At 42.2% G+C, this 143,669-nt stretch overlaps 5 protein-coding genes across 8 annotated transcripts; 2 read left to right on the top strand and 3 right to left on the bottom strand.

Moving 5' to 3' along the window:
• Positions 1-27,602: 27,602 nt before the first annotated feature.
• On the top strand, positions 27,603-87,308 carry nfatc1 (nuclear factor of activated T cells 1). The gene is made up of 10 exons (XM_021571742.2): positions 27,603-27,996; positions 29,720-30,761; positions 30,944-31,103; positions 35,531-35,733; positions 37,439-37,611; positions 38,381-38,521; positions 53,773-53,828; positions 70,372-70,504; positions 73,020-73,625; positions 81,817-87,308. The coding sequence occupies exons 1-10, from the start codon at positions 27,978-27,980 to the stop codon at positions 81,870-81,872; spliced, it is 2,589 nt and encodes an 862-aa protein (XP_021427417.2). The 5' UTR covers positions 27,603-27,977; the 3' UTR covers positions 81,873-87,308.
• Positions 87,309-92,466: 5,158 nt separating this feature from the next.
• LOC110496067 (riboflavin transporter 2) lies at positions 92,467-99,198 on the bottom strand. The gene is made up of 4 exons (XM_021571740.2): positions 98,243-99,198; positions 95,554-96,594; positions 95,269-95,392; positions 92,467-94,461 (listed from the first exon to the last, which is right to left on the bottom strand). The coding sequence occupies exons 2-4, from the start codon at positions 96,549-96,551 to the stop codon at positions 94,252-94,254; spliced, it is 1,332 nt and encodes a 443-aa protein (XP_021427415.2). The 5' UTR covers positions 96,552-96,594; positions 98,243-99,198; the 3' UTR covers positions 92,467-94,251.
• Positions 99,199-99,466: 268 nt separating this feature from the next.
• Positions 99,467-104,968, bottom strand: LOC110496068 (solute carrier family 52, riboflavin transporter, member 2). The gene is made up of 4 exons (XM_021571741.2): positions 104,671-104,968; positions 103,603-104,458; positions 103,244-103,367; positions 99,467-102,582 (listed from the first exon to the last, which is right to left on the bottom strand). Exons 1-4 carry the CDS (start codon positions 104,798-104,800, stop codon positions 102,373-102,375), a joined length of 1,320 nt encoding a protein of 439 aa, XP_021427416.2. The 5' UTR covers positions 104,801-104,968; the 3' UTR covers positions 99,467-102,372.
• Positions 104,969-108,187: 3,219 nt separating this feature from the next.
• On the bottom strand, positions 108,188-113,870 carry LOC110496065. The gene is made up of 3 exons (XM_021571735.2): positions 113,656-113,870; positions 113,153-113,255; positions 108,188-111,615 (listed from the first exon to the last, which is right to left on the bottom strand). The coding sequence occupies exons 2-3, from the start codon at positions 113,214-113,216 to the stop codon at positions 108,872-108,874; spliced, it is 2,808 nt and encodes a 935-aa protein (XP_021427410.2). The 5' UTR covers positions 113,217-113,255; positions 113,656-113,870; the 3' UTR covers positions 108,188-108,871.
• fbxl6 (F-box and leucine-rich repeat protein 6) lies at positions 113,057-137,193 on the top strand. 4 transcript variants are annotated; one of them, XM_021571736.2, is made up of 10 exons: positions 113,057-113,271; positions 122,880-123,444; positions 123,634-123,792; positions 124,107-124,170; positions 124,476-124,607; positions 125,983-126,090; positions 133,694-133,807; positions 134,081-134,312; positions 136,092-136,335; positions 136,772-137,184. In XM_021571736.2, the coding sequence occupies exons 2-10, from the start codon at positions 122,951-122,953 to the stop codon at positions 136,899-136,901; spliced, it is 1,677 nt and encodes a 558-aa protein (XP_021427411.2). In that variant the 5' UTR covers positions 113,057-113,271; positions 122,880-122,950; the 3' UTR covers positions 136,902-137,184. The 4 variants fall into 4 exon arrangements, with proteins under 4 accessions (XP_021427411.2, XP_036808434.1, XP_021427413.2 ...); XM_036952539.1 differs by lacking the exon at positions 113,057-113,271 and adding an exon at positions 121,841-121,865; XM_021571737.2 differs by lacking the exon at positions 113,057-113,271 and adding an exon at positions 121,919-122,634 and having other exon boundaries at positions 136,772-137,193.
• The last annotated feature ends 6,476 nt before the right edge of the window (positions 137,194-143,669 follow it).

Here is a 143,669-nt window from a genome sequence, read left to right as displayed (position 1 = left end):
TGAGGGGAAGGTATGGAAAATAAGTCTGGCAGCCCAACATACTGCAAATTTAAAAAATCATGTGACGAAATAAAAAATAAACTATACTATGAAACAAAGATACATGACATACAGAATTACAGTAAAAATCTTTGGGGCACCTTAAATGACATTTTGGCCACCTCTGCTCCATCATTCATTGAATCAGATTGCTCATTCATCACAAAGCCCACTGATATTGCCAAGTACTTTAATGACTGTTTCATTGGCAAGATAAGCAAATCTAGGGATGACATGCCAGCAACAAACGCTGACACTACACATCCAAGTATATCGGACCAAATTATGAAAGACAAGAACTGTACTTTTGAATTCTGTAAAGTCAGTGTGGACGAGGTGAAAAAAGTATTGTTGTCTATCGACAATGTCAAGCCACCAGGGTCTGACATTTCTGGATGGAAGATTACTGCGGATAATAACAGACGATATTGTCACTCCTATTTGCCACATATTCAATTTAAGCCTACTAGAAAGTTCTGGAGGGAAGCTAAAGTCATTCTGCTACCAAAGAATAGTAAAGCCCCCTTTACTGGCTCAAATAGCTGACCAATCAGCCTGTTACCAACCCTTAGTAAACTTCTGGCAAAAATGGTGTTTGACCAGATACAATGCTATTTCACAGTAAACAAATTAACAACAGACTTTCAGCACGCTTATAGAGAAGGACACTCAACAAGCACAGCACTTACACAAATGAGGGATGGTTGGCTGAGAGAAATTGATGATAAAATGATTGTGGGGGCTGTCTTGTTAGACTTCAGTGCCGGTTTTGACATTATCGATCATAGTCTGCTGCTGGAAAAACGTATGTGTTATGGCTTTACACCCCCTGCTATACTGTGGATAAAGAGTTACTTGTCTAACAGAACACAGAGGGTGTTCTTTAATGGAAGGCTCTCATATATAATCCAGTTAGAATCAGGAATTCCCCAGGGTAGCTGTTTATGCACCTTGCTTTTTTCAATCTTTATGAATGACATGCCACTGACTGAGTTAAGCCAGAGTGTCTATATATGCGGATGACTCAACACTATACACGTCAGCTACTGCAGCGACTGAAATGACTGCAACACTTAACAAAGAGTTGCAGTTAGTTTCAATGTGGGTGGCAAGGAATAAGTTAGCCCTAAATATTTCAAAAACTAAAAGCATTGTATTTGGGACAAATCATTCACTAAACCTCAACTAAATCTTGAAATAAATAATGTAGAATTTGAGCAAGTTGACATGACTAAACTGCTTGGAGTAACCCTGGACCATAAACTATCATGGTCAAAACATATTGATACAACAGTAGCTAAGATCGGGAGAAGTATGTCCATAATAAAGTGCTGCTCTACCTTCTTGACAACACTATCAACAAGGCAGGTCCTACAGGCCCTAGTTTTGTCGCACCTTGACTACTGTTCAGTCGTGTGGTAAGGTGCCACAAAAAAGGACTTAGGGACATTGCAATTGACTCAACAGGGCAGCACGGCTGGACCTTGGATGTACACAGAGAGCTAATATTAATAATAGGCATGTCAATCTCATTGGCTCAAAGTGGAGGAGAGATTGACTTTGTCACTACTTATATTTGAGAGGTATTGTAGAATGCACCGAGCTGTCTGTTTGAACTACTGGCACACAGCTCGGACACCCATGCATACCCCACAATATATTCCATCAGAGGTCTCTTCACAGTCCCCAAGTCCAGAACAGACTATGGGAGGTGCACAGTACTACATAGAACCATGACTACATGGAACTCTATTCCACATCAGGTAACTTATGCAAGCAGTAAAATTCGATTAAAAAAAACAGATTACAAAACACCTTATCGAACAGCGCGGACTGTGAAGCAACACAAACATTTACACATACACATGGATTTAGTACTGTAGATATGTGGTAGTGGTGGATTCGGGGCCTGAGGGCACACAATGTGTTGTGAAATCTGTGAATGTATTGTAATGTTTTTTAAATTGTAGACACTGCCTTCATTTTGCTGGACCTCAGGAAGAGTAGCTGCTGTCTTGGCAGTAGCTAATGGGGATTCATAATAAATACAAATACAAAATATGTACAGTAGCTTTGATTGGATTGATCATGTAATTTCTTTCAAAGTCTTAGCTAGTAAGCTAGCAGTCATCATGAATCAAGTCGACAATCTTCTGGCAGATCTTTTTAATCCTTGTCATATGAAGAGAAATAAGGAAGAAAAATGATAGATGAAACGTATCGGTGCTCATCGGCAATTGGACATAAACATTACACAACAAGTTGGAAATCGCTAATTCAACAATGAGTGGTTTGGAAGGAATCAGTGGCTAACTGCAAGTATTGCAAAGCAATCATTAGCCTGCTATTTAATGGGGTGGCTGTGTTTTTTTTCCAGAGTTCCCACCATAAATCCAGAGAATGCCAGACTTTGATGACAAAATTTGCCTACACAGGACCGCCCCACCACCTTCCTGTTTAAGTGAGCACAGCACAAGGTGAGTCCAAAAATGTATTGTAATGTTATAGTGATGTATAAATTATGCAATATACCAGGGAGATGTGTATACTGTTGCTAAGAAAGTAATATTATGTGTATATTGTGTAGTAAGCTGTTAGTAACCCATGTGCCTCACCCTAATAATTTTTTTTTTTTTTTCCCCCTGACGCGGTATTATAAACACATCATTCGTGGCCGGTGTGTGTGTCACGCTGGTATGAAGAGATTAGGGAGACAGGTGCTGGAATGCGTAATAGGGTTTTTTATTATACCCCAAATTACGGCGTACCGTGTAAAGGCACGGGGACGAAGACCAAACAAACAATACAAAAACACAGCGTTGAAACCCAAACAAAAGAGTGAGGAGTACCTTGAATAAATACACACTCGCACAATGATTAACCCACGGGACAAGACCCGTAATCATCTGGCAATCCACAAGGGCACGAAAGCCCAAAACACACAGAGCACAAGTACTCACACGCACCAACGGACATAGTAGCAATAATCAACACCACCATGGTGAACAAAGGGCACAAATATACGAGAGGTCAACCGATAAATCGGCATGGCCGATTTAAAGTTTTCATAACAATCAGTAATGGAAACTGCGTGGCAGGCTGACCACCTTGTTACGTGAGTGCAGCGTCAAAAGGACCTTGTGGCTGCAAGGAGCCAAGGTAAGTTGCTAGCTAGCATTATATTTATCTTATAAAAAAACAATCTTCACATAATCACTAGTTAACTACACATGGTTGATATTACTAGGTTAACTAGCTTGTCCTGCATTGCATATAATCAATGCGGTGCCTGTTAATTTATCATCGAATCACAGCCTACTTCACCTTCGACAAACGGCTGATGATTTAACAAAAGCACATTCACGAAATAAGCACAATCGTTGCACAAATGTACCTTACCATAAACATCAATGCCTTTCTTAAAATCAGAAGTATATTTTTTTAAACCTGCATATTTAGTTAAAAGAAATTCATGTTAGCAGGCAATATTAACTAGGGAAATTGTGTCACTTCACACTCTCTTCAGTGCAAGCAGAGTCCGGGTATATGCAACAGTTTGGGCCGCCTGGCTCGTTGCCTACTGTGTGAAGGCCATTTCTTCCTAACAAAGACCGCAATGAATTTGCCAGAATTTTACATAATTATGATAACATTGAAGGTTGTGCAATGTAACAGCAATATTTAGACTTAGGGTTGCCACCCATTCGATAAAATACGGAACGGTTCTGTATTTCACTGAAGGAATAAACGTTTTGTTTTCAAAATGATAGTTTCCGGATTGGACCATATTAATGACCAAAGGCTTGTATTTCTCTGTTTATTTTATTATAATTAAGTCTATGACTTGATATTTGATAGAGCAGTCTGACTGTGCGGTGGTAAGCAGCAGCAGGCTCGTAAGCATTCATTCAAACAGCACTTTACTGCGTTTGCCAGCAGCTATTAGCAATAATTGAAGCACAGTGCTGTTTATGACTTCAAGCCTATCAACTCGCGAGATTAGGCTGGCAATACTAAAGTGCCTATAATAACATCCAATAGTCAAAAGTATTGAAATACAAATGGTACAGAGAGAAATAGTCGACACGTCTTAATTCCTATAATAACTACAACCTAAAACTTCTTAACTGGGAATATTGAACCACCAGCTTTCATATGTTCTCATGTTCTGAGCAAGGAACTTAAACGTTAGCTTTTTTACATGGCACATATTGCACTTTTACTTTCTTTTCCAACACTGTGTTTTTGCATTATTTAAACCAAATTGAACATGTTTCATTATTTATTTGAGACTAAATAGATTTTATTTATGTATTATATTAAGTTAAAATAAAATTGTTCATTGTTCATTCAGTATTGTTGTAATTGTCATTATTACAAATATTTATAAAAAACGGCCGATTAATCTGCCTTTTTTGGTCCTCCAATAATCGGTATCGGCGTTGAAAAATTATAATCAGTTGACCTCTAATATATACAAATACAATCAGTGGGGCCAGGTGTGCGCAATGTAAGGTCCAGAGGAATCTGTGACAGTGTGCTTGTTTGCAGACTTTTTTTTGTACAGCTGACAGTGCTACTGGTTGTAGTAGTGGTGCTTGGCTTGCACATGCAAATTCAGCACACGCAACATTCTATGAATTGTGTTATTTGACGTGTCAAATTAAATGCTTATTTAACACGTCAAGTAGTGTATCTTTTTTGACACGCAAAGACCCAAACAGCATTCAATGTGCCTCACCCTCATAATTTGGTCTATTTTTATCTCTTAATTCCGCCTACTGTTCTAATTTGATGGTGCACATAACCTGTTTTAGAGAAATGTAATCATTGAATATTATAAGAGCTTTCATTGTCTGCTTATATGACCTCTTTATTTATCCTACGGTTCTGACTTGGTGTACAGGAGTAAGAACGGCCCATGTTCTGAATTCTGTAGCTGTACATTTCAAAAGTGCTGAACAAATAGTTATATTGACTACTGTAATGGTTTTGACTTGAGGTTATTATTTATAGGGGTGTCAGGTAGGTTGTGCCTACCAGAGAAAACATTGGTTTCTCCTTTTGGTTTGGGAGGGAATGAGTCCCATCTGGTCCGTCAAATCTACACCAATACAAAGGACTTACAGTGCCTTGCGAAAGTATTCGGCCCCCTTGAACTTTGCGACCTTTTGCCACATTTCAGGCTTCAAACATAAATATATAAAACTGTATTTTTTTGTGAAGAATCAACAACAAGTGGGACACAATCATGAAGCGGAACGACATTTATTGGATATTTCAAACTTTTTTAACAAATCAAAAACTGAAAAAATGGGCGTGCAAAATTATTCAGCCCCTTTACTTTCAGTGCAGCAAACTCTCTCCAGAAGTTCAGTGAGGATCTCTGAATGATCCAATGTTGACCTAAATGACTAATGATGATAAATACAATCCACCTGTGTGTAATCAAGTCTCCGTATAAATGCACCTGCACTGTGATAGTCTCAGAGGTCCGTTAAAAGCACAGAGAGCATCATGAAGAACAAGGAACACACCAGGCAGGTCCGTGATACTGTTGTGAAGAAGTTTAAAGCCGGATTTGGATACAAAAAGATTTCCCAAGCTTTAAACATCCCAAGGAGCACTGTGCAAGCGATAATATTGAAATGGAAGGAGTATCAGACCACTGCAAATCTACCAAGACCTGGCCGTCCCTCTAAACTTTCAGCTCATACAAGGAGAAGACTGATCAGAGATGCAGCCAAGAGGCCCATGATCACTCTGGATGAACTGCAAAGATCTACAGCTGAGGTGGGAGACTCTGTCCATAGGACAACAATCAGTCATATATTGCACAAATCTAGCCTTTATGGAAGAGTGGCAAGAAGAAAGCCATTTCTTAAAGATATCCATAAAAAGTGTTGTTTAAAGTTTGCCACAAGCCACCTGGGAGACACACCAAACATGTGGAAGAAGGTGCTCTGGTCAGATGAAACCAAAATTGAACTTTTTGGCAACAATGCAAAACGTTATGTTTGGCGTAAAAGCAACACAGCTCATCACCCTGAACACACCATCCCCACTGTCAAACATGGTGGTGGCAGCATCATGGTTTGGGCCTGCTTTTCTTCAGCAGGGACAGGGAAGATGGTTAAAATTGATGGGAAGATGGATGGAGCCAAAATACAGGACCATTCTGGAAGAAAACCAGATGGAGTCTGCAAAAGACCTGAGACTGGGACGGAGATTTGTCTTCCAACAAGACAATGATCCAAAACATAAAGCAAAATCTACAATGGAATGGTTCAAAAATAAACATATCCAGGTGTTAGAATGGCCAAGTCAAAGTCCAGACCTGAATCCAATTGAGAATCTGTGGAAAGAACTGAAAACTGCTGTTCACAAATGCTCTCCATCCAACCTCACTGAGCTCGAGCTGTTTTGCAAGGAGGAATGGGAAAAAAATTCAGTCTCTTGATGTGCAAAACTGATAGAGACATACCCCAAGCGACTTACAGCTGTAATTGCAGCAAAAGGTGGCGCTACAAAGTATTAACTTAAGGGGGCTGAATAATTTTGCACGCCCAATTTTTCCGTTTTTTATTTGTTAAAAAAGTTTGAAATATCCAATAAATGTCGTTCCACTTCATGATTGTGTCCCACTTGTTGTTGATTCTTCACAAAAAAATACAGTTTTATATCTTTATGTTTGAAGCCTGAAATGTGGCAAAAGGTCGCAAAGTTCAAGGGGGCCGAATACTTTCACAAGGCACTGTATGTAAAAGTCAGGATGGGAATAAACTTTTCATAAACCCTTAAAACATTGGAAAGAACTTCAAAAACAACTATATTATTTTGCGTGGGTTTTATTACCAACATAAATGATTACACACACATATAATAATATAACACAATGTTCTGGTTCTTCCAGAAATGTCCTGTACCTCGGGCCTAAAAAGAGTCCAGCCCGGTAAAGAAGTTCAGGGAACTCAAGTGACCTTAGTCATGCAATGTTTGTCCGTTCCTACAAGTGTAACTAAGTTCTCAACTACAACTAACTACATAAATCATCACAGTATACATCACATCAAAACAAATGAAATACCTTATACAAAAAGGTTGTAGTCGGTCAGTCAGACAATCCAATCCGCTAACAGATCTCCAGCAGAGAACAGAGAGGTGTAGTCCACAGAAGCAAAGAGTGGATCCGATTTAAAGGCAACAAAACAAATGGAATAGAGAAGCTTCGGAACTGAGGGTTGAACACATCCTCATTCACGTCTCCATCACAACCCCACTTTTGTGCAGCTGATGCTGGCTATTTAATTGGGAATTAAAGGGAAAACACCCTATTGGAAGGAGAAGCACTGAGACGGTTCAGAATAATTCAGGGCCGTCACACACCCCCTCCCCTGGAAAAAGCTGACCATTGCACTGGAAGGCACATCTTGGTCTGGGAAACCGAGAAAGGTCTCCTCATCACTTTCCTCTACAAAAATATTCATGACTTTTTGGAGCTCGCGCTCCTCAGCTGAGGGGTCACAGGCTTTAAGGTGTGAGACTTCTGGGTCTGGAAATCCGAGAAAAGTCTCCGCACTTTTCTCTTCAAAGATATCCAGGACCTTGTGGCGCTCAATCGCCTCCAATTCCTCAGCCGAGGGGTAACGGGCCTTAAGGCGTGAGACATGGACAACGTGCATATCTTCACCTGTGTCCTCTTTCACCACTCGGTAGTTCAAAGGGCCCATCTGCTCCACAATCCTATATGGTCCTTGACATTTAGGAGTGAGGTTGGCCGAGAATAATTGTTCAGCTTTCGAGTAAGGATGAGAGCGAAGCCAAACCCGATCACGAAGCTGGTACTGCATGTCTCGTCTGTTCTTATCATAATTTATCTTCTTGCCTGAGTCAAGCCTGGATCATGTTCTTTGAAACAAGAGCTCTCAAGTCATGGAGATGGACTACCTGGTCACAGCAAGCAGCGTCTGGAATAAGCTACTGGGGCTGTAGCACCATATCCAAGGGTCCTCGGAGGGGACGACTTAGGTTCAGCTCTGCAGGTGTGACTCCAGTGGACTCTTGCACAGCAGAATTCAGGGCAAATCGAAACTCGTGAAGGTGCATGTCCCAGTGTTTGTGCTGGGTCCCTACATAGGAAGCAATCATTGTCTTCAAGGTTCGATTTACCCTCTCAGTGAGGTTGGTCTGTGGGTGATAGGCCGTGGTCAACTTCTGTCTCAGGTTCCAGCTTTGGCAGGTCTCCTCAAAGAGATCAGACAAATTGGGAACCTCGATCAGACAGGATGTAATCAGGCACTCCCCAGTGAGTCAGGATCTCTTTCGTGAGGATGTTAGAGGCAGTCCTTGCTGTGGCCTGACGCAGAGAAAAGAGCTCCACCCACTTAGAATAGTAATCAACAAAAACAAGCATGTACACATTCTGATTGGAGCTTCTAGGAAATGGACCCATCAAATCCACTCCTAACATTTCCCAAGGTCGGGTAACCACCGTTTGCTGCAACTTGCCAGCAGGCTTTCTACCTTCTGGTTTGTACATTTGACAAACCTGACAGTTTCGGATGTGTGACTTCACATCCATGCTCAGATGTGGCCAGTACAGTAATGCTTGCAACCGCTTGTAGGTTTTGAACCTGCCCAAATTACCAGCTAATGGGTCTTCATGGAAATGTTAAAGCAGTTGAAGGCGCAGAGGTTCAGGTATGTACATTTGGTAGAGTGTTCTGTGAGGTAGTTGTACAACTCGGTAGACCTTGTCTTCAATGATGGTCAGCTTTGTGGTAGGATGGACCATCTTTTCTCCATCTTCCAGGATAGTCTGGTACAAAGCCTGTACTTCTGGATCATCCTGTTGGGCTTTCCAAATGGCCTCATCAGAGATGGGAAAGTCAGTTTTGGGTGAGTCTCGACTGCTTGACAGGACATTAGCACATGTAAGATGAGGGCCACCATTACCACCAGCAGGAGCTCTGGATAAGGCATCTGGAACAGTGTTGTATTTTCCTTTCCTGTATTCTACTGCAAAGGTGAACTCTTGCAACGGTAAAGCCCATCTGATGAGTCTGGTACTTGGTTTGTTGGTCTTGAACACCCACACAAGGGAGGAATGGTCAGTGACCACAGTGAAGTGTCTTCCCTCCCGGTAGTACCTCCCCTTTTCCTAAGCCCAGACAACTGCAAGGCACTCTTGCTCGGTTGTGGAGTAGTTCCGTTCTGCTCCATTCAATGTCCGACTGGCGAACGCTAGCACTTCTTCAGTGCCAAGCCCAGTCTGTTGGACTAGGACAGCACCAAGTCCAACGTCACTTGCATCAGTGTAAACAACAAAAGGAATAGTTGTTGGGATGACCCAAAATGGGAGGTGTCGTTTCAGAGTTTCAAAGGAGGTCTGGCACTCTGCCGTCCATAGGAATTTAGCTCCTTTTCGCTTCAACGCGTTGAGGGGTTCTGCCACCTGGGAGAAGTTTGACACAAACCGATGGTACCATCCAGCCATCCCAAGGAACTGTTGAAGGGCCTTGAGTGTGGTTGGGACAGGGAAATCTTGTACCGCCTTGGTCTTTTCAGAATCCACATGATGCCATCAAAAGACACAATATGGCCCAGGAACTTCAGGGAGGTTTGGCAGAGGTTGCTCTTCTTCATATTCAAGGTCAGACCAGCTTCTCTTAGCTTGTCCAACACTGCTTGAAGATCTTGAAAGTGTTGTTCTCTGTTCTGGGAGTAGATAATTATATTGTCCAGGTAGACGAAACAGATCTTACCTTTGAGCTCACCTAACGCAATCTCCATAAGTCTTTGGAAAGTGGCAGGTGCATTCTTTAATCCAAAAGGCATCACCTTAAAGGAAAACAAGCCCTCAGCACAGACAAAAGCAGTCTTGTCCTTGCTTTCCTGGTCCATCTCAACCTGCCAATATCCGCTATTGAGGTCAATGATAGTGAACACAACAGCGCCAGACAATGACTCCAGGATCTCGTGGATGGTGGGAAGAGGATAGGCATCAGTCTGGGAAACATTGTTGGTCTTCCTATAGTCCACACAAAATCTAAGACCACCGGTCTTTTTTGGGATGAGGACAACAGGAGCAGCCCAGGGAGAGGAGGAACGTTCTATTATATCTTGTGTTAACATATCATTAATGAGTCCCTTTTGGATGATTAGCTTCGCTGGGGACAAACGATATGGCTTCTGCTTGATCAGCATTTCCTGTGTAAGGAATATTTTGTGCTTCAGGAGCCCGGTGCGTCCTAGCTTTGAAGTACATACATCCGCATTATTCTGGAGCTGTTCCAACAGCCTTAACTTCTCTGGCTGTTCCAGCTGAGCTCTTCTCACACCCTGTAAAAGGAGATCATCAGAAGGATTATCAAGGGTTAGTGGTACCGGAGCAACGGCAGAGAAGACTGCCACATTTGAACCCCAATCATGTAACTTTGTAGCTTCTGATTGGAAGAAATGCTTCTTGCTCTGATTGTATGGAAACCAGTAGCAATTGTGTGCGATATCAATCTGGACACCACTGAAGTACATGAAATCAATTCCCAACACGACAGGAAAAGCAAGGTTCTTGGTTCGTAGGATAACAGAAGGAATCATATAGAAGCGGTTACACAGGCGGAACTCTACCTCACTCCATCCAAGTGGTCGTTTAGCCTCACCATTAGCCAGATAGAGTGGACCTTCTGTCCACGGCTTCAAGTTGTATTGTAGACCTTTAACCTCCTTCCATAGTTTCTCATTGAGCAGTGTGCAGGATGACCCGGTGTCCAGATGGCTCTTCCTGTCCATGGGCCTATGGACAGGGGTAACATCAGTTGGTGCGGTATTAACTGAAAGCAAGGGGATGTCGATGGGGGGGGCGTAGGTAGTGATTCTTGGGGTTTCAGCACTGGTTAAAGCAACCAGAGTAGGATGGTCATTCCTGCGAAGAGAGTTAGGTTTGTTGGCCTGTTGTGATTTGTGGTTTCTGGAAGGGTTTACTTGATACGGTCTTAGACATGTAGCTGAAGAATGTCCCTTTTGGCTACATCTCCAACAGAACATGGGAGGGGTCTTGGCTGGAGACTGGCTGTTGTTGATGGTCTAGCTTTGGTAACTGTTTGGGGGTCTGTTTCTTTCTTTGGTCATATTGCTGTTGGCATTCTCTGTCCTTCTCAAACTGCTGTCCCAAGCGAACCAGTCCATCGGCAGTGGTGACTCGTTCTCGGAGTTGACTGGCTAGTAGTGGTTTGATGTTCTTCAAGATCAATTGAAAGACCTCTTCCTCCTCAATTCCAGGTTTCCACCTTCTGCACAGGGAGTGGTAACCGTATGCAAAGTCACGGATACTCTTTCTCTCTTTGCACTCGATTTCTGACTCTGCCTGCCAACTCATCTGTGTTGTCCTCAGACAGAAATGCAGAGGAAAACTTGGCCTCAAAGTCAGCCCAGGAGATAGTGCTGAGACGTGCCACATCCCACCAGTCTCGAGCTGTCCCATGCAACACATTCCTCAATGTGGCAAGGAGTTCTTTGTCAGCCAGGGGATTGAGGGCAAGAAAGTCACGACATCTTTCCAGATACATTAGCGGATCAGGACTGTCATCTTTTTTTCCCAAAGGTGTGAAATTGCAATTTAATGGGCATCGCCCCCACATGACGTCTACTCAAATCACCATGAACAAACGAGCTAGGAGGGATTGATCAAGTAGAGGGGGAAAGAGTTATCGGACCATGAAAATGAACACCAGGATGCATGGTGGATTGCATCCTGCAAGGGGTGGTTGCAGCATGGCCTTGTCTTGGCTGTTCGGAGGTGCCAGCTTAGTTCAGTGGTCTGAACAGAAGTGGACACCAGAGAAACTCTGGGCAAGGAGTTGTGCCTAATGGAGGCCATGTCCACAGACATGTCATCCAACATTTTAACACAATTAGAGAGCTCGGTCTGCAAGTGGTCTACAGTGTTAACCATGGGGGAAAAAACAGAATTAACATCCTTGAGGACCTCAGTGTGGTGATGTTGCAGGCGCCATTGGAGAGTGGCAGTGAGTTGGTTTCGTTGGTAGTCAAACTGCCTGTCCATGGCACCAGTAATTTCCAGTCTTCCACTCTCAATGAGCTCTGTCAACGTGTGGGTTAGAGTGCTCAGTGAGTTTCTGAATTCCATGGCACTCTGTTGTTGCTCTTCACTCAGACATTTGAATTTATGGTGGATTAGAGTTTGGAGATGTTGTTGAGTCCGACGAATATCAAGGATGTCACCTTGAAGTTGTAACACTACAAACTACAACAAAGAAAACTACAACCTACAACAAAGAAGTTCAGGGAACTCAAGTGACCTTAGTCACGCAATGTTTGTCCATTCCTACAAGTGTAGCGTAAACCCAGTATTAATCATACAATCAATGTAACAATTATTTTACCACAGAACTTTAAAGCGTATCAACTCTTACTAAGTTCTCAACTACAACTAACTACATAAATCATCACAGTATATATCACATCAAAACAAATGAAATACCGTATACAAAAAGGTTGTAGTCGGTCAGTCAGACAATACAATCCTTCTCCACGAAGAACAGAGAGGTGTAGTCCACAGACGCAAAGAGTGGATCCGATCCTGGGTAAACTCTATGAGGCTACAAAACACACATTTAAAGGCAACAAAACAAACGGAATAGAGAAGCTTCGGAACTGAGGGTTGAACACATCCTCATTCACGTCTCCATCACAACCCCACTTTTGCGCAGCTGGTGCTGGCTATTTAATTGGGAATTAAAGGGAAAACACCCTATTGGAAGGAGAAGCACTGAGACGGTTCAGAAAAATTCAGGGCCGTCACACTATGTCCGTCCTAGCTCGCTCATTATTGTCTAAATCGAAATTACGAATTGCCTCTTATCCGCTTGTTGTCCCCTTATGCAATAGTTTGTACATCTCAATTGTCAGTAGAAACCACATTTTTTTTATCTATACGGGATCGGAGTTGCCCCCGCGGGACGGTTGAGCTAACGTGCGCTAATGTGATTAGCATGACGTTGTATGTAACAAAAATTTCACAGGACATAGACATGTCTTATATGGGCAGAAAGCTTAAATTATTGTTAACCTAACTGCAGTCTCCAATTTACAGTAGCTAATACAGTGAAAGAATACCATGCTATTGTTTGAGGAGAGTGCACAACAACAAAAAACTTTTATCACGGCAACTGGTTTGATACACTCACCTCTGAAGGTAAATAATGTACTTACATTCAGTAATCTTGCTCTGATTTGTCCTCCTCTGAATATTCAGACCCCTTGACTTTATCAACATTTTGTTACGTTACAGCCTTATTCTAAAATAACTAATATGAACCCACTATGGAAAGGGGAAACTCACGAACACGATGGTGATCTCCAAGTTCCAAACTATCTCTGGACGCAACGTCAGCACAATAACTGTTTGCCGGGAGCTTCATGAAATGGGTTTCCATGGTCGAGCAGTAGCACACAAGCCTAAGATCACCATGCACAATGCCAAGCATCAGACTTTGGAGCTGTGGAAACACGTTCTCTGGAATGATGAATCACGCTTCACCATCTGGCAGTCCGATCGAGGGAATGGAAGCAAGACCCATCTAGTGGAAAGCCTTCCCAGAAGAGTGGAGACTGTTATAGCAGCAAATGGAGGACCAACTCCATATTAATGCCCATGATTTTGGAATTAGACGTTTGACGAGTATGTGTCCACATACTTTTGGACATGTAGTGTATCTCTAGCTTAAACTGACAGATTTGGATGGGGTTTTGTATTATGTCACTTAGATTGGCACACTTTAAAAACAATTCCCTAATGTCATCATGCTCAAGGAAGTAAGTGGATATTTTATATCTCGTTAAAAACCTTGTCTGATTTGAGTGGTAACTGTTGTATCAGAGAGTTTTTAAAACCTAGCTACTGTACTGTCTTTGGTTATAATACTGGTAACCCTCAGTATTGTATTCATGCTGATGGAGAATCATTTTTGACCACAAGATGGTGGCAAAGACCAGACATTGGAAAGATATGACAATTAATCTAAAAAGGTTGTTTAAGAATCCAGTACATTTGAAGACTGTTGAGGTGTTCGCTTCATCCCGCAACGAGCCATTCTAAACAATGGCTCGTTGAGGTCGAAGCAACTGAAGTGTATGCAGGACTATGCTCTTAACATTTGTGGTGTGGTATACGTTTCTGCAACGATCTCTGTGGTACCCATCCCTCATGGGCCCATCAGGTTGCCTCATGTTAGTCTGTGGGCTCATCTATTCCTCCTTAGGCACCTCCAAATAATCAGACTAACCATTTAATCAACTTTTCCCAAGGCAGTAATTGATTCCGAATGTATAGTAATACAAAGGAATGACTTGATCAATAGAAAACTCCTCACTATGCGGAGCAGTATTTAGACTGCTTTCTTATATTTTACCTTCAGAGAGGGGGGTTACGATATACTGTAAAAACAGTATTCAGGTTTGAGCTGCTTACTAAGCAGAAAACAATGTGTTGTCAACTTCCCCCCCCCCTCGAGAGTACTAGGAAACACTGTGGATGGTGGGTGACCCAGCGATGAATATGATGGTCTGATGGCTCATGTTAGGAAACCTTCACTTGCATCTCCCCCTTGTTTTCACACACAGCTTCACATTCACAAAGAGGAAAAGGTACTGTATGTAGAAAGAATAGCCTTTTCTATGTGGTTATTTGGAAAATGGCAATACCGCTGGTTTACTTGACATTGCACTATACTAAATAAAAATACAGAGTTTCAAGCACTGTAAATCAGCTTGTTTATTTTGTGACCTTTTTTGCTTAATAACACAACTAGTTAATGTGTTCTATGACTCCCTGGTTTGGATGTTTTCTTTGTTAGTCAACAGGTTTGGCAGTCAAATCAGATTCTGTACACATGTTGTGGAAATTCTACACAGGTGAGTGTACAATGTCAAAGCTACTGTAAACCCATTACTCCCAATAATATAGTTACCTTCATTAGAATTAAATATAATCTGGGCCTCCCAAGTGACGCAGCGGTCTAAGGCACTGCATCAAGGTGTTGCGGCATCACTACAGCGTGGGGTTTGATCCCAGGCTGTGTCACAACCGGCTGTGACCGGGTGTCCCACAGCATCGTCCATGGTTAGGGGAGGGTTTGGCCGGGGGGGGGGGGGGGGGGGGGGGGGGGGGCTTTACTTGGCTCATCGCGCTCTAGCATCTCCTTGTGGCGGACCGGGAGCCTGCAAGCTGACTTCGGTCATCAGTTGAACAGTGTTTCCTCAGACACATTGGTACAGCTGGCTTCTGGGTAAGTTGAGCGGGTGTTAAGAAGCGCAGCTTGACAGGTCATGTTTAGGAGGATGAATGACTCAACATTTGCCTATCCCGAGCCCATTGGGGAGTTGCAGCGATGAGACAAGATCATAATCACGAAATTGGGGAGGAAAAGAGGGTGAAAATTACACACAAAGAACAATGAAATAGAAGGTACTAGGGAGTATTAGTCAATGATCAGCACAAACTAAGGGCTCATTGGAGCAAATTATCAAAGAGCTGTAATAAGTGTCCAAATTGGATTTTAAGGTATACAGTGAATTCATATTATCAATCATTTGTAAGATGGTTGTGAGTGAGATAATTTTAAATGCTGCAGGATGATGCATCTATTTGACATTTCTTGACAAAATGATGTTAGCCATACCCTAGGTGTAATACTAAAACAGTACAGAAATGTTAGATGTGTGGAGAAACATTTTGTCAAATGTGTATTTTCGATGACAGCTTTTTATACGCTGGAAAGACCTACCATTGTGCTATTATGCTACTGTATCTGGTTACTAAATGGCCAAATGCCTTATTCCATTTGACTGGGTTTGTTCTAGAATTCCAATGCAACCTGTTTGAATTAAGTAGGCAAGACGAACACAAATCAAAACAAATGTTATTTGTCACATGCTCCGAATACAACAGGTGTAGACCTTAACGAGTTCAAATATTTACTAAATAAATAAAGGAAAAAATCAAATAAAAAGTAATAAAATATCAATAACGAGACTATATATAGGGGGTACAGATACCGAGTCAGTGTGCGGGGGTACAGGTTAGTCGATGTAATTTGTACATGTAGGTAGGGGTAAAGTGACTATGCATCGATAATAAACAGTGAGTAGCATCAGTGTAAAACTAAAGGGGGGTATCAATGTAAATTGACCATTGTTAATGTAAATTGGCCAATATCAAATGGGTAGCCATTTGATATTGTTCAGTAGTCTTATGGGTTGGGGGTAGAAGCTGTTAAGGAGCCTTTTGGACATAGACTTGGCACTCCGGTACCACTTGGTGTGTGGTAGCAGAGAGAACAGTCTATGACTTGGGTGACTGGAGTCTATGACAATTTTTTGGGCCTTCCTCTGACATCGCCTAGTATGTAGGTGCTGGATGGCAGGAAGCTTGGCCCTGGTGATGTACTGGGCCATACACACTACCCTCTGTAGCGCCTTACGGTTGGATGCCGAGCAGTTGCCATACCAGGCGGTGATGCAACCGGTCTCGATGCTGCAGATGTCAAACCTTTTGAGGATCTGGGGACCCATGCCAAATCTTTTCAGTCTCCTGAGGTGAAAAAAGTTTTGTCATGCCCTCTTCACGACTGTCTTGGTATGTTTGGACCATGATAGTTCGTTGGTGATGTGGAACTTGAAACTCTCGACCCGCTCCACAACAGCTCCATCAATGTTAATGGAGGCCTGTTCGGCCCAGCCTTTTCCTCTAGTCCACAATCAGCTCCTTTGTCTTGATCACGTTGAGGGAGAGGTTGTTGTCCTGGCACCACACTGCCAGGTCTCTGACCTTCTCCCCATAGGCTGTCTCATCATTGTCGGTGATCAGGCCTACCAATGTTGTGGCGTCAGCAACCTTAATGATGGTGTTGAAGTCGTGCTTGTCCACGCAGTCGTGGGTGAACAGGGAGCACAGGAGGGGACTAATCCCTCAGTCCTGAGGGGCCCCCGTGTTGAGGATCAGACTGGCAGATGTGTTGCTGCCTACTCTTACAACCCATGGGCAGCCCGCCCAGGATCCAGGTGCAGAGGGATGTGTTTAGTCCCAGGGTCCTTAGCTTAGTGATGAGCTTTCTGGGCACTATGGTGTTGAATGCTGAGCTGTAGTCAATGAACAGCATTCTCACACAGGTGTTCCTTTTGACCAGGTGGGAAAGGGCAGTGTGGAGTGCGATTGAGATTCCGTCATCTGTGGATCTGTTGGGGGCGGTATGCGAATTGGAGTGGGTCTAGGGTTTCTGGGATGATAGCGTTGATGTGAGTCATGACCAGCCTTTTAAAGCACTTCATGACTACCGACATGAGTGCTATGGGGCGGAAGTCAAAGCAGGTTACCTCTGCTTTCTTGGGCACAGGGACTATGGTGGTCTTCTTGAAACATGTAGGTATTACAGACTCGGTCAGGGAGAGGTTGAAAATGTCAGTGAAAACTCTTGCCAGTTGGTCTGCGCATGCTCTGAGTACACATCCTGGTAATCTGTCTGGCCCCGTGTCCTTGTGAATGTTGACCTATTTAAAGGTCTTGCTCACATTGGTTATGAAGAGTGTGATCACACAGTCGTCCGGAACGGATGGTGCTCTCATGCATGCTTCAGTGTTGCTTGCCTCGAAGCGAGCATAAAATGCATTTAGCTCGTCAGGTAGGGTTTCCCTTTGTAGTCTGTAATAGTTTGCAAGCCCTGCCACATCCGACGAGCGTCAGAACCGTTGTAGTAGGATTAAATCTTAGTCCTGTATTGATGCTCTGCCTTATTGATGGTTCATCTGAGGGCATAGCTGGATTTCAGCGACGCACTTATTGATGAAGCTGCTGACTGAGGTTGTATGCTCGTCATTGCTCATTGGATGAATCCCGGAAACATATTCTAGTCTGTGCTAACAAAACAGTCCTGTAGCGTAGCATCCGTGTCATCTGACCAGTTCCGTATAGAGCGTGTCACTAGTACTTCCTGCCTTAGTTTTTGCTTGTAAGCAGGAATCAGGGGGATAGAATTACGGTCAGATTTGCCAAATGGAGTGCTAGTGAGTGCTTTGTGTGTGGAGTAAAGGTGGTCTAGAGTTTTTTTTCCTCTGGTTGCACATGTGACATGCTGGTAGAAATTAGGTAAACCGAATTTAAGATTGCCTGCATTAAAGTCCCCGGCCACTAGGAGTGCCACTTCTGGATGAGCGTTGTCTTGTTTGCTTATGGCCTTATACAGCTCATTGAGTGCGGCCTTAGTGCCAGCATCGGGTTGTAGTAGTAAATACTGTAGCTGGCTACAAATAATATAGATGAGAACTCTCTAGGTAGATAGTGTGGTCTACAGCTTATCATGAGATATTCTACCTCGGGCAAGCAATACCTCATAACTTCTTTAAAATTAGACATCACGCACCAGCTGTTATTGACAAATTGACACTGACACTCTTACCAGACATAGCTGCTCTGTCCTGCCGATGCACGGAAAAACCAGCCAGCTCTATATTATCCGTGTCGTCGTTCAGCAACGATTCGGTGAAACACAAGATAATTTAATGTCCCGATGGTAGGATAATCTCGAACGGAGATCATCCAGTTTATTTTCCAATGATTGCACGTTGACCAATAGAACGGATGGTAAAGGTAGGTTACGCACTCGCTGATGAATTCTCACAAGGCACCCCGATCTCCACCCCCTGTATTTTAGTCTTTTCTTCACGAGAATGACAGGGATTTGGGCTTGGTCCCTGGGAAGAACTCATTAAAGAAGAAATCTTCATCCAGTTCGAGGTGAGTAATCACTGTTCTGATATCCAGAAGCTCTTTTCGGTCATAAGAGATGGTAGCAGCAAAATTATGTACAAAATAAGTAAAATGACTAGATATAATGTCCAGGCTTCTGGCAGGAGTTCAGTTTAGGGATGCTTAAAGAAGATATCTCAGTATAGTAGTCTGACATTGACAGTTTTTAAACTATACTCTGTAAGATAGGGAAATTCTTTGTGCTCAAGGAAAGGAAGATCTCTAAACACCTATTAAAATGCTGAAGCATACTGTGTGTTTAGTAGGGGTTGTGTTTAGTGCAGTGTTAGGGAGCTGTGAGTTCTCTCTCAGTCTTGGGGGAATCGCTGCTTCGGAAAACTCCCTCTCCACTGGATGCCTGCCATTGTTGCCTGGCAACCACCCTACACAACAGGAAATGAACTGGGGGATTCCGTCACAGCGCCAGAGAAAAATGGAGCACATTGATGGGAGACAGGAAGGCTGAGTGGGAGGGAGGTCGGAGGGTGGGCAGGGCACCCTCCAGCCCCTCCATCCATCTACCAGCATTTCCAATCCACTCCTAACCCACATCCCCTCCCCATCCAGATGACAAAATAACATGTCATTTTACGCTATTTTTAGGGTCATTGGGCTGTAACCATTTGAACTTTCCTAAAGTACTTATAAGTGGAAAGATAATTTAAAATGTTTATGATATTAAATCAAGAAACACATCATAAAATCCCAGTCATGATGAATTTATTGCTAGTTATGGAAAGAATACCTCTCTGCACACAAACACAGAATCAGTGATATTAAATGTCCTACCAAATCATATTTCCAAAGCAAACAGGTGATTCAGCATCATGGCCAACATTTGTGCTGATCATAGCTCTGTTTGGAAATCTGTTCAATGTTGACATTTTCTACCATGTTTTTGTCCATAGACAAATAAAGCCGGGCACTGGATTTAAGGCAAGCGTTATGGAAAGAAATGCGAGTCAAGGTCTTTTCCACTATGCGCCGGCCAACCCACGTCATACCAGGGATGTTAACCCACCAAATGGTTGAGGCCAGATATGGAACAGCAGGCGAGGTGATTAGGATTGTGACATCAGAGACCCCCCTCAAAGGGCCCTACTCTGTCCAGACTGAAGGGCTGTCAGGGAGAGAGGGGAGGTTTTGGGGTTGTGAACATGGCACTGTTTATCTGTAATAATCACTTGTAGGGTTCAGCCAAAATATTCTCCATAAACCATACTGAACTGTAGTGTGTAGTAGTTTTGGGGAAGAAATCTCACAGATGTGAGGGTCCCAGTCCTTTTGAAGGACGAAATCTCACAGATGTGAGGGTCCCAGTCCTTTTGAACTTTTGAGGAATGCACTTGACTTGATCTGCAAAAATCCACATGAATTATTGGAATGTAAGTAATGTATGTATCAAGCCCATAAGACACAGCTAATGAAAGTGAACTTTGATAATGTAGTGGTGGGTCTGCTGGGGTAGACCTACTACTACATCAGAATGTTTATAAAGTATTGGGTCTTGTACCGACTACGCCACTAAGACAAGACACTTGCGTTGTTACCCATTACCGCTGAACAATTAATCAAATGCCCACCCAGACTATTTGCATTCCCCCATGCATAGTCACTTTACCCCTACCTACATGTACAAATGACCTCGACTAACTTTTATCCCCGCACATTGACCTGGTACCGGTACCCTTGTATATAGCTTCGTTATTTGTATTTTATTGTGTTACTTTTTTATTTTTTACTTTAGTTTATTTAGCAAATATTTTCTTAACTCTGTTTTCTTAAAACTGCATTGTTGGTTAAGGGCTTGTAAGTAAGAATTTCAAAGTAAGGTCTACCTACACCTGTTGTATTCGGCACATGTAACAAATAAAATTTGCTTTGATTTTGATGATCTGTTCTTAGTTACAGTATACTGCTTTCAGGGATGGTCCTGACCAGAGTGCCTGCTAACCAGGAGCAGGCATGGGTGGGAAAACCACAGTGATCCGACGCTGCCCTGACGTAGTTGGAGCTGCACGTCAATCAGCAACAGTGGTGCTATTTATTAACTGCAGATGGGGAAGTGTTTACTGCAGCACATGTTTCAGTGACACATGGCTTGAGAGCAGGGGGAGCAATGATACCCTCTGCCACAATTAGGCCCCATGCTTTGGGAGAGAGATTTCCATGAGGTCAAAGAAATAAGGGGGGGGGGCTCTTTAAATGAATGGGGAAGTGCACTGAGCCAATGACCCCATGATGAAATAGACAGCTACCATTTCATGGCTGGCTGGGCTGGGCTGGCTGGCTGCAACCTGGTCTCAGAGCATTTTGTATTATTCTGTACATAAATCCATGCCAGTCCATTTAGAGTTACGTTTCATATGGTTTGTATTAATTTGTGTCCATCACCCATTTTGTATGATATGTTAGAAATTACAATTTGATTTTCCAAAAAGTAATATATGTTACGAATTTGCAAAACGTAGGATATGTTACAAATTATAGTTATCTGGATAACGTTATCTAGGTTAGAGTTAAGGTTAGGGTTAGCTTAAAGGGTTAAAGTTAGGGTTAAGGGGAGAGTTAGTTAACATGCTAAGTAGTTGCAAAGTAGCTAAAAAGTATAAGTAGTTGGAAAGTTGCTAATTAGCTAAAATGCTTAAATTGTCCATAATGCGATTCAAACTCGCAACCATTGGGTTGCTAGACGTTCATCTTATACACCTTATACACCCACTCATCCCCTTCGTTTTTGCCTTTAGTAACCATCTGTCTTATGTAACCATACCAAACATAACAAATTATACTAATTTGAGATCCTGGATTTACATTTACTATGTTACGTCTACTCTATGAGACCAGACTGCAACACAGGTGTTGTCGTTCATAAGGATACTCTAATATACTCAATTGAAATGGGATCCCCTCCCCATGGGTGAGAGGAAATATTACACTCCAAAAAAATACTGGGTTGTTTAGATGACACATTTTTTACACGAGTAGTTTTACTTTGAATGTCCCATTTGCTTGGTTGCAGGCATTAGGTAATGAAGTTGTGTTGCTTTCTTTAAACAGAGCAAGGTTGGGTGATTGGGTTCATAGGAGGCTGTTTTGTGGGTACTATTTAATGAAGCTGAGGCGTCTGTTTCTCAAACTAGACACTCTAATGTACTTGTCCTCTTGCTCACTTGTGCACCGGGGCCTCCTACTCTTTCTATTCTGGTTAGGGCCAGTTTGCACTGTTCTGTGAAGGGAGTAGTACACAGCGTTGTACGAGATCTTCAGTTTCTTGGCAATTTCTCACATGGAATAGCCTTCATTTCTCAGAACAAGAATAGACTGATGAGTTTCAAGAGAAAGTTCTTTGTTTCTGGCCATTTTGAGCCTGTAATCGAACCCACAAATGCTGATGCTCCAGGTACTCAACTAGTCTAAAGAAGGCCTGTTTTATTGCTTCTTTAATCTGAACAACAGTTTTCAACTGTGCTAACATAATTGTAAAAGGGTTTTCTAATGATCAATTAGCCTTTTAAAATGATGAACTTGGATTAGCTAACACAACGTGCCGTTGGAACACAGGAGTGATGGTTGCTGATAATGGCCCTCTACACATATGTAGATATTCCATTAAACATCTGCCGTTTCCAGCTACAATAGTCATTTACAACATAAACAATGTCTACACTGTACTTCAAATAAAATAAAATAAAATGTTATTGGTCACATACACATGGTTAGCAGATGTTAATGCGAGTGTAGCAAAATGACAAGTAATCCAACAATTTCACAACAACTACCTTATACACACAAATGCACACAAATGTGAAGGAGTGAATAAGAATATGTACATATAAATATATGGATGAGTGATGGCATGCGGCATAGGCAAGATGCAGTAGATGGTGTAGAATACAGTTTGTACATATGAGATGAGTAATGTAGGATATGTAAACATGATTAAATTGGCGTTATTTAAAGTAACTAGTGATACGTTTATTAAGTCAGTTTATCTAAGTGGCCAGAAATTTGAGTCTGTATGTTGGCAGCAACATCTCTATGTTAACGATGGGCTGTTTAACAGTCTGATGGCCTTGAGATAGAAGCAGTTTTTTAGCCTCTCTGCCCCATCTTTGATGCACCTGTACTGACCTCGCCTTCTGGATGATAGCGGGGTGAACAGACAGTGGCTTGGTTGGTTTTTGTCCTTGATGATCGTTTTGGACATCCTGTGACATCGGGTGCTGTAGGTGTCTTGGAGGGCAGGTAGTTTGCCCCCGTTGAAGCGTTGTGCAGACCGCACTACCCTCTGGAGAGCCAAGTGGTTGAGGGCGGTACAATTGCCGTGATACAGGCGGTGATACAGCCCGACAGGATGCTCTCGATTGGGCGTCTAAAAGTTTGTGTGTATTTTAGATGACAAGCCAAATTTCTTCAGCCTCCTGAGAATTATGAGCCGCTGTTGCACCTTCTTCACCACGCTGTCTGTGTGGGTGAACCATTTCAGTTTGTCCGTGACGTGTATGCAGAGGAACTTTCCACCTTCTCCACTACTGTCCCGTCAATAGGAAGGGGGGGGGGGGTGGCTCCCTCCGCTGTTTCATCTCCTTTGTTTTGTTGACGTTGAGTGTGAGGTTATTTTCATTGAGTTGGAGGCGTGCATGGTCACGCTGTCATGGGTGAACAGGGAGAACAACAGGAGATGGCTGAGAACGCACCCTTGTGGGGCCCCAGTGTTGAGGATCAGCGAGGTGGAGATGTTGTTACCTACCCTCACCACCTGGGGGCGGCCCATCAGGAAGTCCAGTACCCAGTTGCAGAGGGCGGGGTCGAGACCTAGGGTCTCGAGCTTAATGACGAGTTTAGCGGGTACTATGGTGTTAAATGCTGAGCTGTAGTCAATGAGCAGCATTCTTACATAGGTATTCCTCTTGTCCAGATGGGATAGGGCAGTGTGCAGTATGATGGCGATTGCATCGTCAATGGACCTATTGGAGCGGTAAGCAAATTGGAGTGGGTCTAGGGTATCAGGTAGGGTGGAGGTGACATGGTCCTTGACTAGTCTCTCAAAGCACTTCATGATGACGGAAGTGAGTGCTACGGGGTGATAGTCATTTAGTTCAGTTACCTTAGCTTTCTTGTGAACGGGAACAATGGTGGCCATCTTGAAGCATGTGGGGACAACAGACTGGGATAGGGATTGGTTGAATATGTCTGTAAACACACCAGCCAGCTGGTCTGCACATGCTCTGAGGACGCGACTAGGGATGCTGTCTGGGCCCGGCAGCCTTACGAGGGTTAAAATCATTTAAATGTTTTACTCACGTTGGCTATGGAGAAGGAGAGCCCACAGGCTTTGGTAGCGGGCCTTGTCAGTGGCACTGTATTGTCCTCAAAGAAAGCAAACCGGGTGGCTATACCGACTCTGATAACGTATCCCGAGTGAGCCATGTTTCCGTGAAACAGAGAATGTTACAATCTATGATGTCTCTCTGGAAGGCATCTCGTGCCTTAATTTCGTCCACTTTGTAATCTAGAGACGGGACATTGGTGAAAAATATTCTCAGAAGCGGTGGATAGTGTGCTCGCCTTCTGAGTCTGACCAGGAGGCCGCTCCGTCTGCCTCTCCTCCGGCGACCGCGTTGTTTGTGGTCAGCTTCTGGGATAAGATCGCATGTCCAGGATGGAGGTCCGAACAAAGGATCCGCTTCAGGAAAGACGTATTCCTGGTCGTAATGTTGGTAATTTAGTAGCTTTTCCAAGCACTTGTACTTTATTGAGTCTTTTTCAAAGTCAGCCATTTGACTTCTACTTGAGCAAGATATTTCAGTACTCTTTCCACCACTGATTGTCATTTCTTTGAATGTTTCTTATATTTTCAAATGTTAATAGTTTATTTTGGACAAATCCTTCGTTTTTTAGACATACAGATAGATGTCTAATTGCAACATTAGTTCCTAATGTACATTCATTTCCTCTCCCTTTTTCAATTTAATGCATGAAAAAGACCACGTGTAACAACATTCAGGTAACCTTAGTGAAATCTGCTAATTGTCAAGGTCAATGTTTTTATTTTAAAAGTACCTTTTTAAATGAGCTACTTTTACTTGAGTAGTTTTTTTTTACTTCTAATAGAGTACATTTTCATTGAAGTAACAGTACTTCTACTTGAGTAGGATATTTCATTACTCTTCCCACCCCTGCTGTAAACAACACACAAAGTGGCTGGACTCAACTCAATGCATATCAACATCCTGCACACAGCAATAGACGGTATAGGAGTATAACATGTTCTGAGCAATAGGAAATGCCTCAATTTGTGTGTGTGCACGCGCGGGCTTGTGCAAGATTGTGATGAGTGTCTTGATTATTGTTCAACATTTTTGTCATTCTCTAATCTTCAGGCTGGAACCAATATGGCTGAATATCTCTGCCAGGCGACTAGAAGAACAAGAGACCCAACACCTTCGTTCTGACTCTCGGAGACCATCGCCTCCAATCCCTGGCATTCACCATCAGGCTCTGGAGCAGAAGACATTGTTTCAGCATTTTTTAAATTTACATAATTTCATATTGAAAATGTATACCCAGTAGGGGTTGGGGGAGTAGAGGGTAAAGTGTTTAATATTCTTCAGCCCCGTTCCCCAGTAGGGCTGCTGGGATTTTCAAATGATGGACTGTGCTTCTAAGGTTTTTGTTTATTTGTGTGTTCCTAATTTGTTAACTTTCGCATGACTTCATTTTGTAACTGAAATGAATATCAGAAAATAAATATTTTGTACTTTATCTACAATTTGTCATGATTGGCCATATGTCATTTAAAGAATTGTGTCGACTGTATAGTGACATCTTAACATTGATTGATATAATTATTTGTTCCTTTAGAAAATTAACAGATTCTGTAATAGACATTTTTGGGAAAATCAAGGGACCCAACATGTTGGGTCATTCACATAACCCAACAGTGCTGGGTTAAAATAATGCAGTGTTGGGTCACAGAAAGGACCCAACATGTTGGGTCATTCACATAACCCAACAGTGCTGGGTTAAAATAATGCAGTATTGGGTCACAGAAAGGACCCAAATTGGGTCATAATTGACCCAACATTTTTGTTTGTACATTTGGCATTCACAGCGCATTGTTGTGTAGAGAAATACTTTGAGTGAAGTACCACTATCATAACCTACTCTGAAAAGTGCAACTTCAACATCTGAATGAGGCAAGCGGTGTTGGCAAGCTGTGCTGTGTTCTGAAAGACACCCACATAGTGTCTATTGAAGGTGATTACTGCATGGCACCTCTGCATCACGAAGGCCTACACAGCTGATTACATTCCACTGTTTTGCAGAGATTCCCACTTACAGAGATGGGCAGACTCTTTGAGAGCCACCATGTGATAGACATGTGACTAATGTTGTGTGTTGTCACAGAAGCAGTTCCCAAAGCCCTGAGATGTCCAGACCTGCCAACGACATCTGACTGCATTATGAGGTTGGATAAGTGTACAGTACACCACCATAGATAGTTCTCTATGGAAATAAGAAAAAAATAAGATTCCAAATGCCAAATTACTGGGTATGGCGCTAACTTTATACGTCCCTTATACAGTTGGTAACTACAGATAATTATGGGTTTCTTGCCCAGCAGATATGCACTTAGTTGTTCAGTCAAAGGAAGTGGGAATGGTCTTGCAAGTTCAGCAACATCCATAAGAAAATCCGAAAGATGTCATCCTGTATGATGTTTGAAGATGCAGCAGCCATCTTTATCTTCAGATGTATCTTCATCTTCAGCTTCAGATCAGAGCCAAGCTAAGCTCATGCATGTTTGGTTCAGCTGGTCCTCACACTGCGCTGTACTCCTTCCTCTGGAGGAGGTAAGCAGACGGGGCTCTTTAATGCAGCTCTTTAACTGAACAGACAAGCATCTGCCTGCTGCCATGTGATGAATGTCTGTATCAGGGTGAACATGGCAGTGGTTTAATGTAAAACATTTGCCATGATTAAGCTGCTTGCAAATCTTGATTAAGAACATTCCTTCTGTATAATGTCACGCTCCATCATACCATGAGGCATGAATGACTGCTCAGACGTTGTGTGTGATGCCAGAAGGAAGAGATGGAACGATGCTGGGTGAATTATGACTCGGAGCAGGGAGGGTTTCGAATGACCCAGGTATCTGGGGGAGTGAAAATAATACAAGCATTGAAAATATTAGTTAAGGGTATCGCCATATTAAAGTGTAATGTTGGTCCTGCCCACTGTTTTTAGAGCCCAAGAGACAAGCTTGTAAATAGGTATATGATATTCTCATGGACACAAAATCAAGTACATGGAAAGGACAGGGTCCATATATTTGATGTGGATGTATTTCCTGCAACTGCTTATTAATATATTAGAGAATAGATTAATGTCAACAATATTTTTAAGGCTGATGTAGCTGTGGCACTGGACAATGGCATGTCCATTATCTGATCTTTCTTCTCATTATCTGTACATCTAAATATTGCATAACATTTTCCACTAGCCTGCATCTCTCTCTGAACTGCAACTGTAGACTGCCAGCCCAACTAGTCAACCACGTCTGAAAGCAGCTGGAAACCCCAGAGAGTGGAGAGAATCTCAATTCAACGGGTCTGTTGGTTGGTCAGACGTGGAGATGCGTCACTGTTCGAGGGGTGGTGCACTCCCGCCGGAGGTGATCCCCAGGTTTATAAGTGCTGAGGAGCTCTCTGCAACCAAGCAGTGCGTCACACAGACCAATACCAGCTAGGACTCCTTTTCACAAAATCAAGTCCGATATTTCAAATCAGGCACTAAAATAATATCTACTCTCAATCACAAACTGAATCCCGACTCATCGTTTTGATTTCTTTGCGCTATCCAATTGTATCCAAAAGTTTTTCACTCTGCAGATACGATTTGTATTTTTCTTCGAGTCACTTTTTAATTAATCTACATGTATTTATTTTTTCTCATTAAGGACATTTTCTATAGTTTCGAGGTTTGTTAGAATATAGCGAGCGAGCATCGCCATCATCATTGGAGGGGTAAAGCGCCGTTTTATGGATATTGGAGTACGCAGACAAAAGTTCGATTTCAGACATTCCGTTACCCTGTCTGACAGAAAAAAATGAAATCTGCTGAAGAGGGTGAGTAGGCTGTTACTTTGCGTCTGAATGTCAGACTGTGTGTAAGAGTAATATAGCATTCGTAAACGGTAAGTCAATCGACATTTGAACAGATGCTTCTGCATATTGGATAGCTGCCTGTCTTGTCTAGTGGCGCACTTCAGGCGCTCCTCAGGTGTCAGTCAATGGGTTTATTCTCTGTTTAGATAGCCTACGATTATACAGGTATTACAATGTAATGCAGCGTACTGAATACCGAGATGATTATAGGATAGGCTACGTCATTGTTATCTTATTCATGGTAGCTACTTACATTTTGAAATAAATATTTGGTTTCACCAAAAGGTTTATTTAAAGTACCTACTAACATTGTATGTATTGAAAGAAGAAAAAAGTTGAGATCGCCATAAGGAAGGATGAACATGAAACACATTATTATGAGCTCTACATTACATTATGAGGTGCCTCTCCTATGAGTAGGGAGTGGTGGGAGTGGCAGTGGTGGCACCAAAACTCACATTCGGGAGGGTTTACTCAAATTGGTAATCCATGCCTCAATGCCTCTTCTTGCATGAGTAAACAGACCCCATTTGAAGATACATTTACACCAAATGTGCAGTGTTTCAGTGTGCATGTCTAGATTTACTACAATTGAATCAGAGAACATACACACCAGTGGTTCTCATTGGTAAAGTGGCATCTTCTGCAATCCATCAAGAATTTTCATAAAGACATAGCAATGATGTGACACCACTGTGATGTTAAGGCTATTACATTGTGATTATGTTGTGGGAGTCATACGTTGGTGCAGTGATGTCATGTCTTTATGGTTGTGATTATGTTTCTTAATTCACAGCAGACAGGAGCTCTGGCAACAGCATACTGCCTGAGACTGGAATAGTCTTAAGAGCTGACTGTAGTAAGATTACTCAGGTCCCTGTACCCTTAACCACAACTTCCCCCATTCTCTTCTGTCTGTGCCACATGGGTAGTCAGTCTGTCTCTTATGCCCTCATACCCAGTGGGGGAGCTGGCATCTTAGCTGGCATCATGAGGCTCCCCTGTTGGGTTGAGCTTGCACCTTTAGTCTTGCAAACAAACTAGCCATGTGGTACACACAGGTGATACATTTTCCTATAGCTTTTGAAAATAAACTAGCCAGGAAAAAGTGTAGTAATTGGTTCAATGTTTTGATTGCTGTGGTATATAAAACCAGAGGCAATTTGAAATTGGAAAAAAGTTATTGTCTACATCTGCTTTCCTATCGGCTCATTCATGCCCCCTCTATTCCCCAGGTCGTTGCTGTAAATGACAATGCGTTCTCAGTCAACTTACCTGATAAAATAAGGGTTAAATAAATAAATATATTTTGGTTATTAATAAATAAATATATATTGGTTATTTTTTGTGTAAGTCTTTTTGCCAATTATTTGTATACTTCTCACCTTAGTTATTTTGTGAAGGTTGTGTCTTTCAGGGATGGTGTGTTGGTGGTAGTTTTACTTCTGTGATTGGGGAAACCCATTTAGTTTTGAGTTCTCTGGTCTTGCTCTCATTTGGATACAGGAACATATTTACTTTCTGCATCAGCGTGTAGATGCAGTTTACACTCCATCATGAGCAACACCATCGCAGCAGCTTTCTTTGTAGTTAACTGGCAACTACCGTATCTGTTTCATTGTGTGAGCCAATGAGAGTGTGTATGGACCATAATTCTAACTCATTCCATGTATTTGCTTTTCAGATGCATACAGCCACACCCCCAACATCAGTCTCTCCCAGGGCAACCCCTGCATGCCTTCCCAATACCCCAGTCTCCAGTCTGGCCCCACCATCTCAGTCTCCATCAGCCAGCCTCCCAGCTACGGCGCCCACAACAACATGAGGACAGTGGGTTACTACTCCTCCCCTAGCATCCGTCCAAATGGGGCGCCAGCCCTCGAGAGCCCTCGTATTGAGATCACAGCCTACGGGCAGTTTCCTGAGGACAAAGTTGAAGAGAGCAACAACCTTACTGTGGCTAAACGGGTCAACTCCATCGTGACCCTGACGTTGCCCAATGCAGATGGCTACCGTGACCCCAGCTGCCTCAGCCCGGCCAGCAGTGTGTCGTCACGCAGCTGTCACTCCGAGGCCTCGTCCTATGAGTCGGGCTTCTCCTACAACTACGAAAACTCACCCCAAAACTCGCCCTGGCAGTCGCCCTGCGTCTCACCCAGTGGCTCCTCCTCTCTCGCCCTTCCGGGTGATGCTTGCGCTAATGCGGGCTCCCCCCGGCACTCCCCCTCCACCTCCCCCAGCACCAGTGTAACGGACGACATCTGGATGGGCCAGCGGGGCTCCAGGCCCAACTCCCCTAGTGGTGGAAAGAGGAAATACAGCTTCAACGGAACCACAACCTCCAAGTCCCCCTACTCCCCTAACCACTCCCCCGGGCCGTCCCCTCACACCTCCCCACGTCTCTGCGTCACAGGTGAGTCCTGGATGCCTAACAACACCAACCAGTACACCAACTCAGCCATAGTTGCAGCCATCAACGCTCTGACCACAGACGGTGTGGCAGACCTGGGGGAGGGCATCCCTCTGAAGGCCCGGAAGACCAGCCTGGAGCCTGGGGCAGTCTGCCTGAAGGTTGAGCCTGGAGGAGAGGAGCTCAGCCCTGGGGAGCTCGGTCAGGATGAGTACCCCTTCTCCCGCATGCCCTTTAAGAAGGAGAACTACTGTGGGGGATTCCTGGATGTGCCACAGCACCCATACTCATGGTCCAAGCCAAAGCAATATGTCAGGTAAGCTGAAGCAAGACTTTGACTGACTGAAAGAATATTCATTATAAGGTTGACAGCTCCTAACAACGGAAAGTTTTTGAAGTCAAAGTGAAGTAAACTCCGAAATATACAAGCAAAGCATTGACAATCTGCAGTTGTGCCTTGTTACACTGCAAACTTGAAAAATACTCTCTCCACCTTAGCCCATCTCTACCAGCCCTTGACTGGCAGCTGCCGTCCAGCTCCGGGCCGTACAGCCTACAGATCGAGGTGCAGCCCAAATCTCACCACCGGGCCCACTATGAGACCGAAGGGAGCAGAGGGGCAGTCAAGGCTCTGGCAGGAGGACACCCTGTGGTGCAGGTCTGCTATCCTCCTTATACTAACGTACTCTAATATAGACTTGTCTGGATGTAATACTATTACCCCCATCACTTCTCCGACCTACGGTGAGCTCCAAAAGTATGGGGAATGTACATACGTTTTTGTGCATTTACCATTTGTTTTGGTTGTGTGTCAGATTATTTTGGGCCCAATATAAATGAATGGTAAATAATGTATTGTGTCCTTTTGTAAATAAGAATAGAATACGTTTCTAAAAATTTCTACTGTAATGTGGATGCTACCATGGTTAGGGATAATCCTGAATGAATCGTGAATAATGATGAGTGAGAAAGTTACAGAAGCACAAATATAGACATGCTAACCTCTCACCATTACAATAACAGGGGTTAGCATTTTTTTTTGGGGGGGGGGGGGGGGGGGGTGATATTTGTGCGTTTGTAACTTTAAAATCCAAAGCCAACTAAAATTGTCACTGTCCCAATACTTTTGGAGCTCACTGTATTTCGTATTTCTCCGATCACTTTCTTTCCAACCTATTTATATCACCAGCGCTTAAATAGATTAGTGGGTATGTGTTTTATCCTTACACGTCTATGATGTTATCCGAAAGACGTCATAGTTCTGAATGAAATACCATAGGTATGCTAATAGACAGACCAGTGCGCTCAGTCAGTTCCTGTCCAGACGAGGGTGACTCAAACTTTTCCATTACGTCTGAAGTGCAGACAGACAGTCGCAAAGAGAGGTAGTGTGGCCAGTAAAGCTTAGTCATGAGCTTAAACCACAGTAGCTTTGGTGGTCAACTCAGAAGAAGCATTGAGCAATTGTAATTCTTGGACTACAAGGCCAGTCTTCCCAATCATTGTACCACATCACTGACTTGACTTCAACCTCTGAATAAACCACAGTGTCTACGTTGAGAAGAGAAAGTAAGCCATCAAAGGTTTCAGCAGGCAAAGTTTACATGTGTTGAATAGTATCTGGACGGTTGAACTTCTCACATATCCTTGTGTGGTAACACCCCAAAGTTTGCGACCAACCTGGGATTATAAACAGGAAGGCTGCAGTGGGGATGAATGGGAACCTGAGAATGTAGCTAGCTAAGCATGTTATATGGTCCTGTGTGTCTGAACATCAGAATTCACACCTGTACTGGGTAGCATGTTTTTCTCTGTGATTAGGTGCTAATGATTTAATGACATGGGCTCTGGGTTACTCTCGTCATGATATAGTGTGTTCTTTCAAAACCTCCACCTCCCTCCCCTCCTCTTCCTTCCCTCCCCCCGCCAGCTTCCGACCAAACACACAGACTTCCCTTTGTTTAGGAAAGTTCCCGTCTGTAATGCTGACATCATCAACAGTGGCGTCCTGTGGAGGCGGCCAGTCCAGGCCGGGCTCAAACCACACACGTTTCTGGCAGCCTGATAGAGATGTTAGAGGGAGCCTAAGGCCACTCAATCTCTCCCTAGCTTCCTGATTACATGGTACACTGTGGGCTGTGGAGCTGTGGACACTGGCTGACTGGCCCTTCTCTCTTGCTCTTCCTCGGAGTCAAACCTTGCCCAAACTGTGCAGAGTTTGTTCTGGAAGTCACTGGTTCATTCTATGTCGAGCACAGCTAAGCCTGGTGTTTTCTGTTTTTTTCTAATGCCACGGCTGCTGCTGCTGCAGACCATACGCGCCATTATACCGATGGCAGACTGAGTTATGCTCTCCTAAAGGACTGCATGTTCTAGGTTTTAGGCTTAGCTTTCATAGCTGGGTCTGAGGGAATACCCCATACTCAAGGTCTGTGGGGGGCTTTTATGGCAAAAAATCATTAAGTGATGTCAAATAAAGTGAGTGAAAATATCTCAAACTGGTCAAAGATTATAAATGTAACTACTGGTAGATTCATTTTTCATTAGCTAAATGTTGATTTTCTTAATCTTAACTATGAAAGTCATGTAACCATGTTATTTTAAATTATAAGGCTTTTTTTGTGTTCAAGAAAACAACATTTGAGGTCATGTGAACCATATTTTCAAAAGCACGATAGGACTGTGAAGTCAGCTGGAGGGTTGGAGAGAAAGAGAGAAAGAGAGAGAGGGTGCCCCTGTTGCTCTCTTCCCCCGCTCCCTTTTTAATCTCTTTCTGGTACCTTGAGCTGCCAGTCTTGACATTCCACTAGTAGGTGATAATACGATCTAGGGAGGGGAGACTGCACTGCCTGTGCCGAAACAAGCGGTGGTGTTTGTTATAGAGAGCTCCATAGTTAGGGATGTGGTAGTCGCGGAAGCAAGGGGCCACTGCTTCCGTGGAGCCCGTGCTCGTGACAGACATCAACAGGTCCCCGCTGTGATGGAAAAGCACCCAAATGCTTACACAGTAGTCATTCATGTTGGTACAAACAACATCAATCTTCACAAAGCAATTCAAAGATGACTTTATAGGGCTTACGGATAGGCTAAAGGAGACAGAAGCGTTTTTTTCTTTCCCGGGCCTCTACCAACAATAGGTCACTGAATGGAACACTTTAGTCGTCTCCTCTGGCTACGGTCTTAAATTCTACAGTTACTCAATGGATTTGGAGTACATTGACAATTTTGACCACTTTTGGGAGAGGCTCCAGTTTAACAAGAGGGATGTCTAGCATCCAAATAGGAACGGGGAAAAAGTTATCTTGCCCAACATCGAGGAGGCTCTTATAAAACAGTGAGTTAATGACAGCGCAACCCCTGCTCAGGTAATTATTCCTATTCCGTACTGCTACCATATTCCCAGGGGTATTGTCAGTAATAATCTTGTGTTAGCTCTGTTACTGTTCGCCCAATGGGAAGTCCACTGTGGTAAGCTCATCCAGTGCTAATACTTCAAAAACCATAAATATGGATTTCAAATCACGAAGAGGGCTTGGGCTGTTACATATCAAGTTTGATGTCAAAGATGGACCCTCTTGATATCTTGGTGCATGAACACGAGCCCAGATATGTTGGTTCTCACAGAGATTTGGATAATTGACTCGATCCCAAATAAGAACATTGACATTGCTGATTACAACATCTTCAGGTGCGACAGACTGAAAAAACGGGGAGGGGTGACTATATACAGTTGAATTTGGAAGTTTACATACACCTTAGCGAAATACATTTAACTCAGTTTTTCACAATTCCTGACATTTAATCCTAGTAAAAATTCCCTGTCTTCGGTCAGTTAGGATCACCACCGTATTTTAAGAATGTGAAATATCAATAATAGTAGAGAGAATGATTTATTTCAGCTTTTATTTCTTTCATCACATTCCCAGTGGGTCAGAAGTTTACATACACTCAATTAGTATTTGGTAGCATTGCCTTTAAATTGTTAATCTTGGGTCAAACTTTTACGGCTTCCCACAATAAGTTTGGTGAATTTTGGCCCATTCCTTCTGACAGAGCTGGTGTAACTGAGTCAGGTTTGTAGACCTTCTTGTTCGCACACGCTTTTTCAATTCTGCCCACAAATGTTCTATAGGAGTAAGGTCAGGGCTTTGTGATGCATAAAGTAGACCACTGTAACTCAATGGCTTTGCTGCTTTTGCTTTTTTTTTTTTACTATGTCAGTCTGACCCCCCCATGCCAGGTTTCCTCTGCTAATTCCTCCACTGTCATAGCGTACAGATAACATGCATAGCTCCACACTCTGTGTCGGTTGTAGTCTCTATTATCAGGTTTCAGAGTGGGTATTAGGCTCCATGCCTTTGCTCAGCTTTCTGGGTGGCTGTCAAGCAACACCTATGGAGGTCTGGGATTCTTTAAGGACCGTTTTGTACTGCAGACGTTCTGAATCCTGTCCAATTAAATAATGATGTGATTGTCTCACTGATAAAAACTCTGTCCACCGCTACAAAAATCTATCCCTGATCTTGGTCAATGAGAGCATGTGTAAGTGACATGGATTACGTCCCAAATGGCTCCCTATTCCCTCTACAGTGCACTATTTTTGACCAGGGCCCACTGCACTACTTTTGACCAGAGCCCATAGGGTGTGCACTATATAGGGAATAGGATGCCATTTGGGAGACACCCATAACCTTTAGTTCACTGTAACCCGGGCTTCGTTCTGTCAGCAGGGTAAACTACCCTGTGAAATCACAGGGACGTTTGTCTCAGATGGTTAACTGGCTCTTGGGCAGCCAGCGGAACGCTGGGGATGGAGCTACTGTAATATCATGCTGTGTCGCAGCCTATCAGTACTGACACGGACTGACATTAATGGAGGAAAACTGTGTATGGGTTGTTATCCCTGTTTTTTTTTAACAAGTTGTCAAGAGTTGTGTGTGTGGGGGGATACTCGATACCAGACATAAGTTGTTTCTTATCTATTAACATTGTAAAACAAATTCCTATTAACCATTGTTGATTGGCAATAAGTTATTAATTTAATACAATTTAATGGAATGGAATCTCTATGTCTTCTCCCTCCAGCTCCAAGGCTACATGGAGAGTGAGCCCCTGACCCTGCAGCTGTTCATTGGTACGGCAGACGACCGTCTCCTGCGGCCCCATGCCTTCTACCAGGTCCACCGCATCACCGGCAAGACCGTCTCCACCCCCAGCCATGAGGTCCTGCAGTCCAACACCAAGGTGCTGGAGATTCCACTGCTGCCCGAGAACAAAATGCGCGCCATGTGAGTAGTGTGTGAGTGTGCATTTATTCGCCATGTCTTTTTGTTGTGCCTATCAGCCAGTCAGACATTTATGCTCCTCCTCAAGCAACTCAAATGATGAGTGAACATCTGTAGAGTTGTGTCCATGACGGCTGATCAGCACCGGCTTGGGTGTGTCTGTCTGTGTGGACTGGATCACCCCTCTGTACAGATGGATGGGTTTCCCCCCACACGGTATAATAATCCCTGGGGCTCATATTACAGGGGGAACCTCAAAGCTGCCAACTAGGCAGTAGCAGTTCTACTGCATTTTAATGGATTTAACACTTAAACTTATAGAACCATTTTCACTTCAGTGTTTGGTTTCAGTAGTCTTTCTGGAGAACGCACCTTAAAGTGATTTTATTTGATTTATTTAACTAGGCAAGTCAGACAAATTCTTATTACAATTACGGCCTACCCCGGCCAAACCCTAACAGCGCTCGGCCAATTGTGCGCCGCCCTATGGGACTCCCAATCACGCCGGTTGTGATACAACCTGGAATCGAACCAGGTCTGTAGTGACGCCTCTAGCAATGAGATGCAGTGCCTTAGACCGCTGCGCCACTCGGGAGCCCGAAATGTGATGTTTGTGTAAGCAAGGGGTTTATACATTTTGAAGTATATTCCCATGTGACTTCGTCTATTTTATACAAGTAAAATTATATATCACAAGGATTAATTCATTGTGATCTGGGAAGTTACCAGTAATAGCATATCATCAATTATGGTCAAGTTTTAATCAACTTGAACACGTGACAAGTCTTTCAGTATTATTTGGGCACCAATACTGACAACTTAATTTGACTCGATTAGAGATAAATTCAATGCTTTTGTTACCAATGACCGACTACACTCCAAAAGCCAAACACTCTTAACACGGGTTGCATAGGGTTCAATGGAGAAGCGTTTTTCCTCCTGAGATTGGCATTGAGTTGAACCCTTGGCACAGTTGACTGAGACTTTGTCCGTGTCCGAAATGGCACCCTATTCCCCATAGGCTCTAGTCAAAAGTAGTGCAATATATAGTGAATAGGTGCCATTTGGGATGCAACCTTCTTTTCAGGCTACTAGAGACGCCTCAGTAGCCTCAGCCTGTGCTTTGTTCACTCATCACACCCCAAGCTGTCTGGCTGTAGGCGGAGGGAGAGCTGAACAGCTGGGGTCCTTAGCCTCAACACCTGATTGCCTCACCAGCGGAGCAGCCCCCAGTGATTGACAAAGACTTCTCGGGAATGTTCAGTTAGTGTAAAAGTTGACATGAACTACATTATAAGGAATGTAGCGTCGAGGAGTACTGCCATGGGAAAACTAACATTTGTTTGTAAAAAGCTAACTCCATAAAAGTCTGAAATTTTAAAAGTGAGTGCACAGCATTAACAGGAGGGAGGGGGTGAGAAATGAGACATTTATAAAGTGTCTGATGAAGGCTCGGAGACGGTGTAAAAAGCATCATTCTGCTGAAATACTGTTTCATGATTCTACAGTGAAATCCCTTTGTGGTGCTAGAGAGAGAAACTCTTAAACTATACCTTAATTAGCTGAGTGTTGATATTTACTGTATGTGGTAAGTGTCACAGGGATAATGATTTGGGATCTCAATAATGATGGGGATCTATCTAACGTGATGATAGCTATGTGCCTCTCTAAGGTCTAACTCAGTTTGTTTTCTATCTGTTTCATCTAGAATTGACTGCGCTGGCATCCTGAAACTCCGCAACTCGGATATCGAGCTGAGGAAGGGCGAGACGGACATCGGGCGTAAGAACACACGTGTGAGGATGGTGTTCCGGGTTCACATCAACCAGCCCACAGGAAGGACATTGTCCTTGCAGGCTGCATCCAACCCCATAGAGTGCTGTGAGTACACCTTCACTATCAGCCTGCTTTAAAATGTATGGATGCCTTTTTGGGCTGACATCCATGCTACGAAGAGTCTTTCATGTGAACAATTTTCTCAATTGTGCAATGTCTTATACAGGGGGGAAATGGTTTAACATGGCAGATCCTTTTGACTTTGGTGTAAGCACCATTGACCTTGAAAGAACTAGATATAAATCTGAGCAGATCTGGTAATCTCATGGGTTTATGGCTGAGAATCACACCACAGAGATCAAGTGCTATGAGGTAAATGAGAAATGTGGTTAAACCATGATCTCAGCTCTTAAGAATAGACCATTCTCGGTCGCTGATACACTGCCACAAAACTGTTATTGATTGACTCTTTTTTTCTATTGTCGAGAATAATTGTCAGAAAGGTTCTTTGCCAGATGTATTTTTCATTTGCAAACATTAGACTTTTATTAAGGAATATAACACACTTCAAGGCAGTTGAAGTTAACCAGGAGGTGATGGCCAAGTATGATCATGATGCCAAGAAATTATTTGTAAAAACAATAATTTGAGAAAATGATACAATAACAAATGCTAAATGGATCCATGCCCTCACCCTCAGGTCAGAGGAACCCTATGTCTCTAGAGCTAACGGCTCATGGCATTGCTAGTTGTGATGATTCTTTTAAGAGTTGTCAGGCTTGTGAAAATGACTTGGTCTGGATGCTCGGGGCTGCATGGGGAATGGGTTTGTATTGACTCTTTCGTGAGGATAGTGTTTGTCCCCCTCCTACAGCCCAGAGATCAGCCCAGGAGCTGCCCTTGGTGGATAAGCAGACCTTGGAGATGTGCCCTGCTGCTGGGGGAGAGAGGATGCTCCTCAGCGGACACAACTTCCAGCACGACTCCAAGGTGGTGTTCGTGGAGAAAGCCCAAGGTAGGAGCTGGAGATGGAGCAGGAGCTAACGCAGTGCAGATGTAGCTGTATGTGGGTTAGTGTGCAAGTGTATGTGTGCATGTGTCTACACAAGTGTGTGTGTGTGGGTGTGCGCGTGTGTGCGTGTGTGTGTGTGCTTGCACGCTTGTGTGTGTGTCTACTCAAGTGTGTGTGGGTGCGTGCTCCAACTCCCTCCCTCTCTCTCTGGGTTGGAGAAACCTCAGGACTACTCCCTCCCTCCTTCCTCCCTCCTCTTTCCCCGCCGTCAAAATATCCCCCATCCTGCCAGAGTGCCACATGTGGTGCACATTAATGCGCTGTATTTTTAACACAGCAGATTTACATTTGCAGAAGTTTCCATTGCCTGTTTAGCACAGGAATGGATCACAAATGCACTATAGGCTGTGTGCTGCTGTGCTGTCCCTCACAGTTCTGTATTTGTTTCCTATCCTCTCTCTAAGCCCTCTCAGTTAGGAAGGAGGGAGTTAGGAAGGAGGGAGGGAGGGACTGCTCCGAGATGTTGACGCTTAGGGTTTACTTACAGCAATGTCCTTGATTTGCTTTAGAAAAGTAACTTGAGGTATGGTTTGGGCCAAGGCTGTGCAATGTGAACACATCTAATTGTATCGCTCTGTGAGTCACTCAGAACAGAGGGGAATCCGTTGCCATTGTTCCACCTGTGAGGAGAGGAATTCTAGGTTGGTTGGGTGGGGTCTCAAGCCCCACTGTTATACAATACAGCAGTGTGAGATTGTTTTTCAAAACAAGAAGTGATTGTGTGAGAGCTTTGCTATATCTCTTTCTACATCTCTTGATTTATCCTAATCTCTTCTAGCTAGGAACTAGGGGATTGCTATTGATTTATGTATGTGAAATTCAAAATATTTACCTTGCCTAGAATTATACATAACTCCCTTTTTGGTTTATAGTTTTTTGTCAGTTTGAAGAAGATCAGTGGCTCCTTCAGATCTGTTGAGGTTTAGCAGACTGTCTTTAGGCCCTAGTGCAGCCTCTGGGTTGGCGTTGATGCTCCCTTGTATTTGATGAGGGTTTCCCTGCATCTGGCACTAGAATTAGGATTCCTGGGCAATCCTACCATGGAAACACCCTTAAGCCAGCCTTCCACCCCTTCTCACTCTCCTCTGCCTCCCTCCCTCCATTGAGTCTCCCTTTCAGCCTCAATATCCCAATTCATTACCACTGTGTGCTGTGGAATACCCTGTGAATCTTCAGTTCAGCTGTTGCCTTGTCTCCAGTGGTGGAAAGTATTACTTAAGACGTTTTTGGGGTATCTGTACTTTACTATTTCTATTTTTAGAATTTTACTTTAGCTTAACTACATTCCTAAAGAAAATATTGTACTTTTTACTCCATACATTTTCCGTGACAACAAAAATATTATAATGGCGCTGGAGGAGATGGTTGCCGTTTTACAGTCTCCTAACCAATTGTGCTATTGTGTGTGTTTTTAACTTATTTTGTACACAATGTTTCTGCCACTGTCACTTGTGACCGAAAATAACTTCTGGATATCAGGACAGTGATTACTCACCTCGTCCTAGACAAGATTTACTTCAGACACCCGACAAGGCCCAAATCACTGTGATTTGCATGAGAAATAGATAGAGATATCGTGGACGTAGGTTGGGGTGCCTTGTAAGGATCTGACGGCGAGTGGGTAATCTGCCTCTGCCATCAGTCCTATTAGCCAACGTACAATCATTGGATAACAAAATAGACAAACTACGATCACGAATATCCTACCAACTGGACATTCAAAACAGTAATATCTTATGTTTCACAGAGTTGTGGCTGAACGACAACATGAATAACATACAGCTGGCGGGTTTTACGCTGCATTGGCAAGATAGAACAGCCGCCTCCAGTAAGACGAGAGGTGTCTGTGTATATTTGTAAACTACAGCTGGTGCACGAATTCTAATAGTAAGGAAGTCTCAAGGTTTTGCTCACCTGAGGTAGAGCATCTGGGCTCCCGAATGGTGCAGCGGTCTAAGGCACTGCATCTCAGTGCTAGAGGCGTCACCACAGACCCTGGTTTGATTCCAGGCTGTATCACAACCAGCCGTGACTGGGAGTCCATAGGGCGGTGCACAATTGTCCCAGCGTCGTCCGGGTTAGGGTTTGGCCGGGTTAGGCCGTTTTTGTAAATAAGAATTTGTTCTTAACTGACTTGCATAGTTATAAATAAAGGTTAAATAAAAAATAAATCTCATGATAAGCTGTAGACCACACTATGTACCAAGAGAGTTTTCATCTTATTCTTCGTAGCTGTCTATTTACCACCACAAACCGATGCTGGCACTAAGATCGCACACAATGAGCTGGGAAACGCTCATCCAGAAGCGACACTCCTAGTGGCCGGGGACTTTAATGCAGGGAACTTAAATCAGTTTTACCTAATTTCTACCAGCATGTTAAATGTGCAACCAGAGGGAAAAAACTCTAGACCACCTTTACTCCACACACAGAGATACATACAAAGCTCTCAGTAGCACTCCATTTGGCAAATCTGACCGTAATTCTTTCCTCCTGATTCCTGCTTACAAGCAAAAATTAAAGCAGGAAGCACCAGTGACTCGATCAATAAAGAGGTGGTCAGATGACACAGATGCTAAGCTATAGGACTGCTTTGCTATCACAGACTGGAATATGTTCCGGGATTCTTCCGATCGAATTGAGGAGTACACCACATCAGTCACTGGCTTTATCAATAAGTGCAACGTTGTCCTTACAGTGACTGTACGTACGTACATACCCCAACCAGAAGCTATGGAACACAGGTAACATCCGCACCGAGCTAAAAGGTAGAGCTACCCGCTTTCAAGGAGTGGGACTCTAATCCAGAAGCTTATAAGAAATCCCGCTATGCCCTCCGACGAACCATCAAACAGGCAAAGCGTCAATACAGGACTAAGATTGAATCGTACTACACAGGCTCTGACTTTCGTCGGATGTGGCAGGGCTTGCAAACTATTACAGACTATAAAGGGAAGCACAGCCGCGAGCTGCCCAGTGACACGAGCCTACTAGACAAGCTCAATTTGTAAGGACAGACACTGGAGACAAGAAGCAAGTACAGGGAGTGAACACTTAATGAAACGAACAGAATACGGACAGTGTCTGGACAGGGGAAAACAAAACGACAATAATGCTGACACAAGGATCTAACCGAGGAACAGACAGATATAGGAGGGGCAATCAACAAGGTAATGGAATCCAGGTGAGTCCAATGAGCGCTAATGCGCATACTGATGGTAACAGGTGTGCGTAATGATGGGCAGCCTGGTGCCCTCGAGCGCCAGAGAGGAGGAGCGGGAGTAGGCGTGACAAAATTACTTCTATGCTCGCTTCGAGGCAAGCAACACTGAAGCATGCATATGAGAGTATCAGCTGTTCTGGACGACTGTGTGATCAAGCACTCCATAGTCGATGTGTTTAAGACCTTTAAATAGGTCAACATTCAAAAGGCTGCAGGGCCAGACGGATTACCAGGACATGTACTCCGAGCATGCGCTGACCAACTGGCAAGTGTCTTCACTGACATTTTCAACTTGTCCCGACTTAGTCTGTAATACAAACAAGTTTCAAGCAGAGCACCATAGAACACTAAGCTAACCTGCCTTAACCTCTAGCGTCGAGCAATCCCGTATCCGGGAGCGTAATCATAGCCTCAAGCTCATTACCATAACGCAACGTTTCCTATTCATGAAAATCGCAAATGAAATTAAATAAATATATTGAAACACAAGCTTAGCCTTTTGTTAACAACACTGTAATCTCAGATTTTCAAAATATGCTTTAACCAAAGCTACACAAGCATTTGTGTAAGAGTATTGATAGCCTAGCATAGCATTAAGCCTAGCATTCAGCAGGCAACATTTTCACAAAAACAAGAAAAGCATTCAAATAAAATCATTTACCTTTGAAGAACTTCAGATGTTTTCAATGACGAGACTCTCAGTTAGATAGCAAATGTTAATTTTTTCCCAAAATATTATTTGTGTAAGAGAAATAGCTCCGTTTTGTTCATCACATTTGGCTAAGAAAAAAAAAACGAAAATGCAGTCACTTACAATGCCAAACTTTTTTCCAAATTAGCTCCATAATATAGACAGAAACATGGCAAACGTTGTTTAGAATCAATCCTCAAGGTGTTTTTCACAATTCTATTAGATGAAAAATCATTCCTGGCAGTCGGTTTCTCATCAGAGCCAATCGGAAAAATACTGCAGCTGGAGATTACGCAATAATTCCGACGGAGGACACCAAGTGACCACCTGGTAATTGTAGTCTCTTATGGTCAATCTTCCAATGATATGCCTACAAATACGTCACACTGCTGCAGACACCTTGGGGAAAACGTGGAAAAGGTAAGCTGACTCCTAGCTCCTCCACAGCCATATAAGGAGTCATTGCCATGAGGCGGTTTCAAAAAATGCGGCACTTCCTGATTGTATTTTTATCTGGGTGTTTTCTGTAACATCAGTTCTGTGGCACTCACAGACAATATTTTTGCAGTTTTGGAAACTTCAGAGTGTTTTCTTTCCAAAGCTGTCAATTATATGCATAGTCGAGCATCTTTTCGTGACAAAATATCTTGTTTAAAACGGGAACGTTTTTCATCCCAAAATTAAAAGAGCGCCCCCTATATCGAAGAAGTTAAGCTAACCTGACTAACTAAGCTAACCTGCCTAATTTACTACGAACCTGTAGCACTCAAATTTGTAGTCATGAAGTGATTTGAAATGCTGGTCATGGCTCACATCAACACGATTATCCCAGAAACCCTAGACCCACTCCAGTTTGCATACTGTCCCTACAGATGATGGAATCTCTATTGCACTCCACACTGCCCTTTCCCACCTGGACAAAAGGAACACCTATGTGAGAATGCTATTCATTAACTACAGCTCAGCGGTCAACACCATAGTGCCCTCAAAGCTCATCACTAAGTTAAGGACCCTGGTACTAAACACCTCCCTCTGCAACTGGATCCTGGGCTGCACTCATGTGGTAAGGGTAGGTAACAACACATCTGCCACGCTGATCTGCCAACACGGAGGCCCCTCAGGGGTGCATGCTCAGTCTCCTCCTGTACTCCCTGTTCACTCATGACTGCATGGCCAGGCACGACTCCAACACCATCATTAAGTTTTCCAACGACACAACAACGACAACGATGAGACAGCCTATAGGGAAGAGGTCAGGGACCTGGCCATGTGGTGCCAGGATAACAACCTCTCCCTCAACGTGATCAAGACAAAGGAGATGATTGTGGACTACATGAAAAGGAGGACTGAGCACACCCCCATTGTCATCAACAGGGCTGTAGTGGAGCAGGTTGAGAGCTTCAAGTTCCTTGGTGTCCACATCACCAACAAACTATTATGGTCTAAACACACCAAGACCATTATGAAGAGGGCACGACAAAGTCTATTCCCCCTGATGGGATTGAAAAGATTTGGCATGGGTCCTCAGATCCTCAAAAAGTTATACAGCTGCACCATCGAGAGCATCCTGACTGGTTGTATCACTGCCTGGTATAGCTTGTCCTCCGACCGCAAGGCACTACACTGCACTCACTGTGTCAGAGGGTAGAGCGTACGGCCCAGTACATCACTGGAAGGGGCCAAGCTTCCTGCCATCCAGTACCTCTATATCAGGCGATGTCAGAGGAAGGCCCTTAAAATTGCCAAACTACCGCACGGCAAGTGGTACCGGAGCGTCAGGTCTAGGTCCAAAAGGCTTAACAGTTTCTACCCCAAGACATAAGACTCCTGAACAGCTAATCAAATGGCTACCCAGACTATTTGCATTGATCTTTTCATTTTAATAAGAGATTAGTTGAAGGTTATTTGTTGATGAAAAAGGTCCATTTACCGATTTTCACATTGTATCATTAGATTTGGGGTGGGGTCCCAAGAAATGGGGGTACCCACTGAAAAGTTTGAATAACACTGGCGTAGAGCATGGAGAGCCTTATAGGAAATTAGACTTACAGCCCTCAGAGCTCCCAGAAGTCAGGCTGTAATCTGAAACTGCTTCAATCTGACATTGCTTCTCTCCAGCCTCAGCCTGCCCAGAGATGGGCTCTTTGATTAGCCTCAGTACCGCTTGGAGAAATTATTAATCGTTTAGTCACTTTCTCAAGGTTTTGCCCCTGAATTTGTTTTCAAATTGATTTTGGCGGCTGAAGTTTGTTGACTCAAAACACAACATTATGTAAATGTCTAAAAATAGAGATGGATTTTGTTTGGATTTGCATCTCCAGGCCAAGATTCATAGATTAAGGATAGTCACCGGAATCATTTGCACTTCTGACATTTTATTGAGGACCATAAATAATGCAGAATAATATTACCCTTTTCAAAATCATAAAAACTTTTTTTAAAGCATGTGGAGTTGTGTGTCAAGTTGCGTGCTTGTGTTCACACCACAGTAAGAGTATTTGCATGGCGTGTGTCTATGTCTGCACGGTATTTCCTAGCAACCATGAGTTATGGCTGAGAGCTAAGAAGCTGTGAGGGAATCCTCCTAGCAGAAAAGTCAGACATGGTGAGAAAGTCGCTCATAAAAAGAGTGCTTTCACATCTGGGCCTGGCTGACTGGATGGCTGCCTGGTCTACTGCAGGCAGGCTGGAGCAACCATGGAGAAATACTCACTGTGTCAGACAGAGACCCACTGGACTTCAGTTTCACCAGTTTCCCCTGCCTGAATCGACTGACTACTTTGTGACACAGGACCCAAAGTTCACCGTCTCCCTGTCAGTCAGAGTCAATGAGGACAGTCAGTCTAACCAGGTACTGTACAAACCTGCCCTGGAACAGCAACAGACCCATACAGGCATGGTTGTTCTTGGCCAGAGGTGCCGTCTATGTCTACAGTATGATCAAGGACCTCCAAATTGAATTCTGTGAGGATTATCAAACTGCAAGAACCTTGCCAGATGGTGTCTGGAATTACCTGAGAAAAATATAGCTAACCTGTAACGTGTACGCTAATAATCAGGAGTCGGAAAGCAAGGAGGGTGCAAATTTAATAATAAATAGAACATAGTACAAAACAAGCAACACACAGACATGAAACAGAGTCAATAACACCTGAGGAAATAACTAAGAGGAGTGATAGATATAGGGGAGGTAATCAGGAAGGGGATGGAGTCCAGGTGAGTGTCATGAGGTACAGGTGTCCGTAATGATGGTGGCAGGTGTGCGTAATGATGAGACAACTGGTGACGTCGAGCTCTGGAGAGGGGGAGTGGGAGTAAACATGACAGTACCCTCTCCCTGACACGTGGCTCTAGCCGCCGGACGACGCCGACCCGAGGCCGGTCGCTTCTGCTGAGGCACGGGAACCTGTAGAGCCGGCTGAGGCATGTGGGAGCCTGACGAGCCGGCTGAGGCTTGAGAACCTGTCGCGCCAGCTGAGGCATCCCTGGTTGCTTCTTCAGCGGCACATGGACCAGCATCACCAGTAAAAAAATGTATCCTGTTTCCTTCCCCTTGGTGAGGCGTTATTCTGTAACGTGTACGCTAATAATCGGGAGTCGGGAAGCAAGTACAGGGAGTGAAAATGTAATAATAAATAGAGCATAGTGCAAAACAAGAAACACGAACAACGTACAGACATGAAACAGAAACAAGGAAAGAACCAAGGAGAATGACAGATATAGGCTAGGTAATCAGGAAGATGATGGAGTCCAGGTGAGTGTCATGAGGTGCAGGTGCACGTAATGATGGTGGCAGATGTGCGTAATGATGAGACAACTGGCAAGGTCGAGCACCGGAGAGGGGGAGCGGGAGTTACCGTGGCATAACCATCCATCTTCCTCAGAGTAATGATTAGCCTACACTCAGTGGGAGGGGTGCTCTGTGTTACTTATCTGGTCAGTGCTTATGGATTTAATTAATTGCATTCTCAGAACAATGACTTCCACTTTGAAACTGTTCAGCGGTTTGGCCAGCCTCGACATTTCAGAGAACAATTGCTGTTTTCATAAACAAATCAATTATATGCACATAAACAGGGAGTTTATGTTTTTATAAATTACAGCGTACAGTTCATATTTGAGGAAAACAAGAGACATATTTTTTTAGGAATTAATGGTGGCATAGAGTGTAAAGTGATATATTGTAATGTAGAAGACAGACAGTGTGTTGTATTGAGTAGTGAACTTCACTATAGCAAATACAGTATCCCCTCCAGCTGCAATTGATTGAAGCAGTTTGAAGAGCTGGCTTGCCTCAATTAACGCCCTTCCCTGCGACAGCATGCTTGCATGCAATACCCACAATCCACGTGTTCTGGGGGTAGCACTGGAAGGAAGAAGTTACAGTCATCAGAACCAGGACAAGGGTTCTCTTTCACCATGCCACATGGGCCTGGGTAGCGCATGTGTTTATATTTACTGTAAGTTATGAGAGCTTTGGGTATACGCCACCCTGCTGTTTGGCTTCGGGCACTAGAGTTTACTCCACCCCACTCCAATTAAAGAGCACAAGGAGCTGTTTGATTCCCTTTATAAACTCTGCATGACAAGTAGCTGTATTGTATACTACTTCATTCAAATCCACGCTGGCTGCCATAACAGTGTAGTACACCACCAGTGTTGTGTCTATTGGCTAACTTGTGTTATGTCTGCCTTATGAAAGGTCATTACTCCTGTAGACCAGGGTTTGTTGAAGTGAGGGAGTGGTCTGGTTGGTACTGTTACCAAGGGTTTTGATGGTGAGAGGCATTGTGCAGATGTTGCTCAGGCCCAATGGAACATTCGGTGGTTATCAGTTCCCCAGTACACCTCTTGCCATCAAAGTAAAGGTTAAAGGTATCCCACGCATGTGATGCCTATAGACACTTTTTCAGACAGAGGGGCAACAACAAATTGCTCAATTAAATGTTGCATTAAAAAAAGTATTATACAATAGAGAGAGAGAGAGAGATAAGAAAAGGGAAGACGAGGGCCTCCCGAGTGGTGCAGCGGTCCGGGAGACCCATGAGGTGGTGCACAATTGGCTCAGTGTCGTCCGGGTTAGGGGAGGGTTTGGCTGGCTGAGATTTCCTTGTCCCACCGCGCTCTAGCCTGTGGCGGGCCGGGCGCCTGCAAGCTGACCCCCAGTCGCCTGTAAGCTGACATCAGTCACCAGTTGGATGGTGTTTCCTCCGACACATTGGTACGGATGGCTTCCGGGCTAAGCACGCAGTGTTTCAGAAGCAATGTGGCTTGGCAGGGTTGTGTTTTGGAGGACGCATGACCCTTTTGACATTCACCTTTCCCCGAGTCCGTAAGGGAGTTACAGCAATGGTACAAGACTAATTACTAATTGGATATCACAAAATTGAAAAAAAAAGGGAGATAGGAAATGAGAGGGGAGATCTGAAAAACATGTTTACTTTTTGCGTAGCCATCTAAGGTTTCCCTTTTGGAGTGGTTCCCAGAGTGGGAGAGAGAGGGAGAGAGTGGAGGTGGACGTGGAGAGGGCCCCTCCTGCCTGTAGTCTCCAGACATAATGGGAGGCATTGGGAGCTATCAGTCAGTGCCAGCTTCTGTCTCTGCCACATCACAGCCTAAGCAGACCCAAACCAAGGATGCCCTATCTGCAATGGGCTGTCTGCTCCAATGCCTGTGTCTGTGTTTACCTCTGTCTCACTTTATAAGACCAGACAGCCTTCAAAATAACATCTGTCATAATATAGACATAATCAAGAGTGTTTCTATCTGTGGAGTTGTAATCCTTAATGGGAAAACTGCCACGTGCGTTTACAACATTACAACTACAAAGTGTTACTGCAAACAACGAACACTGTTTTTCCCCTCTGACATTTTTTGTAACCTTTATTTGAACAGGAAACGCATATTGCGACCTACAGTATGTCTCTTTTTCAAATATGCACTGTATGATACAACATAAATATACACATTATAAACACCATATTTTTATTATATATAAATATATACAGTATATTGTTCATATTGGTCATGGCTCCCGAGTGGCGCACAATTGGATTGCCTTGCAGTTCTCCAGTTGTATCCACTGAAAGCGTGTGAGATTCAAGGCACGAGGGCACGGGATGGGCCGCAGAGCCGTGCACAGAAGATGGACCTAGCCCATGGGGAAGGGAGGAGGAGGAAGGGGGAGGGGGGCGAACCCCCACCCTGCCCCACTGTCTAGAACAGAGCAACACTTTAAGCTTTAAGGGACATTGCACTAATAATGGCTAGGGAAACGTTCCCGCTGTTCTTAGTGCCAGTCTGCACATTCAAACTAAATCAATGGAACTAATAATGGCATCTTTCATGCTTTCGTTAATAAAATAATGATAAAAATACTCTTTCAAAATGCCAATGTTTATTTAGTTAGCGAATTACTATGGGAATGAATATCACTGAATTACAGAATTATTGAAAAAAGTTGTCTAAAGAAGGTAAACAAATTGTTGCTTAACTGGAAAATACTCTTTCAAACACACAGCGCCATTATGGTTATTAGCAGGTAGTTGGACAATAGACTTGCCTAGAAGCAGGGAAGGGGGAGAATTCTATCTTCAAATGTATTTCTTAGTTCAGGTTGGCTGTGTCACAACCGGCCGTGATTGGTTGCAGTTTCAGTTTAATCCACCAGAAAAGACTAAACAAATAATACAACAAAAAGTATTACTATTATGTATCACATCCGACCGTGATTGGGAGTCCCATAGGGTGGCGCATAATTGGCCCTAAAAACAGAAATAAATGTTTTGGCCCAATACAAATATTATTTTGGCCTTCATTCAGATTACAATCGCTCACTTTTTTAAATGAAATAACCTCCAAAATATTGTTATATATTATCAAGTTGATGGCGCAGTCATATAGCCTCGGCACCTACATAAAGCTGAGTGACTCGCTCATTCATGGTTTTGGATCAAAATAAATAAGTACCAACATTCTTTCTGATAGTCTTTAATAAATAATTTTTTTGGTTATCCTGACCTGGACACCATGTACAGTATTATAATAGTCCATTATGGGCTAATAGCAGGACAATATACCTTTACCAACACCTCTCTGTATTTTGATACTTTGTGGATGGGGGCTCCGGAGTGGATGGGGGCTCCCACAGTGCAAAATGCCACAGATGCTACAGATGCAGGTTCGATACCCGTGCTGGCCGCCACCGGGAGACCCATAAAGGGGCTTTTGGTTTCTGAGACAAGCATGGGGACTGATCTTGATAAATCAATGAGATTTTTATTTTCACTGAATCTCCGTTTGGGTATTGGTTAAACTACAATTATACAATTAGGGTGTAGAAATGTTATGCTCTTAGTGTAACCTTTATTTAACTAGGCAATCCATTTAAGAACCAATTCTTATTTACAAGGACAGCCTACTCCTTTCTCCCCGTCGGGGAATTGAATCCCTGACTCCAGTCCGCACGACACAGGGATTCTTTAGCTAAATTGCCTACCGTCACGTTGTACTGCCGACCGTCACGTTGTACAGCGCCATATTTTCTGTTCCATCCTAACAGAAACCAAGAGGGTTTTCCGTTTTTCTTGGAATAGAAACATCATAATATTATTCAAATTAATTAAGCAATTATCAGTCAAAAGTTTGGACACACCTGCTCATTCCAGGATTTTTCTTTATTTTACTCTACATTGTAGAATCACAACTATTGAAGACATCACAACTATGAAATAACACATATGGAATCAGTTAAGAACAAATTATTTATTACGAGGACAGCCTACTCATTCCTCCCCATCGGGGAATTGAACCCCTGTCTCCCGCTTGCCCACCCCGTCTCTGGTAATAACAATATGGAAGGCTATCAGATGCTTTTCAAATATTCCCTCTGGTGGTAAAACTAGCACTAACTTGCTAGTTATTACACTGTAGATGGTTGTAATTTTGGGTAGAGCAGACATTTCCAAATGTCCACCAGTCCTGTTTATGATATAATTTGTGAAGATTATACCTTTAAAAAAATGTAAAAGATTGTTTTTTTAATCAATTCATATATTTGGGTTTAACCACAATATTTGTTGTCTTTTCTGGTGGATTAAATTGAAATTGCAAACAACTTTCTATGACTTGTTTTAAAATAGCGCTATTTGTTAGATAATTTCCTTTTCAAATAACTGAACGTGAGAGGTTGTAATCTGAATAAAGGGAAAACTTGAACATTGGGTGAGACATTTTTACTAATTTGCTAGAGAACCAGTTCGGATGTAAGTATAACTTTTGTATGACTGAAGCCTTTAGTAAGAGGTCTAATGATGTAATATTTAATCATTTCTGCCCTCCAAATTCATATTCATTATATAAATAGGTCCGTTTAATTTTGTTTGGCTAGCTGTTCCAAATAAAATGTAATCTTTTTTTCTCATATCATTAAAAAAACGGGTTTCTAGGTATAGGCAAGACCATAGACCAGCAGATAGGTAAACTGGGATATGACTAAAGAGTTAATCAGGTAGGTTTTTCCACAAATAGGCAGGTGTTTTCAATTTCCATGCTATCAAGATCTTATCTACTTTCTATAAAAATGTACTGGAGTGAGATCATTTAATTCTTTCTGGATATTTATACCGAGTATATCCACATCACCATCAGACCATTTTATTGGTACACTACACGGTAATGTAAAAGTTTTATTTTTTGTGATTTTTTTATTTCACCTTTATTTAACCAACTGCGACCTGGCCAAGATAAAGCAAAGCAGTGCGACACAAACAACACAGAGTTACACATGGAATAAACAAACATACAGTCAATAACACAATAGAAAAGGTCTATATACAGTGTGTGCAAATGAAGTAGGATTAGGGAGGTAAGGCAATAAATAGGCCATAGTGGCAAAATAATTACAATTTATCAATTAAACACAGGAGTATTAGATAAATGCAGAAGATAAATGTGCAAGTAGAGATACTGGGGTGCAAAAGAGCAAAATAAATAAATAACAATATGGGGATGAGGTAGATTGGGTGGGCTATTTACAGAATGGGCTATGTACAGATGCAATGATCTGTAAGCTGCTCTGACAGCTGATTCTTAAAGTTAGTGAGGGAGATATGAGTCTCCAGCTTCAGTGATTTTTGCAATTCGTTCCAGTCATTGGCAGAAGAGAACTGGAATAAAAGGTGGCCAAAGGAGGAGTTGGCTTTGGGGGTGACCAGTGAAATATACCTGCTGGAGCGATTGCTACGGGTGGGTGATCCAATACATTATATAGTACATTTATCATAATTTGCTTGTAATCCAGAGAGGTTAGAAAAAGGATCTAGATACTCCTGGAGGCTGTGGAGAGATCCAATTTGTGGATTTAAAAGAAACATTAATCATCAGCGTACAATGAAACCTTTGTTTGAAAGGCCTAGATTTCTAATCCCTTGATATTATTGTTCGATCTGATTTTAATATCTAACATTTTGATGGCCATAATAAATAGTGGACAACCTTGTTTTACACCTCTTGACAGTTTAAAACTTTCTGAGAATTAGCCATTCTTTACTATTTTACACCTAGGGTTACTCAACATGATTTTAACCCATTTTTATGAGATTCTCCAAAATTGAAATGTTCCAGGCATTTATATATAAACTCCAGTCGTATTTTATCAAAAGCCTTTTCAAAGTCAGCTATGAATAGCAGGCCTTGTTTCCCAGATTTTTCATAGTATTCCATTGTTTCCAGTACTTGCCTTATATTATCTCCAATGTATTCTCCATGTAAAAAACCTGGCTGATTAGAATGAATAATGTCCGACAATACCTTTTTAATTCTATGCGCTATATATTTTGCAAGTATTTTTGTATCACATCACTGAAGTGTAAGGGACCTCCAATTTTTTTAATGGACTAGATCTTTATATTTCCCACTTGTATCCTGTTTCAGTAATAATGAAATCAGACCTTCTTATTGAGTGTCTGATAATCAAAACAAGTTTGGTATACCTCAACTGGTATGCCATCCAGCCCTGGAGTTTCCCCAGCCTTAAAGGCTTTAATTGCATCAAGAAGTTCCTCCTCTGTAATTTGTCCTTCACATGAGTCTTTCTGTATGGCTGTTAATTTGACATTATTAATAGGAGAAAATCCATACAATTAGCATTGGTTAGAGGAGATTGAGGAGACTGAAACGAAAGCATATGTTGAAAGTACTTTGCTTACTCTTTCAAAATATAATTTGGGGAATCATGGGTGACTCCGCTCCGTCATTTGCAACAAGTTTCAGTAAATTGTTTTTGGTAGCATTTCTATGTTGAAGATGAAAAAAATAATTTGGTGCATTTTTCCCCATATTCCATACAGTTTTCTTTATTTTTATAATATATTACATGACCAGAATTGTTACAAAGGCACTTCTGAGAAAGTTTAAGGACATTTTTATGTGATTTCATTTCTATTTCAGGCTTTGTTAACGAGTCATTGGTGTAAGAGAAAATAGTGCAGTGGTTACACTGTTTCTTATAAACTGTGTGAAAATGACTTTATGTTGACGTCTCATAGAAGAATAGCAAAATAGGAGCTTTTTTAGGACCCATGTTTCCAACAGCTGTGATGCACTATTTTATTGCCTGATGGGAAAGCCTATTTGTTTTCGACAAGTTGAGTGTTAAAAGAAGTTTCATTAACAGAATATAAAACAAGTAAAACATTTAATAATACTTTAATGAGCATGACAAAAGCACCGATATTTGAATATGAGCTATTTAAAACGGTGGGTTGGGGAGAGAAACTTAATGCCAAGGCTTCACTTTCCAGTCATTCACAGCCCATTGGTTATCGGAATCCCCATTTTATAACCTCATTAACAAGCCCACAAGTCACAATTGGTCATGCAGTATGGGATTCCACAAAGGAATGAATTCAGCGTTTCTCTCGTCGACCAAAGACGTCAGAGATCCCTTTGGTATGGCCTATGACTCGTGTCTCAGAGGTGCATCAGAACGGCCCCCTTGGCCCAAGTGGTTTAGCCAAGACTGAGACTGGGGATATGAGTTCATCGGCAGACTCAACTTATGTTGGTGATAGCCTTGGTTCTGTTGAAGCTTTTTAATAGACCACTGATGTCAGACAGAGCTAATAATAAAATCATTCACAACATCATGGCTTATGATGTCAACATTTACATGAGTTAGTCTAGCTAGTTACTCATTTTTGCAAATCTGAATACTGGCAAATTTGTCACATATAATTTTTCCACATGCTTACCCTCTCTGTTCTACTCTCCCTTCTATAGATGGCCATCACCTATGGGAGACAGAGGCCAAGGTTGACAAGGACTCCTGCAAGTCTGTAAGTTCAATAAACAAGACATTCTGCATTTTTTATAGGTATTTCGCAGCAATGTTTGTGTTAGTTGGAAGACACTCTGCTGAGTCTCTGTTACTCTCTCTAAAACACCCAGCATATGACCTGTGTCTGGAAAAGACAGTACAGTAGACACACTTCTGATTATTTTTATTTCTGTATTAAGGATACTCCTGGGGAAACGGTGTTGAGCAAAAATATTTCAAAAGGTTCTGAGGAGTTCAGCGTTTCCTTGTTGGAGTGTATGTTTAACAGAGTGTGCTAGCTGTCTTGGTCTGGTACGGGGGGGGGGGTTGGATGCTGCCACAGGTAGGCCAGGGGCCGGGGGAGTCACCCAGAGCACTCTTTTCTTCTGGGAGACTGGGACTGAGACTAGGCGATTAGAGTGTGTATATAGTTGAAGTCGGAAGTTTAAATACACTTAGGTTAGAGTCAAGTACAGAGAGATCTTTGATGAAAACCTGCTACAGAGTGCTCAGGACCTCAGACTGGGGTGAAGGTTCACCTTTCAACAGGACAACGACTCTATGCACACAGCCGAGACAACGCAGAAGTGGCTTCGGGTCAAGTCTTTGAATGTCCTTGAGTGGCCTAGCCATAGCCCGGACTTGAATCCAATCGAACATCTCTGGAGAGACCATAAGAAAGAAGATTCTCTGGTCTGATGAAACCAAGATTTAACTATTTGGCCTGAATGCCAAGCATCACGTCTGTGAAGAATGGGAGAAACTCAGAAGTGCAGAAGTTGGGTATGAAGCTACAAGCTTGGCACACCTGTATTTGGGGAGTTTCTCCCATTCTTCTCTGCAGATCCTCACAAGCTCTGTCAGGATGGATGGGGAGCGTTGCTGCACAGCTATTTTCAGGTCACTCCAGAGATGTTCGATCGTGTTCAAGTCCGGGCTATAGCTGGGCCACTCAAGGACATTTAAAGACTTGTCCCAAAGCCACTTCTGCGTTTTCTTGGCTGTGTGCTTAGGGTCGTTGTCCTTTTGGAAGGGGAACCTTCGCCTCAGTCTGAGGTCCTGAGCGCTCTGGAGCAGGTTTTCATCAAGGATCTCTCTGTACTTTGCTCCGTTCATTTTTCTCTCGATGCTGACTGTCCCTGATAGTGAAAAACATCCCCATAGCATGATGCTGCCACCACCATGCTTCACCGTAGGGATGGTGCCAGGTTTCCTACAGACCCGATGCTTGGCATTCAGGCCAAATAGTTCAATCTTGGTTTCATCAGACCAGAGAATCTTCTTTCTTATGGTCTGAGAGTCTTTAGGTGCCTTTTGGCAAACTCCAAACCGGATGTCATGTGCTTTTTACTTCCTTTTACTCTCTCTCTCTCTCCCTCTCTCTCTCTCTTCTCGCTCTCTCACACACTCATACAGTATATACACAAAATACATAATCATTAGTCCAACAGTTGCAAACATCCCCGTTGTTTTTGCTTACATTTAAGAAACGTTTTTTAACATAATTGGCGGAATTAATACACCCCCGATCACACATAAAACAAGTTCACTTTCATAGCAGCCACACTGTATTCCTTCTCACCTCTATGCACTCTCCTCTCACCTTTCCCTTCGTTTGTGGACTTCAATGAACAACACAGCAGCTATGTTACCTGCAAAAAAACCTTTCCAAGATAAACCATGTCATAACCGCTACACACATCCTACATCGTTGTTCCCATATTAGCTAAAGTAACGTCCTAGTCAAAATAGCTAATAGGACTAATACGTTAGTTAACCCGCTATGATCATGCAGTAACGTTGCAGTGTAGCGTCGGTAAGCAGTTACACCGGCAAACCATGGTGGCAATACATTAATAAAATCAAAAGCTTACCTTGGACTTGGAAGAGTTCCAGTGTTGTGTTGGATAGTCATAGCCAGCTAGCTAACATAGCATCCCTTTGTTTGAGCCGGGTGTTTGAGTAACTAAACTAGCCAGCTGCATTTGCTAGCTAAGTAAGTGAACTGAAAGTGAAAAATTGACCATCTTTCTCTCTCTCTTTCTCTTGCTTCTCCTTCATTTTTTAAGAAATTAATTTGTTGCAAACTGTTCAACTATTGTCTTTCTCTCTCTTTGAGTCAACTACTCACCACATTTTATGCACTGCAGTGCTAGCTAGCTATAGCTCATGCTTTCAGTACTAGATTCATTCTCTGATCATTTGATTGGGTAGACAACATGTCATGCTGCAAGAGCTCTGATAGGTTAGAGGATGTCTTCCAGAAGTTGTCATAATTACTGTGTAAGTCTATAGAAGGGAGTGAGAACCAAGAGCCTCCTACGTTTTGTATTAAGTCAATTTACCAAGAGGAGGCCGGAAGCTAGCTGTCCTCCGGTTACAACATGGTGCTACCCTACAGAGTGCTGTTGAGGCTACTGTAGACCTTCATTATGAAATTCACTGAGGATGATGGTCCTCCCCTTCCTCCTCTGAGGAGCCTCCACTGATACATACACACAGATGCATACACACACACATGCAAGCGTGTGAGCACACACACGGTCATACACACGCACGCACGCACGCACGCACGCACGCACACACGCACACACACACACACACACACACACACACACACACACACACACACACACACACACACACACACACACACACACTCTCTCTCTCTCTCTCTCTCGCTCTCTCTCTCTGTGTCTGACACATGCTCATACACCCTGCTGAAAAAAAACAGCTTAGACTAGCATACATTTCAAGGGGGTCCATGCTGGTCTATGCTGGTCAATGCTGGTCAGATGCTGGTCAAGCTGGTCCTACAATCTGCATTCAGAAAGACTGCCAGGGATTTTTTTTAAAGACTAATGAATGAGACTACCTAAATCAGGGGTGTCAATCTCATTCCACGGAGGGCCCAATGTCTGCGGGTTTTGGGTTTTTCCTTTCAATTAAGAGCTGGACAACCAGGTGAGTTCCTTACTAATTAGTGATCTTAATTCGTCAATCAAGTACAAGGTTGGAGTAAAAACCAGCAGACACTCGGCCCTCCGTGGAATGAGTTTGACACGTCACCAAAACCATCTAAACTGGAACAACCATTTCAGTAACAGAATGGATTTGTTTAGAAAAAATCATGTTATTCATCTTTGTGTAGCATAAGATAAATTAATGTTTTAATTAGTCAATCAATATACACTAACATTCAAACGTTTGGGGTCACTTAGAAATGTCCTTGTTTTTTTTAAAGAAAAGCACGTTTTCTGTCCACTAAAATAACATAAAATTGATCAAAAATACAGTGTAGACATTGTTAATGTTGTAAATGACTATTGTAGCTGGAAATATCTACATAGGCGTACAGAGGCCCATTATCAGCAACTACAGTGCCTTGCGAAAGTATTCGGCCCCCTTGAACTTTGCGACCTTTTGCCACATTTCAGGCTTCAAACATAAAGATAGAAAACTGTATTTTTTTGTGAAGAATCAACAACAAGTGGGACACAATCATGAAGTGGAACGACATTTATTGGATGTTTCAAACTTTTTTAACAAATCAAAAACTGAAAAATTGGCCGTGCAAAATTATTCAGCCCCTTTACTTTCAGTGCAGCAAACTCTCTCCAGAAGTTCAGTGAGGATGTCTGAATGATCCAATGTTGACCTAAATGACTAATGATGATAAATACAATCCACCTGTGTGTAATCAAGTCTCCGTATAAATGCACCTGCACTGTGAAAGTCTCAGAGGTCCATTAAAAGCGCAGAGAGCATCATGAAGAACAAGGAACACACCAGGCAGGTCCGAGATATTGTTGTGAAGAAGTTTAAAGCCAGATTTGGATACAAAAAGATTTCCCAAGCTTTAAACATCCCAAGGAGCACTGTGCAAGCGATAATATTGAAATGGAAGGAGTATCAGACCACTGCAAATCTACCAAGACCTGGCCGTCCCTCTAAACTTTCAGCTCATACAAGGAGAAGACTGATCAGAGATGCAGCCAAGAGGCCCATGATCACTCTGGATGAACTGCAGAGATCTACAGCTGAGGTGGGAGACTCTGTCCATAGGACAACAATCAGTCGTATATTGCACAAATCTGGCCTTTATGGAAGAGTGGCAAGAAGAAAGCCATTTCTTAAAGATATCCATAAAAAGTGTCGTTTAAAGTTTGCCACAAGCCACCTGGGAGACACACCAAACATGTGGAAGAAGGTGCTCTGGTCAGAAGAAACCAAAATTGAACTTTTTGGCAACAATGCAAAACGTTATGTTTGGCGTAAAAGCAACACAGCTGAACACACCATCCCCACTGTCAAACATGGTGGTGGCAGCATCATGGTTTGGGCCTGCTTTTCTTCAGCAGGGACAGGGAAGATGGTTAAAATTGATGGGAAGATGGATGGAGCCAAATACAGGACCATTCTGGAAGAAAACCTGATGGAGTCTGCAAAAGACCTGAGACTGGGACGGAGATTTGTCTTCCAACAAGACAATGATCCAAAACATAAAGCAAAATCTACAATGGAATGGTTCAAAAATAAACATATCCAGGTGTTAGAATGGCCAAGTCAAAGTCCAGACCTGAATCCAATCGAGAATCTGTGGAAAGAACTGAAAACTGCTGTTCACAAATGCTCTCCATCCAACCTCACTGAGCTCGAGCTGTTTTGCTAGGAGGAATGGGAAAAAATTTCAGTCTCTCGATGTGCAAAACTGATAGAGACATACCCCAAGCGACTTACAGCTGTAATCGCAGCAAAAGGTGGCGCTACAAAGTATTAACTTAAGGGGGCTGAATAATTTTGCACGCCCAATTTTTCAGTTTTTAATTTGTTAAAAAAGTTTGAAATATCCAATAAATGTCGTTCCACTTCATGATTGTGTCCCACTTGTTGTTGATTCGTCACAAAAAAATACAGTTTTCTATCTTTATGTTTGAAGCCTGAAATGTGGCAAAAGGTCGCAAAGTTCAAGGGGGCCGAATACTTTCGCAAGGCACTGTATCACTCCTGTGTTCCAATGGCACGTTGTGTTAGCTAATCCAAGTGTATCATATTAAAAGGTTAATTCATAATTAGAAAATCATTTTGCAATTATGTTAGCACAGCTGAAAACTGTTGATCTGATTAAAGAAGCAATACAACTGGCCTTCTTTAGACTAGTTGATTATATGGGGCATCAGCATTTGTGGGTTCGATTACAGGCTCAAAATGGCCAGAAACAAATCACTTTCTCCTGAAACTCGTCAGTCTATTCTTGTTCTGAGAAATGAAGGCTATTCCATGCGAGAAATTACCAAGAAACGTACAATGCTGTGAACTACTCCCTTCACAGAAAAACGCAAACTGGCCCCAACCAGAATAGAAAGAAGAGTGGGAGGCCCCGGTGCACAACTGAGCAGGAGGACAAGTACATTAGAGTGTCTAGTTTGAGAAACAGACACCTCACAAGCCCTTAACTGGCAGCTTCATTAACTTCTTCGATATAGGGGGCGCTCTTTTAATTTTTGGATGAAAAACGTTCCCGTTTTAAACAAGATATTTTGTCACGAAAAGATGCTTGACTATGCATATAATTGAATGCTTTGGAAAGAAAACACTCTGACATTTCCAAAACTGCGAAGATATTGTCTGTGAGTACCACAGAACTGATGTTACAGGCGAAACCCAGATAAAAAATCAATCAGGAAGTGCCGCATTTTTTGAAACCGCCTCATTTCAATGACTCCTCATATGGCTGTGGAGGAGCTAGGAGTCAGCTTACGTTTTCCCCAAGGTGTCTGCAGCATTGTGACGTGTTTGTAGGCATATCATTGGAAGATTGACCATAAGAGACTAAATCTACCAGGTGGTCGCTTGGTGTCCTCCGTCGCAATTATTGCGTAATCTCCAGCTCCAGTATTTTTCCGTTTGCCTTTGATGAGAAACCGACTGCCAGGAATGATTTTTCATCGAATAGAATTGTGAAAAACACCTTGAGGATTGATTCTAAACAACGTTTGCCATGTTTCTGTCGATATTATGGAGCTGATTTGGAAAAAGGTTTGGCATTGTGTTGACTGCATTTTCGTTTTTCTTTCTTAGCCAAACGTGATGAACAAAACGGAGCTATTTCTCTTACACAAATAATATTTTCGGAACAAATGAACATTTGCTATCTAACTAAGAGTCTCGTCATTGAAAATATCCAAAGTTCTTCAAAGGTAAATTATTTTATTTGAATGCTTTTCTTGTTTTTGTGAAAACGTTGCCTGCTGAATGCTAGGCTTAATGCTATGCTAGGCTATCAATACTCTTACACAAATGCTTGTGTAGCTTTGGTTAAAGCATATTTTGAAAATCTGAGATGACAGTGTTGTGAACAAAAGGCTAAACTTGTGTTTCAATATATTTATTTCATTTCATTTGCGATTTTCATGAATAGGAAACGTTGCGTTATGGTAATGAGCTTGAGGCTATGATTATGCTCCCGGATACGGGATTGCTCGACGCTAGAGGTTAAATAGTACCTGCAAAACACCAGTCTCAATGTCAACAGTGAAGAGGCGACTCCGGGATGCTTGCCTTCTAGGCAGAGTTCCTCTTTCCAGTGTCTGTGTTCTTTTGCCCATCTTAATCTTTTATTTTTATTGGCCAGTCTGAGATATGGCTTTTTCCTTGCAGCTCTGCCTAGAAGGCCAGCATCCCGGAGTCGCCTCTTCTTTTTTATACAGTTTGTACAAGATGTCACGACTTCCGTCTAAGTCGGTCCCTCTCCTTCTTCAGGCGGTGTTCGGGAGTCGACGTCACCAAACTTCTAGCCATCACGGATCCATTTTTCATTTTCCATTGGTTTTGTCTTCTCTTCCTTAACACCTGATTCCAATCCCATCAATTACATGTTGTGTATTTAACCCTCTGTTTCCCCTCATGTCCTTGTCGGAGATTGTTTGATTGTATGTTTGTGCAAGTTATGTGTTGGTGCGCGCCTGGTTTTGTACCCACTTTGATTATTTTTATATTTTGGTTTTGGAGTTTTGTTAACTTTTATTAAACGACTCCGTTTATACCAAGTTCGTTCTCCTGCGCCTGATTTCCCTGCCACCTATACACACACCCATTACAGAATCTCCGACCCTTCTATAGAGTCAGCAGGAGAAAGTACCCCGGCCATAGAGGTGAATGAGCGCGTCCAGGAGCATGCAGTAATACTTTACCATCTTGGTGCCACTATGGACCGCGTTGTCCAGACAATGGACCGCTGGCAGAGACAGGGAGTCTCTGCCCCTTTCCCCCCTGAACCCAGTGGGATCCGTCTCTCCTTGCCACAGGAGTACGACGGGAGTGCTGCCAACTCCTTCAATTAAACCTCTATCTGGCCACGGTCCACCCAGCTCCATTGGACCGTGAGAGGGTGTCCGCACTCGTCTTGTGCCTCACCAGGAAAGCCCTGGAGTGGGCCAACGCCTTGTGGAGAGAGGGAGATGTGGCGTTGGACCATTTTGAGGAGTTCACCTGCCGTTTTCGGGCAGTCTTCGACAACCCGCCCGAGGGCAGAGCGGCGGGTGAGCGCCTCTAACATCTGAGGCAGGAGACGAGGAGCGCCCAGGAGTTTGCCCTGGAGTTTAGAACCCTGGCTGCCGGCGCGGGATGGAACAACAGTGCCCTGATCGACCACTACTGCTGCAGTCCGCGCGAGGACGTCCGTCGGGAGCTGGCCAGCAGAGACACCAACCTCACTTTCGATCAGCTGGTGGACCTGTCCATCCGGCTCTCCGATACCCATGGAGCTGGGAGGGGCGGTGCGCATGGAGACCGGAGGGGGTTTCCGCTCATGTGGCTGCAGAGGTCACACTGCTGGTCAGTGCCGGGTTGGTTCCTCTGGGAATCGAGGCAGCAGGCAGGGCGCTCTGGCGTCACCCCAGGTGAGCTGGCACCATTCTCACCCAGAGTCCTCTGTTGCACATATGTTTGTGTCTGTCACTTTTCCTGAGTTTTCCCCGCATTCCATGCATAAGGCGCTCTTAGATTCAGGCGCGGCTGGGAATTTCATTGATAGAGCGTTAGCTCATAGTTTAGGGACCCCATTGTTCCCGTGGATGTGCCCTTCCCCATTCACGCCTTAGATAGTCAACCATTAGGGTCAGGGTTATTTAGGGAGGTCACCGCTCCTTTGGGCATGGTGAATCAGGGGGGTCACACAGAGAAAATTGGTCTTTTCCTTATGGACTCTCCTGCGTTTCCCGTGGTGCTGGGCCTACCCTTGTTAGCTTGTCATAACCCCACTGTTTCTTAGCCACAGAGGACTCTCACGGGGTGGTCGCGAGAGTGCTCAGGTAGGTGTTTAGGGGTTTCCGTTGGTGCTACTACGGTGGAGAGTCCAGACCAGGTCCCCCCATGCGCATTCCCCCTGAATATGCCGATTTGGCTCTCGCCTTCTCTAAGAAGAAGGCGACTCAATTACCACCTCATCGACGGGGTGTTTGTGCGATAGATCTCCTGGTAGATGCTGCACTTCCCAGGAGTCACGTGTATCCCCTCTCACAGGCGGAGACGGAGGCTATGGAAACATGTCTCCGAATCCCTGCATCAGGGGTACATTCGGTCCTCCACTTCACCCGTCTCCTCAAGTTTCTTTTTTGTGAAGAAGGAGGGAGGTCTGCGTTTGTGTATTGACTACCGGGGTCTAAATCAGATCACGGGGCGGTATAGTTACCCGCTACCGCTCATAGCCATAGCGATAGAGTCAATGCACGTGGCACACTTCTTCACCAAACTACATCTCAGGAGCGCTTACAATCTGGTGCGAATCCGAGAGGGAGATGAGTCTCCTCAAGGTTCTTTTTTTGTGAAGAAGGAGGGAGGTCTGAGTCTGTGTATTGACTACCGGGGTCTAAATCAGATCACGGTGCGGTATAGTTACCTGCTACCGCTCATAGCCATAGCGATAGAGTCAATGCATGGCTCATAGCCATAGCGATAGAGTCAATGCACGTGGCACGCTTCTTCACCAAACTAGATCTCAGGAGTGCTTACAATCTGGTGCGTATCCGAGAGGGAGACGAGTGGAAGACGGCTTTCAGTACCATCTCTAGGCACTATGAGTACCTCGTCATGCCGTATGGGTTGATGAATGCACCATCAGTCTTCCAAGCTTTTGTAGACAAGATTTTCAGGGATCTGCAAGGGCAGGGTGTAGTGGTGTATATTGAATACATTTTGATATACTCCGCTACACGCGCCGAGCATGTGTCCCTGGTGCGCAAAGTGCTTGGTCGCCTGTTGGAACATGACCTGTACGTCAAGGCTGAGAAATACCTGTTCTTCCAACAGTCAGTCTCCTTCCTAGGGTATCGCATTTCCACGTCAGGGGTGGAGATGGAGAGTGACCGCATTGCAGCAGTGCGTAATTTGCCGACTCCCACCACGGTAAAGGAGGTGCAGCAATTCTTAGGGTTTGCCAACTACTACCGGAGGTTTATCCAAGGTTTTGGTCAGGTAGCCGCTCCCATTACTTCACGGCTGAAGGGGGGCTCGGTGCGCTTGCAGTGGACACCTGAGGCGGACAGGGTCCCTCTTTTGGCATTCATAGTGGAGGTGGACGCGTCCGAGGCTGGGATAGGAGCTGTGCTCTCTCACCTCTCGGGTACGCCACTGAAGCTCCGCTCTTGTGCCTTCTTCCCGAAGAAGCTCAGCCCGGTGGAGCGAAACTATGACGTGCGGGGGCCCGGGAGTTGTTGGCTGTCGTCAAGGCCCTGAAGGCGTGGAGAAATTGGCTTGAGGGGGCTAGACACCCTTTTCTCATCTGGACTGACCACCGCAATCTGGAGTTCATCCGGGCGGCGAGGAGACTGAACCCTCGCCAGGAAAAGGTGGACCATGTTTTTCACCAGTTTTGTGTTTACCCTTTCTAACAGACCAGGCTCCCAGAACATTAAGGCAGATGCATTGTCCCGGCTGTATGACACAGAGGAGCGGCCCATGGATCCCACTCCCATACTCCCCGCCTCTTGTTTGTTGGCTCTGGTATTGTGGGAGCTGGACGCAGATATTGAGCGGGCGTCACGTGCAGAGCCCGCTCCCCCTCAGTGTCCAGCTGGGCGTCTCCCCCTCAGTGTCCAGCTGTCCGCGACTGGCTGATCTATTGGGCCCACATGTCACCCTCCTCTGGTCGTCCTGGGATCTGTCGGACTTAGTGTCTTAGTGGGAAGTACTGGTGGCCCACTTTAGCTAAGGACGTGAGGGTTTATGTTTCCTCCTGCTCGTTGTGCGCTCAGTGCAAGGCTCCTAGACACCTTCCCAGAGGTAAGTTACAACCCTTACCCGTTCCACAATGGCCGTGGTCGCACCTGTCGTGGATTTCCTAACCGATCTTCCACCTTCACATGGTAACACCACGATCCTGGTCGTTGTGGATCATTTTTCTAAGTCCTGTCGTCTCCTCCCTTTGCCCGGTCTCCCTACGGCCCTACAAACTGTGGAGGCCCTGTTTACACACGTCTTCCGGCACTACAGAGTACCTGAGAATATAGTGTCTGATCGGGTCCCCAATTCACGTCAAGGGTCTGGAAGGCGTTCATGGAACGTCTGGGGGTCTCGGTCAGCCTTACCTCAGGTTTTCACCCCGAGAGTAACGGGCAGGTGGAGAGAGTTAACCAGGATGTGGGTAGGTTTCTGAGGTCTTATTGCCAGGACCGTCCGGAGGAGTGGACGAAATTCGTGCCCTGGGCAGATATGGCCCAGAACTCACTACGCCACTCCTCCACTAACCTTTCTCCCTTCCAGTGTGTATTGGGGTATCAGCCGGTTCTGGCTCTTTGGCATCAGAGTCAGACCGAGGATCCTGTGGTGGACGACTGGTTCCGGCACGCGGAGGAAACATGGGACGCCGCCCATGTCCACCTTCAGCCCTCCGTACTGCGCCAGAAAGTTGGCACAGACCGTTACCGCAGTGAGGCCCCGGTGTTCGCACCGGGGGACAGGGTCTGGCTCTCGACCCGAAACCTGCCTCTCCGCCTGCCCTGTCGGAAACTGGGTCGATCTAACTTCAGCTGGCTAGCTAACAGCAAGCTTTAACTAGCAATACAAACAGATTGTCATAGCTAGCTAAAGTTAACTGATAAGCTAGCTAACATTAGGCTATAACTAGCAATGCAAAATGGCATTCTGAGAAAACATCACTAACGTTACACACACTTCCTACACATAAGTTAATGTTAGCTAGCTAGCCAGCCACCTAACCACAGCTAACATTAGCTAGCTAACAGCAAGCTTTAACTTGGGATCTTTTGTTTAGACATGTCACGTTAACGTTAGCTAGCTAGCTAAAAAATTATAATCCCAATCCATAGAGTAACGTTACTAGCAATACAAACCGATTGTCATAGCAAGCTAAAGTTAACCAAATAACGTTTGGCTTATTGTTAGTTAACAAGCCAGCCATCGAACTCCAGCTGGCTAGCTAACAGCAAGCCTAAGCTTGCAATGAAAACAACCTTCAGACAAAATTAGAAACATAATACCTGAATCTGTAGCTAGATTCTTACCTGTATACATGGATGAAAGCTTCACGGCAGACTGCAACCCCTTTTATAAGACATCCTGTGTTGTTTCCTTTTAGTTTGCACAGCTTGTTTGGCCTGTTGTGTTCCACTGATTTCAAAACGTGTTATGAAATGAGAGTCAGTCTAGCATGGCCCGATCGTCGTCCATCACAACTTTTCCCCACTGACCTTTGTCGATAGCGACTGATAAATTCAGGGCAGTAATGTTATTGAGAGCAGTAGCAACATATTTGCAGTTCTCCATGGGTAACATAATATCTTTTGAAAAAACTGCAGTGGAAAGGATTATTTACACATTTCGAGCAGCTCATTTTATAGACACAAGATGCAACACCGCAGACCAATCCAAACTCATCTCTCAGCATGTCCAGCTCACTCATTATCTCAGCCAATCATGGCTAGTGGGAAGGTTGCTGACTTTTTCTGTGATTAAACCAACTAGGCTCATAATTTAACAATTTTATTCGTATTTACAGATGACATACACATTTGATATTAAGGCACATGGAAATTCACATGTTCGAGAAAGCATTTCTGCCAAAAAATGCATTTTGTTAAAAAATGTTTTTTTTTAACTTTCTTCTCCTGTGAAGCTGTGACTTATTACATACACCTAGTTTCCTGAATCGGTCACATTTTAGAACAAGACTAACGTAACAAAATGGGGGTCTGAATACTTTCCGAATGCACTGGACACTCCCTGAACTGGATATAAAATGACAGTGCAGGATAAATTGGCTGATTTTAATAAACATACCTGATGGTCATCTGTGACATATCTCAGGTGTGTCTTTACTTCGCAAAATAAATGTTTGACGATATTTTGGCCAGTTTTGTGTGTACACTGAGTATACAAAACATTAAAGGACATTTCCATGACATAGACTAACCAGGTGAATACAAGTGAAGCTATGATCCCTTATTGATATCACTTGTTAAATCCACTTCAGTCAGTGTAGATGAAGGGGAGGAGACAGGTTAAAGACAATTCGAGACAATTGAGACATGGATTGTGTATATGTGTCATTCAGAGGGTGAATGGGCAAGACAAAATATTTAAGTGCCAGGCGCACCAGTTTATGTGAAGAACTGCAACGCTGCTGGGTTTTTCACGCTCAACATGTGTATCAAGAATGGTCCACCACCCCAAGGACATCCAGCCAACTTGACACAATTGTGGGACGCATTCGCCTCAACATGTGCCAGCATCCCCGTGGAATGCTTTGGACACCTTGTAGAGTCCATGCCCTGACGAATTGAGGCTGTTATGAGGGCAAAAGGAGGGAGAAATGATCAAAGACTCATCAGACCACCGGTCTAATGTCCATTGCTCGTGTTTATTGGCCCAAGCAAGTCTCTTCTTATTATTGGTTTCCTTTAGTAGTGGTTTCTTTGCAGCAATTTGACCATGAAGACCTGATTCACACACAGTTGATGTTGAGAGTCTGTTACTTGAACTCTGTGAAGCATTTCTTTGGGTTGCAATTTCTGAGGTGCAGTTAACTATAATGGACTTATCCTCTGCAGCAGAGATAACTTTGGGTCTTCCTTCCCTGTGACGGTCCTCATGAGAGCCAGTTTCATCATAGCGCTTGATGGTTTTTGCGAAGGCACTTGAAGAAACTTTCAAAGGTCTGGAAATTTCGGCATTGACTGACCTTCATGTCTTAAAGTAATGATGGACTGTCATTTCTCTTTGCTAATTTGAGCTGTTCTTGCCATAATATGGACTTGGTCTTTCTGTATACCACCCCTCCCTTGTCACAACACAACTGATTGGCTCAAAACGTATTAAGAAGGAAAGAAATTCCATAAATTAACTTTTAACAAGGCACACCTGTTAATTAAAATGCATTCCATGTGACTTCCTCATGAAGCTGGTTGAGAGAATGCCAAGTGTGTGCAAAGCTGTTATCAAGGCAAAGGGTGGCTACTTTGAAGAATCTCAAATATAAAGTATATTTTGATTTGTTTAACAGTTTTTTTTGGTTACTACGTGATTCCATGTGCTATTTCATAGTTTTGATGTCTTCACTATTATTCTTCAATGTACAAAATGGTAAAAAATAAAGAATAACCCTTGAATGAGTAGGTGTGTCAACTTTTGACTGGTACTGTAAGTATTCGCACCCCTGACGCACTACTTTGTATAAGCACCTTTGGAAGCCATTACAGCTGTGAGTCTTTCTGGGTAAGTCTAAGAGCTTTCCACACCTGGATTGTGCAACATTTGCACATGACTATTTTCAAAATTCTTCAAGCTCTGTCAAATTGGTTGTTGATCATTGCTAGACAATCATTTACAGATCATGCTTTAGATTTTTAAGTAGATTTAAGGCAACTGTATCTTGGCCACTCAGGAACATTTACTGTCTTCTTGGTAAGCAACACCAGTGTAGATTTGTCCTTGTTTTAGGTTATTGTCCTGCTGAACTGTGAATTAATTGTGCTTAGCTCATTCCGTTTATTTTTTTCTCTCCTGAAAAACTCCCCAGTTTACAAACATACCCATAATATGACGCAGCCACCACTGTGCTTCAAAAGATGGAGAGTGGTACTCAGTAATGTGTTGTATTGGATTTGCCCCAAACATAACACTTTGTATTCAGGATAAAAACTTTTTGAAGTATTGTTTTGGAATATTTTTATTTAATATTTTTTTATTGTGGTGTATCTACAATGTTGTTGATCCATCCTCAGTTTTCTCCTATCACAGCCACTCTGTAACTGTTTTAAAGTCACCATTGGCCTCAAATCCCTGAGTGGTTTCCTTCCTCTTCGGCAACTGATTCCAGATGCATGTATCTTTGTAGTGACTCAGTGTATTGATACACCATCCAAAGTGTAATTAATAACTTCACCATGCTCAAAGGGATATTCAATGTTTCATTATTTATTTTTTACCCATCCACAGTGCCTTGCAAAAGTATTCATCCCTCTTGGCATTTTTCCTATTTTATTGCATTACAACCTGTAATTTAAATGTATTTTTATTTGTATTTCATGTAATGGACATACACAAAATAGTACAAATTGGTAAAGTGAAATGAAAAAAGAACTTGTTTAAAAAAAACAACAACTGAAAAGTGGTGCGTGCATATATATTCACCCCCTTTGCTATGAATCCCCAAAATAAGATCTGGAGCAACCAATTACCTCCAGAAGTGACATAATTAGTTAGATTGCACACAGGTGGAGTTTACTGAAGTGTCACATGATCTGTCACATGACCTGTTCTGAACAGCCCCAGAGTCTGCAACACCACTAAGCAAGGGGCACCACCAAGCAAGTTGCACCATGAAGACCAAGGAGCTCTCTAAACAGGTCAGGGACAAAGTTGTGGAGAACTACAGATCAGGGTTGGGTTATAAAAAAATATCCAAAGCTTTGAACATCCCATGAAAAAATGTAAAGAATAAGGCACCACAACAAATCTGCCAAGAGAGGGCCGCCCACCAAAACTCACAGACCAGGCAAGGAGGGCATTCATCAGAGAGGCAACAAAGAGACCAAAGATAACCCTGAAGGAGCTGCAAAGCTCCACAGCGTAGATTGGAGTATCTGGCATAGGACTTTAAGCTGTACACTCCACAGAGCTGGGCTTTACGGAAGAGTGGCCAGAAAAAAAGCCATTGCTTAAAGAAAGAAATAAGGAAACATGTTTGGTTTTCACCAAAAGGCATGGGGGAGACTCCCCAAAGATATGGAAGAAGGTACTCTGGTCAGATGAGACTAAAATTTAGCTTTTTGGCCATCAAGGAAAACTATATGTCTGGCGCAAACCCAACACCTCTCATCATCACCCCGAGAACAGCATCCCCACATTGAAGCATGGTGGTGGCATTATCATGCTGTGGAGATGTTTTTAATCGGCAGGGACTGGGAAATTGGTCAGAATTGAAGGAATGATGGATGGCTCTAAATACAGGGAAATTCTTGAGGGAAACCTGTTTCAGTCTTCCAGAGATTTGTGACTGAGACGAAGGTTCACCTTCACGCAGGACAATGACCCTAAGCATACTGCTAAAGCCACACTCGGGTGGTTTAAGGGGAGACATTTAAATGTCTTGGAATGGCCTAGTCAAAGCCAAGACCTCAATCTAATTGAGAATCTATAGTATGACTTAAAGATTGCTGTACACGAGTGGAACGCATCCAACTTGAAGGAGCTGGAGCAGTTTTGCCTTGAAGAATGGCCAAAAATCCCAGTGGCTAGATGTGCCAAGCTTATAGAGACATACCCCAAGAGACTTGCAGCTGTATTTTCTGCAGAAGGGGGCTCTACAAAGTATTAACTTTGGGGGGTGAATAGTTATGCACGTTCAAGTTCTGTTTCTTTGTCTTATTTCTTGTTAATTTCACAATAAAACATATTTTGCATCTTCAAAGTGGTAGACATGTTGTGTAAATCAAATGATACAAACCCCCCCAAAATCTATTTTAATTCCAGGTTGTAAGGTCACAAAATAGGAAAAATGCTAAGGGGGTGAATACTTTCGCAAGCACTGTACCAATAGATGCCCTTCTTTGTGAGGCATTGGAAAACCTCCCTACACTTTGTGGTTGAAAATGTATTTGAAATTCACATCTCGACTGAGGGACCTTACAGATAATTGTATGTGTTGGGTACAAAGATGAGGTAGTCATTCAAAAATCATGTTAAATACTATTATTGCACACAAAGTGTGTCCATGCAATCTATCATGTGACTTGTTAAGCACATTTTTACTCCTGAACTTATTTAGGATTGCCATAACAAAAGGGTTGAATACTTATTGACTCAAGACATTTCAGCTTTTAATTTTTATTAATTTGTTTAAAACAAATTAAAAACATAATTCCACTTTGACATTATGGGGTATTGTGTGTAGACCAGTGACCAAACAATCTAAATGTAATCCCTTTTTAAATTCAGACTTTAACTCAACAACATTTGGAAAAAGTCAAGGGGTGTGAATACTTTCTGAAGGCACTCGGTTGCATCTCACTATGGATGGCATTGCCTTTGACTTTATATTGCAGACATCTCTTCTCATTGAAATCCCTCCTTATCGGAACCAGAGGATATCCAATCCTGTTCAGGTGAACTTCTATGTGTGCAATGGCAAGAGGAAAAGGAGCCAGTACCAGCACTTCACCTACATGTCTGCCAATGGTAAACTCTCTTTCGTTCTGTCTGTCTCCAACTCTCTCCTTCTCTCTCTCTTTTTCTACCCAGCACCCTATCCCCTACTCCTCTTTTGTCTATCCTTGTCCTTTCATATCCCAGACCAATAAGAACACTTTGAGCACAATTTTTACATCTGAAGAAAAGAACACAAGCATTCTGTATTCCGTCTTTGGTGGTTTTCAAGTGAGGAACAAAGCGATGGTTTTTCGGTTATTCCCATTGTAAAAATGGATCTCCCATAAAACATATTATTTTCCATACCTGCAGCTCTAAGAACACTTGGAGTGGACTGCACAAGAGTGGAAAAGGGGAGCGGAACAGTGTTTTTTGAATAGCCAAACTGTTGCCAGACTAAATTAAAAACGCCACACCAGATCAAATGTAAAAAAAATAAACACTTCTAATTGCAGAGAAAGCTAGTATCCAGTGGGTGGTTCAAAGCTCTGATTCAACTGCAGTCCCAGTCCTGTATGTGGGCGCTGACGTGCCTCAGTTGCTTTCCCCTCTGAAAGTGCAGCATTGTCCTCAGCCTCTGGTGAGAGTCAGAGAGGGGGGAGAGAGGGGACACTGGGCCTGGTCAGTGTCTCTTAAAGAGTTAGACTCAAGTCTCTTCATTAAACAAGCTGTCTGGACAGTGTCATGCCACACACTCTAGTAGTCTACACATTAGGTCCAGACAGCTAAACCTACAGTAAAAGGAGATTTGATATCCCTCCAAAAAAATATGTGGATTAAGCCTACACCTAAAGAGATGGAAATTATTGTTATTATTGTTTTTTTTACTTGCATATATCAATCAAATCTGCAGAAGTACAAACATTTCTGTTATAGTACACTTACCCAGGCATTTCTAACAGTAAGCTTACAGTACAGCAACATCACAGATTGTTATTGCGGAGATGCTAAGGCACGCTCTCAGATTTTGTGGTAACACAAACATTGCACTCATCCTACTCATCTGTGTGTTGTGTCTGCGCATTAGTCTATCCTATTGCTTGCAGACACACTTCATCCTACTGGGTCTAAAATAGAAGCGGTTTTCTATGACTCTTCTCATCAGACTTCACCTTGTTCACTTGACAGCGGGCTCAGCAAGGCTGGGTGTTGCAGGATGTAGCTTGGTTTCACTCGTTTTAGGTGTTCAAATCGAGTTTAGTTTTTGATGCACGATAAATCTCAGGTTCAAAACCGGTGCTAACGGCCGGTTGTCAGTGGACTGCGGCATCAGCCATTAAACGAGATTGACCCGAGAATCATACAGGAGGAGATGTTATGTTCAACACATGTGGATCTTGTTGAAATGTAATGTTCAACACGATCCACACAGGAATTTGGTATTGGTAGCCAAGGGCTGGGAACTGAGAACAAGACAGTGGAGAAAGGGCCCTTCTGAACTCAACCATGGTCACCACAAGCATAATCATTGCAATCTTCAAAGCATTTTGCAGGCACCATTTTGTTTCAATACTGAGCCACGTCTGAAATATTGGGGTTTGAAGGAGCAATACATAGCATATTTGGTAAAACTGTTTTTTGTGTGTGTTTTTTTGAGAGAGCAGTAATGTATCTCATGTTTGGGCATGAAACTTATGCAGCAGCAACATATTTCATAATGCACGTTTATAGGATATTATTGCCGGGGTCTGTTCCAAAGAAAATAGGCATTTTTATTGTAAAACCAGCTGGAAGTCTCTTGTGGTGATGATTCATCCCTTTTGTCTCCCTTTTTTCATTTTTGAATATTTTCAGCAGGGTGGAAAAGACACAGAGTCTCATTGATGAGATTGTTTGTTTGGCTGTGGGTATCCTAGCCACAAACCCACTCACTCACCCACCCACTCACTCACTCACTTATTCACACACACACACACTCACACTCACTCACTCACTTATTCACTCACTTATTCACTCACTCACCTATTCACTGACACTTTCTCACTCGCTCACTCTCTCACTCACACACTTTCTCACTCACTCACTGACACTTGCTCACTCACTCACACTCACTCACTCACTCACTTATTCCCTCACTCACACACTCACTCACTCACCTATTCACTGACACTTTCTCACTCACTCACTCACTCACTCACTCACTCACTGACACTCACTCAATCACTCACTCACACTCACTCACTCACTCATTCACCTTTTTTCATTTTTGAATATTTTCAGCAGGGTGGAAAAGACACAGTCTCATTGATGAGAGTGTTTGTTTGGCTGTGGGTATTCTAGTCACAAACCCACTCACTGACTCACTTAGTCACTCACTTATTCACTCACTTACACTCACTCACTCACTCACTCACTAAATCACTCACTCACTCATTCACTGACACTCACTTATTCACTCACTCATTCACGGACACTTTCTCACTCACTCACTCACTCACTCACTCACTCACTCACTCACTCACTCACTCACTCACCCTCGACAGGAGATCGAACTGTATGTTTATTTATTTTCCTCCTTTTCCTCTCCTTTTTCTTCTTCTTTCAGTTCCAATTATAAAAATGGAGCCGAATGATGACTACGACCCCCCTCAGGTGTGTCCCCAGCGTGGCCCTGGCCTGGCGCTTCGCACCAAGCCCTACTACACCCCACAGGTTATGACCTCCATTATACCCACAGAACTCCGGCCATGTGTGGGGGGTACCTACTCCGCCTGCCAACGGAGACTGGGAGGGAAGCCTTCCTCACTATCCTCCTCATCCTCCCCCAGCACCAGTCCCAAACTGCATGACCTGTCACCCACAACGCCCTTCTCCAAGTGCCTGTCAGCAGGCCCATCCCAGTCTCCGATCCCAGATGTCTCCATCATCCAGGAGAGTTCTGAATGCTACCAGCCGCAATCTGTCCTCTATCCACCCAGTAGTGCCTCATCCTCACCAGGCTCACAGCCCTCCACCCCTGACACCAGCGGCCCGGAGGCCCCGTTCTCCCCCACCCACTGCCTAACGCCGCCCCAGCCCATCAGTGGCAGCTCCAGCCCAGTGACCCAGTTCTCCAAAGTGCCAGAGAGAGGCAGCCGCTCGTCGAGCCCCACGCTGGCCATTAACATCAAACAGGAGCCAGAGGAACTGGACCAGATGTACCTAGATGATGGTGCGTTATTAATCATACACCTCTCCACATTATCCTAATGCACTGTGATTATTAAAGCCACCATTGAATCATACAGTAAATCATTTTTTGTATAGCCAGCCGCTTAGAAGCTATGTAAATGCACACTTGATGTAATACTATGCTACTATCAGTCACTATTTACAGTAATTGCCTTCTCATGAACTTGGTGAGAAAGGCTTTTATGATTAACACCCTCTGGTCCTTGTCCTCCCACTGCTATCAGGCGACTAGAACAGGGACTTACAGTTCAATCATAGAACCCTGGTAGGTCTATGGTTGAAATATCATACTTTGAAGCCACTGAATAATGGCCAGGCCTTTTAAAAGTCCACTGATAAAATAAACAACTCTCCTCTACCTCTTTTATTCCTCCCAAGCAGAGTGCAAGCTGGGGAATTTTAGAAACCCAGTTTTATGATCTCACTGGTCTGGGATTCCAGAATTCACAACCACTAAAGGTTCTGGGCTGTGTGCTGATTTGCAATAAATGGGATAAATGATCTTCCCTGGGGTTAGCTAGACAACAGTGCTGCCTGGCCCCATATCAATCACTGGGAGGAAACCATCCTTCAGACCTGGAGCTGGGATAGTCGCTAACCAGCAGCTATCAGCAGCAGTAAAAGTAAAGCTCTTTGATGTGATCTGCACCAGACCCCAGCTGAACTGAACTGAGCTCAAATGTCTGGCTGGGTTGGGCCGGGCCTTCCTAGCCCTGGTGGATTGGTTGTTATGCTGGAGCTACGCTCCAACCATTCTAATTGCCCCCTTCCTGCTAACAGTCTGGTTAAATAACACACTGACTGAAGTTCTGTTGGGCTGCTCTGTCTGTCTGGGGAAATCAAGCAGCAGAGCTTTTATTGTAGTAGGTTATTTACATCACTCCTCTAATAATCAAGTTATCACCAACCACATTTATCAGGAGTTGTGCTTCTCTTGTACACTTAGTGAACAATGGTAGATTTGGACCAGGAGTGGTATAATTACAGTAATGTGGACAGGAGTTTTGGCACGGTTACATGTGGATTTGGACCAGGAGAGGTATAATTACAGTAATGTGGACAGGAGTTTTGGCACGGGTACATGTGGATTTGAATTTTATTGACTCACTCAGGTGTGGTGGTACGCTAATTCATTGTCGACTATGCTCGTTAAAGCTCACATAGACAAATATAATATTTGTATTTTGTGCAGAGACACCTACTGTCCATGGACTAGTAACTTATTCTGTTCAATTAGTTTCAGCACTAACAGGAAATGTAATTTGTAAAAATGATCATTAGATGTGGCCGCTGAAGTCATACTTCCTAGCTTTTTATTAGTTTAAAATGGTGTGAGACAGTGTATATATATTTTAATTTAACTAGGCAAGTCAGTTAAGAACAAATTCTTATTTACAATGACGGCCTAGGAACAGTGGGTTAACTGCCTTGTTCAGGGGCAGAAGGACAGATTTGAACCTTGTCAGTACCTTTCAGTTACTAGTCCAACGCTCTAATCACTAGGCCACCATGTCGCCCGATGTGAATATCCTAATGGAATGTCCATACATTCAATTATAGTGTAAAACAAAGTTGTATACAACAGACCTCTAATATTTTGAGCCCCATGCTTAATAACTGTCCTACCACACTACCAAAAGGTATCCCTGTCTTCCATCATCCCAGTATCTCCCTCACCGTGCTATCTTTTAACCTAGTCTCAAGATCCCCCCTGTCTGTCTACCATTTCTCAGATTCTCCTGTAGGAGGCTCCAAACCTCTTTCTTCATGGAAACTCTGACTAGGCCACGTGGCTATAAAAGCTACTGACTGGAGCTTGTGTGTTCTGGATGCTGCCTGAGCCTGCTGCCACTGTGGCCTGAGGCAGTGGAGGAGTAGAGGACCAGGGCACATAGTGTACTGTTACTGTAAAGTCATAGCTGAGAGCCAGGGGTAGTAGAGGAGAGAGACCCGAGGGAGAGGAGGGGAGGGAGTTTAAGGCTATAGCTTGAGATTGTGATTCCCTCAACATTTTGGTAAATATTCTCAACCTAAGGAAGGAAACAAAACCACTTTTACAGTTTTGGTTAGGATATGTTATGTGGCTTTTGGATTACCATGATCCAATATTGAATACCAACTGGTTTTATACTGTTCACAGAGAAGTAGCCAGTCAATGCTGCATTTCCAGATATTGACATGGAATGTTTTCCGCACGGTAACATTTTTGCTCTCTCTCTCACTTTGCCCTCCTTTTTCATATATATATTTTTAAGCCTTTCCCATATTTCAGTATTTCTCCATTGTTCAGGCAATTTGCATGTATAAAATACCTGGTTGGATAAGTGTTTTCATTGGCGTAATACAGGGTGACATGCTGAACTAACCAACTGCACTCAGGAACTGACTAACAGTAATACAGCAGGAGCCCCAGCCCGCACGGGCCAAGAACATCTTGTGGCCTGGCCCAGCCATGTGGCCATCTTCTGGAGGATGTGTGTGTACATGCGTGCATGTCCACCACCCTTCCTCACTGTTTCAGGGCTTGTCTTTTTCTGTGAATATTAATAGGTTTTAAAGGTGGTAGTTAGCATGTTAGTGGACCGGTTGTCCTGTAGTATTGTGTTGACAGAAACACTCGTTATTGGCACGGTTGTTGTTGCTCTGGAACCCTTAATGAGGCTAACAGCACTGTTCTGCTAATTGTTTTGTGAATGGTGTGATTGACTTTGTTTCTCTAGCTGTTCAGAGTCATTGTTTTCCACCGTTCCTTCAGTAGTGGTCCTTGCCATTCACACAAGAAATTCCCATCTGGGTTGTTTGCTTTGAACAACACAGATTTTTTCAGTATGTCTCTATTGCAAGACTCTGTATTGAACATCGTCATAGTAACCAGTTCCACATGCTACTGTCACTTTCATACGGGAGGCTATTTTTAATGTTTTGTTGAGGGCGGGGAGCCTGAATCATCCGTAAACATACACAGATCAACGGTTAGATTTTTTCAATTAGATCCCTCACATGAAATGTGGCAACAGAATGAAATGTAGTCCAAGGCAACAGACGTAAACAGACAACGGTGTGGGCTTGGTGGGGGTAAGCCATAGTGTTTTCTGCTTGTAGTCAGTGGGTCAGCTTGCTTTTGCAGAGTCAAAATGAACAGCACTGATTCAGAAAGGGGGACATTGTTCTTGTTACAGCGCTGTAGGATCTACCACCAACATAGTTGGTGTTAAACTCAACACTTACATTTAATAATCAATCCCAGATTTAGATTCATGTAAACTGCTGTCAATCTGTTTAAAATACAATGTTTTTACAGATGTGTATTTTCTATATTCAGCAGATATCTAGAACCTATTGAACCATATGTGGCATATTTCTGCAAATCTATTCAACCTCCGTAATCCATCCACCATGTTGGTCATTAAATGGGAAGGTGATGATATGGTGTGTCTGTTTCTGATGTATTGTCTCAGATTGATGTCTGACATCATGACTTGATGTATGTACTGTATGTATGGAGACGTTGGAGCACAACTCGTCCCTGGTTGTTTGAGTTTGGAAAAGGATATCCCATAACCTCCAGCTGCAGAGAAGGTTGATGCCAGATCAAATAGACGACTGACGGCCGGGCCAGTGGACTGAGTTCTGGGAAGGACACACGTGGCAGGGGTTGGGGAGAATAAAGTCAAAGGGTGGGGATTGAGGTGGGGATGTGGTTATTTCTTCACTTTGTGGTTAATGGCTATTCTTTTTTAAAGGCCAAGTTATACACCTTGCTGCTGACAAAGACTAAGAAGTAGTGTGGGGCTCTGAAGATCATGTTGAAATTAAACTATGCACCTTGTGTATGCATTAGAAAATGTCATGATGTAAATTTGACTTGCATTGAACCTAAATAGAGTTGTTAAAGATTTCAATCAAATTCAAGCCGAGGCCTAGTATGGTACATTATCCCCACAGAAGCACAGATTTTCCATATGACTGAATGGGAATACTCCAAGGTCTCCCTTGAAAGATGGCTAGCCTGCTCTCCTAGCACATGCTTTGCTAATATCTGAAAGATGGCTAGCCTGCTCTCCTAGCACATGCTTTGCTAATATCTGAAAGATGGCTAGCCTGCTCTCCTAGCACATGCTTTGCTAATATCTGAAAGATGGCTAGCCTGCTCTCATGGCACATGCTTTGCTAATATCTGAAAGATGGCTAGCCTGCTCTCCTAGCACATACTTTGCTAATATCTGAAAGATGGCTAGCCTGCTCTCCTAGCACATGCTTTGCTAATATCTGAAAGATGGCTAGCCTGCTCTCATGGCACATGCTTTGCTAATATCTGAAAGATGGCTAGCCTGCTCTCCTAGCACATGCTAATATCTGAAAGATGGCTAGCCTGCTCTCCTAGCACATGCTTTGCTAATATCTGAAAGATGGCTAGCCTGCTCTCCCAACACATGCTAATATCTGAAAGATGGCTAGCCTGCTCTCCTAGCACATGCTTTGCTAATATCTGAAAGATGGCTAGCCTGCTCTCCTAGCACATTGCTTTGCTAATATCTGAAAGATGGCTAGCCTGCTCTCCTAGCACATTGCTTTGCTAATATCTGAAAGATGGGTTTGGAAATTGTCTGCTGGTGATGTATTACAAAGATAAAACTTTAAAGCACAGAAGTGAACTGTTGGAAACTGAAGCCATTTTTTTCTAGATCCACTATTATGGCAGATCAAGAGGTGATTTAATGTACCTGAATAAAAATGCCATAATTCCACTAACAAGTATCTGCTCTTGCCAAGTTCCTCATGAAGTCCTATCACATTGAAATACACGCCTGTCCTCAATGACACATAATAGTGTGTGTCTGTGTGTTTCTATGACACACACGTATGAGAGCTCTACTCCATCATTTAGCCAACACAGATCGTTTTCCTATTTCTTTATTAATAGCAGTCAATCAGCTGGCCAAACATATTAACTTTATGTCTAGACAACTTGACAGCTCAGATTCAGGGACATTTGTACTGTACTCTGTAGCCATAAGAAAAGAGCTTCCCTACTATCAAAATGCAAGTGATTTGTCTTCGAAATCCCTGAACATGTTATGGAATGCCTCTTTCGTTTAGTTTATTGGTTGCTCACATTTATCGGTTTCTCACATTCACCTCTGTCCTCTGTACATTTATACCACCGGTTGTGACCATGTCAAATTAGTTTGACCTGCACATTGTTTGGACCACAAAGACTTCTCTCTACCATGTAAACACCTCCGGGACCAGCCAAGCGCTGCTAGGAACACCCTGTCACTCTTATTGTGCAGGGAAGTAAGGGAGAAGGCTGAGAGGAAGTGGCTGTGTCTGGGCTGGTCCACACAGGGAAGAGCTGTACCGCACCACAATAGATGAAAAAGCACCACCCCATTTTTTGGGAGGGAATCTCACAATTCCAGGCCCCAGCTCCTGGCTGTAATGGGAGCGAGCTAATGGTGCAGGGCCAGTGTCCGGTCAAAGGGAATTCCTCTGTAGGCTCGTGGGATTGGCTTCCACCACCAGGCTCCAGGGGTGTTCCCCTATCTGGCTGCTATCTGGTGGAGCTGAGAGACACATCCTTGGCCTGTGGCTAGATCTTAGTCCAGGAGGAGCTGCTGCCGAGGTGGTTAGAGACTCAAATACCACCTTATTCTCTAAATAGTGCACTACTTTTGACCAGGGTTAAAAGTAGTGCACTGTTTATGGATTATGGTGCCATTTGGGATTCAGACAGAGGCTGTTAAATGATAGTAGTGCTGGTTCATTCAGTACTATTAAATGATATATCCTCTGAATTTAAAAAAAGGAAGGAATTTTCCTCCAAGCTCCTCAATCAGGTGTCTGTGTCAATGAAAAGAAATGCCTTGTACTATTGACCATTTATCCTATCATCATAGGAAAATAATATTTAAAAAAATAATAGGAAAATAATGTTTATTTATCTTCTTTGGGATAGGGGGCAGCATTTTCACTTTTGGATGAATAGAGTGCCCAGAGTAAACTGCCTCCTACTCAGTCCCAGATGCTAATATATGCATAATATTATTAGTATTGGATAGAAAACACTCTGAAGTTTCTAAAACAGTTTGAATGATGTCTGTGAGTATAACAGAACTCATATGGCAGGCAAAAACCTGAGAAGAAATCCAAACAGGAAGTGGGAAATCTGAAGTTTGTAGTTTTTGAACTCAGCCCCTATCGAATTCAGTGGGATATGGGTTATATACTTCCTAAGGCTTCCACTAGATGTCAACTGTCTGTAGAACGTTGTTTCAGGCTTCTCCTGTGAAGGGGGGCCGGATGGGAGCTGTTTGACTAAGGGGTCTGGCAGCAGCCTCGTTCTCAGTCACGCGCATTTCACATGAGAGGTATCTCTCGTTCCATTACTTTTCTACAGACAATGGAATTCTCCGGTTGGAACATTATTGAACGTTGATGATAAAAACATCCTAAAGATTGATTCTATACTTTGACAAGTTTCTTTGACCTGTAATATAACTTTTTGTCCGACTGGACCTGAACGCGCTTTTGGATTTGTTTACCAAACGCCCTAACAAAAGAAGCTATTTGGACATAAATGATGGACATTATCGAACAAAACAAACATTTATTGTGGAACTGCGATTCCTGGGAGTGCATTCTGATGAAGATCATCAAATGTAAGTGAATATTTATAATGCTATTTATGACTAATGTTGACTGCGCAACATGGCGGATATTTCTTTTGGCTGATTTGGGCTCTGAGCGCCGTTCTCAGATTATGCTTTTTCCGTAAAGTTTGTTTGAAATCTGACACAGCGGTTGCATTAAGGAGAAGTGTATCTGTGATTTCATGTGGCTCTCTGCAATATCGCTGCATGTTTTGGAACTACTGAACATAACACGCCAATGTAAAATACGATTTTTGGATATAAAATATGAACTTTTACACAATACATGTATGTTTTGTTCGGTACATGAAGTCCTATGAGTGTCATCTGATGAAGATCATCAAAGGTTAGTGATTCATTTTATCTCTATTTGTGCTTTTTGTGACTCCTCTCTTTGTCTGGAAAAATGGCTGGGTTTTTCTGTGAGTTGGTGGTGACCTAACATAATCATTTGTGGAGCTTTCGCTGTAAAGCATTTTTTGAAATCAGACGCTGTGGCTGGATTAACGAGAATTGTATCTTTAAAATGGTGCCTAATACTTGTATGTTTGAGAAATTTGATTTATGAGATTTCTGTTGATTTGTATTTGGCGCCCTGCAATTTCATTGGCTGTTGGCGAGCCAGTCCTAGATAGGTTAAATACTGAAGCAACTATAACACAGCTGGTGATTCGGTCTCACAAGTAATGAAGGGGCATAGCTTGTTCTAATATGAAGGAGACCTTTTCTTGCTAAAAGCTTTAGGTTTTGCAAATGTTACCAGATTGTGAAATATTGACAGACTGCAGATCTGATAAGGCTTGCCAGAAAAAGCACTGTAAAGGGAGTCAGGTCCTCTTGGAGAGTCTGACACTGCTGGTTCATGGTGGACTCCTCAATCAAGATGGCTGCCTTTGCCATCCTCTTTTTCAGAAGGCACACACTGCCACATTGCTGTTTGTTTAGTTCCAATTGGTCCCTTTGGTGTTTGGTCACTTCCCTCCCATCAGCCAAAGAACACAGCTGATAAAAGGGGACAAGCTCACCGACTGTGGGAACACTGAAAGAGTGGCAGTAGGCAGGAAAGGGGGAGAGACAAGTGCATGACAAGTGCATTTGGATCCTTTATAGAGGGCAAGAAGCTGCATCCTCTCCAAACCAAACAGTCTGAGACTTCTATTTATCTGTGTTAACAAGACATTTATTTTCCGTTTGAACAAATGAATATATTTTGCACACTGAACGCATCATGACGTAATACCTGCTAAAACACCTAGCTATATCTCTCAAATACTATGAACTATACACTTAAAAAAATAAGTGCTATCTAGAACCTAAAAGGGTTATTTGGCTGTCTACATAGGAGAACCCTTTGAAGAACCCTTTTTGGTTCCAGGTAGAACTTTTGGGTTCCATGTAGAACCCTTTCCACTATGGGGACAGCCGAATAACCCTTTTGGAACCCTTTTTTCTAAGAATGTACCGGAGATGCTTTGATGTAGATTGGGAGAAATTGACATCTTTCTCCTTTCTTCACAGTTAATGAGATCATCAGGAACGACCTCTCAAGCATCTCTGTCCACAGTCATGCGTAGCACCACTTTAATCATGGACACAGGAGGACTGAAGCAGAAGAAAGGGAAAGACCATACTGTACCAATAATTTTACAACGTCTGCATGCTTGGACTACAGTATGCAGGAAGCCAAAAAAACAACAAAGGGGAACAGAGATTGAGCATCTTGAAGATTATAATCTAATGTGTGCCTTTCAGAAGATGCCGTTTCAGAAGATTCACCAATGTATACAAATTGAAGATGAAATGAAATGGCTGATCTCTCAGAAAATAAAAACAGGCGTACTATGCAGCACTGCACCTTCCAGCCTCAACCCCAATAAGTATGCTTTTTAGTGGACCAAGAATTTAGTTTTTCGTTTACTTCTGTCTGCAGATATTGTAAATGATTCAGTGCCTAAGTGTACATTTTGTGTACAATGCTTCAGATTGTTTTGTGTATCTGGCTTTCAATGAAATGATTTCATCCAAAATAAGTGCCTTTGACTGGAAATAGGAAATGATGATAATTAAAGGGCGACTGCACTTCCTGATTTAGCCTTGTTTTTCATCAATGCTCATAAAGAAATGCTAGCGGAATCACAACAAACAAACTAGCTTTGCTATGGAGAGAACAACGTTTGAAGTTGAGGACTTCTCCCCTCCTGACTGACTGGACCTTCTCAAGATGGTCAGCTAATTCAGTTCTACAGTTTGTGTGAGCTTGTGTTTAGTCAAGCTGACAGCAGCTAGCGTAGCTTGGTGATAGGATAGCCAGCTGCAGCTATCTAGCTAATATTTCTCTGTCAAATCAGTTATGCCAAGATAGCAAGTGCCAGTGTCTGGAATGTGTTTCATAAGGCACTCGTTCTACAACACCTTGCTACGAAAGTAGCTTAGAACTTAGTTTCAGTGTTTCGTCAAGTCATGTAATGCATGTTACCGTGGAAATGGTTTAAACCGAGAGTTGAACACCTGGTCTTAAGTCAGCTCAGCTGTCCACCAACACAATATTCTATAACTGGCTAGTTTTGTCTCATCTCTCTTTGTGTCCACTGTTACATCTTTCCCAGGGGGACAAATCCCAAAACTACTAATATCCCTACAACAGGTGTCACCTAGCCTAAATCTTGACATTGCACAAAGGGATGAGTTTGTGTTACAAAGACAAAGTATTGTATAATGTAGATATCATATTGATGTGCCTACACTTAGCTAGCAAATAAAAACAAGTTGTGTAGAGTACAACTTCAGCTGTCTAATCAGAATGGCATTCTATTTGGCCAAATCTAAGGATTTGGCTGTCTAACCACACACTGACATGCAAAACTCTGGGTGAGGAGGTCCCTTTAATATATGTAATGTATTACAGGTTATAGACAAGTGCAGTTAGGGGGCAGGAGGGGTGGAGTGCATGACACTCCATCCTGGATATGACAGAGTTTGCCCAATTCAAAGCTCCATCCAGGAGCCTACAGAGTAATATGAGAAGAGTGCAATTGTTAAACTTATGTAGATATTCTAAACAAAGTGTTTTGATAACTTTCAAGTGTAACAGTTCTATGTATAATAAACCATACTTCACATAATACTGTAGAAGAAGTGTTCTGATAATGTGCAAATATTGTACCTTCCTTTATGGTGTAAGACAAAAGTTCCCTGACATGTTTGAAGAATACACAGGGTCCCTCCCCCCTATTGATAGTACCATTCAATTCAAAAGTAACAAAATATGATACAAAGTAATAGATGTGTATAATTGTATAATTTTAATGCTGAGTGCAACGTCTCTCCCAATTCAGACATCAGTGTCAACTTGTCTTTCAGTCAGAGGACTACATTTCAAAAGCATCTCTTCTGCCGTTATTTCACGGTTGAACATAGCCATAGCCAATCCTGATTCATAGCTAATTCACAAGGGACACGTGCCAGCATGGCACTGACTGGTTGGCATTACTCACTGGGGCCCAGGAGTAGTCCATTGGCACAGTGGAAGGGGCCACCTCCTTACAACATACTATACATGGCACTCATTGTATTATGAATGGTGATTAGGTGAATTTCAGGACAGATAGTAATTTTGACCATTGACCAGACCAAATGTGACCCCCATTACTCTGAAGCAGGACTGGTGCCTCACCACTGCCTCAGCCTTCTGTAACAGCTCCTAATATGGTATGGGGTTACTCACGAAGCTGCTGAACAACAAATCCACCAGGTTTTGTATGTAGCCTGTGAATGGAATAGCGAGAAACATAAGGTTCTCTAGTTTGTAAGTAATTTATATGCTAATAGAGGGACTGTGACTACGGAATAGATTCAGGCCGGTGACGCTGATGCTATGCAACCAGCAGTCTACATTGCTGAATGTTTACTGTTATGTTTTGCTATTTGCTGCCAGAGCCATAGCTATATTTACAGTAGACAAGTGCCATCCTACATTTATTTTTGCCCTAGAGCAGACATGATAAACTTTTATGAGAACAGGCATGTTGTTTTGGGTTATCAGACAAAGCCCCCGAATGCTAGCTAGAGACCTAACTTGCAAATCCGGGTTAGTTATCATATCTTTGTACGAGTTTCAATGAATTGGCTAGCTAGCTAACGTAACATTAGCTATGCAGTTCGAGTTAAAACATGATTGAAAACAAGCTGGCTACATCCTATGATTGACTAACAAGCTAGTATCCAAGTGCTTGCCCTGTTATTGACCCTAAATGCCAATGGGCTATCTGTTGTTACCAAGGTAGCTAGCTAATGTGAGCTATGCACATCTTCCTCTGACATGCTGTACATCACATTACACGTTAGAGTAATGTATTTATCTAGTTACAGTATCATTCCCATTTCATCTGTGGTATCACAGCTAGCCTGGCTCGCTAGCATTATCAAATCATGTTTTATAATAGGGTGTCCTGCCCAGGGTGGGTGAAAACATGCTTTGTTGATGAAATTTCACTTCCTTATGTTATAAAATACATTTTACCAAGACAAATATGATTACTTATGTTCTGAATCGTTCCATGGGGTCTTTCTCTAACATGAGTAACCTAATACATCCAATAATAAGCACCGAGCTCTGTTGACATAGCGGTGAAATAAATATTAAAAGCTTTGAAAATAAAATGCTTGGTATATGCTCAGTGACATTTCACAGAGATACGTTTGTTTTTGTGAGAAATCTTTTTTTTTTTAAATAGGAATTTCGAATTAATATGAAAAGCGTATACTAAAATATGAAAATACTACATGCCATGTCTCAAAATCAATATCCATCTTACCTCTATATTGTTTAATGTCCTGCGGATTCGAGAAAATATATGATTTCAACAGGAAAGTGAGGTAGCCAGTAGCCTTAATTCTTGCACAGAATCCAGCCTAGATGACAATGGAATTTTCCAAACTTTAGACCACTTTTTTTCTCTGGCCTCCATTGATTTAGACATCCTAATATTGGCCATCCTACAAGGGAAAAAACACCAATAACTTTTGAACGGATTGTGATAGAGACATGCAGTTTGAACCATTGGTTTCATTAAGAGGATTAGCTACACAATTAGCAACACAAATACAACATTAGTCAAAATATGGCATTTTTCACACCCTATGTATAACCAAAAAAAGCTACTAGATAGCTAGTACCACTTATCTATTTAGCTAACATACTCACCAACACTAGTCGTTTGACGGTTGACAGGCAGCAGAATTGACTGTGTCGGGTACAATCTATTCCTGGTAATCTGGCAATATTGTTGAAATGCATTGGGAGTTTGCAGCAACTTTATGGAAGCCTATTTTCACTCCTGTTTGCTGAGCGAAACGTGCGTGTGTTGTATCCATATGCAGACTTGACATCAAATGTCCACATGGTACGACAACGTGTTCTCTCTAGGCAATTGGGCATCATCTACAAAAGTGGCCATGTAAGTAATCCATACCCAACCCCCTAGTAAGTTGTGACGAACGCACTTACAGTACTCTGTTTTGGACGAGACTGACTTTATAATAAAAATTATTCTATTTACACTTTGCACTCTATTTTGACACTAGAATGAATTTGACTCATCGATGCCACATAGGCCGTTTAAAACCAGTGAAGTTGGTTCCAAGGGGCAGTTGACCTTTAAGCACTTGTTCACACTCACCAATGATAGCATTACCTGCATGTTCAATTTGACTTTTGATCTGTTGTTTAGTACAGCTTTGTATGTTTGTGACTTGAGCCATCTCTTCATGTCACCCAAAGACTGAGAAATGGCATCAACATTGAGTCCTTGAGTACAGTGAGTTAAAAGCACATGCCTTAGAAAAGACAAAGACCTCAATCTGCTCAGGTGTATATTTATTTTAAGGAAATACAACTAGGGCAATGTGTTGGCTATGTTGTCAAGAGGATTTTGAAGATATTCAAGGCTAGTGCCTTTTGGAAGGCCAAAATTTCATCTCAAGTCTCTCTGTCCTGTTGGGACAATGCAATGTTTGCATTTCATATGCTTGATTAGCCAATAGTCAGCCTGTGATAATAACTCTGTTGCTTACTGGCCAATGCTTGATTTGCTTCTGCTTCATATGGTTGCCATAGGCTAACTCAAATGAATTTCCTTTACATAGTTATTACATAATTGTGTAGTTCTTGTCTACAAGATACTGAGGGAAAGAATTATGCTTGAAAAAATATGTGAATGGGATAGAGCATATACAGCAGGTTTTCGCCACACTAATCATGCCATCCCTGAAATTCATTTTTTTTGGTTTCGCTTGTACAAACAGTGGAGAAATCTGGTAATACGTACATTAGCAATCATTATTTTATTCATATGAAAGGAAGAAATCATCTCACTTTGGTTAATTTGTCAATTAGAAAATAATTACTGGATACCTATGCAATATGCTGGTATAGCGTTTGTTTCTCAAATAATGTATACATTTAAGACTGTAATAGAAAAAGGTGTCTCTTATGTACATGTATTATTTCCTTTAATCCAAAGAATTGGTAACAATGGTGAAAAGCAATATTCTCATGTAGGAGATCCAAAACTTTTACATTTTTCTATAAGTATGTATTTATTCTTATAGCATGTACTTTGTTTATTCAAGTGTTTCATGTAGCTCCTCATATTACCAAATGGTTAACTATATAATACACTACAATATATAGTATTCTAAGGTTCAGTTTGTAGAATGCACAATAGTTAGACTGAACATACATACATGCTAAATAATCAGATTTTTGCTTCATTGTATCATTAGCTTGCATAAGTTCCCTTATTACAACTGCATTTATTTCTGCTCTTTTATAATAAGTCTTAATCCATGAATTTAAAGGGAAATTAACAAAGCCATGAAGCCATGTTTACTGAAAAGTTGACTATTATATTGTTCAGATATGCAGATTCATTGTTCAAAGTTTTTTTTGTGGGCTCCAATTCTGCTTCATGTACTGTATGTATTGTCAATAATAAATACCTTCTTTTGAATGCTACAGTTGTCTCAATTATTTATATTGAATATTACATTCATGTAGTTTAGATTTTAGAGAGTTATATTTAGTTAATTAATAACACACTCAGTTAAATTTAGTAATACATTATATAGATATACACACAGACAGACATATACACTACCATTCAAAAGTTTGGGGACACTTAGAAATGTGATCAGATATACAGTGTAGATATTGTTAATACTATAAATTACTATTGTAGCTGGAAACGGCTGATTTTTTTAATGGAATATCTACATAGGCGTAAAGAGGACCATTATCAGCAACCATCACTCCTGTGTTCCAATAGCACATTGTGTTAGCTAATCCAAGTGTATCATTTTAAAAGGCTAATTGATCATCAGAAAACCCTTTTTGCAATTATGTTAACACAGCTGGAAACTGTTGTCTTGATTAAAAAAGCAATAAAAGTGACCTTCTTTAGACTAGTTGAATATCTGGAGCATCAGCATTTGTGGATTCGATTACAGGCTCAAAATGGCCAGAAACAAAGACCTTTCTTCTGAAACATGTCAGTCTATTCTTGTTCTGAGAAATGAAGGCTATTCATTGCGAGAAATTGCCAAGAAACTGAAGATCTCATACATTGCTGTGTACTACTCCCTTCACAGAACAGTGCAAGCTGGCCCTAACCAGAATAGAAAGAGGAGTGGGAGGCCCTGGTGCACAACTGAGCAAGAGGACAAGTACATTACAGTGTCCAGTTTGAGAAACAGACACCTCACAAGTCCTCAACTGGCAGTTATTGTATTATCTCCGGCTACTGTAAGATGTTAGGAAATAAACAGAAGAATAAACAGATGTTGAATGAGACTGAAAGTCCAATGTCTCCTATGTGAAAAGGTGTTAGTATGGTGTATACTGACCTCCAGTGGCCAGCTTCTCTCTGTCAGGCATGACTCCTTACTGGTGCAGACCTGGGTTCAAATACCTCAATTTCTTTCAAATACATTCAAAGTAAGTATTCAGAATTATTTCATTTGAAAAGACAAGTCGTCGAATATTTGTATGTATTTTGAAATACAAATCGGGAAGTATTTGGAAAACTCAAATACACCGACTCAAATACACTCCAATGCATTTTAACACAGGTATTTTAAATAGGTATTTGAACATACTGTCAAATATAATTTGGTAGTCTACTTAGTTTTTACAAATAGTCATTCAAAGAAAAGTAGTTGTTTTGGGCTGTGTGTTTGAAAATACTCAAAGTATTTTAAGTATGAGATACTCAAATATTTGAACCCAGGCCTTGTCTGTTGTATTAGGGAACGTTGACTTTACATTTCAATCGAGCTATACTGCTAAGCTTCTGAGATACTTCCGCGATATGTATTGAATCCAGCCCATGGTAAGCATATGAAAAGAAATCTTTAAAAAATTGCAGAATACATAATATGGAACAAATATGCTGCTTCCACTTAAATCTCTTCCACTACGACTTTCACCAAACCCTTCCTGCTGTGCAAAATGTGTCCGATTCTGACTTAGCAATAACACCTTTCCTACGCAAGCCTTTCCTCTCAGTATTTGGTATTCAGACTTATCTTATTCAGACATGTAAGGCGCTCTGCAGGTGTAGCTATCGTTCGTGCTCTGAATAAATTGAATGCAACCGCTGACAAACCTCCCACTTGCTGGCCAGCAGATGTGGAATTTTGATTGAATAGCGTTTGTAATCTGAAATGAAGCCATCCCTTTAAATATGCTGTACCTTTTAGTTCTAATTTTATCAACAGACTCACTACATATAAAGAGAATGGGTCCAGAATATTAGGGATCAATGAAAGAAAGCCATCTAAATATAGGCTATGCACAGCCTACTCGTCTCTGTTTCAGCACCAATTGGTAGATTTAAAAATAGTCTGATCTTGTAGATTTAGGAAAGTATTGATGAATCATAAAAACTGTTTTGGAGGGCCTTTATGCACGAAAGACAGAAAACGGTGGTTTGATTCATTCAGGAAATTGATACATTCTGTTTTTCAACCCATGGCAATGAAGGAAGATTAGTGTACATAGAATTCAGTGGTGTTCAGTGCTGTTCTAGATAAAATCAAATCTAATTTTATTAGTCACATGCGCCGAATACAACCGGTGTAGAAATGCTTACTTACGAGCCCCTAACCAACAATGCAGTTTAATTTTTTTAAAATAAAAAATACAGATAAGAAATAAAAGTAACAAGTAATTAAAGAGCAGCAGTAAAATAACAAAACAAGACTATATAGGGGGGTACAGGTACAGAGTCAATGTACTGGGGCACCAGTTAGTTGAGGTAACATGTACATGTGGGTAGAGTTATTAAAGTGACTATGCATAGATAACAGAGTAGCAGCAGTGTAAAAGAGGGGGAGGGGCAATGCAAATAGTCTGGGTAGCCATTTGATTAGATGTTAAGGAGTCTTATGGCTTGGGGGTAGAAGCTGTTTAGAAGCCTTGGACCTAGACTTGGCGCTCCGGTACAGTCTATGATTTTTAGGGCCTTCCTCTGACACCGCCTGGTATAGTCCTAGATGGCATGGAGCTTGGCCCCAGTGATGTACTGATGTAGTGTCTTGCAGTCAGAGGCCGAGCAGTTGCCATACCAGGCAGTGATGCAACCAGTCAGGATGCTCTCGATGGTGCCGCTGTAGAACCTTTTGAGAATCTTTTCAGTCTCCTGGGAGGAATAGGTTTTGTCGTGCCCTCTTCACGACTGTCTTGGTGTGATTGGACCATGTTTGTTTGTTGGTGATTGAACTTGAAACTCACGACCCGCTCCACCACAGCCGCGTCGATGAGAATAGGGGCGTGCTCGGTCCGCTTTTTCCTGAAGTCCACATTGATCTCCTTTGTCTTGGTCACATTGAGGGAGAGGTTGTTGTCCTGGCACCACATGGCCAGGTCTCTGACCTCCTCCCTACAGGCTGTCTCGTCGTTGTCGGTGATCAGGCCTACCACTGTTGTGTCATCGGCAAACTTAATGGTGTTGGAGTCGTGCCTGGCCGCGCAGTCATGAGTGAACAGGGAGTACAGAAGGGGACTGAGCACGCACCCCTGAGGGGCCCCTGTGTTGAGGATCAGCGTGGCGGATGTGCTGTTACCTACCCTTACCACCTGGGGGTGGCCAGTCAAGAAGTCCAGGATCCAGTTGCAGAGAGAGGTGTTTAGTCCCAGAGTCCTTAGCTTAGTGATGAGCTTCGTGGGCACTATGGTGTTGAACGCTGAGCTATAGTCAATGAATAGCATTCTCACGTAGGTGTTCCTTTTGTCCAGGTGGGAAAGGGCAGTGTGGAGTGCAATAGAGATTGCATCATCTGTGGATCTATTATGGCGGTATGCAAATTGGAGTGGTATTACAGAATTGGACAGGGAGAGGCTGAAAATGTCAGTGAAGACACCTCTCAGTTGGTCAGCGCATGCTCGCAGTACACACCCTAGTAATCTGTCTGGCCCTGCGAATGTTAACCTGTTTTAAAGATCTTACAAAAGAATACAGCTCATTCAATGCTGTCTTAGTGCCAGCCTCTGACTGTGGTGGTACGTAAACAGCTACAAAGAATACAGATGAAAACTCTCCAGGTAGATAGTGTGGTCTAGTTTATCATGAGATTTAGTTGTACTGTACATCAGGTGAGCAACAGCTTGAGACTTCCTTAGATATTGTACATCAGCTGTTATTTACAAAAATACATAGCCTGCTGCCCCTTGTCTTACCAGACGCTGCTGTTCTATCCTGCCGGTGCAGCGTATAACCAGCAACGTTGTTGCCGGTGATATCTGGTGAGGACCTGCCTTACAACAGGCCTACAAGCCCTCAGTCCAGCCTCTCTCAGCCTATTGCGGACAGTCTGAGCACTGATGGAGGGATTGTGCGTTCCTGGTGTAACTTGGGCAGTTGTTGTTGCCATCCTTTACCTGTCCCGCAGGTGTGATGTTCGGATGTACCGATCCTGTGCAGGTGTTGTTACACGTGGTCTGCCACTCACATATTGTACTGTAAGTTGTATGTACAAGGAAAATCCACAGCAACAATGTGATGCATAAATCATTATACCTTGATATTTTGAATGAAATGTTGGGATTAACATAACTTTATTAATTTATGTAGACCAGCAGTCACCAACCTTTTCCGTTCCGAGGACCACCATATCACAGTTAAAAGCTTGAGGACCACCATTTGAGCTAGAGGACCACATCTTTGTAGTCAAATTTAGTCCATTTTAGCAGTGAATGTAACAAACTAAAGACCTATTATTTTTATTATACAAAGTAATATACAATTGCTTATAATAACTTTATTTTTGGAAGATATATATATTTTTTCTTCTAAACACACTGGTGTGTAAATCACATTTTCTGATATTTTAAGAAATGAGTGTATGCAGAAAAATCTGTGATTGGTACATACATTTTTGGACTTTAAAATATGTTATATACCCATTGATTCTTAAAGAATATAACTCAAACTCTCGTTCCCTATCAGAACCCAAAATATAAGATTCATTTTGCCTGTAGCTCTGACAATACATTTGAGAGTGGTTACATTTCTCCAGCTCCATCCCTCAGCTATTTACCAAAACAGTGCTGGGTTGAACCTCTGAGTTGAACTGCAGATGGCCCCTTTAATGTTATCGGGGTATTTTATTCATCTCAACAGAAAGTCTGTTAAGCTACAGAATGAAAGTGACAGATGGCTGACCTATTCTTTCAGACTTCTAACATAACCTGAAGACATGGAGTTTGTAACCCAGCAATTTGATAATCTGACAAATGACAATAATTTGACAATTATCAGCACAGGAAAATGCCACACCCAGGTTGCCTATGGAGCCCTTTTTTCAACCGTTGATATTGTCACCGTTCTTGTTGGAGTTCCAGTAAATCACAAAGCATCTGTGTATCTCCATTACAGCAAAGAGAACATTGGACATCCTCAATTTAAATCTTTCCATCTTCCTCGCAATGCAATACTGTCAGTCTTTCATAGGCTTCCTCTCATTTTTCCACTCATTTAGAACTAGGGCATTTATGTTTGGCTATTAGCTTATAGGGGGACCAATGAATTGACACGCCCCACAATCTACCCATCGCTGAAAATGTACAGGTTTACAGAGGTGTGCAATGTGGCTGTGTGGGTTATAGTTATACTGCTCTGGCAAAGAGTTTCTTAGAAATTGATTAGAATGGATGGATTGTATGTGGGATTGTGAATTTCCTTATTATAGTGATGTGGTGGTGCAACATGAGTATTATATTTGCTGTAAAGAAATCAGGGCCAGGGAAAGATGAGATGCACCCAACCAAAAAGTGTGCCTATAGAACTGTCCGCATAACTAATATGGTTGTACATGTGTTACAATCCTACAACCATTTTACTGGTCTTAAAGTCAAATTATACAGAAAACCTTTTAAACTGTTTAGTTGTTCCTATGCGTGTGATCATGCTATCTGCTGCCAGCCTAGCACATCCAATACGGTACCTGTTTACTCAAGGAATGCGGTATGCCTGTTCAAAATGAAACATTTAATAGTATAGGTGGCAATAGTCTACTCTAGCCTTTTGATGTTAACTAGAAAATGTCAAGAACTGAGATGGTTTTTCGTTTAGAATAATGGACTTCGTGACATTTTATGGCGCCGTAACAGTTTAGTTGACTACACTTGAATATGTTTAGTATCTTGCTATAACCTGTACAATTCATTGTACTGCATATAATATTTGACCTATTTACTCAAGCAAAACTGTTTGCCTGTTCAAAACAAGTTGAATAGAGAAAAGGCGGTAATTAGGGTACTTTTGATTGTGATCTAAAATATAGCTAGAATATTCTTATTCTTTTTGAATAATGAACTTTGTGGCCTTTTATGGTTCTGTATAGCCTAAACATTTTAGTTGACTGTGCTTGAATATGTAAAGTTTGTTGCTATCACCTGTCAAATACATTCTAAACACTTAAAGCTACTGCAATATATTAATTAACTGTAATAGGTTTACAGTATACTACAATACATTACAATACAGGGCGGTATAGCCTAGTGGTTAGAGCATTGCGCCAATAACCAAAAGGTTGCTGGTTCGAATTCTCTAACAACGTGAAAAATCTGTTGACGTGAAAAATCTGTTGATGTGCCCTTGGCACTTAAAATAAAGGTTGAGCAAATTAGAGTTAACTCAGTTAAGAGGTTTGGCCTACCCCGGCCAAACCCGGACGACGCTGGGCTAATTGTGAGCTGCCCTATGGGACTCCCAATCACGACCGGATGTGATACAGCCTGGATTCGAACCAGGGACTGTAGTGATGCCTGTTGCACTGAGATGCAACAGGAGCCGAGTAAACAAATTACCAAATAAATGACCAAATGAGTAAATAATAAATGACCAAATGTTAAAATGGCTACATAATCACTGAATTCCTATGAAAGATTCTCCACAGTGAGAATGGTCCATTCAAGACTCCAAACTGTCAGACATCGATCTGTCAACATTAGATTAGGGCAACCACAATAGTTGACATAGCTAATCACAAGTCCATTTATTCAACAGCGTCTGCTACAAAAACACTAGGCTTTTATCTTCCGGAGAGCTGAATGTTCTTTCTCTCTCTAAAGGTGCTTATTCTCTGCCTGGTATTATTTGCATGCACTGACAAAAGTCCCTAATTTTACCATCCACAAGCTGCTAGTGTAGAGTGAAAAGAGGCTCTGACGGTAGCTTATCAATAGCACATGACAAGATACTTGGAGGGTGTTGTCCAAATAGTAAATCACCCTGAACCTTATATAGGGTATACCTTACTTTACTCCTACGAGTTGGTTGAATTCTGTTCACCTCACTAGCTAATTGCATTTTACTAATGAAGTACACATGCTTCGGAAGAATTAATCAAATATGTTTCTCAGAATATGCCTGGTTCATCGTTGTTTAGCATAATTTAAGGGCACTTTGTATTACATGGGTCTCCTGATAAAAATAAACTATACACACTGACCAAGGGAAACATGGTGACTGCACCCATGAAGGACCCCAACTGCACCACTGCTCCACACCACACGAGGGCACTGTGGCCCTCATCACGGAGGATAACACCAATGATCACCTTAACATAGGACAAAGTGAGGATGAAGAAGATCCAGGAGCCCACCTGAGATAAGGGACAAGTATAACATTTACTTATTCAATCCATTGTAATGTTTACCATATACTGTATGTGTAATAATTATTTATATGAGATGTAGTCCTCTATGTTATGCTTTCATCTGTAGCATAGAACTACAGTGGGTTCTGAAATTATTGACACCCTTGATAAAGATGAGCAATAATGACTTTATAAAATAAATAATCCACATACTGAGCTAACTTTTCTTTAAAAGGGGAAATTATATTCTTATACAATTGCTCAGAGAAAGAGATTTTGTTTAACTAGTAACATATATTTTTCTCAAAAAGGTAGTTGTCAAAACTATTGGACATCCCTAAAGATTATTTTAAATAAAGTAGTCAAAAGTTCAGTATTTGGTCCCATGTCCATAGCACGCAATGACTACATCAAGTTTGTGACTATACAAACTTGTTGGATCTATTTGCAGTTAGCTTTGGTTGTGTTTCGGATGAATTTGTGCCCAATATAAATGCATGGTAAATAATGTACTGCATCATTTTGGAGTCACTAATTGTAAATATGAATAGAATATGTTTCTAAACACTTCTACATTAATGTGGATGCTACCATGATTACTGATAAGAATGAATTGTGAATAATCAATGAGAAAGTTAGAGGGGGAGGTTAGCATGTCTTGGGGGTATGATCTTTGACCCTTTTTTTTGTCTACAATATACCATAGCTAAGTATTTAAATTATTTATTTTATAGTCTACTGTGCATCTTTATCAAGGGTGTCAATAATTTCCAACCACACTGTACATTATGAATTTATGTTGTGGAAACGTACAATGAGGAAGGTTCCTGAGGTTTCATTGACCAGCAGAGGACATGGACTCAGCACTGCCATGCCTATAATGTAGGCTCCAATCCCACTGCCAAACAAAGTGAGAGCCCCCAACAGCAATAAGGACCTGTGACAGGATGACAGTAACATTATCATTAGTGGGGGTGCAGTTTAATAAAAGTCCCATTTGTTGGCCATAAAATAAGCCTACAAATATTAAGTTGATCATGAGTAAATTAAATAACGATTCATTCCTATTTATTGGAAATGCATTTGAACAAAACTGACCTTGTTGGGAAAAACATGGCAATGAAGCAGGCTAGAGGGTTGGACACCGCAGCCATGGTGGCTGATAAGTGGTAGGCACTGTTTCCATAGGGCAGACAAGAGTAGGACTGCACTGAGGGAAGCACAACGTTAGTCAGTCCGTTGACCCAGGCCAGGATGAAGAACATATACAGCACCTGTATCCGGCTGTACGTCCCGGTCCCAAAGCAGCTTTTGGGCTTGATATCAGACTGTTTGATCATGGTCTTCTGCTCTGTGGGGTTCATCTGAGCTGCCTCGCCTTTCTCCAGGACCCCGTTGGGGTAGCGGGCATTTGGGCGTTCCCGGGCCACGGCAGGGTGGTAGTTCAGAAGGATGAAGGCTCCCAGGCACACCAACATCATGGCACTGAGGAAGAAGAAGAACACCCCAGCTGAGAAGTTGGCCGGCTGGTAGTGAGCCTGAAGTTCGTAGCTAAGACTGACTGAGCCAGTGTCATTTATCATCCGAGTGCAGTTGTTACAGTGGACCACCCCCACCCCCTGGATCAGGGCTACCAGGGCGGGTAGCAGGCCACTGACACCCTCCCCTACAAAGTAGGTGGTGAGGTACTGAGGCTTCAGACGCATCATAAAGGGCAGGAAGGTGACAGAGGAGGTGCAGTCCACAGTGGAGAGGAAGAAAGTAAGGAGGAGGAGGGCCACGCTGCGAGGGACGCCCACCACCAGCAGCGTCTCCTTCCAGAAGAAGGCCAGGAGAAAGCTGGCCACCATGCCCAGGGAGATGATCACATAGATAACCACTGTCTCGTTTAGCGCCCCGGGGCGGAAGCGGTGCATGAGGGTGATGAACAGGGGCCCCACGTTGGCCATCTGGATGAGGACGGATAGGTAGGATGGCAGGTACCAACCCTCTGGGATCTGGGGCACGATGAGAGGCAGCTCTACCCATAGTCCGTTGATAGACACCCAGGAGCCCATGCCAAACAGGCAGGCCAATATATGGATGAAAAGTGACATTGTGAATCTGGGTACTGAACACTGGTGCGCTCAGAAGTGGATTCTAGAATGAGATAGAAATAAGAGTTAGGGCAGCATAAAATGCAATGAAATTAACACAGAATATATTTATACTTTGCCTGTTATTCACAGAAATGTACTTTGCGTAAAGAAAAGAAGCAATGTGTTCCAATGCTGAATTGATGCAACGCTTGAGGTAAAAGAGTAGAATGCCAAATCCACAACTACGGCCGACACAAACACACGTCTCGACCACATCTATTTGAAAAGGAAACAGTCTCACTCACCCCGTGCAGCTGGTAAGGAATACTCCTTCCAGCTTAGTGACTTTTTCATGTGTTTACTCAACGACTGCCCTGGTATGACATTTCGTACCAAAAGCTAAAAAGTCTACTTGACTCTAATCAAAGTGTTTTTACTTTCTCCACTGAAATGCAGGTAAACCATGATGTTATTAGTTAAAATGCAGTCACATCAGTAAACATCCTGATGCCTATGGTGGGTGGGAACCATTGTTCCTTTACAATACATTAACCATAAAACTTATAAAATTCCGTTAGTCATCCGATGCAGATCCCGCACATTTCACCTTATTTTAATCCCTTTTCAGCTAAGCAAATACCAAACACTCTTTCCTGATAGTTATTAATTAGTCCGCTGAATATATTTAGGCGCTAAGTGGCTCAACTCATTGAGAAGAGTCTACTTCTGGTTATGTAAAAAATACATGCCAAATGATTTCAAGACAGGATTCAATCCCAGGTGTTACAGAGCTGTGTAGGGAGAGCTGTGTAGGGAGAGCTGTGTAGTGCGCTGCTCTACAAAATGCTGTGGATTGAATCTCGGCCTTACATAAACACATTTTTTAAACATTGGGTTTTGTAACTAAAAAGGTCCAGACAACGTCTTGTCTGAAGGTGTGTTGTAAAAACGTTATTTTACTGATGACAGATATTTGCCACAAATCTGTAGTGTCATCTGGGAGAAGATTCTTATCAGTTGAAGCTCTCTGCTAAAGGTGACAATGTCAAATTCATTACAGATTCTTACAAGGCTTCAGATGTGAAGTTACAAATGTATGTAAAAAATGCTTTAGTGGAAATCACTTTATGATGATTCCAATACTGAAAGACCTGCCCAGTATACTTTATGACAAAGTTAAATTGGACACGGTCACATTTCCTTAATTTACTTCAAATATCACCAAGAAGCAGCCCAAAGGTAACATTGGTTACTTATCCTGTAAAAGTATTGCATAACTACTATAAAAACATCTGAGCAGGATATTGTTTATTAACAAGGAAACCAGCTTGCTGCAGTGTCTTTGATCTGGTACAAAAACAACTCAAAAGGAATGGAAAACAATTCTAGGAAATTATTTTTGTTACAGCGTGTCCTCTTAAGTTAAAAGTAAGAGGAGATAAAAGCAAGACATTGAAACAGATGTCTCAGACTTTGTCAGCAGAAATAACATTTTCAGGTAAAAATTAAGTAGACTAAGTAGTAGACTACACATGCATGCTTTTTCATGTATCACAATCATAAAATATATTCCATCTATTTAAATTATAGTTTACACTTTTGCAAGTGCACAAAGTAAACCAAAAGATAAGAGTACAGATTGTTCACTTTGTTTAAAAAAAAGTTAACAGTAAGAAGAGGATAGCATGCATCCGTGCACATATACTCACGTTGGGTAGACAGCAGGGAGTTCAGTCAGAGGTTCTGCAGTGCAGAGAAGCCAAAGTCCTATGCACTGAAGGATCCCTCCGAGGGGACCTGGGGATTATAGCCCCATTCCTTGGTGGGTGTGCTTTTGTCAACCAACCAAGACACATGTTTGTTCAACACCTGAGTTGATATTTCATCCACAGTTCCCTCAATAGGCACATTTCAGGACATTTTTCATTGAGACATATGTAATGGTTTACACCAACACCAAGATTTTCATTGTTTCTTTTCAACTTATGGCTGAGTCAACACATTCTTGTATCTAAGCATTTCTCTAATTCTCCCTAAGGAGATCAAGGGAACTAGCTAAGCTGGAAATACAGTAGAACTAGCTAAGGCCTAGAATGTTTGTTTTTCCCGATATACACAAATTCCGTCCATTTCTCCAGAGCACATTTTCAAATGAGTTTTAAAAATGGTTTGATCTCTTGATCTTTTGTTGAGGTTATACCTGATTACTTTTCACTTTGGTTCACAAACTGCTTTACAGAGAAAGTTAAATTGGTGATGATCTTGAAATGCAATCCATAACCACAGTAACAGGTGAAAGATTAACCAAAGCAATAAAGCTAGTTAAAGCCCTGTTTGGCTTTCTTCATACCGACATCTACTGGAATGTTGACCAAATTACACTAAGGACTAGGCAAAACTGTCCCGAATATAACAAAAGAGAGCTGAACAAAATTCCATAGGAAACATTTATACATACCGAATGACCCAAACAATTATCATTAATGATAATGTAGGCCAAAATACCATCCTGGTTAAAAAGGCATGTCAAATGCATTAATATATTCACATAACTCTTCTGTAACATTTCCTGAGAATGCATAGCAACCTGTGCTTAGCATTAGGGCTTTGTTCACCCATAACAATGTAACTTTAGGCCATAGAAGGCAATTCCTGTGAGGAGTAATAATGAGTCTCGGGAGGCAACGGAAAACCTGCTACCTCCACCCGTACATTCATTTGAGCCAAGTAGTAATTACTTTGCCATATTGTCAAAGCTTACAAAACAAGTAGCTATTGGTTGGAAGTTTTAATTGAGATTGAAACATCGAGGTTGATTCATTTTTCTGAGTAGGTGACTTGCATTATGTGGCGATTCAACATCACATTCTGAGGAACAAAATGTAACAGATTCTTCAACACTCCTCTTTTTTTTTTTTTTATTATTGGTTTTCCAAACATCCCAAACTTCTATCAATTGATTTTGAGTCACCAGATCTGAAAGGCAGTCAAAAGGATTGTTAATACAGCGATCTAAAGATAATAAGCTTATTGGCAAAAAAACATGACTTAGACTAAGGCAGGAAAGAAAGATTACAAACGGCCACATTTAAAAAAAAAAACAGAAATGTAAAATCAGTGCCTGAAAAACTAGTTCACCTTTCATTTCACATTAAAAAACAAACAAAAATGATCATATAGAAAATGTATAGTAAAATATTGTCGCAATCTGACGAAAACCTTTAACTCCGTTTTTGACTATTTTAATTATACAATTATTGAAAGCAGTAACTTCCCTCAATGTACATTTCAAGACTAGGGTCAAGAAAGTGTATTCAAAATAGCCTGATGTCTCATAATTGTATTCTCGTTAATGGGAAATAAGGTATTTTTTTCCTGAACATGTTTTCATCAGATAGTGACGATATAAACATGACTAAAGAGTCAAGGCATGTTGGACCAATACTATTTCTATATTGTCAACATAAAGTCTATACATTCCATTGAGCAGCAAGTTTTCCAATATTAGTCACTGTAGGAGGTACTAAGGCGTAGCAGATTTTTTACATTTTCTTTATTCCTTCCGAAGCTGAAATCACAAAAACCCCTGGTGTCTCAGTCATGATGTGTTTAGTAGGCTAACTTAGGTCGCATTTACATTTTTAGACTTAGCACTGGTGTTTTGGCCTAAAGACAGAGGCTTCAACATTACCGAAATGTTTTAGATAGCAAGATAACATTTAAATGTTATCTGAAGGAAGGCTAACATTTGGCATTGCATTTGGAATGGTTAATATTTTTTTTTTAAATGGTCATCAAAAAGGATTCAACACCAAATTACATGGATGATAATACGCAAACAGGAGACGAAGGCATTAGTAGAAAGAAACAATCCCATTGTGTATGGACAAATAATCTGGAGGGAAATAAACAAGTAATTGTTCAGAATTATCAGGGCAACACAAAATAAGCTTAAACTATAATCTCTCTGGAATGATGATTCTGACATGGCAGACAATGACATACCAAGTGACAGACGTAAATATCTCCTTGAACAGGCAAATTCAAACCTGGACCTCAAAGCCAGTTAATTTCCATTCTTCCCACCTAATCAAGGACTGATTTAGACCTGGGACACCAGGTGAGTGCAGGTGATTATGAGGTAGAACAGACAAACAGCAGTACTCTGGACCTCCAGGCCTGGATTAAAACACTCCTGTACTAGAGCCGTAATAACGATTGGCTACACAACAGTGCATGAGAACAACCCCACTCAGCAGCAAAACCAAATCATATTTTTACTACAGCACTCAGAACAAAATTGTGTATAACAAGTTATATTCAACTGCTCCAATAGTAAATCAAAACTTGAATGTCAATTCATTAAATGGCTGCCCTTGATTTTAGCAATGTGGGAAAAAGTGGACAGCATTTGTATTAAAAAAAGTACAAGTAGAGGACTAAAATTAAACATTTCAGTCTATGGCTGAAAGTGAATAGCTTCCAGTTACATTTTAAATCCGTCAATGGCACGGATACAATTATTTACTTGTATTCATTAATTGTTGGTTAGCTCTGGATAGGTATTTGTACATGAGAAACAGTAGTATTAAAACCTGTCTATAGCTAGGTTTCCATCCAAATATTAAAAAACCTGCATTTAAAAAATACTAAATAATTCCACCAGTGGTATGTTTCCACCAAACGGACTTGTTGATAAAAAAAAGGAGGTGCGCACACAAAATGTACGTTTTCATGTAACAAATAAAAACCTAAAGTACAATGGGTTTCCATCGTATTTTCAAATGCGCTAAACTCTCTGATAGTCGTCACAAAAACTGTTGCGTTAAATAGCAAATGTGCCTACTCTGGTCTTTGTACGTACCAACATTCGGCAGATACAGTGCGGACAGGCTGTGCGGGTAGGCTAGTCCACATGAGATGATTATGAATAAGAGCGAGAATCTGTTAATTTGTCAAACAACATTCAAGCATCGATCATCATGTCACCAGAATAAGATAAAGTATCAAGATCACCTTGCACTTTCACCATCCTGTGAAGTTCATCATTTATAGCCTAATTTATCATTTGTAGCCTAATGAACTGCACGGTTTCTCCAAGACGTAGTGGGAGGACCACACACCATATCATCACAAGTTGACTTCGATATGATGATTGTCAATATTTGCCATTTCTCGCATTATTAATTTTAGACACAAAGATCCCACCTTGTCGAACTAGGCAATGATCGGTCAGCATTTATAAAATTGTACCGGCCTGTCCTGTTTCCATCACAGCTGTCATGATTTTTGTTTTAAATGATATGACTTTAAATCACATGAAAGCTGTGGATGGAAACATGGTTTTTGAGTTTCATAGGGCCACTTTCCAAGTCAAAGATTAAGCCCTGTCCAGGACTCTCTGCATTCTCTGGAGATTCTCCGTTGAGCATGCTTTTTAGTCGAGGACTGGGCTTCTTCTGTCTGAAACTGGCCATTAATGTGTTTGTTTCTTACTCCTAAGGCCTGGGGACAGCCAAACTGGATGAAGTTGTGTTATTATTTCAGTCCCTGATTAAACAAGTCTTGTCACATGATTTAGTGGAAAAACATACCGGTAATAGCAGCTCCTTCAGCAAACCAAGAAACTAGATCAATAATTTTAAAAATCCCCTGCGGCACTGCATCACAGGCACTTACATCCCCTTAACCAGGACACAGCAACTCAATGCTCCCATTACCCCTGGAATGCCTTTCCTCAGCCCTTACAGAACCTCCCCATCAACCCTTCTGGGCCTGGAAAGGGTGTTCCATCTTCCATCCCTGACGAGATCACCCAGCGGTGGTTCCTGGTGCCTAACTAACTGCAGTTGTCCACACAGTCCTCAGACCTTGCAAATATGTGGTAAATGCTGACCAGGGGGAACATGGAGAGGGCTCCTATCAGTGAGCCAGCCTGGATGAAGACACCGCACCACAGCAGAGCAGCATGGCCAGCCTCGTGGAGCAGCGTCCCTATAACTACCTTCAGGTAAGAGAAGAGACCAGTGAAGATGATCCAGGACACCACCTGTGTAGAAACAGAGAAGTGTCCGCGTGGAAATCGTTCGGGATACAGATACTCTTAAATCTGCTTAACATTGTGTTGATCACACCAGACCTGGGTGTTATTTTCATTATTTTAATTACTTTCATATACATTTTAAAGTAAGCATTTGGATTTTTTGTTCTTTGAAAATAGAAATATTGGAATGTATTTTGGTATGCATTTACAAATACACTTGGAAAGTATTGGCATGCATTTTCAAATGCAAATATTAAAATAATAATAAACAATTATTTGAAAATAGTTTCAAATAGCAGGTTATTTATAGAGAATTAAATTTAAAAAATACTTTAAAATAGTTCAAATAAAAGTAGTTGATTTGGCAACACATTATTTGAAAGCACTCAAATACACAGAACATAAGTATTTAAATGACAAATAGTTAATACACATGTATTGGAACTCAGGTCTGGATTACACCTAATCTAAATCAATCTTAAAATTTCCTCATTACAGGTACACACACACTACACAAAACATTGGCAACCCAGGAAGTGAATGCACTTCAAGACAAAAAGTGATTTCATTATTAATAGTAGCCTCAATCAATGTTGTAGGGAACAAGGTCCACAATGATAGCACTGACGGGCCTAGTAGTTAATAGATGATGGTTGAAATGACTTACCACCAAGGATACACCAGCAGGGCTCCCCAAGAGAGGAGGACAGGGGCTGAGCACTGCCAGAGCCATGAGGTAGGCTGCAAAGACCCCCCCTGCTACAGACATGAAACCAAGACCCACAGATGACCTGCAACAGAGGGGGAAAACACACCCACAAGTAAGATCTCCTGACTCAACATTAATAAACCATGTACAATTATTCCAAACTATATCTAGGCCTAGTGTCTGTCCATACTTACATTATAATATTCATACATCAATATATTTCTATCAATCAATTACTGTACATGAGGGTGCAACACACAACTGTGGTATAGGCCTACACACTAATCATGCAGTCGAACTCAGTCATATCCACTCACCTGCAAAGGACAAACATGGCCACAAAGCAGGCCAGTGGGTTTGCAATGTTGCCAAGGACCACAGAGAGGTGATAGGTCATGGTGCCGTAGGGCAGACAGGAGAAGCTCTGGACAGAGGGAAGGACTCCGTTGGTCAGGGCGTTGGACACACCTAGTAGCACCAGCAGGTAGATGTTGCGGGGCGTCCAGAAGGTTTGGACCGGGGATGCTTTCTCCAACTCCACCTGGTCCTCAGACAACAGTGTTCCTCCATTCTGGAGCGGGTGGGTCTCCTCCCCATTTTCCTTTGTCATCACCACTTCAGGCTCTGGGGTCTCCTGTGATGCTGGCTCTGTTATTTCTCTACGCGTCAACGCCATGAAGCAGAGGGCTGAGATTGTCAGCATTACAAACAGGAACCAAAAGAAGTCCTGGGCAGGGAAGTTCTCATCCAGGTAGTGTGCCTGTACCGTGCCATTGTTCAATTTGCACTCCAATTTCCCCACACCCTGCCCCAAAGCCACAACACATGGGAACAGGGCACTGAGCCCCTGGCCAACAAAGAATGTGCGGATGTATTGAGGGGGGTAGCGGAACATGAAGGGCAAGAAGGTGACATTGGATGTACAGCAAACCAGAGCCAAAACAAACGTGAGCAGCAGATATGGTACGGCTCTCACTTCCCCTGCCACAGTGGCCACCTGTGACCAAAAGATGGCTAGGAAGATTGATGCCACCACTGCTAGAACCTGGATACTGTGGATGACCAGGCGCTCGTTTAACTGTCCTGGGGCACAGTGATGCATTATGGTCACAGCAATCGGACCTATATTCCCAAAGGCTATCAGTACTGACAGATAGACTGGCAGGCTCCACCCTGCATATATAAAACAATGGTCAGTGTCAATCAGAATACACTGCCGGATTAAGCTACTGTCTTTTAGCCTTGACTTCATGCAACAGTGCCTGTACTCAATAGTAATACTGTGAAAGGACAAAACAGTATTTCTTATAGAATGGTATAAACGAAGAAGGTATGACAACGAAAGAATATCAAAAAAGAAAACATGTTTGTAATCAGATACTGACCTTCAGGCAGAACTCTGACAACCACGGGTAGCTCAACCCAGAGACAGTTTACGGAAATCCAGGAACCCATACCGAAAAGAGCCACAAGGACGTGAGTAAAAGCGGCACTGTTCCACCAAGTACCCGCCATTTAGCCTCTCTGACGAAGAAGACAGACAAAATGTACGTTATGTATCGTTTGAAAAGTGGGGCCGATGTCTTATGGGCACGTGCCCTTTCTTATTAAAATGTCAGCCAGAAGGATGTTCGAGTTGAGTAAATGCGTCCGCAGCCTATGATTTGTGGCGTGTTATGTGAAGAGTAGATTCTCCTCCCCTTACCATGTAGCCATTCAGAGAGCTTCTAGGGATTGTGAAGGCGGGCATTCCTGCACTTCAGAGGCTAAATACAGTGCATGCGATTTAGTTCGACGCGCATGGCACCGGAGAAGTGCGGCACATTTCCCTAGGCAGAGTGAACACTGGTCCACCCGCTCGGTGCTTCGATTTAGTGTGCTGGTGTGAATATCGAGTGCACTGATACGTATTAGAGTTACTCAACAAGATGTGATCGATCATTTATAAATGCAATTGTATTGTAGTACGGTCTACATAAATGCACTGACATAATTGACTACAACTGCATTCCCTTCACCTTCCCAATACACCGTCTAACAAATAAATAATTTCATAATAATGAACTCATTGACCTACTGTGCTATATAACCACATAAACAAACCCTTCAGAATGTCCAGTGATCCCTATAATAATATTCAGAACTGAGAGTTGATTCAGTAAAAGTGGCAATCTGCGTTTGGTGCATCGATGTGAGTTAAATGAATGATGTTTGATGTTTATTTTTATTTTTACAGGGACAGTGCACATTAATCAACGTTTCAGTAAAAGTGCCGGTTTTAGCCAGCCGGCTAATTTTCAACCGCAGTCCCTGGGCAGGTTATTAAAAACAATTACAATATAGACAATAGCAGCATAGAACAAGCAAGACATAGCAACATAGGACAAGCAAGACATAGCATACAGACAGAGCAACATAGGACAAGCAAGACGTAGCATACAGACAGAGCAACATAAAACAAAAAGCAGCAAGACAAAATTCATAAAAGCAACAAAGTGTTTCCACACCTCACAAGCTACAGACAACAGACATGGAAAGCAGCAACACACAGCTAGGGACCATGTTCACAAATCTGATTGACCTTTAGCCATGTCTTCAAGCATTATGTGAAAGTGTGATATGTGGTGCAGTTATGTGTGTCTGATGGCTATATGTATATAACTATACAGTCACCTCTCATGGCAGACCTTGTGGATTCTGTTTAACAAAAATATTGAGTGGAGGGGGAGCCAGGCCATTAAGGATCTTGAATACAAGACATGCGTCGGTGTATTGCACAAGATTTTCCCAACTCAAGAGCTCATGCTTTCTAAGGATGTGACAATGATGATGGCTATTGGGCTTCCTATCAAGCACTTTGAGAGCCTGTTTGTAGACAGACTGAATAGGTTTTAATGTTGTACAGCAAGCTTGGGCCCAACTAGTCAAGCAGTATGTTAAGTGGGGGAGTATCATAGATTTGAAGTACAGTTTTGCTACCTCTGTAGTCAAACAATTTCGTATAAATCGGAAATTAGCTAGGTTGAATTTGGTTATTTGAATTACCTTTTTCACATGCTTTTTAAAAGAGAGGTTGGAATCAAGTATGATGCCAAGGTACTTAAAATCGAATACCACCTGGAGCTTCTCCCCTGACACATAGACATCTGGCTCAGTAGCATCTGTTGCCCTCTTTGTGAAGAACATGCAAACAGTTTTTTTCACATTGAGATGCAAACACGAGTCACTGAGCCACTTTGTAACCTGGACCATTACAGTAGTGAGTTCTTGTGCAGCTTGTTGTTTGCTCTTTGCATGCACATATATCACTGTATCATCTGCATACATTTGAACTTCAGACCCAGTACAGACAGAAGGCAGATCATTAATGTACAGGCTGAACAGGAGGGGCCCCAGTATTGACCCTTGGGACACGCCCACATCATAGCTACGAGTGGGCGACAGCTCATTGCTCACTCTGACACACTGAGTTCTGCCTTCAAGGTATGATTTCATCCATCTCAAGGCATCAGGGGAAAAGTTGAACTTGGACAATTTTGTGATGAGAATCTCATGGTTAACAGTATCAAAAGCCTTCCTAAGGTCCAGAAACACAGCCCCAACAGCACCCCCTTTGTCCATCTTGGACTTCACATTTTCCAGAAGAAAGCAGTTGGCCGTTTCTGTGGAGTGTTTCGCTCTGAAGCCAAACTGCATGGAGTGTAATGTGAAGGGGCTGTTGTTGAGGTGGGCGATCAGTTGTTCTGCTACACACTTTTCAACAACCTTTGACACCACAGGTAGTATACTAATGGGCCTGTAGTTACTCACGTCAGCAGGGTCGCCTGATTTAAAGATGGCCGTTATTATGGCCGACTTCCATACCCTTGGAAACACACCGAGACCAATAGATGTGTTGGTGACCTTAGTAATGGGGCCAATGAGTGACTCTTTGTAGTTTTTAAGAAATGTAGAGTCCATCCCAAACACATCTTTGGCTTTAGAGTTCTTTAGTGAGCTAATCACCTTGTTCACCTTTGACTCAGAAACCTCCCTTATGATGAAGACAGGTTGAGTGTCATTCACTAGCACTGAGCCCAAGAAACAAGTGGAGGGGTTCTGTGTCAGTACCCTGACAGAGTCAATAAAGTAGGAATTGAAGGCTATTGCTATTTCGACTGCATCCTGTGTTAGATTGTTATTCACCATTATTTCTAGTCTTTTTGCAGTGTTACTATGGTCTTTCCATGATAGCCATTGATTCTTGAATAATTTTACCTATTAATGCCTCATGACCTTAGTTCAACTGTCCTACCCCATCAGAACCCACAATAAGCTTGTTTTACTCCGTTTGTAAACAATATAATTTTAAACATGACTAAAACTATCATTTTGATCTCATGCGTGGTCAGTCTGTATCCACAGCGCACTATGAATTTGAGTGTGGTTACATTACTCCAGCCCCATCACTCAGCATTTTTCCAAAACAGTGGCAGGTTGTGCTTTGTTCATATCTAAACAGCAGATTACCCAGTGTGACATAAAGGGGAAAACTAATTGAATACAGACACCCACTGTGCACCCTGTAAAGAATGTTTAAATGTTCATTCATTACTTTTAAATAGTCCAATATAGGTTGCATAAAAGATAAATGGCATCTCAGTGTAAAACCGTCAAACCTTACACCTGGAAATTGTGGCCTGATATTTTTTTTTTCTTCCACAATGTTGATTTTTGGGGCAGTAACTCCCAGCACCACAAACAAGATAAGCTTGGTAGTGTGTGTGAGTTAACTATTCTATTAAGTTATAGTGTGGTAGACAGAACAAATGTAATATGTTTTTGCTCATCTTTATCAAGGGTGCCAATAATAATGGACCTGACCGTATGTGCATGTATATCAATTAACACTGTGACAAAAGGGAAAGTATACAAAACTTTATTATATTGCATTCCATCCTCTCTTTCCAGGTACAAAATATACATCTAGGTGAAATCATACAAAAACTATTTCACATCACATTTGATTAGAATCCAAACAGAAATATTGATAATTTATAAAAATAAATTGAAGGGGGGGGGGGGGGGGGGGGAATAGAAAACATGTCACTTACAGGAGTTGCAACACACGTGATAATGTCTGTTCAGATTAAACATCAAACATATGTTTTTACCATCATAAAATTGTGTCTTGAACACACATTTCCCACAAAAAAACCAGTCCCTGCCTAAAATGGCAAAGGGCATATAGGACCAACAAATACAATTGGTGTGGGTGACGTATTGGGCATGTACCATTTACAAAGAGCAATGACAGTCATCAGCTATCAATAGGCTCTGTCAAACTCAGGGAAGTTGCTTTACTTGCTTCTGCTCCAATATTTGGGACATATCAAGCTGGCCTCAACGAACTAAATGTTCTACCTAGCAGGCGAACCAAAAACTCTAACTAATGTATTTGAGAGACAAGTGCTCACTGAGAGACTTTGTTTTCAATAAACATAAGAGACAAAATATAGTTTACATGTTATCAACAGTCTAAGAAAACCATCTGCTTTTCCCCATAGTTACGCATGTGTCAGTTTTGATGCTAACTTCCTACAATATCTATTGAAATTCATCAAAGTTACCTCTGTAGCTCTGGTAGGAAACAATGTTTTTGTTTCCACCCAAGTCAATACTTCTTTGACCCTTTCCCAAAATCCCTTTGTTGCCTTCATAGTCAACATTCTGTCCAGATTGAGCATCAGCAGGGGTTAAAGTGACAGTGTCATGCTCGCTCTGTTGTTCATTGTCCTCATTGGCATGCTCATTCTCTTGTACAGAGGCTGAGACATCATCCAAACTACACACGTCGCCAGGCAACACACTTTTCAGCTTAGAGATCATGTCTGCGAGTGAAAAACCAATATGATTCAGGCTTGCGTCTCTGGAGTCCAGGACCAGTTTTTGGTAAGTGATCTCACAGCGGATTGCTTCGCGCTTTTGAGCATGGCTTGTCCCATCTAATCGGGCCAATAGCCTGTCTACATCTTGCTCACAGGTGCAAGGTCCTCCGTTTTTTGCAACAGCAGCAATGACCGTGTTTCTGTTTGTTTCGTCTTGCTGGTCCCTTGTCAATGAACCAGGATATTTTCTCGGACGTCCTACTGGCCTCTTCTGGGTCTTGCTTTGGTCAAGATACTTTTTCTTGGAAGGAGGAGAGTACTCTTCTCTTGGAACAGTGTCGGATGTTGCCCTCTCTGCATTTGTTGCACCAGCAGGAGAACCACTTTCAGATGGAATAGAGTGGCCCTCTGGTTCTTCGTATGTACTTGATGCAAGGTTCATAAGTCGATCTGGCCTCTTCCTTTTGTATGGGTAGGCATGACCAAAGGGGTATTCGGCCATCAAGACGCAAAATGTGCAGGTTGTCAGCTGTGTGGAAATTTCCAGAGGGGGGTTGTGACAATGTGCGCCTCCAGGCAAAAAATCACTCAGATTGACCTCAGTGACAGCCGCGATTACTTTCACCATCTTCTGCAGACAGACCCTTATTAGGTCAACATGGATGTGTCCCGTGCCAGTTGTGAAGTATGAAAAAACCCCATCAAAGGTCTTCTCTTGCAGAGGCAACTGGAGAAACACATTTGCAATGGTATCTGGCTCAAGGAGGGCTGAGGCATCCTTAGCCCACTCAAGCAGTTTTTGGTAGAGGCAGAGTATATACTGGCTAAAAAGTGAGTACTCTCCTCCGCTCTTCAGAAGTTGCCAGTAAGGCCCCAGGATTTTGCAGTAAACAATGGCGAGAACGCATACAAGTGACTGTATGACGTCATCATTGGCATCATCAGTAACACTCTCCAGAATGACATTGGGGCATTCATCGTTGTTCAGTAAGAGCAGGTCGGAAAAGAAAAGGGCAATCTCACCATGATGGTGAATGAGACCCGCTGCTGCCTCAAAGTAGTTATTAAATCGGTTTGAGCGGTTGACTGTTAGTTTGGAGGGATTGTTCTTCTCTTCACAGAAAGCTATCCAGTGTTTTCTGTAGTTTTGCTTTGATGCAGCACGAGGACTCAAGACATCACAGGCCATGTGGATGTAGCGTGACGTAGAACTTTCAGAAAAGTTCACAAATCTTCGGAATTTTGGGTTCCTGTCACGGCCTAGTTTTTCTCCAGTAGACTGCATGATCTCATTTTCGAAGCTCATCATCTGCTGTTCAATTGCGTCATGAATGTCAACAAGAAAATGGGCATTGTAGTGTAGAAAACGCAAGGGTGATGCCATGGAATGTTGATCTTTAAGAGACGCAACTTTCTCTTCAAAGAATTTCATTGCTACATTTTCTTTACATGTTAGTGTGTACTGGTTTTTGAGAAGATCAAGGGAAACTTGTTTGGAAGCATCAGTTTTTCCACCATACACACTTGACAGTTTTTGGACAGAGAGCATAGCGATGTCAAGCAGTGTGAGGGCTTCTCCTTTGCTTGCATCAGGATTCTCTATCAAATTGAGCGAGTTTTGGTTCATTGCATGAGGACTTTCTTCATTTGGAGACTCGTATTCTTCTTTCACTTTCACCTGAGAGTAAGGTTCCCATACACTCTCTTCGTTTGGTGTTATGGCAAAAGTCTCATTTTCTTCTTTGAAGACTTTCACCACTGGCGTACCAAGTTGTGACAAAAAGCCTCTTTTCTTTCTTCCTCTTTTGCCTGATTTCTTTCCGTCAGTTGGGTCTTTAACAAGTTCAAATGGACTTTGAAGGAAGGTTTCCATCTGAGCATTTCTTCTATGTCTGGTTGTTTGGTAATTGCGGTAATGTAGTCTGAATTTTTTTAGCTTTGCCTGAAGGATTTTGCTAGCTTTCTGGATGTTACCATCACTACAGAACTCTGGGTCAAATTGACGTAACCAAGACACCAAGACAATGGGGTCAATTTTCTCCCTGATGACAAAGTTACTCAACTCAAGTATTAAACCATTTGTGACCTCAATAGACTCTGCTTGCTCAGAAAAATCTGTAATTTCCAAAAGATCAGCTCTACCAACTCCAATGCTGTCACATATTGGGCCAACAAATTCAAAGTTAACATTTGACTCAAGGAAGGCTTGTCTTGCATCTCCACTCAAACTTAAAGTTGTTGCAATGCCTCTTTCAATCAGACAACGGAAATCTGCAGACTGATACATTGGGAAAATCTTTTGAAGCCAGTCTACCACTGCCCCCCAGGAGAGTTGGTTGTCTTCTCTCAGAAGTCCCACTTGGATCAGAAGTCTGTTTTTACATGGTTTTTCATTTAGATTCAATGTTTCCCCAGTCTGAGATCCAAAGTAGTCTGCAGCAAGCGTATCGAAGTTGTCATCCCCTGAAAGAAATGTATTTATATTAGAACAGAAAGTAATAACATACAGATTCTAAAAGATAGTTCTTTAAAGTGGTGGTTCACTCCAAAATCAAAGATCGTAAGACATAGGGGTGGGCGATTTGGCCTGCATTTATCAGTGTTCTGCAAAGCTGAACTTCATGAGAATACACTGAGAGTAACCAGGAAGTAGTGACTTCCCCCTCAGACTTGTAATTGTTCAACTTTAGTACTTTTTTTGAATGGATCTTTAAATTAGCAAAAACGTAGCGCAGTGGCCTAAATGCACAAAAGCTTCATAAAAAGGCATCTGGTAGAAATAAGTACATTCATCCACAAACACATTATATACACTACCGGTCAAAAGTTTTAAAACACCTACTCATTCAACATTTTTTCTTTATTTTTTACTATTTTCTACATTGTAGAATAGAATAGTGAAGACATCAAAACTATTAACTAACTCATGGACCTACATGGCAGAACCATCCGAACTCATCTCTCAGCATGTCCAGCCAATCATGGCTAGCGGGAAGGTTGTCTTTTTCCATGGCTAAACCAACTTGGCTCATAATTTAACAATTGTATCCGTATTTACAGATGGTATACAGGTTTCTTATTAAGGTACATGAAAGTTCACAAGTTCCAGAAGGCTATTTTGCCAAAAATCTGATTCTGTTAATGACATACGCCTAGTTTCCTGAAACAAGTCACTGATACACACAACCGTGTTTTCATGAATTTGATGATAAAATCCTGGCAGCCCATTCAAATCAGCAAGGGAAACTAAGCAAAGAAGAATTGGCCGTCACATTCACAGCTAATTATCAGTTAAACAAAGCACGACAACCAATCAGAAGAGGGTCTCATTAGCTATCGTTGATACAGTGCTGGATAGGCTACAACAAACAGTGCCGTTTTGAATTATGTTCAGAAGATTCAATAAGTGATCTCAAAGGTGGTCTCGTGTCAAGAGGAGTCCACGTCCCACACCATCTGTGGTCGATCCAGCACAAACCTTTCCTATTTGTTTGAAGAACAGCTTGAGCTACAAACTTGATGGACTACTATTGAGGTTTTAAACAGGCTGACACATTTTGATTTTGGAGCGAACTATCATCTTAATATAGTTAAGTACGTTATCAGTTATTAACTGGCGCCTATAAGACTTTTTAAAAAAATACTTCACTTGTTTTGAGGATTAGCTACAATAATTTGATTAATTTAAAATAGTACTTAAACTATATGCATCATGACATTGGACATTAAACTATTGCAATATTGTGCAACTGCAGTCCGCAATTAGGGGTTTTCCTGCATGTCGCCCCCGTCCCTTATTCTGCGGGGTTTATAGGCGGCTGGCATTCAACTTTATAGTGCATTAACGCCACCTACTTTCCTGGAGCGCCCCCGCCTGTCCTAGTTTAAAAATTGACCAATACAAGTACTAAGGGGGATTCCTGCTTATGCAGTAATGCACCGAATTGCAGGCCGCAATTGCAGATGTAGTTTGTATTTAGCTAGATAAATCCATACTCACTCAGATCAGCATCAATACTGGCAGCATTTGGACCGCTCAGAGTAAAGTCCTGTTCTTCCTCCATGATATCTCAAGAATGATTTGGAGGCAGCTATACAAACATCTGGAGGAAAACCGAGGTAACTGTCACCTTTCTATGTAGTCGTGAATATGAGCTCGGTCAAACGAGCAACATAAGCTAACTACACACACGCCTGTTGACCAAGCTAACTGACTAGCTACCAAACAATGCTAGCTAATATACTAGCGCTACACGCTAAAGGGGCAATAGCATGGGCTCACCTACTTAGCTGGAACTATATCGTTAACTATGAAAATAGCCAACTAGCTTTTTCCTTATTTTATATAAAGCTAACGCGCTAGGCTACATACAGATAACGGTTAGCTAGCTAACGTTACCTTGAAAGATATGTGCGATTGTATTATCTTATATGAACGAGAACAGATTTTTCGGAATATCGACACTGCACTTCAAGCATACACTTTAGGACAAAACCGCTTACCGCGTATCTCCTTTTTAATTTTAATACTTGGGCGGCAGACTCGTCAATTTTTTCCCATGAGTTTCAGACGCAATGCTAGTAACAGCTGCTGTGTTTCCTCTCCACAGAGTTAGCCAGGGATATCCTTCCTATGCATGATGGCGTATGTGAAGCAGTGTCTTCTTCGATGAGGTTTAACGGCGGTCGGCATCCAATATGCTGCGTTACTGCCACCTACTAGACTGCAAGTCGATTTGTTAATAACCAGGAGGTTAAGAATACAAACAAGTTATAAATACAAAACAGAAGAAAATAGTAAGGTAACGTCCCACATCAAACTCCCTTATACTTTGCTTGAAAAATAAACAAATACCCTACCATAACAAAAAAATAACCCCACTATTTAAATCTATTTAGTCCTACCTCAGGCCAACAACCTGAAAGGATGGGACACCACCACTTAACACACCCTGAAACTCTTCTGATGTAAAGTCTCGCACACCCAAATACCTCTCCGCAGCTGCCACCACAACCTCAATTTCCTGCAATTTACGTTCCATCCCTGCAGTACAATTGATAACCATTGCTATAAATGTTAAAAATCCAATCATACTGACACATATCACTTTTTGGTTTATTGCGCTGTACTGGTACAGATCTACTACTCACACCACTCTTCTCAGGATCCATCCCCCTTGACGCATCTTCCTCTAATTTCTTCACTGCCTCAGCATAGGACAACTTCTGCACTACTCTAACCCTGGAAACCTCAACCTGCCTCTCTCGCACATTTCTGATCCCCAGCCCCATGGGTACCCCTACAATTAACACGTACCGCTACTTTCCCCAATGCTACACATTCCTTTGTCTCATGCCCTTCGACACACTTCTCACACCTAGGAACCTCCCTCCTACACACTGCTGCCACATGCCCATAAGCTTTACACCTGCAACAACGTAATGTAATCGGCACAAAAGCTCATACAGGATAACTTACAGTTGAAGTCGGAAGTTTACATACACTTAAGTTGGAGTCATTAAACTCGTTTTTCAACCACTCCACAAATTTGTTGCTAACAAACTATAGTTTTGGGAAGTCGGTTAGGACATCTACTTTGTGCATGACACAAGTACATTTTCCAACAATTGTTTACAGACAGATTATTTCACTTATAATTCACTGTATCACAATTCCAGTGGGTCAGAAGTTTACATACACTAAGTTGACTGTGCCTATAAACAGCTTGGAAAATTCCAGAAAATGATGTCATGTCTTTAGAAGATTCTGATAGGCTAATTGACATAATTTGAGTCAATTGGAGGTGTACCTGTGGATGTATTTCAAGGATGTCCTTCAAACTCAGTGCCTCTTTGCTTGACATGAGAAAATCAAAAGAAATCAGCCAAGACCTCAGAAAAACAATTGTAGACCTCCACAAGTCTGGTTCATCCTTGGGAGCAATTTCCAAACAAGGTACCATGTTCATCTGTACAAACAATAGTACGCAAGTATAAACACCATGGGACCACGCAGCCGTCATACCGCTCAGGAAGGAGACGCGTTCTGTCTCCTAGAGATGAATGTACTTTGGTGCGAAAAGTGAAAATCAATCCCAGAACAACTGCAAAGGACCATGTGAAGATGCTGGAGGAAACGGGTACAAAAGTATCTATATCCACAGTTAAACGAGTCCTATATCGACATAACCTGAAAGGCCACTCAGCAAGGAAGAAGCAACTGCTCCAAAACCGCCATAAAAAAATTCAGACTACGGTTTGCAACTGCACATGGGGACAAAGATTGTACTTTTTGGAGAAATGTCCTCTGGTCTGATGAAACGAAAATAGAACTGTTTGGCCATAATGACCATTGTTATGTTTGAAGGAAAAGGGGGAGGCTTGCAAGTCAAAGAACACCATCCCAACCGTGAAGCACGGGGGTGGCAGCATAATGTTGTGGGGGTGCTTTGCTGCAGGAGGGTGCACTTGACAAAATAGATGGCATCAAGAGGGAGGAAAATATGTGGATATATTGAAGCAACATCTCAAAACATCTTAAAGCTTGCTCGCAAATGGGTCTTCCAAATGGACAATGACCCCCAAGCATACTTCCAAAGTTGTGGCAAAATGGCTAAAGGACAACAAAGTCAAGGTATTGGAGTGGCCATCACAAAGCCCTGACCTCGATAGAACATTTGTGGGCAGAACTGAAAAAGCGTGTGCGAGCAAGGAGGATTACAAACCTGACTCATTTACACCAGCTCTGTCAGGAGGAATGGGCCAAAATTCACCCAATTTATTGTGGGACACTTGTGGAAGGCTACCTGAAGCATTTGACCGAAGTTAAACAATTTAAAGGCCATGCTACCAAATACTAATTGAGTGTATGTAAACTTCTGACCCACTGGGAATGTGATGAAAGAAATAAAAGCTTAAATAAATCAGGCTCTCTACTATTATTCTGGCATTTCACATTGTTAAAATAAAGTGGTGATCCTAACTGACCCAAGACAGGGGATTTTTACTTGGATTAAATGTCAGGAATTGTGAAAAACTGAGTTTAAATGTATTTGGCTAAGGTGTATGTAAACTTCCAATTTCAACTGTATATATCCTAACATCATTGTCAAGCAAAGACTCAACATCAAACTCAAAAGAACAGACAATTACTCTTCTGTTTCACCACTCACGCCACCCTGTCTGCATCGCACCAAACGACGAGCGTCACAAACACGGACAGTCTTTCCCTTTGTTGGTCAACTTTTACATTTACTGCTACTCCAGTATTCACTCCTTTCAATGGCACCCTTTTCTAGAGAGCAAAACAATGTTAATTTCTTGCCCCCATTAGTTTAACGCGGAGTGCCTTCTCCCTCTGACCAGCTGAAACACAAACAGTTATCACAAGACCACTTCTGGTTACCCTCACCGATTCCACAGTACCCGATTCTGTTTTCACCCAACCTGAAACCACAAATGGATCAGCCAAAAGGCAAGGGTCCACTTTTTCGCAAAAACTTCACTCCTACTGTTAGACTCATCTTTATCCTAACCCTCAGTGCAACTTCACCATACCTTCCACCTCCAATACTTCGCCCTCATTCCCTTCCATTTCTCCTCCAGTCTTCAGCTCACTCTGCTTACACTTTCTACCATTCTTCTTTAACAAACCATGTCCCTTTTTACCGCCATTTTTATCCGACTCAAGTTCACCCTCTTAGACCTCCTCTGCCTCTCTTTTTTCCTCCATTATTCCTTCGTATTCATCTCCTTATGATAATACTGCACTTCTCCTGACAAACATCTTGTTCTTGCCTTCCCAAGGGACACCATTTAACTGGCTATCACAATCTCCGTACAATCAGCACAAACTGAAGCACTGTCTCCTCAGAAACACAAAATAAGCACCAAATTTCATACATTTTCTTAATAAAAGACCCCCACGTAATAGTAGAAACGTGTCAATAACCTGTATTTATTCCTGATATATTACAAATATATTCATGATATATTTTTTCATATTTAAGTGACATTTGTATTAAATGTGGGTTGTAAAATGTTCCACGGTCAAATAAATGGCCACAACGTGAATCACTGTATATGGAGTACATATTGGCTTATAGAGCAAAAACTATTCTGGGTGACACACTCATGCACACTGACACAGATCATGTAGATTACTACTGCCAGTTAGGCCTAATATTTTGGTGGTATATTGTAAGTTCATACCTTCTATAGTAGGCTAATTGGGGAAGGGGGATTCTGGGGAACATTTAGACACTAGGCTACTTGCAATATATCCTAACAAGTAATTAGATTGGCTTTTAATACATTGGTAAGGCAATAGCCACCTACTAGACCTTTAATCAGTGCTTTTTACTAAACACAAGTCATCATGTTTTACAATAACGGTACATTCGTGGACTGTGTATTTGAATTGTGCTAAAAAATAGCCTACGTTAACGTATGTAGCCTAAGAAACAAGGTTCATGAAATCGATAGCTTGCTAGTAACAAATGACATTCATATTCTGACTATCTCTAAAATCCATGGTAGCAATACATGGTTATAACATCTACAGAAAATACATCAATGCCAATGGGGGCGGTGTTGTCTATATTCAGAGCCACATTCCTGTAAAGCTTAGGATAGTATCTCATGTTAAATGCTGTTGAAGTAATATGGCTACAGGTTCATCTGCCCATTCTTGTGGGAAGCTGCAATGGGTGACCTAAATATTTACTGGCTTTCATCAAGCGGCCCACTGTGTGGTGCAGCGGTCTAAGGCACTGCATCTCAGTGCTAGAGGCGTCACTATAGACCCTGGTTCGGGTTCCAGGCTGTATCACAACCTGCCGTGATTGGGAGTTCCATAGGGCGGCGCGCAATTGGCCCAGCGTCGTCCGGGTTAGGGTTTTGCCCGGCGTAGGCCTTCATTGTAAATAAGAATTTGTTCTTAACTGACTTGCCTAGTTAAATAAAGGTTAAATAAAAAAAAGCTTCAAACTAACCAGTGCCTGCAACCTGTTTCAGGTAATCAGTCAACCTACCAGGGTATCTACAAACAGCACAGGAATGAAATCATCAACATGTATTGATCACATCCATTACTAATGCTGAAGAAATGTGCTTTAAAGCAGTATCCAAATCCATCGGATGCAGTGATCACAATATAGTAGCCATATCTAGGAAAACCAAAGTTCCAAAGGCTGGGCCTAATATAGTGTATAAGAGGTCATACTGTCGTGATGTTGTATTGGTTAATGTGACGACTGTTGCTCATTGAATGATTACAAGTTTTTAATTATGTGATTAACTGAATCAAGCAATTATTAACTCATTAACCTGGGGCACCATGGGAAAACTCGTTTTTATTGAGTTTCTATTTCCCAAATTAACTCAAGGAATATAAGAATATCGATTTTACAACAGCCGCTAATTAACCAGTTGCCTCTATCAGTCTCATAATCTGAACGTCGTATTGCCCTTGCATCTGCACGGACCCGGGTCCCACTAATGAATTCGTACCACACCAATCTTAATTTAATATTTATTTACTAAAAAGCTAAAATGATGATAAAAGATACACATGGACAAAACACATTATAGGCTATTGATTAGAACTTAGTATAACGGGCCAACACACTATGGCGCGTGTTACCCGCAATGGGAATTTCAAAAGAGGTACACGAGAAATATACATTTGGGTGAATTTGTCAGCTATGCTATTCTAACCCTAGCCTTGCCTCAAACTGCCGACCCTATGGGTCAGAGAATATAATGATGTAATTACTGTGGATTCTCTGTTTGATTACGCACTTCTCCTGCGCACCTCCCTGCTCGTCCTCCCGGTGTCAGTGTCCCTTTTGGCCTAGGAGTCTGTTCCCTCACCCCTTTCTCTGGAAGGAGTCTTCTGAGGACAGACAGCTCTGTAGCTCAGAGCTCACAGCATGGGAATGAAAGCCTTTAGATACCACGATTCGATGGGAGATGGAGGCTAGGTGGTTCGACTTGAATTCACCCGCTTAGACACAGCTACTCATCCATAGCTTGGGTAGAAAAGGATTTCTTTGTCCTCAAACTTGCGTTGCATTCTGGGTTGTTTGACTTTTCAGACCCTGCTGCAGGTTTTATACCCTTGGGTCAGAAGTGGGCGTAACCGCCTTGAGGGCAATTCTCTGGACGTACCAAGTTAATGAGGCAAGGCTAGATTTTCTCAAATCCCATTTTAGACAACTAACTTAACATTTCATCTTCTCCAAAACATTCTCTTTGATTTGGATATTTTCCACACAACGTACAATGTGTAAACATCAAACATATATTAGGAAAACCCTTCACATTACAATGTTTTCGTAATAACGTCATCTATTAACCTTTTAATAACAGAACAAAAATTACATACATTTTCATAGTCCACCTATCGTCATGACCACCATTGTGGCTGACGGAAACCATTGTTCCAAAGTCCCTTTATTTAATGTTTAATGTTCTGAGGCTGGTTCTCCATAGTGACAGGACAAAGGAATTTGTCTGTGGCCTGAGATTTACAAGGGGCGTGGGGCCATAAAAAAAACCCACGTCTTCAGACCCACAGATCTTTCCTCCTCTGTTGTGGTAGCGCATAAAAATAATCTGTCCTCGGTTGCAACACCCACTACCAAGTTCTAAACTGCCCCTGGAAGCAACGTCAGCACTTTTGGATTGGACTTTTGGATTGGTTCTCATATGCAGGCGCAATAACCCCCCCCGTTGACTCGTCAATTTGCACTCTCGTCAAACAATAGCATGGTATATTTTCATTGTAATAGCTACTGTAATAGCTACTGTAAATTGGATATTGCAGTTAGATTAACAATAATTTAAGCTTTCTGTCCATATAAGACATGTCTATGTCCTGGGATTTTTTTGTTGTTAATTACAACGTCATGCTAATCACATTAGCTCACGTTTGCAAAACCGTCCCGCTGGCGATGCCGTAGAGGTTAATTTGTGGATATGATTTCATATGATATGTTACGATTTACAATTTGTATGATATGTTTTCCGAATTTGCAAAATGTACAATATGTTACAAATTTCCAAAACATATGATATTTTAAGAATTCCAATTTGGTTAACGCTAGCTAGCTGGCTGACCTTAGCTAGGCTAGGGGTTAAGGTTTTAATGTTAGGAGTAGGTTAAAGGGTTAAGGTTAGGGGAAGGGTTAGTTAGAAGGGTTAAGGTCAGGGTTATATAACATGATAACAGATAATAGTTGCAAAGTAGCTAAAAGTATTAAGTAGTTCAAGTTGCTAATTAACTAAAATATTAAAGTTGTCCATGACAAGATTTGAACACGCAACCTTTGGGTTACTAGACGTTTGCGTTATACATTCACCCCGACCAACCACCCTCCTTTAGATTTGCCTTAAGTAACCTTCTGTATAATGTAACTATACCAAATATAACATATCATCCTAGTATGATTATCCCAGATTTACATTTACTATGTTACTTCTGGCGTTACCAGACCAGTGAGTCACAGCTTGCTGTGTAGTCAGGTGGATCGCATGTCTGCCAGGCTAAAACTATATTGAACAAAAATGAATGCAACATGTAACAATTTCAAAGATTTTACTGAAAAATGAATTAGGCCCTAATCTATGGATTTCACATGACTGGAAATACAGATCTGTTAAAAAAGGTAGGGGCGTGGATCAGAAAATCAGTCAGCATCTGGTGTGACCACAATTTGCTTCATGCAGCTCAACACATTTCCTTCACATAGAGTTGATCAGACTGTTGATTGTGGCCGGTGGAATGTTGTCCCACTCCTCTTCGATGGCTGTGCGACGTTGATAGATATTGGCGGGAACTGGAACACGCTGTCGTACATGTTGACCCAGAGTAACCCAAACATGTTTGAGTATGCAGGCTGGGACATTTTCAGCTTCCAGGAATTGTGTGCAGATCCTTGCGACATGGGGCTGTGCATTATCATGCTGAAACAGGAGGTGATGGCGACGGATGAATGGCTTGGCAATGGCCCTCAGGATCTCGCCACGGTATCTGTGTGCATTCAAATTGCCATTGATAAAATGCATTTGTGTTTGTTGTCTGTAGCTTATGCTTACACATACCATAACCCAACCCCACCATGGGTTCACAACATTGACATCAGCAAACCGCTCAACCACACAACGAGTGGTCTGCGGTTGCGAGACCGGTTCGCGTATGGTAGAGAAATGAACATTCAATTATCTGGCAACTGTTCTGGTGAACATTCTTGCAGTCAGCATGCCAATTGCACGCTCCCTTAACTTGAGACATCTGGCATTTTGTTGTGTGACAAAATTGCACATTTTTATAAGTGGCCTTTTGTCCCCAGCACAAGGTGTGCTTGTGTAATGATCATGCTGTTTCATCAGCTTCTTGATATGCCACACCTGTCAGGTGGATGGAGTATCTTGGAAAAGGAGAAATGTTCACTAACAGGGATGTAAACATTTGTGCACAACATTTGTGATAAATAATCTTTTTGTGAATATTGAACATTTCTGGGGTATTTTATTTCAGCTCATGAAACATGTGACCAACACTTTACATGTTGCATTTATTTTCAGTGTAACTAGCCGTGAAGGGCTCATCGGGACTACTGACTGGCCCAAATCTGTTAGCAAAGATTTGTATAAGCCTATCGTTTCCAATGGGAGCAAATTAATTATAGTGGGCAGAACAAGCAAAGGAGGTGGGTGAGCAGAGCCAACCACGAGCTAGTGAGATCCAACTGGGGTGTTTTAGCATTTATTTGAATATTTCAGTTAGGGAACATCTACTCAGAAGTGCATGTGTGCAATAACTCATTTTGCGCTCCTAAACAACGTCTACAAAATAGTCTACTCTGTTACAAATTCTATTTTTGGAAACCGAAAACCGTATGGAGATCAAATGTTTAATCGATGAGAAAATGTGCAGAATTTGGGCCAAAATCCATCTCGCGCTATCTTCTCCCACTGCCGGCAAATGGGCTTCCTCCTCATCGCCATATTTGGTAGTGAGTGGAAACGCCAACTAGATGCTTCACATTAATACATCCAGTGAAATATCTGGCTCATTGTTCTGTCTGTCTGTCTGGTGCTTTCATGACAACTGGGAACTCAGACAAAAACGAGTTCAAATCATTATCTCTGTGATCTTCAGGTTGGAAACTCTGCGCTCGAGAAAGAGGCCCGAGTTTCCAAGCTGGAATTTCGAGTTGGGTGGCCATTCAAAATTATTTTCAGTCGGAGCTCGTTTTTCGGGAGTTCTCAGTTGTTGTGAACGCAGTACCATCCACTCGACTCTCGCTGCGCAACGAACGTAATAAATGTGGGCACCAGGCAGGCGCGTACTGTATTTATAGCTTCTCCTTTATTGTTTACAAGTAGCCTAGCTAGCTACTCCACGACGTGCCTCTTTTGTTGATTAATTTAAGTAAAAATGTATGATGTGGCTCATTTAAAGGAAGATACATGCAGGTATGTCCACTAAATATTGGTTATATAAATGTGTAGCTTACTAGTTATGCGGTTATGTTCAGCTAGCTAACGTTAGCCAGTTACCGGTAGCTACTGTAGCTAGCTAATCGTTTCTGCTGTCGGTTCTATCTAACCCTGTAATTATTGGCATTGTTTTTAGCTAACTAAATAAACAATAATACTTTTAATGTGATATTTATTTTAAATATTGCTGTTACATATCTGTTGTTTGTTTACACGTACAGATATTTTTGAAGATAAGTGAAGTTAGGAAACGTCAAGTGTTTGTGTAGATAAGGTGAAGATTGAGGACGAGATGGAAGATGGTACACCTGCAGGACTATCTGTGGGAATTGCTGACGATGCTCCCTCAAGCTCATCAGCAGCATCAACACGAAAGAGGAAGTCTGATGTGCCCAGAGATGCTAAGCCCAAGAAGAAAAAGAAGGCCAAAGTCAGCCGCCCCCCAAGGCTTGGCTACACTGTTGAACAAGGAGAGGATATGCTTCTGATCATATCGAATACAAATCAGTATGATAACATATGGCGGCCGAACGCGAAAGGAAGAAAGAAAAAGAAAATCCTTAAAGGAAAAGCCAAAGTCACTCCAGCAAAGAAGAAGAATACGGTTCTTCCAAAGGGTAAAGCCACAAAGAAGCCACTGATCAAGAAAGGTGAACTGGAGCCCACACTGCAACACCACCAAGAGGAGGGCTTTGACAGCTGGGGTCAGAGCCTACCAGTGGAAGTGTTAGTTAATATTTTCAAGATGGTAGTTCACCAAGATGGTGCAGTACCATTCCTGTGCAGGTAATGCAATGTTTCATGTAGCCTGCCCTTCTCATGTTGCATTTCATCGGTGCCTCTGTCTCATCTCTAAATGGGAGATTCTAGACATAAAACTTAGATGAAATAAACAATCAAGCTCAATACAAGCTGCAATGAACATGGAAACTATCTGAGCTAACTGATATGTAAACATTCTGCGCACTGTTTTAGGGTGGCTACGGTGTGCCACCTATGGAATGCAGCTGCAGCCAGTCCTGCTCTGTGGCGCAGTGTGTCTGTGGGTTACTGCTGGTTGGAACCTGGTAAAACCCACTTGCCTAAAACTGTACTGAAGATCAGGAACACTGTAAGCTGGCTTGCACAGAACAGGTCAGTACTATTTGGTAAAATTTCAAACAGAATAACATAGTTTCAGACAGTGTGGGGGACTCTATGTATGCCTGCTAAGTAAAATGTGGATCGTATAGGCTAGTTCTGGGGTTTCACGGACACTGATTAAGCCAAGTCATGGACTAAAAAGCACTCAGTCCAGGGCATAATTTGTCCATGATACAGACTGACCCATAGAGTAAATGTATTCTAAGCCCTAACAACAATTTGGTAATTGAAAAAATAACATTAACTGACTTAACTATGCCTATAAATAAGTAATAATGGTACATTTCTCTTATTTTGTTTTGAAGATTCTCCCAATTAAGAGACTTTTCTCTTAATCACTGGAAAAATAATGTTGACCATGTTGTGGAGGTAAGTTCTGATCTACACAATACAACTGTGATGTTACTGTTGTTTTGCCATTTAATGCCTCAATAAGGCTGTTTGTTGCTTCATACCTGTTCTACATTTTTATTGGATCCATGTACTTTACTAATGTAGACTAATTGTAAGAAATAGCTTTCCTTTCTATGTCAAACTATCACTGTTAAGTGTTTGATAATAACTTCACACCATGAAAGTCTGTATGAAATTAGCATAAGTTGTTATTTCCTGTTTAAGTCTGATTGTGTTTCAGGTTTTCTTTATTGATTAACATCCCACTGTTTACCTAACAGGTTTTGTCCCAGTCCTGCCCCCATCTCCGCTCACTCAAGCTGTCATACTGTACAGGCGTGACTGAGAAGGCCTTTCAGAGCCTCAGTGGCAGCTGCCGGTCCCTGGATAGCATTAACGTCCAGTACTCTGAGGTAGGCCAAAAAGCATGTCAGTGGACATAATGATGGTTCACTCACACTATAGCACACAAAGGTCCAAATACTGCACCATAGGAGGCCAGATACTGTGCCGTCTGAAAGTATTCACACACCTTGAATTTTCCACATTTTGTTGTTTTACAGCAGGGGTTCCCAAACTTTTTTGTTGTCCCAATTTGATTTAAAAAATAACTATTTTCAACCCCACCATGTAAAAAAAAATACTTCCTTCAGATATGTTTTTTTTTCTTCAAATGGGGTATGACAGTCTATTACAAATCAGTCTGACAGTACTTTTTCAAGTATTTACATCTGAAGGAAGTGTGGTTCAAAGTGACTTAAATCAGAATCGGAATGGTATTGGAAAGTTCAGAAGATCATCAGGCAATTTTGTATGATCTTCTGTGTAGAAAAGTCCATCATTGATGGACATCATCTCCCCCCATTCTGATTTAGTTCCTGGTATTGTCCTTTCTAATGAACCCTGCGTGACTTGTGGGCATTGTAGAGGGAAACATCACACATGCATTTTCCTGAGAGTCCTATCTTTCAGTGATGGGGTCATAAAACAATATTATCTTAAACCTTTCAAAGGACATTTCTAAGTGTCTGTACTTTTGAACGGTAGTGTACCTGGTTCAGTCTGCTTTCCAACAGACACCGAGAGACAAATTGACCTTTCAGCAGGACAATAATCTAAAACACAAAGCCAAATATACAGTGCATTCGGAAAGTATTCAGACCCCTTGACTTTTTCCACATTTGTTACGTTACAGCCTCATTCTAAAATGTATTAAATAGTTGTAATTATTTTGTATTGTGTGTAGATTGAGAATTTAAAAAATAATAATGATTTTTAGACTAAGGCTGTAACGTAACAAAATGTGAAAGAAGTCAAGGGGTCTGAATACTTTCCGAATGCACTTTACAATGGAGTTGCTTATCTAGACGACATTGAATGTTCTTGAGTGGCCTAGTTCTAGTTTTGACTTAAATCTGCTTTAAAATCTATGGCAAAACTTTAAAATAGCTGTCTAACAAACATCTTGACAGAGCTTGAAGAATTAAATTAGATTTCTGTATTTCATTCTCAATACATTTGCAGACCTTTATAAACATGTTTTCACTTTGTAATTATGAAAAATGTATTTAATACATTTTGAATTCAGTCTAACACAATGTGGAATAAGTCAAGGGGTGTGTATACTTTCTGAAAGTATCGTACATGACAGTGGAGTGAGCTTATGATCTACACTTCTGCCTATTGATTGTATCACTTTTCATTAGACGTACCGTCATTAAAGTAGGTAGAACTTCTTTGTGTATATATTAAATGCCTAAAATCTTATACTCTCTCTTGTTGCTATAGATACAGGTTGAAGGGCTTGTCACCTTCTTGGAATCCTATGGCAGTCAACTTAGACAGATTCTGTTCACCCATGGGCCCAGGAATGACCGACTTCTCACTGCTATCTCCGTAGGTGCCATTTTATTTCTTACAGTATTTGACGACTTGCGTATAATACAGAGACTTCAGGAAGAATTTACCCCCCTTGACTTTTCCCACATTTTGTTGTGTTAAAGCCTGCATTTAAAATGGATTACATGTAGATGTTGTGTCACTGGCCTACACACTATACTCCATAATGTCAAAGTGGAATTATGTTTTTAGAAATTGACAAATTACTGTTTTTTATGATTGCTTATCTTTGAAACTATAGGCTGATTTTGCAAAACTCTACACACTAACCACCAAACCTTACACCAAACCAGCAAAACATTATACATCTCTTGCAAAAGCAAACAATTCTTGAAAAACTCTTTTTAAAAAAAATTGTTTTTGCATCAGTACAGTACACACAAACCATCATTTGAATAAGCACACGAAGCACCAACCACGCACTGATAGTATAAATGAAAAACACTTGTGGCTTTTTCTGTGTGCAGGGCATAGCAGTTTGCAATGAAGTTTTGTCATATATGTAGTAAACACACATGCACACAGGTATCCAAATGTGTAAAGTATGGATGTGTATTCTGAACATAGTGTCTTATCAATACAAATAAGGGGGAAAAGGTTTTTAGTTCTCTCAATGTTCTAACACTCCTCAAACAACAAAAGCACAGTAGGAGAAAACAAACATTTCTGCTAGAAAAAAAGAACAGAAAAAAGTGTCTACATCTCGTGGGTCTGGCCATAAGACTTCATCCACATGCCATGTTGTCTTGAGCTAGGAAGCGTGGAAAGTATGGCCTGGAGTGCTGTATCCAGGCCTGGCATGACCCCTGATCCATGGGGCTTGTGATCATACACCGTCCAACGCCATGCAGAGAAGAATTCTTAAATAGGATTCAAGAATGGAGAGTATAGGGGGAGATTGAGTGCGATGAAAAGTGGGTGACCTGTGAACCAATCGTGGACCACAGCAGCCCGGTGGAAACTAACATTGTTTCATTTTGTAACATTTTTTGTTATTCTGTCTCTCACTGTTCAAATAAACCTACCATTAAAATGATAGACTGATCATTTCTTTGTCAGTGGGCAAACGTACAAAATCAGCAGCGGATCAAGTACTTTTTTCCCTCTCTGTATGTGTGTCCCACAAAGGTTCACTGTTATAAGGAAATTTTAGGTCATGTGGCATATTTTGGTTAAACTATCTCCTATTCAATGGAATCGCAACCGTCTGCATGCATAGTGCAGTCTTCCATCACATGTACAGCTGATTCTCAAGATCTTGCACACTAATGAGATTATTGAGCCCACACTACTACACTGTCTGAGCCAAGGACTACACGCTTTCTGGTAAGTTTTGATTACAATACTGGGTGGGGTGGATATATTTTATGACATTCATGCGTTTTTGTTAACTAGTAAATAGTAGCCTACAGCAGTGTGTTTTAAATCATTTCTAACTTGTTAACAGTTTCTGCTAGTTAGTTTTTGCTAACATGTGGTTTTAGCTTACTTGAGCCTGCTAACTGAGTGTTAATTCACCTGTTTCCATACATGTTTCCATACATATTTCATTTTAAAACATTTATCTTTCAAAGGAGTTATCTGTACAGTCTTGGCCAAAGGTTTTGAATGACACAAATATAAATTTTCACAAAGTCTGCTGCATCGGTGTCTTCAGATATTTCTGTCAGATGTTACTATTGAATATTGAAGTATAATTACAGGCATTTATTGACAATTACATGAAGTTGATGCAAAGAGTCAATATTTACAGTGTTGACCCTTCTTTTTCAAGACCTCTGCAATCTGCCCTGGCATGCTGTCAATTAACTTCTGGGCCACATCCTGACAGATGGCAGTCCATTCTTGCATAATCAATGCTTGGATTTTGTCAGAATTTGTGGGGTTTTGTTTGTCCACCCGCCTCTTGAGGATTGACCACAAGTTCTCAATGGGATTCAGGTCTGAGGAGTTTCCTGGCCATGGACCCAAAATATTGATGTTTTGTTCCCCGAGCCACTTCGTTATCACTTTTGCCTTATGGCAAGGTGCTCCATCATGCTGGAAAAGGCATTGTTCTTCACTAAACTGTTCCTGGATGGATGGGAGAAGTTGCTCTCGGAGGATGTGTTGGTACCATTCTTTAATCATGGCTGTGTTCTTAGGCAAAATTGTGAGTGAGCCCACTCCCTAGGCTGAGATGCATGACACAGGACTGATGGTAGCACTCACCTTCTCCGGACAAGCTTTTTTTCCGGATGCCCCAAACAATCGGAAAGGGGATTCATCAGAAAAAATGACTTTACCCCAGTCCTCAGCAGTCCAATCCCTGTATCTTTTGCAGAATATCAGTATGTCCCTGACGTTTTTCCTGGAGAGAAGTGGCTTCGTTGCTGCCCTTCTTGACACCAGGCCATTCTCAAAAAGTCTTTGCCTCACTGTGCGTGCAGATGCACTCACACCTGCCTGCTGCCATTCCTGAGCAAGCTCTGTACTGGTGGTGCCCCGATCCCGCAGCTGAATCAACTTTAGGAGACGGTCCTGGTGCTTGCTGGACTTTCTTGGGCGCCCTGAAGCCTTCTTCACAACAATTGAACTGCTCTCCTTGAAGTTCTTGATGATCTGATAAATGGTTGATTTAGGTGTAATCTTACTGGCAGCAATATCCTTGCCTGTGAAGCTCTTTTTGTGCAAAGCAATGATGACTGCGCGCGTTTCCTTGCAGGTAACCATGGTTGACAGAGGAAGAACAATGATTCCAAGCACCACCCTCCTTTTGAAGCTTCCAGTCTGTTATTTGAACTCAATCAGCATGACAGAGTGATCTCCAGCCTCGTCCTCATCAACACTCACACCTGTGTTTAAGGAGAGAATCACTGACATGATCTCAGCTGGTCCTTTTGTAAGCAGGGCTGAAATGCAGTGGGATTGTTTTTTGAGGATTCGGTTCATTTGTGTGGCAAAGAGGGACTGCAATTAATTGCAATTCATCTGATCACTCTTCATAACATTCTGGAGTGAGTATATGCAAATTGCCATTATACAAACTGAGGCAGCAGACTTTGAAAAATTCATATTTGTCATTCTCAAAACTTTTGGCCATGACTGTACATGGAATTTAGTTTTATTTATTTTTATTCATTTTTTCCCCCCTTATCTTTACAGAAAAATGCCATGGCCACTATCTGATGTGTGGAGACATTTCACTGCAGCTAATGTAGAAGGAAAAGTTGTCCATTTGCAAATACTGTGCCAAATCATATGTGAAGAATGCAACAAAGATCTAGAATCATCTGGCCAAGTGCATCAAGTTCCGTCAGCGCTCACAACAAGCAACCTCTGACTAAAGTCCCTCTACTTCTATTTGAGGTGAAAATGATGATTCGGGCACCTTATCGATAGCAACAGCTCATGGTCTTCCTGGAATCAGAAGAACGTAGTCAGAGATGCTGACTAATGTCTTGCTCGAGCTGTGTATGCAACTGGTTCACCTCTGATGCTCACAGGCAACGTGAATTGGAAGAGATTTCTGAATGTTCTTCTCCCAGCATACACCCCTCCAACCAGACATGCCTTTTCTACTAATTTGCTGGATGCAGAGTTCAACAGAGTTCAAGTGAAGGTCAAGCAAATCCTAGAGAAAGCAAACTGTATTGCAATCATCTCTGATGGGTGGTTGAATGTTCGTGGGCAAGGAATAATTAACTACATCCATCTCCACCCTTCAACCAGTATTCTACAAGAGCACAGACACAAGGGACAACAGACACACCGGTCTCTACATTGCCAATGAGCTGAATGCAGTCATCAATGACCTTGGACCACAGAAGGTATTTGCACTGGTGACGGACAATGCTGCAAACATGAAGGCTGCTTGGTCTAAAGTGGAGGAGTCCTACCCTCACATCACACCCATTGGCTGTGCTGCTCATGCATTGAATCTGCTCCTCAAGGACATCATGGCACTGAAAACAATGGATACACTCTAGAGCCAATGAAATGGTTAGGTATGTGAAGGGTCATCAAGTAATAGCAGCAACCTGCCTCACTAAGCAAAGTGAGAAGAATGAGAGCACCACCTTGAAGCTGCCCAGCAACACCCGTGTCATCATGTTTGACAGTCTCTTGGAGGGGAAGGAGTCTCTCCAAGAAATGGCCATATCACAGTGCCGATATGGACAGCCCCATCAAGAGGATCCTCCTGGATGATGTATTTTGGGAGAGAGTGTTATGCAGCCTGAAACTCCTGAAACCTATAGCAGTAGCCATTCCATGGATTGAGGGAGACAATGCCATCCTGTCTGATGTTCAGACTCCGCTTGCAGATGTAAGAAGAAATCCAAACTGCCCTGCCTACTTCACTGTTGCTCCAAGCAGAGGAAACTGCAGTTCTGAAATACATAAAAAAAGCGTGAAGACTTCTGCCTGAAGCCCATACACACTGCAGCGTACATGTTGGACCCCAAGTATGCTGGCAAGAGCATCCTGTTTGTTGCAGAGCTCAACAAGGCCTATGGTGTCATCACTACCGGGTCTTGCCATCTTGGCCTGGATGAGGGCAAGTTTCTTGGCAGTCTGGCGAAGTACACTTCCAAGCAAGGGCTTTGGGATGGAGATGCAATATCTCATCAGCCAACTGGTGGCAGGGACTTCGTGGATCTGAGGCTCTTTCTGCTGTTGCCTCCATCATCCTCCAAATCCCACCAACATCAGCCTCCTCAGAACGCAACTGGTCCTTGTTTGGGAACGCACACACCAAAGCACGCAACAGGCAGACCAATACAAGGGTTGAAAAATTGGTGGCCATCTGGGCAAATTTGAGGCTGTTTGAGCCTGACAATGAGCCATCCTCAGCAAGGTTGGAAAGTGACAGTGAAGATGATGCCTCAGACTCTGATGTGTAAGAGGTGGACATTGAGAAGACCTGGAAGCCTGAGAGGTAGACAACCAACACTTTAGTTTCTAGACTATCATTTTACAGATGTATGTTGAACATGTTTTTGGGGGATGTGATGGATCATTCAATATTCCCTTTTGTTGTACAATGAAATCGTCCCATGTGAAGAGTCAACTCATTTAATTAAAGTTAAAAAAAAAAAACTTATATTGGAAGGATTTAATCATTTGCAATTGTCTACTTATGATAAGGTAAAAGGTTTGTTTTTGACTCCATATGATATGGTAAATATATCCAATGCAAAAACATCTACATTTTTAAATGGTAGTAATTTGAATATTTCCCATATATTCCCACGTAAAGTTACCACCTCTGAATTTTCCCTAAAATGTGCAACCCTATTTATTCCACTTTGAATGGTGTATCAATGCATCCATTCACTACAAAGATACAGGCGTCCTTCCTAACTCAACTACTAAAATTAAGGCAGTTATACATTTAAAAAAACATTACAATACATTCACAACAGATTTCACAACATTAAGTGTGTGCCGAAAAGCCCCTACTCTACAACACAAAATCCATGTGTACGTGTGTGTATAGTGTGTACGTTATCTTGTGTTTTGTATTCAGAGAGAACCCTGGTTGTCTGCTTTCCAACAGACACTGGGATACAAATTCATCTTTCAATAGGACAGTAACCTAACACAAGGCCAAGTATACACTGAGTGCACAAAACATTATGAACACCTGCTCTTTCCATGACATTCACAGACCAGGTGAAAGCTATGATCCCTTATTGATGTGCATTTGGAAAGTATTCAGACACTTAACTTTTTCCACATTTGGTCGTTACAGCCGTATTCTAAATTGGATTAAATAAATAAAAAAATCCTAAGCAATCTACACACTACCCCATAATGTTTGCATATTTATTTTTAAAAAATAAACACCTTATTTCCATAAGTATTCAGACCCTTTGCTATGAGACTTGAAATAGAGCTCAGGTGCATCATGTTTCCATTGATCATCCTTGATGAGGGTCCACTTGTGGTAAATTCAATTGATTGGACATGATTTTGACAGGCACACACCTGTCTATATAAGGTCCCACAGTTGACAGTGCATGTCAGAGCAAAAACCAAGCCAAGAAGTCGACGGAATTGTCCATAGAGCTCCGAGACAGGATTGTGTCGAGGCACAGATCTAGGGAAGGGTACCAGAACATTTCTGCAGCATTGAATGTCCACAAGAACACAGTGGCCTCCATCTTTCCTAAATGGAAGAAGTTTGGAACCACCAGGACTCTTCCTAGAGCTCGCCGCCCGGGCCAAACTGAGCAATCGGGGTAGAAGGGCCTTGGTCAGGGAGGTGAGCAAGAACCCGATGGTCACTCTGACAGGGCTCTAGAGTTCCTCAGTGGAGATGGGAAAACCTTCCAGAAGGACAACCATCTCTGCAGCACTCCACCAATCAGGCCTTTATGGTAGTGGCCAGACAGAAGCCAGCCACTCCTTAAAAGGCACATGACAGCCCATTTGGAGTTTTCCAAAAGGCACCTAGGGACTCTAGGACTCTGACCATGAGAAACAGGATTCTCTGGTCTGATGAAACCAAGATGGAAATCTTTAGCTTGAATGCCAAGCACCATGTCTGGAGGAAAACTTACACCGCTCATCACCTGACCAATACCGTCGATACAGTGAAGCGTGGTGGTGGCAGCATCAGGACAATGACCCTAAACACACAGCCGAGACAATGCAGGTGTGGCTTCAGGACAAGTCTCTGAATGTCCTTGAGGGGCCCAGCCAGAGCTTGGGCTTGAAGCCGATCGAACATCTCTGAAAATAGCTGTGCAGCGTCGCTCCCCGTCCAACCTGACCGAGCTCGAGAGGCTCTGTAAAGAAGAACGTGAGAAACTCCCCAAATACAGGTGTGCCAAGCTTGTAGCTTCATACCCAAGAAGACTCAAGGCTGTGATCGCTGCCAAAGTTGCTTCAACAAAGTACTGATTTTAAAGGGTCTGAATTCCTGAGTAAATGTGATATTTCAGTTTTATTTTTAATACATTTGCAAAAATGTCGCAACCAGTTTTTGTCTTGTTATTGTGTGTATAGATTGAGGGGAGGGGGGGGGGGGGGGGGGGGGGGGCGTGATTTAATCAATTTTAGAATAAGGCTGTAATGTAAAAAAAAAAATTGAAAAGTGAAGTAACCGAGAGGATACTTTGGGGAAATTAACTCAATATTAGGAAGGTGTTCTTAATATTTTTGACACTCTGTGTACACAAGTTGCTTACCAAGATGACTTTTCCTGAGTGGCCTAGTTACAGTTTTGAGTTAAATCGGCTTAAATCTATGGCAAGCCTTAAATGATCAACAATCAACTGTGCAAAGCTCTTAGAGACTTAACCAGTAAGACTCACAGCTATAGTTACTGCCAACGGTGATTCTACCATGTATTGCACTCAGGGGGATGAATAGTTATGTAATTAAGATATTCGTTTTTTTATTTCTCGTCAATGTTTTACCAATGTTAGAATTTTTGAGCGTTGACAAAAGAAAGACGATTCAATCCATTTTAATCCCACTTTGTAACACAAAAGGTGGAAAAAGTCAAGAGGTGTGAATACTTTCTGAAAGCAATGGATTTAAATTATTGCTGCCCTCAATTACTCAATCAATATTTGAAATATATGTCCCATACTGTATGTCATTTTACTAGAGAGGATGCTGCCCTGAGTTGCAATTGCTGGAAATTAACACAAAGCTGGACAGTGGATATTGCCAGCTTCCAATTTGCATCCAAGCTTTGCAAAATGGCTGTCCTAAACTGCAGGTATTTATTCTTTACCCAGTTGCTTATTATGATTACATATTTTTATTTAGTCATTTAGCAGACGCTCTTATCGAGAGCAACTTAATGGATTCATCTTAAAATGGGACAACCATATATCACAGGCATAGTAAATATACTTTTCCTCAATAAATTAGATATCAGCAAAGTCAGAGATAGAGAGGGGGGTTTATCTTATTGAATGGCTTTTTATTTCTTGTGTAAAGGGACAAACACATTGCAGACCTTTTTGATTTGTTTTCTCTTGTGGCTCAGACTTTCCGGATGCTGAATGTCATTCCGATGCCTAAAATGACTCGTAATGGGTCGGGTTCCACATCTGGCTTCCCTTTACTGGAGGAGCTGTGTATGGCCACTACAGCTGTTTCCTTTATGACTGACCAAGACTTGACTAAGATTGTCTACGACTCCCCAAAACTGCGTGTGCTGGACCTGAGAGGTTGTTCCCGGATCACAGCAGCCGGGCTCTCTTCTCTACCATGTGAAGGTACAGTATATCCAGACAAACCCATCCATTGTTGATGCTGTGGATGGCCTTTGTTTGTGCAATCAATCAAATGCAGAATTTGGCCAAGTCTGTTGGTTAGTTGGTTAGTTACAGTGGGGAGAACAAGTATTTGATACACTGCCGATTTTGCAGGTTTTCCCACTTACAAAGCATGTAGAGGTCTGTAATTTTTTATCATAGATACACTTGAACTGTGAGAGACGGAATCTAAAACAGAAATCCAGAAAATCACATTGTATGATTTTGAAGTAATTAATTTGCATTTTATTGCATGACATAAGTATTTGATCACCTACCAACCAGTAAGAATTCTGGCTCTCACAGACCTGTTAGTTTTTCTTTAAGAAGCCCTCCTGTTCTCCACTCATTACCTGTATAAAAGACACCTGTCCATACACTCAATCAACAGACTCCAACCTCTCCACAATGGCCAAGACCAGAGAGCTGTGTAAGGACATTAGGGATAAAATGGTAGACCTGCACAAGGCTGGGATGGGCTACAGGACAACAGGCAAGCAGCTTGGTGAGAAGGCAACAACTGTTGGCGCAATTATTAGAAAATGGAAGAAGTTCAAGATGACGGTCAATCACCCTCGGTCTGGGGCTCCATGCAAGATCTCACCTCGTGGGGCATCAATGATCATGAGGAAGGTGAGGGATCAGCCCAGAACTACACGGCAGGACCTGGTCAATGACCTGAAGAGAGCTGGGACCACAGTCTCAAAGAAAACCATTAGTAACACACTACGCCGTCATGGATTAAAATCCTGCAGCGCACGCAAGGTCCCCCTGCTCAAGCCAGCGCATGTCCAGGCCCGTCTGAAGTTTGCCGATGACAATCTGGATGATCCAGAGGAGGAATGGGAGAAGGTCATGTGGTTTGATAAGACAAAAATAGAGCTTTTTGGTCTAAACTCCACTCGCCGTGTTTGGAGGAAGAAGGATGAGTACAACCCCAAGAACACCATCCCAACCGTGAAGCATGGAGGTGGAAACATCATTCTTTGGGGATGCTTTTATGCAAAGGGAACAGGACGACTGCACCGTATTGAGGGGAGGATGGATGGGGCCATGTATTGCGAGATCTTGGCCAACAACCTCCTTCCCTCAGTAAGAGCATTGAAGATGGGTCGTGGCTAGGTCTTCCAGCATGACAACGACCCGAAACACACAGCCAGGGTAACTAAGGAGTGGCTCTGTAAGAAGAATCTCAAGGTCCTGGAGTGGCCTAGCCAGTCTCCAGACCTGAACCCAATAGAAAATCTTTGGAGGGAGCTGAAAGTCTGTATTGTCCAGCGACAGCCCTGAAACCTGAAGGATCTGGAGAAGGTCTGTATGGAGGAGTGGGCCAAAATCCCTGCTGCAGTATGTGCAAACCTGGTCAAGAACTACAGGAAACGTATGATCTCTGTAATTGCAAACAAAGGTTTCTGTACCAAATATTAAGTTCTCCTTTTCTGATGTATCAAATACTTAAAAATCATACGTGATTTTCTGGATTTTTGTTTTAGATTCCGTCTCTCACAGTTGAAGTGTACCTATGATAAAAAAATAACAGACCTCTACATGCTTTGTAAGTTGGAAAACCTGCAAAATCGGCAGTGTATCAAATACCTGTTCTCCCCACTGTATCAATAATTACATTGGTTCATGTCAATGTTGTAAACTCATATGCTTCAAATATCAATGATTACATAGGTTCATGATAACATTGATTATGATTTATGCTACTATATTCTCTGCTGTGTTTTTTCTTAGAGCTTGAGTGTCTGTACTGGGGACTGTACTTCAGCAGCAATGTCACAGTATCGTTGTCCAAGAAGGGAATTCACCTGCTGACCCAGAAATGGAGTGGTACCTTGCAGGAGCTAGACCTTGCCAACCAGCTCTTCTCTGAAGAAGACATGGAGATTGCCATGGGCCATCTAGCTCAGAGAACTGGAGAAAACCCCCTACGTTCGCTCAATCTTAGCGGGACCAAGGTCACAACACCTGCCCTCCGGTAGGCAACACATTGGTCTTCTTTTCAACATAAAATTCACTATGCAATGCAATAGTCAATACATTACGCTTTATCTATTGTTTGCAGAATACCTTTTTTTAGAATTGTTATCAGAACAGATGCATGAATTTGTGATATAAAGTATTTGAATTTCTCTACCTAGTTAAAACATGCTGCCCCTACTTGTGACCTATCAGTGGTGTACTGGAGGTTAAGCGCACGTCAACGCTGTGCACCTTTTTTTTATTTTGCGTGAGTGTTCACCCACCTTTTGTGGACAAATATATTGAAACTAAGTATAGGGAGTGTTACTTTACTCACCGCGAACCATGATCAGTGTTTACCCACTTTATTTTTTACCACTACATCACTGCAGCCTATGATTTACCTAGATTGGCTTGAACTGGAGATCAAATTTATTTTCTTTGTTTTGCAGGTTAGTTATAGGCCAGTCTACAGCACTCAATTACTTAAACTTGTCTTCCTGCCGTTACCTTCCAAGAGGTCTGAAGAAACTGTATCGTGGCCAAGAAGAAATCCACCAGCTGCTGGACAAATTTGAGTAATCTATTGGTCCAGTTATTTGTTCTAAGAATGCCTGCAAAAGGACATTGTCTTCAAACCAATCATAAAAGTGAATATGAATCCCCCCAATAGCTTAGCTTTAAAACATGGATACTATTGAATATTTTTTTTAAATGTTTTACCATGACCACTCAATCCACAATTTGTCATTTTTGTCATATTTTTTTTTATCTGTATTTTGGTTTTATTCTTGACTCTCTCAACATGACTGGAATGCTCTAAGCTAATGTGTAAATATGTTGAATAAAATGTGGTTTCAATTACCTTGCTAAATATGTCTCAAATTCCGTGTTACTATTAAGAAAATGAACCTTGTGTACTTATTTGTCAACTTTAGAGCTGAATATAAACTTGGGCTAATCTGTAACAAAAACCCAGAGTGTATATAATTGTGAATGTATTACAGGGGTTTCTCCTATTTCTAGTAGTGCCAAGTTATCCACAAGAGGGAAGGATAGTCTGTTCAAATGAGTATACCAGTATATACTGTATCTTGCTGCTTAAGTGGATGACTTGTCTTTGCTAATGGCTTTGTTTCATTTCAAGTGAAAAGACATCAGTCTGACAGACGAGGACAAAATGTGCTGGAATCGGGTCCAATTGTATATTTTATGCACACCCCACTCTTATTTTTACTCCGTCATTATTCCTGTTTAAGGGTACAGAGCTAAGCAAAACAATCTTGTGCGTGGCATTGATATCAATAAGCATAACAGTTTTTAACCTTTTTGCTAACATTAGTGTCAGTATTTATTACATGTACACAGTATCTCAGATACTGTATACCTGTGGATTATTTTACAATTATTTTTTTTATAATATTAATTTCAGATTAATTTGGTCCTAACAACACCGAAATGAATTATATGTAGTAAAATATAATGTAGTAGATTCAAAATTATATGAAACTAGTTTTGAATTATATCCACAGTTTTAATTAAAACTAGGTTTTCTGCACAAATCATTATAAGAAGATAATTTTTTCAGGGACAGTAAGCTAAGACCAGTATCTGGGTCTCTCATACACCTCTCCACAAGCAGCAGGTAGGTGTCAGGGTCATCGAGGATCTGGTTAATTTCCTCATCAAAGTATCCTCTCTGGTATTAGGGTGACTATATTATCTCACCCATTGTCAATGATCTTCTATTGCTGATCTCTCTTTAGTTTTGAAATATTTTCAGAGAGTAACTTCTAATTGACCTGCATTGATGACCACAGTTTTGTCTTTGCCTTCTCTGTTAATCTGTGAAACTCACCTCCACCTTCTCCATCTAGTGGGAGAAGTAACAGTCCTGTCTGAGAATCCTTTTCACTCTGAATGTATGTTTGTGTTTTCCTTGGTATTGGGGTCAAATAATCGTTTCCTGCCATTGTTTGGATTGGACATTATTCCATTTGTTTCTTAAAGGTAGCCTTTTTTATTGGCAACATGAACAGGTATCCTGTGGCTGTTGACTGGCTCAATTATTCCCCCTTTTACAATTTGTGCTTCTAGCAGATGCATCCCGTGGCCTTCCTCGATCAGATATTTTTTTCTATAGCTTCAAATAAAGATATTGTGGCATATGTGAATGGATCTACATATCCAGTGACTGTTTGTTCAGCTGAAAGTAGTTTTTCATGTATTTCTACTCCAATTAGCCTTTCTCTTGAGGCCTCATCAACAGATAGTTATTTGTTCTTGATTGGATCGATAAAAAACCCTGTTGCAGCCTGAGCCTCAAGCAGTACCAGTGCAATACTAGGTGTTAGCAAATCTTGCATCTTTGCCTCATAAAAGCTCATTACTTTTTTGGATGGAAGAATCCAGATGCCAGCAACACTTCCTGTACCCCTTATGTATTGCTTCACAGATTCCAGTTGGTCCACTTGTTCAATAGTTACTTTTCCTTCCCCCAAACTCTTGAAGGTACTGGCTTCAATTATGCTTGATTCCAAGAGTTGTTTTTCAGAGACCGGCTTTCTCAGGATCAATTACTCATCCTGTGGCGATTTGAGCTGCCAGTAAGCGAATCCTTCGCTCTTTCACGATTAGGGCCTTTGACAGTGACTGAAACAGGGATATTGTTTCAATTGTGTAGCAGTCTTTGTATCCTGTGACTGCTCGCTCAGCCGAGAGCAACTTGGCATGGTAGTCAGGGCCCACAGGTTTGTTTTTGATAGCCTCGTCTACTCTGAATTTCTTGTTTTGAACAGGGTCAATCATGAATCCAGTGGCCTGTGCCTCAAGAAGAACCAGTGCTGTTCCATGCATTAGAATGCCCTGCTTCATGGCATGATAGATGCTCATTCTCTGATTGGATGAGAGCATAGCTACACCAGAGATACTCTCTTTACCTCCCAGGTACTCTTTCACAGTCTCCATGAGCATCACATTCTGAGTGGTTGTTTTTCCTTCCTGCAAGTCGTCATAGGTCTCTTTGTCAATGATGTTTGCCGCCAGGAGCTCAGTGGAGGACACCCCCCTTTGCAGGCCTTTGAAGGTGATGCATACTGGGAGCAGCAAGCCAGTGTCAGGATCCACCATGCATTTCTCTATCAGATGTGGGTAGCTGAGATTTTCTTGTGAGTTTAGATCATAGAACACTTTGACCTCCTCAATCTGGTCAGAGAGTAAGCCTTTTTCATAGTGGCCTTTCTCAATTGCTGAGTCCACCAAAACATTTTATTTCCAACAGGGTCAAATAGGCCTTTTGTGGATACCTGTACCTCAAGCAACCGGGATCCATAATATTTTGGAATCACATACCTTTGTATGGCTTGGAATACAGATATTTTTTCATTGGTGTAGGGATCTGTGTCAACAGCTCTCTCTGCAGCAAGGAGTTTTTCTCTCATCTCAGGTCGAACAATTTCTTTCTTGACATCTTCTTCTACTGGAACTTTCCAGTTGTTGATTGGGTCTATGATTCCCTCAGTGGCAGCCTAGGCCTCCAACAGGGCAAATGCTCTGCCAGGCTTCAGTAGACGTTTCCTCAAGGTTTGATATATTGCTATATTATGCTTTGTCTTCTCCAGGAAGACTCCAGCTACTGCACCGGTGCCTTGTGCATGGCCATTTTCCTTCCCTTCCATATCTTTAGTGATCAACTCCATCTTGACTTTCAAATCTGTGTAAAGACAGATAATATTTTGTTAACCCTCTGGAAACTAAGGGTGTATTGCAATGAGTACTGGACAGCATACTATCTCAAGGCAATCTCTCAAACATTTCAATGCGAGCTAAAATCACCCGCACAGCTGATCTCAATTGCAACAACCATCATTAGCCACAGAATTGCCGCTTTTGTCAGTGTCAACTTTTAGTCCTGGTTGCTGTCAACATCTTTGAAGACATTTTCACTTTGGTGAGTATAGAGCCCCACAGTAGAAGCATCATAATACCTATAAAACCTAGCAGTTAAATACAGAAATGGTTTCAATAATTTTTTCTACTACAGAACCACTTTCATGTAGGCTTTCGCTGGCATGACATTTTGATAACTGAGGAAATATCTCTGACAAAGTTACTTTTTATCAATGTATTTGGCTCTATTTACTCTCAGATTCGAAAATTCTAATTATTAGCATCAAAGTAGACATGCAAGACTATAAATCCCTGCAAGCTCCTGTACGCATTCTCGAGGTGTAACTTTGCATTGGGACTTTTGATCAAATCAAATATATTTATAAAGCCCTTCTTACATCGGCTGATATCTCAAAGTGCTGTACAGAAATCCAGGCTAAAACCCCAAACAGGAAGCAATGCAGGTGTAGAAGCACGGTGGCTAGGAAAAACTCTCCTCTTCTGGCTGTGCCGGGTGGAGATTATAACAGAACATGGCCAAGATGTTCAAATGTTCATAGATGACCAGCAGGGTCAAATAATAATCACAGTGGTTGTCGAGGGTGCAACAGGTCAGCACCTCAGGAGTAAATGTCAGTTGGCTTTTCATAGCCGGTCATTCAGAGTACCTCTACCGCTCCTGCTGTCTCTAGAGAGTTGAAAACAGCAGGTCTGGGACAGGTAGCACGTCCGGTGAACAGGTCAGGGTTCCATAGCCGCAGGCAGAACAGTTGAGACTGGAACAGCAGCACGGGCCAGGTGGACTGGGGACAGCAAGGAGTCCTCAGGCCAGGTCGTCCTGAGGCATGGTCCTAGGGCTCAGGTCCTCCGAGAGAGAGAGAGAGAGAAAAAAAGAGAGAGAGAGAGCATACTTAAATTCACACAGGACACCGGTTAAGACAGGAAAAATACTCCAGATATAACAGACTGACCCCCCTCCCGACACAAACTACTGCAGCATAAATACTGAGACAGGAGGGGTCGGGAGACACTGGCCCCATCTGACAATACCCCCGGACAGGGCCAAACAGGCAGGATATAACCCCACCCACTTTGCCAAAGCACAGCCCCCACACCACTAGAGGGATAGCTTCAACCACCAACTTACCATCCTGAGACAAGGCCGAGTATAGCCCAAGTGATGCATATACAGTGGCAAGAAAAAGTATGTGAACCCTTTGGAAATACCTGGATTTCTGCATAAATTGGCTACAAAATTTGATCTGAACATCAACTAGTTCACAACAATAGACAAACACAGTCTGCTTAAACTAATAACACTCAACAATTATACGTTTTCATGTATTTATTGAACACACCGTGTAAACATTCACAGTGCAGGGTGAAAAAAGTATTTGAACCCTTGGATTTAATAACTGGTTGACCTTCCTTTGGCAGCAATAACTTCAACCAAACGTTTTCTCTATGCTCAGAAGGAATTTGGACCATTCCTCTTCACAAAACTGTTTCAGTTCAGCAATATTCTTGGGATGTTTGGTGTGAACTGCTCTCTTGAGGTCATGCCACAGCATCTCAATCAGGTTGAGGTCAGGACTTTGACTGGGCCACTCCAGAAGGTGTATTTTCTTCTGTTGAAGCCATTCTGCTGTTGATTTACTTCTCTGTTTTGGGTCGTTGTCCTGTTGCATCATCCAACTTCTGTTGAGTTTCAATTGGAGGACAGATAGCTTAACATTCTCCTGCAAAATGTCTTGATAAACTTGGGAGTTAATTTTCCCGTCCATGATAGCAAGCTGTCCAGGCCCTGAGGCAGCAAAACAGCCCCAAACCATGATGCTCCCTCACCATACTTTACAGTTGGGATAAGGTTTTGATGTTGGTGTGCTGTGCCCTTTTTTTATCCACACATAGTGTTGTGTGTTCCTTCCAAACAACTCAACTGTAGTTTCATCTGTCCACAGAATATTTTGCCAGTAGCGCTGTGGAACATCCAGGTGCACGTTTGCAAACTTCAGTCTTTTTTGGACAGCAGTGGCTTCTTCCGTGGTGTCCTCCCATGAACACCATTCTTGTTTAGTTAGCATCTTCCAGAGATTTCTGTAAGTCTTTAGCTGACACTAGGATTCTTCTTAACCTCATTCAGCATTCTGCGCTGTGCTCTTGCAGTCATCTTTGCAGGATGGTCACTCCTAGGGAGAGTAGCAACAGTGCTGAACTTTATCCATTTATAGACAATTTGTCTTACCGTGGACTGATGAACGTAAAGGATTTTAGAGACACTTTTGTAACCCTTTCCAGCTTTATGCAAGTCAACAATTCTTCATCTGAGGTCTTCTGAGAACTCTTTTGTTCGAGGCATCGTTCACATCAGGCAATGCTTCTTGTAAATAGCAAACTCAAATGTTATGAGTATTTTGTATAGGACAAGGCAGCTAAAACCAACATCTCCAATCTCGTCTCATTGATTGGACTCCAGGTTAGCTGACTCCAATTTGCTTTTGGAGAAGTCATTAGCCTAAGTGTTCACATACTTTTTCCAACCTACACTGTGAATGTTAAAAATGTGTATTCAATTATAGACAAGAAAAATACAATAATTTGTGTGTTATTAGTTTAAGCACACATTAGTTTAAGCACACAAAAGTGTTTGTCTATTGTTGTGACTTAGATGAATATCAGATCACGGACCAGGATGTCTTGCTCCCAGGCAGACTAAATAACTTTTTTGCCCGCTTTGAGGACAATACAGTGCCACTGACACGGCCTGCAACGAAAACATGCGGTCTCTCCTTCACTGCAGCCGAGGTGAGTAAAGACATTTAAACGTGTTAACCCTCGCAAGGCTGCAGGCCCAGACGGCATCCCCAGCCGCGCCTTCAGAGCATGCGCAGACCAGCTGGCCGGTGTGTTTACGGACATATTCAATCAATCCCTATACCAGTCTGCTGTTCCCACATGCTTCAAGAGGGCCACCATTGTTCCTGTTCCCAAGAAAGCTAAGGAAAATAAGCTAAACGACTACCGCCCCGTAGCACTCACTTCCGTCATCATGAAGTGCTTTGAGAGACTAGTCAAGGACCATATCACCTCCACCCTACCTGACACCCTAGACCCACTCCAATTCGCTTACCGCCCAAATAGGTCCACAGACGATGCAATCCCAACCACACTGCACACTGCCCTAACCCATCTGGACAAGAGGAATACCTATGTGAGAATGCTGTTCATCGACTACAGCTCGGCATTCAACACCATAGTACCCTCCAAGCTCGTCATCAAGCTCGAGACCCTGGGTCTCGACCCCGCCCTGTGCAACTGGGTACTGGACTTCCTGACGGGCCACCCCCAGGTGGTGAGGGTAGGCAACAACATCTACTCCCGCTGATCCTCAACACTGGGGCCCCACAAGGGTGCGTTCTGAGCCCTCTCCTGTACTCCCTGTTCACCCACGACTGCGTGGCC

The sequence above is a fragment of the Oncorhynchus mykiss genome, chromosome 18, assembly GCF_013265735.2.
Source record: "Oncorhynchus mykiss isolate Arlee chromosome 18, USDA_OmykA_1.1, whole genome shotgun sequence".
NCBI classification, from domain to species: domain Eukaryota; kingdom Metazoa; phylum Chordata; class Actinopteri; order Salmoniformes; family Salmonidae; genus Oncorhynchus; species Oncorhynchus mykiss.
Note: the sequence above shows the minus strand (reverse complement) of the source record. Positions and strands in the feature narration are given on the sequence as shown.

Excerpts from the sequence above, each read along its gene's own strand:
- nfatc1 (XM_021571742.2), top strand. Across the intron at positions 38,522-53,772 it reads GTTCGTGGAGAAAGCCCAAG|ATGGCCATCACCTATGGGAG; the intron begins GTAGGAGCTGGA and ends TCCCTTCTATAG. Across the intron at positions 70,505-73,019 it reads CACCTACATGTCTGCCAATG|TTCCAATTATAAAAATGGAG; the intron begins GTAAACTCTCTT and ends TTCTTCTTTCAG.
- fbxl6 (XM_021571737.2), top strand. The coding sequence starts at position 122,951 with ATGGAAGATGGTACACCTGCAGGACTATCTGTGGGAATTGCTGACGAT. Across the intron at positions 123,793-124,106 it reads AGCTGGCTTGCACAGAACAG|ATTCTCCCAATTAAGAGACT; the intron begins GTCAGTACTATT and ends TTTGTTTTGAAG. Across the intron at positions 136,336-136,771 it reads GTCACAACACCTGCCCTCCG|GTTAGTTATAGGCCAGTCTA; the intron begins GTAGGCAACACA and ends TTTGTTTTGCAG.
- LOC110496068 (XM_021571741.2), bottom strand. The coding sequence starts at position 104,800 with ATGGCGGGTACTTGGTGGAACAGTGCCGCTTTTACTCACGTCCTTGTG. Across the intron at positions 104,459-104,670 it reads TGTCAGAGTTCTGCCTGAAG|GGTGGAGCCTGCCAGTCTAT; the intron begins GTCAGTATCTGA and ends TTATATATGCAG. Across the intron at positions 103,368-103,602 it reads GCCATGTTTGTCCTTTGCAG|GTCATCTGTGGGTCTTGGTT; the intron begins GTGAGTGGATAT and ends CCTCTGTTGCAG.
- LOC110496065 (XM_021571735.2), bottom strand. The coding sequence starts at position 113,216 with ATGGAGGAAGAACAGGACTTTACTCTGAGCGGTCCAAATGCTGCCAGT. Across the intron at positions 111,616-113,152 it reads CAGTATTGATGCTGATCTGA|GGGATGACAACTTCGATACG; the intron begins GTGAGTATGGAT and ends CATTTCTTTCAG.
- LOC110496067 (XM_021571740.2), bottom strand. The coding sequence starts at position 96,551 with ATGTCACTTTTCATCCATATATTGGCCTGCCTGTTTGGCATGGGCTCC. Across the intron at positions 95,393-95,553 it reads GCCATGTTTTTCCCAACAAG|GTCCTTATTGCTGTTGGGGG; the intron begins GTCAGTTTTGTT and ends ATCCTGTCACAG. Across the intron at positions 94,462-95,268 it reads CCTCAGGAACCTTCCTCATT|GTGGGCTCCTGGATCTTCTT; the intron begins GTACGTTTCCAC and ends CCCTTATCTCAG.